Source organism: Caloenas nicobarica, chromosome 5 (assembly GCF_036013445.1).
Source record: "Caloenas nicobarica isolate bCalNic1 chromosome 5, bCalNic1.hap1, whole genome shotgun sequence".
NCBI classification, from domain to species: domain Eukaryota; kingdom Metazoa; phylum Chordata; class Aves; order Columbiformes; family Columbidae; genus Caloenas; species Caloenas nicobarica.
Genome location: NC_088249.1, coordinates 16,050,943 through 16,188,340, shown reverse-complemented (window position 1 = coordinate 16,188,340; position 137,398 = coordinate 16,050,943). Strand labels below are relative to the sequence as shown.

The 137,398-nt window shown below is 39.6% G+C and overlaps 1 protein-coding gene across 3 annotated transcripts; it reads left to right on the top strand.

The window, feature by feature from the left end:
- The first annotated feature begins 25,424 nt into the window (after positions 1 to 25,424).
- On the top strand, positions 25,425 to 134,399 carry UNC79 (unc-79 homolog, NALCN channel complex subunit). 3 transcript variants are annotated; one of them, XM_065635968.1, is made up of 52 exons: positions 25,425 to 25,463; positions 29,904 to 30,024; positions 35,805 to 36,109; positions 39,348 to 39,518; positions 42,500 to 42,592; positions 43,894 to 43,949; positions 44,577 to 44,706; positions 46,166 to 46,230; positions 47,742 to 47,830; positions 48,990 to 49,030; positions 50,163 to 50,191; positions 51,257 to 51,486; positions 51,821 to 51,992; positions 53,881 to 54,111; positions 56,067 to 56,257; positions 57,581 to 57,704; positions 58,928 to 59,068; positions 60,455 to 60,676; positions 61,295 to 61,522; positions 62,933 to 63,074; positions 63,387 to 63,466; positions 63,551 to 63,699; positions 64,757 to 64,914; positions 65,270 to 65,451; positions 66,741 to 66,942; positions 68,775 to 68,954; positions 69,977 to 70,042; positions 73,152 to 73,438; positions 77,016 to 77,198; positions 77,934 to 78,096; positions 80,950 to 81,099; positions 82,590 to 83,810; positions 86,163 to 86,270; positions 90,325 to 90,441; positions 92,511 to 92,594; positions 95,061 to 95,163; positions 96,960 to 97,100; positions 101,079 to 101,117; positions 102,080 to 102,192; positions 102,278 to 102,363; positions 103,301 to 103,474; positions 105,233 to 105,301; positions 105,907 to 106,017; positions 110,988 to 111,092; positions 116,182 to 116,259; positions 118,797 to 118,886; positions 122,641 to 122,816; positions 124,849 to 125,035; positions 126,437 to 126,634; positions 128,790 to 128,867; positions 133,636 to 133,677; positions 134,199 to 134,399. In XM_065635968.1, the coding sequence occupies exons 1-52, from the start codon at positions 25,442 to 25,444 to the stop codon at positions 134,397 to 134,399; spliced, it is 8,124 nt and encodes a 2,707-aa protein (XP_065492040.1). In that variant the 5' UTR covers positions 25,425 to 25,441. The 3 variants fall into 3 exon arrangements, with proteins under 3 accessions (XP_065492040.1, XP_065492042.1, XP_065492043.1); XM_065635970.1 differs by lacking the exon at positions 69,977 to 70,042; XM_065635971.1 differs by lacking the exons at positions 25,425 to 25,463; positions 29,904 to 30,024; positions 35,805 to 36,109; positions 69,977 to 70,042; positions 80,950 to 81,099 and having other exon boundaries at positions 39,431 to 39,518.
- The last annotated feature ends 2,999 nt before the right edge of the window (positions 134,400 to 137,398 follow it).

Below are 137,398 nucleotides of genomic sequence, written 5' to 3'. Positions count from 1 at the left end.
TTGACTTCCATGTCCACACAGTACCAGAGTGAGACGAGGGAATTTCTATAATTGCAGTTTAATAGATAAAGTTCACACTGTTATGCTTGTATCTGTTCAAGGGGGAACCATGTTCTGTAAATATTATGTCTTTGCAACCTGTTGTTGTTGTTGTCAGGAGAGCCAATAAAACTGACTGGCAGGCAGAGCTCAGTCTCTTTGAGCTGTTGCCTGCTAGAGCCTTCCCAGCTTCTATTTCTGTCTCTTTTCTTGCGCCTGCCCTAACCCGCTTTCCATTCCCTGCTATTAGGAACCATAATCACGTAATACCACATGCTCAGTTCTATTTTACTCTGGTTTTCTGTAGAAATGTGGTATATATGAACATATTGCCTGTCTGTGCATATGTGGTTTTAGGTCTGTGACTTCTGTGCTAAAAAATTTTTAACTCATTGATGCATTTTTCATTTGGGTCATTATAGATGCTGCAAAGAAATGGCTTAGTTTGTCTTGGCTATCAAAGTCAAGCAACAAACAGACACAAGCCTATAGGAAATTAAACTGCAGTAGTTCTGATATGCATGGAATTGTTGATTTAAATATATTTCTTAGGAGAAATGTTTGCAGCCAAGGTGTTTAAATGTCAACAGTGTGAGACAAACGCTGCCTCTATATGTCATTCTTGATTTATAATATCACTGTTACAATTTTAGCAGCACCTTACTGAGACCAGCATAGAAATAAGAACCAGTTGAAGTTAAATAAGTAAGATTCAGATCACAGAGCTTTTAGACTGAGGGGAAAGAGTATGCCATTTTGGTTTTCAGGTGACAGGAACTAGTTATGGATTTGTTGCCAAAGTTCTGTAGGTAGGTGAAAAAAAATCCATTCTTCATAATCTTACAGGCAGTGAAAATGAGAAGGGAAAGAAAAGAAGTCTTACGGGCCAAATGTTTGCTTTGTTAGTGTTTTTTGTATATTCTGATATTATAAACCCAAGTGTAGTCAAAATGGATGGTTAGATCGAAGTGCCAAGATCTTGCTCTGCAATGATTATCTTTTTAGTAGCTAAAATAAACCTTCTCTCTTATGACTCAGAGACAAACAGTGTGTTGAGTAACAACGTGGGGAGACATCTGGCAGGTTGGAAGCGAGGAAGGCCACCACATGCTTTCTTTCTCTTCAGGCTTTTTAAAGCATGGAGGTCACCCCTTGACTGCAGTGCAGTGTCATCACCTTTGAGGACTGCAGGGTCTCCTGGGCTAGACAGCTGGAGCGTGCACCAGAAGCAAGCTGACCACCTCCTGCCACAGGGGACCTTGGTGCAGGAGACAGGTTATAAAAAACTGAGTTACAAACCTTGCTGCGGAGGAGTGGGAAATGGAAGCTAATTGCATTTATATGCAGGTGAATATGTTTTCTGAAATGCGAGGACAGGAGATTCACACCATCTGGCAAACACCCCCAGAGCATGTGCACACACATCACTTCCCTGATCACCTAATTATAATCCTCGCACCACGCTCTCAGAAATAAAGTGGTCTTCTGTTTTTAGCAGGATTGAGATATGTTTGGTTTTGTCACTTTAAAATCATCTCTTGATGTCCTAATGAGCAAAATTTTATGTATGCCTTAAATATTGTAAAATGTCATCTCCTCTTTAGAACAAAGTGCAAAATGAGATACTGGCTGAGCCACACAATGGTACTCAGTACCGCTCCTTATACAGAGTGATGTCATGCTTTATTCATGTTTTTGCAGGGACTATTGTGAAATACTTACTGTTGATAATCACTGTACATACACATTGCATTTTATCTTCAAATTCAAGAGTGTTCATAGGAAAAATTGATTATGTGCCACCACTTATTAAAAATAAAACTAACCCAAATGTCTGTTGTAGCTCATTTACCCTTCATTTGTGCTAGGAAGCTTAAGCTTTGAAATGGATATTTGTCAGAGTTTATTGAAGAGAAAATACACTTGAGAGAAAAAACCACTTCACTTCTATTGATTAATTTTTTGTCTATGATTCATTTCTTAGACTTTTGGATGTCTCATTCACTTTTCATTCCAAATGTGTACTGTTTATTATTATTAATGATGTATTTGTATTGCTGTGTTTTGTGGAGGCTCTAATCAAAACTGAGGTCCTGCTGTGCTGGATGGAATGCCAAACTCAGATTACAGTACATGTCTAGGGAGTTTACAAATTAGCTGGAAGGCTGTGATCATGCAAGGTACAGAAAGCCTCCTGGAAACCTGTGAGACAACTGGATGTGCATAATTTCCAGTGAGAGCTGGGGTCAGACCACGTGTTGCAGAAGGTACCTCTGGGTGCCTGCTACAGAAATAATGTCAGCTGCCTTACTTGGAGAATGTGATTCTGTTTTGCTGTAAGCAACACCTTTTTATTCATGACTATCTGAAGCGTGACTTTCTAGCATTACGGATCAAATCCTTAAAGTCCAATTTATCCAATTTTTTTGGTGTGTGCATTTTAGTTCAATTTTACGGCACTCAAGGCAGTAAATCCTGGCTGAAGAAAAGCTTAGAATACTTTAAAGTATTATCCGTTTATTGGTAACTAATTCACAGTAACTGAATCCTCAAGAGCTGAAAAACAGATTGAAGACCAATGCTTATTATGCTGAACAGGCTTCATTTTTATCAGTGGTAATGACAAGATTCTGCAAACATCTAGATCTGGACTATTACTAGCTCCTCAATTTTATTATTTGTCTGTTGTCTTTCTTACTATCTGAGCTTTTCTCGCTATCTAAACCTACTTTAAATTTTCGTAGAAGAAAGGTATTTGCCATAGTCATATACACATTGCTATTATACACCATCCAACAGCCCCTCAAAGAATAGACTGAAGGTGATTTGCAGGGCACAATAATTGGATTTCCATAATCGGTGATGGCAGAGCAAGAGATGTGCTTCCTTGCATGAAACAGATGGCATGGAAGCACAGCAATGACAACAATGCTCTTTCTGCTGTGATTTTGCTTGTTCCCAGGGTCACCAGATCTTCACACAGAGACGAGGAAAGTCCTGTGTTCTGGCAAGAGAGCAGAGGAAGGGAGGTGAGGGTAGAGGATTTTGTTGGCTGCTAGCAGGAGAGAAGGAGGCTGCCCTGGGGCAGCAGTGGTGGGGACTGCTATGTAATTAGCTGTTATGGGATCTCTGCCTGTTCTGTGATAAAGCAAATTCCCCATCAGCAGGCGTGGGGGAAAGCTGAGGGGCACACGGACACCCTGCGCTTCTGGGAGGCCTGGCCAGTTTGATGAGGTGAAATAGGTGCATCCAGCAGGAACAAAGTGCAAACTGCTATTACCTTGAAGGAGGTGTTAAACCGGCCCTGCCCGGGGCGGGTTGCAGAAAATACACCTACACTAGGGGCCTTTGAAGAACCGTAAGGAAAAGAAGTGACATTAGAGTCCCATGTTAAGGTGTGGAGGCCTGGGGCAGGTGTCTGTGGACAACCTGGCACCTCAAGAAATGAAGACAAGGTTGGCGGTGATCTATGCCAGGAGGTTAAACCTTACAAAACTAACTGCCTGCGAAACCCATGGGCTGACAGTGTTGGGCAGCCTATGGCCATTACATTTAGGCAAACTTATACTGGAGTCGGAATTAAGATCTCAAATTTAAGCACAAAAAATTAATAGTTTTGCCTATGTGACCTGTATGTACCTTACTTGTGCCCATGCACAGGGGAAAAATCTCTCACTGTGATCACCAAGTCATATCCTAAAAGGAATATTACCTCCTTGTAAATCAAATCATTTGGATTAACCTTTAATAGGGTCTTTAGAAGGGTTTTGCTATGTGTACAGTTTGTTTGTCATTACTAATGGTACTGTGTCACTGATGCTTTTGGTGAGGGTATAATCACGCACCCTGTGGCTGCATTCCTTGGTAAATGCTGTTTGTAATTTGTCAGAGTAGAGACAGATGCCAAACCAAACCACTGGTGACGGTGGCCATTGCTTGCTTTGGCTGCCCACACCTGCACTGCTGGCCTTCTCCTCCTGCTTAGTACTTTACGAAATGATCCTTTTTTTTCCCACAGGACCCATTTCTGTGAGAAATGCGCGCAATGTAAGACGGTCGCTGAATGAGCAGTTACTCAATATATTGATCTCTCCTCACAGTTCATATGGCACTGCACCTACTTTGCTGCACACTTCAACCTCTATTCTAAATGCAGTGTCATTAACGTCCTAATGCCCTTTCTGTGGCATCTGAATGCTTCACAAACACTAATGAATTTTCAAAAAACAGTTATTATATCCACCCTGTAGATTACAACATGAGGCACAGAATTATTCTGGTGGAGAATCTGCTTGTTCTGGGGGCTTAGTCAAGGTACATGGGCTCTTATGAGTATTTACCAGTACGATAGCACTTGCTGTGTTTGGTGTATGTTTCCTGTTCAGTTCATTGCAGCTGTGAGTCTGCCCTTTTGCAAATTTGGCACCAAGATTTCCAGTCAAGCTGTCAGAACACGAAGAGCAAACAGCTAACCACAACTTAGGAAAAGTTTCAGTGATCAGCTGATTATTGCATTGTAATTCTTTGGCAGAATCAAGGTTGGATTCCCAGGAGAGGACTTAGCTATGAGACAGTTCTTTTTTGTTCTGGAATTTCTTGTCTCATGCCGTCTGCACATTCCAAGTTCTGCAACATGCTGAGCAAGGGCCAACATATAGACAACTTTTTTTTTTTTTTTTTGGTACATCCCTGATTTATGCCTAGAATATATCCATCCTTTAAGTTATCTGTCTGGTTAGACCCTGCTATGACCCATGGATCTGGATGTCATAAAGTGCAGTTACTGATATTAAAAATAGTTATAACTTGGAACCTAGATACAGTTTTTGAAGTGACATAGCATCATCTGAATTCGTAGCACTGACTGGATTTTGTCTATGTGCTTAATGTATGGATAAACTAATTGATTAGGAAGTCCATGCTAGAAAGATCATAGTAAATGATCAGTGGGAGAATACATGATACAAGAACTCATGGCATGCATATAAAGCCTGTTCTTTGTATTCAAGTTGCTGAACTGGTGTTCTTCCTGAGATGTTCCTTGATCAGTGGTGGATGAATCTTGCAAAGTTATTATTGCTACTTGCTGTACTGCCTTAATAAAGAAACCTGGATGATGAAGCAGTTGTCAAGCTGAATAGTGTCTGGACAAGACTGAGTGAGTCTAGTTTCTGAAAGACGTAGAGTTAGAAACAAATTGAAGCAATCAATCATTGTCAGTGAAAGAGCAATTCTAATGACACCTTCAGATATTGAAAGTTTTTGGAGTGCCAAGGGAGAGCAACAGGCAGAGTAGCCAGTGGTCAGAGGGACAGACAACCCGGAAAGAAGTAGCCAACATGATGGAGATCTCTGAACCTCCCTAAAGAGAGCTAAGCACTGTAAAGGATTGCTGTCAATCAGCAAAATTTTCCTAATGTCAAATCTCTCCCTTACTGCAATTTAAGTTCACTACTTTTTGTTCAACAGCAGACACAGGGAACAAGTTATTCTCTTAGTCTTTGCAACTACTTTTATAGGACAAGTCTGGAAGCCAGTCACCTTTGCCTCTACTTCTCTTTTTAGACTAAACAATTCTAATTTATTCAGTGTTTCCTTATGGATGTGTTTTGTAGTTCTTGATCATTCTCCTCACACTTCTTTGTTGTCTTTGTGATTAGTTCACATCTTTCTTGAAGTACAGGTCCCAAACTGGAAACCCAAACTGCAGCACAGGTTTTACCAGTACCATGTGCTGTAGGGGACTCCTTCACATACTTCACAGATAATGCTTTTGTGTGTATCTCCCAATACAAGCACCTTTTTCTCCAGCAGTGTAATGCTGACCCAGGTTTAATTTGTCATTTAGTGCATCTCTGACATTGTCTTCTGCAAATGATCGAGTAAGCTGATTTTTTTCTTGTGTTTTGTGCAATTGGTTGTCCTGGGTGCAGAACATTCTGTCCTTTTTTATATGTCTAAATTTCTCCTTGTTTATGCTGAATTGCCTGTGACTGAGATAAGTTGGCTTCTTGCCACATGCACCTCCTGTTCTTTCTTCACTTTGGGTTACCCTGCAACTGTGCCATTCATGTTTTTCTAAGGAAGTACCAATTTTCTGAGACTCCTTTTCCCCTTGGGCATATTTTCCTTAGGATCTGTGAGTTTATTGAATTTTATAGACAGCAGAACTCACGATCTTCATTTTACTATTCTTCTTCACTCCCTTCATGAAGACGAGGAACACTGTTATTCTATGGTCTCAGCTACCTTTCCTCTCTACATTCTCTATCAGTTCCTCCTTACTGCTTGCAATCAAATGGAATGTGAGCTCCCTTCTAGCTGTATTCAGAATAAACATATCAACAACACCTTCCAAGAGTTTGCTGGACAATCTGTGCTGTATCTGGATTTTTTTGCCTAATGTATGTGCAGATGGCAAAGTCACCATTATTTCCAAGTCTGGAGCTCTGGCTGATTCTGCTAGCTGCTCTCAGACAGCATTGTCTGCATGATGTGCTCTGTTTAGCATCCCTGTAACACCACCCTTGTGCATTTCCTCCTGTATCATTATCCTTATGTTAATATTACAATAACATGGATTATCCCACTCTCAGTTGTGCAAATTCAGTTGTAACCGGGTTATTGTGTTTAAGATTTCCAGTGTTTATTGTTCCTCTGTTTCTTGCATTAATATATAGATATCTGAGAAGTTCAGGGAATTGACCCACTGTCCTTCACCTCCTCCTTACGACTTTTACGGACACAAAGCAAATACATCATCCTCCTTCTTTACAAGGTGGACCAGACATCCGCCCAGTAATTTGAAGAACAGTGTTTCAGTGCTCAGAGAACCCAAGTCCTTCTGCTGCTACCATTTATGCAGACAAATGCTAATTTCCAAGATGTGTCTCCCACTTCCTTGCCCTTAGTTGTTAACTGGAAGAAGAAATAAGAGTACAAACGGAATCCCCTACTGCTTCACCCTTGCTGCTTTCACCTTGCAGTGTTTCTGTTCCCTTCAGGCTCTCTCCTGGCAGTATCCCTGGCACTCACATGGATGAAGAGCATGAGGAGATAATCAGCGAACTGGCAGGGCTTCCTCATCTCTTTCCAGGAATCTGAATGTACTTGTCTTGGAACAGCAGGACAGACATTGTGTGGGTCTGCCCAGTTCAGGAGGGGTTGATGGCCCTTTTGGTTTTCTCCGTGGAGGTTGTGTGTCTTAGGTCTTTTGGGGAATGTGATTTTCCTTCCTCCACCCTTAGTGCTAAATCCTTGCTTGCTGCCTCAACCCTGGCTCTTTGACTTCAAAAGCAGCGGACTTTTTGGAAAAGCAACTTATTCACCCCCAGCTGCTGATGCTTCTGTAGACTACTCCAGCTGGCCAGCTTTCCTTCTCTGCGTGCTGACCTTAATAAAGGATAATAATTAGAAGCTCCTGTCCTGAGGTACTCTCAGACTGAGCATGAAGACCCAAGTCCTGGAAAGGAGGAAGCTAAGAAGCACTTAATGAGGATTTTTTGCCATTGAAGGCCCCTGACAGAGAGATGCATGAGAGACCAGCTTTGGCTGTACCGCAGCTGGGACTGACCCATGTTTTGCTTCCTGATGGTAGTGGTGCTGATCATGCCAGGGAGTTCTGCAATTCTGCACTGAGCAACAAAGCATTTCAAGGATAAATGAAATGTTATTAACAGGTTTTGGTTAATAAGTAACAGACAATGAAAGCCTATGACTCCTACTGTGAGAGCCAAGATGACGTTAAGAGTGTTAGCAAAGTTGCCTCTTAGGAGAGAAAAGGGGGGAAAAATGGATGGAAAATAATACAAATATTGACTCTCAGACTCTGATGAGTCTTTTAAATATGAAGGTAAGATCCGAGGAGGTCATGTATGAACTTTTATAAACAGTAAGAGTGTCTATTATTTCCACAGAATAACTGCTGTGGTTGAGGGACTGTATCCCCAAGCCATCACAACTGAGGATTAGAGTTTGCTGCACTGGCCTACCATATATATAGAATATGTAGTATGCATATATCCCGTGCAAAGCATTCAAGCTAACAGAAGGAGTTACAACAATTACCTAAATGAGGTGGGTGCCTTGGAAGCCCCTTTAAAATAGAAGTAGGTTTAAGCTGCATCAGATATAGTTCTATGTTGACTGACAATTCAAGGGTCTTTGGATGCAGAGTATAGGGGCAGACCTTAACAGATAAAGTCAACCCTGAATGCAGTAAACTGAAATGGATAGAACATTACAGTGGTTTAAATTAATAATTTGTTGGAAGTCTGTTTTGCTTCTGTTTCAAGCTTTTGACTCTGCCTCCCTCTTCGCCTTTGAAGTTAATGTTCGTTGTACACTGACCTTTGTTTTCTCCCAAGCACTTTCATCTTCTGCCTCCCATGTGCATTGGAGGAGATCTGTGCAAAAGGCTTTTTTCAAATCCCTCCTTAAAATTAACTTCTGCTATGAATCTTATGAGCAATGCTATGCTGCTACCACTTGCTGTGCTGCATATGGCATTTGCCTGTTACTCGTTGCTTTTCCCACCACATGTCCATTCATTTTTGGCTCAAGATTTGCTCTTTAAAAATAAAGGAGCTTAATGTGCCAGCAAGCATTACCTTGGTAAGCCCAGCTTTGCTTCTGTAGGCCTTTGCAGCTGCCTGGGGATGTCAAAGCAGAAGCTGCTTGAGAAAGTGGTGTCTCAGGGTAAAATTAGGCCTCTGAGGCTTTGTTGGGACAGTGACTCCACCAGTTCATTTTATGATATGGGAGAACAAAAATGATTTGATGTCAGATCCTGATAACTTTCCCCTTTGGTGTCCAATTCTCTCTGTACTTCACTTTCTATGAGTTGTTATGTTTGGCCCAGTTAGACTATAGGATAGCTCATGCAGTAGTTTATATGTAGATATATGGATAGCATATAGTATTCTGGCATAACATCTATTGGCAAGTCCATACCCGTCTGAATTAAAGCTGTGCTCTGGAGAGACCAATCCAGTATTAGGCACTGTGAGCAAAAGTCTTTTCTCAGAGCAATGGAGCTGATGCAGCCGAGCTGTCACATCCACTTATCACTGCTTGAGGATATTAACCTGACTCCAAGAGTAGTACAGATATTTAGCAAGGTATTCGGCATTTCCAGAGCTAACATAATCTCTGCCTGGTCAGGAATGTCTGCATTTCTTTGCTGCACACCAGAGACATGCCCTTAGATTCCTACGGGAAGAATTCAATTTCAGTCTGTAATTCTCTGTGACCAAACTTTGGACATAAAAACAAGTGTTGCAGGTAGAAGACAAAGATGTCAAAGACCACCCACTGAAATGAATGACCTGGCTCTGTACTGGGCCCCAGGATTACATTATCCTCCAGAGCTAAACATGGCAATTACTTTGTGATGCCTCCCCAAAACAGAAGAAAAAGCCAAAGGTTATGTGTTCTTGGAATCTGATGAAAAAAGAAACAATAAGAGCAGTGATTTAAAAAGCAGGCAGAGTGCATTTGGATGAATTAGAGTACTAAGACTTGCTTGCTTTTGCAAGAATGCCTCCAGCTAACGACTACCAGCCACTGGGATCAGTTTTGTGTCTTGTCCAAAACACAATGTGTTGAACAATCATACCATGGGCTGTCTCCTCCCCCTGTCTGGGTTGGCCCAGTGCTGCTGCCTTCAGTTGTACAGTGCCAGCTCATACCAGCTGGGACTCTAGGCTATCATTTTCTTATTCATCAGATTCCCAGGGAAAAATATAAATAGTACTTAGTTTTCTTACTGCTCCCTACAGAAAAATTGAAGTGTCTCATCTTCATTTAAACAGAAGGGAAAAGTCAGATATTGTTAAAGGTAAAGTTTTGAGATTTTGGTGCTCATGTAAAGGGGCAAAAAACTCATCTTGTCCCACTAAAACTGACAGGAACATTATCACTGACTGGTGGATATAGGATGAATCTTCAAATTGTAATAAAAGCCCTTTATGAAAGCAGAATAGTTTTCAGGGGAATTCAGCATCTCATTGCTTCCACCTATGTTAGCAATATATGGATTATTTTTGTGATTGTAAATAAAGGCAGCAGCCAGTTTGGGTCCTTACTATATACAGAAATATCTACTGAAGGAACTTGCAAAATGCTCAGCCTTTCTCAAAAGCAGTTGCTTTGTACTGAAACAGCTGTGACTAGACACAGAAAGCAGCATCCTCTGCTGTTACCCCTGCACTGCCCTGGGAGCCACATCCACCCTCCGGTGGGTCAGGCTGCCTGCCAGGTCCCCGGCACATCCAAGAGCAGTCGGACAGCACTGAACTATTCAGAGGATCGGACTTTGAACTGGGACTTTGCTGACATTTAGCTGTGCCAGGGGAGCTGCACGAATCCTAGCCTAGGGTCATGGCAAGTAATCTGTGTGTTCCAGCTCTTCCACCAGCTGACTGTAGCGTTTGAGCTTGCAGAACAAAAATGTTGCATGCTGTATGCAACAGTCAGAGGCGTAGCAGAGAATATCTTTTGTCCCAGGTTGCAAGCAAGTTTTCAGTTGTTTTTCATGCTACTTGCTTAGGTGGATAAAAATCTTACCCTTCGGGAGAACAAAACCAGAGCCAAGTCACTGTATCCCGATGAAGAGGAAGGTCCGTGAGTCTGCTTTGCGTTGTGCAGTGATCTAGTGCCACCTGCAGCGTGAAGTGGGTCTTGAGACCAAAAGCTGTCAGAAGCTAAAACTACATGCAAAGCAAAGCAGCATGCACAAAAAATTACCTTATGATTTAAAAACAAACAAAGGCATGATAAGAAGCCAGAAGGAATTAAATTAAAAGCTTGGTGTGTATTAAAATAGCAAACAAAGGTTTCATATCGTTTCATAAGCTTTGTGCTTTTGAATATACTTCATTCCAACATAGATAGGTAGATGCATTCATATATTATGGGATTTTTTTTCCTCAACCTGCTTATTTTTGCTGTTGTTGATCAAAATGAGCTTGAAGTCAATGACAAAAGTCAGCTGGTGGCCTTCTTAATGAGGTTTAGGCAACAGTGTACTAACCTTTTCTGAGTCCTCTAGTGTCATCTGTAAGACTTACCTAGACTTTGGGAGGAGAGAATCAGGCCCCTGTAAAGAAAATCCCATTTTGTGAAGTTTTCCTTGTTAGCACAGTCATTCACAACCTAGAAGCATGTCACCCTTTTCAAAGCGCTGTGCTCTTGGCCAAAGCACATGAACATTTCATTACCCTTAACTTGTCCATGAGGGAGGTTGTCTCATGCCCGATTTCCTCTCCATTATCTCTTCTCTTATATGCTCTGTTCAGGCAGTAGATCAAAGATTTTTTTTTGGGGGGGGGGGGGTGGGTGGTGGGGTGGTGTTTTGTTTTGTTTTGTTTTCCCATTATGATAAACTGAATCATTCACATCTTTCTTCCCTTGTACAGTATCGCAACGAGAAGGCTGAGGCTTGTTGCTCTCCAGGCTTTGAATGTCATAAATACAGTTTGGGATGGAGAATGAGTTTCTTACAATTGGATGTGGACTCGGGCAAAACTCTGACACAAACTGGCAGTCAGGTTCTGAATCATTGCAAGGGCAGCTTCCCGAATTCTGCAGTACCTGAGTGCCCAAGTGGAACCTCTAACAGAGATCTCTTGGGACATGGATAGAGAATGATTTCTCCATTTGCCATTAATGACAGCTCTAAAAGAGAATGGGAACTGAAGCAGCAGGCTCTGATCTCAAGATCCCCCACGACCTTCCTCACTGCTCTCTTCTTGCTCCTTTCTTCCTCTCTGCTTCTGTTCCTATTCTGTTCCTAGTGTTTATAAGCCTTTGCAATTAGATCCATTGTTTTCTTATGTCATTGATATTATACATATTGTTCTTAGGGTAATACACTGACAATAATCAAGAACATATTTTTCCCTTGTGTATACACACTATGTGGAGCAGGCTTACCAAATGTTGAAGCAATACTCACAGTAATATAGTGCACCAGCCTTTCTTCCTGGTAAGTTAATAAATAATTAGAAATACCTGTGTTCATGTATTAGTAGGAACATTGCTAGGTCCACGCAGAGAACCCAGACCAATCATGAAAGCCTCATTGATTCTCTGAGCCTGATAGCTGTCAGGCATAGATTCATCCCATCAAATGACAGAACTTAACCCAGGTGTCTTAGTTAGGAACAGGGTCACTCTTGAAGTCAATAGAGGAAGAAAGGCACCTGCATGGTACATTTACATCGTAGGTGCATGTTGTTAGGAAGATCTACACAATGAAGAAATCAAAAACAATGATAAAAGGACTCTATGGAGTCCACGCTCCTAACTTAAATACCTCAAGTCTGGGGGATGAATTCTCTGGAAACCGGAGTTGAGAGGAAGGACACTATTTTTTCTTTTCAGAATAAAAACAGTTGTAGAATTATGAACAAGAAAATTATTATGTCAGTGTTCAAGCACACAAGAATTATTCAGCTGCTTTTCTTAAAAGAAAGTTTATGTTAAAGAAGTTCCTGCCTTCAGTTTTTCTTCTGCACAGAAATGCCCTGTAGAATATCAAATACTGGGTAAATGCTCAAAGAAAAGGGATGGCTATAGTTAACTGGTAAATGGTTTACTTATTCAAAATGCAATGATGACTTGAGTGTTATTAAGCCTACTTTGGCAATGCTTTTGAGCTGCATGTATTCTGGGATTGTAAACATGAAGCATCTAATTCCAGGATTTGGTTCCTTTCTCTCACACACTCCTGTAATTCGGGAGCAACCTAACTGAAGTTAATGATCTTTTCCAGTGTGAAATCGGAGTGAGGCTCAGCTCTGCAGTCCCCAGGTGGCAGCGCTTGCCCTGTGAAGACAGAAGAAGCCCAGGCTGGCTGGAGGACAGCCCGGCCCCCAGAGTGGGGCTGTGGGGCTCCTGGTCAGGGCTATGCTGGGAGTCAGCTTGGCCAAGTCCCATTGCTGCCTCCAGAAAAAAGAAATAAAAAATGTGCAGCTTAAACAAGCATTCCAATAAGGCTGAGAACAAAACGATCATGAATTTATGTTAAAACTTACCTAGATTGGGTCTATCATAGAAACAGACATTAGAATAGTTTCTATTTGCAGAATTGGAAAGTGTGTTGTTCTGTATATGAAGAGGTGGCTGAGAGAATGATCGCCCGGTCCTCTGTAGTCTACTATACTTATTATGGATCTGCAATTTCTGGAAAAATAGAATATTCCGCATATCAGTCACGTTTATAAATATGAAGTATATTTAATTTTATTGAAGGCAGATTTTTTGATGTGTCCAAACAGTAGAACTAGAGTTGTTTTCTTCCAAATATAAAATCTGTGGCAAGAAAGTTACAACATTAGAAATTTGCCCTGCTCTAATTTTTCTCATTAAAAATAGAAAAACCTTCCAAAAAACCAAGGTAATTGTGGTTCCTTCTTTTTCAAATTAGATACTTGAATTTCACCATAGTTCTGCTGGTTAAATACCACCCTCAGCACAACTGTCTTAAATTTACACTGCTGTAAGACTTCTGCTTTGAATTCCTCTGTATCTTGATGCACCTTTTATGACAGTGATAGTTCAGAAACTAGTTTGCTCCAGCTGAAATGTTTCCATCTGTGAAAAACCAATCAGAAATAGTCTTCGAAACATAATATCAAGGGTTTTATTTGTGGGACTATTACTAAAGATAGACCAGGGGAAAAAAAAAAAAAAGGTGACTCTCCAGTGATGTCATTGGAGTAATTTTATCAGGATTGAAAAAACTGCAGTTCTGTTCTGTGATAGTGAGTGATAATTTTTAGAGAAGTTTCGAGATGTGTCATAGTTCTGTATGTTCCATTCTCCTTAAAGCAAGGATTTCAATCTCAATGTCCAAGGAAAGTAAAGATTCCCTGTGCAGTAGGTTTGGTTTCCTCAGGTGGTATACTGGAACTGAGTACCATGAAAATATGGATGAGCACAAACTTGCTGAGCACCCACTTCAACTTTTAAATCAAATAAACAAGCGGTCTCATGCTGAAATAAAACTGCTGGAACAGCCTTACAGTGTTATCTACAATTTCCCCTCCGAAGCAGATGAGGGAGAAAATGAACTACAACATCAGCGGGTCCGTGCTGTCACTGCGCATGTTAATTGGAAGCACTTTGCTCTGGCACTGATGGAGATGTTATAACCTGTATCACTGTGGCAGTGGCTGGAGAGTCTGCCCTCTCAGCTAAGATGTGAGGAAATGGTACCAGCTAAGAAACAAATAAGAAGGGACCTCAGTAACTCAAAATTAAATTATTCCAGTGGTGGCAGTCTAAAGAGCAAATATTCTTAAAAGCAGGGCTCTGAAAGAGAGAAAGAGCAAAGAACCATCCTGTGGGATCAGGTATGTTGAGGAAAATACAGAATGTATTTTTAAGGTAGCAGAGAAGAAGAAAGCTGCTGGATAAGCTGTGCCAGGGGAGCTTTGAAGTCCTCCTGCCACCCTGAAGGGACCGATAACAAACCTAGGAACAGCAAAAGGCTTTTTAAACCTAAATGAAATGTGAGAAAACTCCTAGTGTTCACAAATGGTATGTAAGTAGTGTCTGGAGCACTAAATGAGACACAGACTGAGTGAGGAGCGAAAGGGCCAAGAACAGCTGAACCTTTTGGGGAGGAACTTTGACAAATACTGTTCACTGCTATGTATAAATACAGAGACTGGCTGTAAATGCCAGGGACCAGCACTACTGTGAGCAGAGGGCTATGGCAATGGCAAAGACTATTTGGACTTCACAGCTGAATAGTTGGAAGGTTTGCCAGAAAAATAAGATTTTTTCTTATTTTCTAGTGAATGGGCAGAAAGCTGGAAAATAATTGCCAAGCCTGGTAAGATTAATGAGACCCACTGTTGCTATTGTAGGACAGTGTTTGATTTCATTTTAATACAGGAAATAATGCTGGTGAGGTCTGTGCAGGATATAGCTGGAAGATGAATGGAGAATCTCAGTATAAGTTTATGAAGTTTCCAATCCTCACAGCTTTGCAGAAAAATAAAGTTCATGTAAAAAGCATGAAACCCAAAAGCTAAGTACCTGAAAGTAGTTCTACAACTAGTAGAGCCTGAAAACTGTTAATTTAAAATATTATATGTCATATATCTAAGACAATGTCTTGGTGTTAGTGAGTCTGTCTCAGGACGTTTGGTTGCTTAGGATTATCTACTGCATGTTTAGCTGCTGTTGCCACAGCTGATGAATGCAAATCAGGCTTTTGCTCTCTGATTACTTTAGGCACACCTCTCAGACTTATTTATTTCTGGACAAATTCTGTACTTGTTACAGCCCAGTAGAATATTTAGGTTTTGGGGAGGATTTACAGGAAAAAAAACCCAACACCAAACCAACAAAACTTCTTATCTCTTTCTCCATAAAATGGAACAAGTGTATTTACTGAGATAACAAAACCACAGAACTGGTAAAATACACGCCAGACTTGTCTGTTTAATCACTGATCTGCTATTTGTTTGTGTAGACTGCTAACTCTTTGCTCTTCACACCTTGCTAACATATTCTGCACATTGTCAAAAAACCTCAAGCTGAGGCTCTCACCACCACCACCGCGTTGCAGGCTGTCTTGGAAGAGAGCTCGGAGGATGTACTCTGATGCACCCTACGGAAGGGTGCAATACTTGTCTCCTTCAGGCTTTTGGTAATTAAAGGCAGGAGAAAGCACAGCAGAAATGAATAAAATGACTGCCAGATGTCTGATTGCTATTTGTGAAAGCCAAGTAGCTATAAACCAGTCCCAGTTAGCAAGTTGAGTTGCCAAGTTAGCATGGTGCTGGTCCTGGGCTAATAGTTCCTAAGCCTGTGCTTAGTGCCACGGCACCATAACTCTCCAGCATCCATCCAGCTCTGCGTGTAGAGGAGTGGACGCATCCCTCTCTGTGCCTGCCCAGCTACTGCTGTTCTTAAATAATCTCCTACCAGTAATGCTGGTAACATTTTTCTGCCTTTGTCTGATACCCTGTCACACATTCTACTTTGATGCTGGCCCCAGGCAGGTGGCTTCAAGCCCTACCTGGTGCTCTGTCCCTGCTGTGGGTGGCTGCTCTCCCAGCAGGCTGCTTCACAGCTTCTTTGTACACCAGGATTAGAGATGTTTTGGGTAGAATGTGGAGGAAGGAGGTATTCTCTGCAGTGGGGGGCAGGGAAATATTTTATTTGAGGTACTGGTCATTCACATGCCTGTGAATATAGGGGAGGGAAGACTGTTAAGGCTCTAGTAGATGGACAGAGCGTTTTCTCCATTTTGCCTCACAGCATGAGCAGCAGAGACAGACTCCTCCCATCTGCTGGGCTCGGCAGCATCTCTGAGGGACCGGTGGGAGGTGGCTGCATCACCCCAAGGAGCTCCTTTCCCAGCCAGCCGGCACATACACACACACTCCTGCTTGTGCTTGCCCAAGGACAGCAGCTACCCAGTGCATTCTGGTTTGTGTTGGTGCTTCTTGCACCCAATACAAAAGTGAAAGGACTTAACTGTCAAGAAGGACTCCTTGCCTTCACTGGAAAGGATTCAGCATCCTACAGGCTTTGAGCAGGACTGGGAAGGACTGGGAAGCTGGTCAGGGTATCCCAGCCGTGCTGGCCCCTCACTGGGGTAAAGCGATGGGCCCTGTAATGCACCGTGGATCCCAACTCCTCTGCTTTGGGTCTGCCCGTTGGAGCAGCCGCTGCATCCACAGCTCCCCACCCGAGGAGAAAGTGGGACTGGTGGTGAGTTGTGTCTTTGTGCCCTTGTTCTTCCTTTCCTCATCCACCGCTTGGGTGTAGGGCTCTGTCTTCTCAGGGAGCTTCCTCTCACTGTTCTTTCCCGTATGGACAATATAGGTTTTCTTCACCCCTGCTAGAAGTTAGGTCTCCTCAGGAACTCCCCTCCACTCCTTGCAGAAGTTCTTCCCCTCCTGCCTCCTAGATTGAAAGGAATGCTCTCACAGCATCCTACAGAGACATGTGTCACAAATTCCCATTTCTGTGGAGTTCCCTTTTAATAAGCTTTGATTATAGTCCCCAGTGCAACTACTCTCATATGTGATTATAGAAGACACATAACTAAGTTCTTAGCAGCATCTGTCTACTCTATTATAACAACCCCCAGTGCTAGTTAGATACCCAAAGTTCTTGTATATTATTAGTGGTGAGCTGCACTACTGTAACTGTTAAGCAAATAATGCTGTTTTTATAAAGATTTTATTAATAAAACGCTCAAGAAATAGGCACAAAATGTACTGACTGTAGGAAAATGGGAAATTTGCCATCTCTTTTAAAGTGTCTTCTATGCTTTTAAATGTGTCAGTGCATGGCATGGAGTAAGAGAATTTTTTTTCCAGCTACATGGATTACTAGTACTTCTAGACCAAACATGTAAAACAATCCTCTGTGGATTATTTTTCCTTTAGAATCTGTCAAGTTTCTGGGATTATAGCTGCAGAAGTTCAATAATATCATATAATTTTGTTGGCAATAGACTGCTTACCCTGGGAGCATTCCAGTTGGTTTAGGTTTATTAATCCTTATTTCCTTTAATTTAGGAGACAATCATTGGATTCTCAGCATTTTCACTGGCAGTTCTTGGGCCGGCTGGATGGTTCCTGTGCCACCTTTCAAGCTATAAAAAGAAACAGAAAACATCCCTTCAAGATTAAGATCTGGAGGCCGCAACAAGCTGTAATAGTCCTAAATTGAACTCTCTTGAAAGGGAGAACACAGGGGCTCGAGGGCCAGTTTAAAACAAAATGACTGAGCCGTGAGTTTAGGTTTTAGGTATGTCACATTGCTTCTGCAAGAAAAAAAAGTCTAGATAGAGAATACGGCTAACTAATGTCCCAGTTCACACAATATCATCAGTCCTGTGGCTCAGGTCCCAGGTCGGAAAGCTTTTGCAGGACCCAGATATAAAATGGTGTAGTAATGCAAAATAGTGGTAGGTCTATTCTTTAATCTTCTGCTGTAGCTGAACCAGTCTGCCTGGACCAGTCTGAATCTGTAATCAGGTACCATCAAAACTTTACACTAAATAAATGGGAGAAAATACATACAAACATTTTTTTATAGCACTTTCATTTATACTCATCTCAGACAAAAACTCTGAGAATCTAAGATGATTTTCTTAAAAGTTTATCTTTAACCTTTACATGTGTTCTTTTTGATGTGTTCCCCCACCTAATCTACATTTCCAGCAGAATAAATGTTTTTCTGCAGGTCATGGTTGTCAGATACTTCAATTTATTTTCAATTTTTAGATTAAAATTTGTGATATTTGAGTGATTTTCCCATGGTTGTTATTTGTAATGAATGCTATGATACTTTGAAGTCTAGACTATATTGGAAACAAGTACAATAAATAATACTTGTTATGCCATGTTATATGTGTTATAAAGGAATGTCTTCTAATACTTTCATGTCTGTCTTGCAAAAAATACAGAATATTAACCTTTTGTGATGCTTAAATATTATTACAGTTGTGATGATTAAGTATTAGTAGAATATGATTTATAATTCCATCAAGTCATTTGTAACGTGTAATAGATTCCGAAAGGAGGGCTGTAAATGTGTAACAGTGTCCATTCTTGCTGTACTTCTGAAGTATGATTTACAACTAAATTGTCTGAGTTCCCTTTGGTCTTTTAGCCACAACTGAAGTTTTCAGAGTGAAAATGGAGGCACGCTGATTGCTTAAAGAAAGTAGTATTTGTTTATTCTTTCCAAAAAACTGTAGCTTTGTCACTGAATTGAACAGCCTGCTCTGAAAGCTGAGTTACATATGTGGAAAGTTTCCCACAATTTTTGGTTTTGGATAGGTGCCTACATTCCTGGTATCCAGAGAAAAACTCGCTCCAGTATCTGAAATGTAGCTGGGCAAATATTCTGTGAAAGTGTGTTCCTGCACGCTGTGAGAGCATCCATTGAAATCAATAGGGCTGTTTTGCAGAATCTTTTGTAAAAAATGGTTTTGAATATTTCAGTGTGCCCGCTTGTCCTGCATCTGGTTTGGTCATCCATCTCTCACCCAGTAATATCTAAATAAATCATTAAGATACGACATTTCAGTTGTTGTACTTGTCCTCTTAAATTATGGCCATGAATAAAAACATTGCCTGGTTGTAATGTGTACTTGGGGTATGTGAGTGAAGCACTCAGAATTGCACTAGATGAAATGTGGTAGAAGTCATCTGGTGTTTAATATCTGGCAATATAGATGGATAGGGATGTTTATACGGAAGCAGAGATAATTTTTAGAAACTAGTTACCTAAAGGACTATTTGAAATGTAAGTATTTTTCATAAATACTTTTTTTCCATATTTCCAGTCCACTTGAAGCATTTCTTCCCCAAAGTAATATGAATTATATTTTACAGGTGTTTCAAAATACTGCTGCTTTCACGTAGCCCTCTTTATTGATGGATTGAAAACGGATCTTTAACCCTGAGACTGGATGCTCTGGGGAATGTGGCACACAGAAAACCAAGACGAAAAGGAGGGCGGCCAGGTCATTGCAGGCATCTTTAGTGCTGTTAGTATGATATTAGTGACGTAACAAGCTTTACTAAGTGCAAGAGCTTCTATTTTCTGGCCTAAATCAGCAAGGGTTCAGCCAGGACTGGGCTGATAAATGCCGCCAGTGGTGCCTGGGGCTCCAGCTCCACCAGCTGTTTTTTCCTCAGGCTTCCCGCAGCTCCCAGAGCCCTTTGGTTAAAATGGCTGGTGAGTTCTGTATTTCAGCAGCAACAACCCAACCTGCAGCCCGATGGGTACCACAGTGCTGGGGCTCACTGCCAGCTCAGGGCCCCCCGAGCAGTGCTGAGCTTTGTGTGTGGACATCGGCAGAGCCCTTTGCAAAGAGAGACAAGAGCCGCCCTCCTGCACCTCTCCAGATGGGGAGTACCAGACGTGAAGTGCCTGCCCAAGATCAGGCAGCAGGTTAGGAGCAGGAGGAAACAGACTGTTGGAGGAAGGTTCTCTGTCGTGTTTCTCATCGTATATCGACATCAATGGTTTTTATTTCTTGCAGATGTGCCAAAGGTGGCTTTAAGCTGGCTACAGGTAGTAGCATAGATAACACATATGTACCTAAGGGTAAGTGGCTGAAGCCTGTCCTTCCACAGGACCATACATAACAGCCATTCCAGCTAAGACAGAAGGTCTTATATTGAATTAAACTTTGGGATATTTACATGGTTTGTGATTATAGTTACATGCCTCAATACGTATTTATGCTAAAATACTCATTATAGGTCTGAGTAAGTAGAAGGAGAAGTGGTCATGGTGCCTTTCAGCTACTATATTGCCTCTTCTCAAGAACAGATGCTCTGGATGAGCTCACAATTTAAGAGACACAGTAGTAGCAGCTTATGGTCCATACACACATTAGGTCTGCAAAAAGCAGCTGGGGAATACTAACCAATTGGCAGCAGGCTTAAATTTGCTATAGATAGGGCAACACATCCACTCGACAATTTGTAAGGGTCTGCAGATGAGAAAAATATTGACATTCCTGTGTAAAGTGCAGCAGCTTTCCTACAGGCTGCTTCAAGAATGCCCCAGTTCTGTCAATTTAGTTCACTTTGTGTTTCACACCAAGGCTCTCGTCTCTAATAGTCCACCCTTCACTTCATCTTATGTAGTTCCTGGACTCCCATGTGGAGCAAACCAGTTTGGAGAAGAGACTTGCTGGCTGCAAGGAAGGCAGCCTTCAAGCACACAAGCAAGATCAGTCAACTTCAGTTGCTACTAAGCCAGGGCCTGCACCCTGGCATGGGTCACGAACATGGTACATGTGCAGTAAAACACTGAGGGCCTTAGTAGCATTGCATGTTGTGTGATTTCTCCTCACCTCCTTCATGGAAAATCTCATGCCTTCTTTTGCTCTCTCTTACTGTTTTTGCCCAGCAGTGGCCTTTCCCAAACATTATTACTTCAGTATAGAAATAATAAAGCAAAATAAAAAATATGCTCTGGGTTTCTTGTCTTCCATGTTCATGCCTTAGCCCTTGGGCCATGATGCTTTGCAGGTTTAAGAAGGCAGGCTTTTGACACTTGTCATTCTAATTCCTCAAGCATTACTAACACTATAATGTGCTTTTACTTTAGCTATGTAGGTAGTTGGTATAGTCAATTCTGCACAAGTCTGAGATTAAAGGTAACAAAAACGTTCAGTTTATTGGGGGGAGATCTAATTCAGCCAGGGTGATGCTGATTTTCCCAAACACGGCATGGTAGCTGTCACAAATACTGTGCTGCTTAGAGCTAGTAAAGCCAATCTCTGATTTTACAATAGTCCTAGTACATGCTTATCAGATTTGTGCTAGTTCTCTACGCAGGCCACCATTTATTTCTCAAAACTCCACTGCTATGGCAACAAATTAGGTATTCTGTTCATTTAGAGGCTAATGAGATTACTCTAGAAGAGAAATTGAGGGCATTTATGAGAGATTTTTTTTACAGTGACAGATACTGACAAATGTAATAATAAAGCTAACATCCACAGAGTTAACTGAAGTAATTGTCAGAATAAGAAGATTAAAAATTTGTAGATACAAGCAAATAACCAGTTTATTTCCTAATGATTTTTTTTCCTGAAGTCTTAATTATTCTAAATGGGGGAGGGAAAGAACAAATATTAACATCACAAGCTGGCTACTCTATTGGGATCACAGCACCAGCAACGAGACCCAGAGCTCTTTACTGCTCAGTCTCTCACTTTAAATCAACCCAAGCCACTGCTGACTGAAATGCATTTCTCATATACCAGATGGCACAACTGATACGGGTTGGTGGCTTCAGCCAAGCTTCTGATCACATCACAGTCACTTCTGCCATGACTGCCAACATCTATTATCCTCTCCTCTCCTCTCCTCTCCTTTATCCCACTGTACTCTACACCTTCCTCCTCAGAATGGCAGCATTCCTGTCGTCCCACGTCAGGAGGTCTGGCTGATTTTTTGTCTGTATATACTGCTGTGCAATAGTAACATTGAAGGTAAGATGGGAAGTTTTCCTTGCATATTTAAGTCTCAGCACAGACTGGATACTCTACTCCTGGGAAGAAATTATTTTCCCACAGATTATCAGCACAAGACTATACAAGCTGTCAGTAATATTGTGTTACTTTTGTGCATGGACATGATTTTCTGTGAGTAAGTAGAAGTGCCTTTCCTGTTCACTGTCTCTTGGCTGATGCCAGTTAACCCGGGTGTCTGAGCCCTGAGGAACATCTCCAGAAATCATTCTGTGTCAACCAAGACACATGCTGTAGCATATCTGAGTTGAACCTAATGGTTCAGTTTAATCCCAGACAGACATTTTCCTCAAGTGATTATCTATTTGACCATCATTCAAGAGGATTAATACTTACAGAGAGCAAAGATTTAGGGACAAATTAAATTTAATGGGGTCTAGTGCACATGTCTGAGCCTGAGGGACTCTATCTGCTGTTTGAATCTGACAGGGAGGAGATCAGGTCCTGTTCGGGGGCTCCAGTCTGGCATCAAGCACCTTGCATCTGGGTTAGGTCAGCCTGGGGGTAGAGGTAGATAGGCAGAGAGCACCGTGTGGGTTGAAAAGTGCTGAGTGCCAGAGAAGCTTGCTCTCTCCTGCTGCTGCTCCAGTTGACTTGTAATGTTTGGCTGTTCTTACTGGAATTACCACTGGCTCATCAGTCACACTCTGCTCTCTCCTTTATAGTATGGCAGAGACTTCAATTCAGAGAGGCCTGTAGGGATTAAAGCAAAGTTTGAGACATTCCAAGCATTTTCCCACCTTTACTACAAGGTTTAATATCCCTATCACAATGCAGTTAATGATAAGCTCCTGCCAGAAATTATGAACAAGTCTGAAAAAATCTAGACATTGGCTTAAAATACATTAAATTCAAAGTTGGCTGTTTTGTTATTTTTTGGTTTTTGTGGGTTTTTTTAATAAAACTTACAAAGCATTTAGGTCCTTGTCTCTCATTTAGGCATTGAAATCCTCATTTGTTTCAAATATTGTTTATATTGCATTTGAGTCTCTGAATATGTCAGGCAAGACATAATGTTTATTTAAAATTCAAATACAGATTCATATAATTACTTGATTCTGGAAGCTGAGCCTTTAAGGAAAACACCATGATAATGTATCAAGAGTTGGTAACAGTGAACATTTCTGTATACAAATGCATACATATATACTTGTAAAGAGCTACCTAGACATTTATTTTTTATATATGCATACATTCAGTTTAATTTATGAAGAATTTAAGAAAATTTCTGTACCTGATTCAAGGTAGAACAGCTTAGGATTTTGTATTTTTCAGAAAGGATTACCTTTCTAAAAGTAGATGGGGTAATGCTCAGAGATTAAAAACAAAGGAACAATACTACATTTTGTGTCTCTGTTCAGAGCTGAATACTTGAAAATGTAATTCAAAGTGACAACAGTCACATAAATAGTAAATTCAGCTCTGCACAACTTATTTTCTTCTTACGGTATATATCATTAATTTATTCTTGAATTGTTGTCATTGCAATTCACACTGTTATGGCAGAAAAAAAATAGTTAAAAACCAGCATGAAGCACCCAGTATGCTCCCCATCCCTTCCAAACCTTATCTACATTATCCTGCAACAACAACAGTGGAAGGAAATATGAGAATTAAATCTCTTCAGTCAGTGAAACAGAGAACGTGGTTTACAACTAATTCCTCTATAAGGGGAAGGTATATTTTGTAGCTCCCTTGAATATACTTTTTCACCTTAATATCTAGACATCCAGCAGACTGATTTTCAAATGTCACCTCCTTCAAGCACCAGAATGGTCCCTCCCAGCATAGAGGAAGTCCAGCACAGGTCACAGGAGGCTTGCATGGATGAACAAGGTGTTCCTGATAAAAGTCAAACATAAAAAAGAAGCATACAAGAGGCGAAAGCAGGAGCAGATGACCTGTGAGGAACAGAGAAACACTGGCCAAGTGTGCAGGGATGGGGTCCTGCAAGATCCAGCAGGAATTTAATCTGTTGAGGGAAGATGAAAAAGCAATGAGAAGACCTCAAGTAAATGCAATACAGGCTCTATTTTGGATACAATTAAGTGGTGTTGAAAAAACATTGCACATACAGTATTTTTAGAAGATCACTTTGAGAAAAGAAGCCAACCTGTTAAATGCCAGCGAGCAGCACCTGCTCCTTCACCGCAGCTCCTGGCACAGAATGTGCATCGTCCCCCAATCAGGGCAGCAGTAGTTTGGAGGCACTACTTTGCAAGATGAATAATAAAAGGTACCTGTTTTCCTCCACCTCCAGAGCACAGCTCTCTTTGGCTGCCACAGGCCCAGTCATCTTATTGAGGAGAGTATGTTGCAGCTGGCTTTTTATCTATGTACATCAAAGCTCCCATGCCCTGGCTGATGAAACAGCTCTGCTTCCACGTGCCTTTCTCAGAAGCCTGACGACCCGAACAACTGCTTTGGAAAGTTTCAGAGAAGAAAATAATAGCTAGCTGTTCATTTCTCAGACCTGGTAAGGCCACGTCAGGATGCTGAGGAATGTGACAGAACGCACATTGATGAAATAATTTCTCTGGGAGCAAACAAATTATATTGTTATTATTGCACTCCCACCAGGAATGGTTTTTCCATCCCATCTTCGTCTTGCACTGATGATGCCTGGGGCGCTAACCGTAGCTGCGAACGGGTGACAGAGAGGGGACACAGCTGGGCTGAGCTCAGCCCTGGCCTCTTTGCGGAAGGCGTGACAGTCCCGCGATGCCTTGGCACATCGTGGGGACACGCGGGGGATGTCGGCACCTCACGGTGTGCCCTGCTGAGGGACACGGCGGGGGCTCAGGGGCTGGAGGGGAGAATTGGTGAAAGCAACAACGTCCTTGCTTCAAGCAAAGAATAAGACAGAACACAGACGCAGCCCCATGAACAACGCCTGACAATAATGCCGCCACCCCTTGCCTACCCCAGCGCTCCCCCTCTTGCAAGCTGCCGCAGAACAGGGCGTCGGGCCGGGAGGTGCACACCACCAGCCCCCCTCCGCAGCCCCAAACACCCTCCTAGCCCCGAGGGGCACCGCCGAGGCCTGGGGGAGCCTGGGGGAGCTCATCAAGATCTCTCGGCCCAGCAGCTCCCGGCCCAGCGCAGCAGCAAGCCCGGCGCTTCGGCGCGGTAACCTCCCCCTGGGGCGGACAGACCCCCCCGCGCCCGCTCCCTGCGAAGCCGCCGCCACCCCCGGCTGCCAGACGCTCTGTCCCTTTAAGAGCGCGTTCCCGCCCCGCCCGCCGCTGCCCGGCCCGCAGCCCTGCGGCAGCTGCACGGCTGCTGAGGCGAAGCGGTCGCCGCCGCCTTCGCCGCGGCCGGGGGCAGGTGCTCCTCGGCGGCTGAGGGGCAGAGCGGGGCGGCAGCATGTCCACCAAGGCGGAGCAGTGTGAGTGGTGGGGCCGGGCGGCGGGGCCGGGGCCTGTCCGAGGGGAGCGGGGGGTGGGGGGCCGGGGGCGCCTTCCCGCCGCTGGCGCTGCCTCGCTGCCGGCTGTCAGTGCCCGGGGGTATCGCTGCCCGCTCTCCTCCCGCCTTGTGTGGCGTCCGCGTAGCAGCCAGTGCAGGGAGGTGAGGTGGCGGGGGGGGGCGCTGCCTTCATTCTGGCTCTTTCCATCTCAGCCGCCGCCGGGTGGTTGGTGTGGCGGCCCCCGAGCATCCCCGGCCGGCGCCGCTGGGGAGGCGGCGTGTTTGTGCCAAGGCAGCGGCGGGGACCTGGGGGGAAGAGATGAGGGGATCAGAATTAAGATCGAGACCGCCGGCTTGGCCCTCGGCCTCATGGCGGGAGGAGTCCAGCCTGCCTGGTCTGCTGGTGCTGTGCCCTGTCCCAAAGGAGATGCCCCCCCTGAGAGACTGGACATCCGACTGTGGACACCAGAGGTGACCCATGCGTTGCCATCGTGAAGGTGGTCTTGCCGTGAGGCAAAGTGACAAGGGAGGTGTGCTGTCATCGTTGCCCGTGCTGTTCACCTTTTGGGTGAATGTAGGCTGGGTGTTACTCTCTTGCCCACCTGCTGCACCCTCGGAGCCGCCTGGCAGGAGCCCGCGGTGCTGACATCCCCGGCCCGAGCCTGATGTGTCTGCACAGCCACCGCGTTTTAACCACCCTGTTGGCTGGAGCCGATCAGAGCAAGATCAGATAATGTGGTGCATGGGACATCGGTGGCTGGACCGTGCTGTTCCCCACCGTTTTTACTGCTGATAGCAACTGGTGCATCTGCAAGAGCCCTGGTGGTAGGCTTAAAGAAAAATAACCAGGGCCGTGAAGCTTGTCACCTGTATCAAAGCTACTTTCTCTCCTGATACAAGGGTCATGGTTGTGAGCCAGGCAGTCTGTGACCAGTAGGCTGGATTGATGTTTGTCATGATGACATGGTGTGATCTGACACTTCATGTGCTGAGACTTGCTGTCTCTGTCCTCTGGGTTCCTGGGAAGGATCCTTGTATTTGTGTATGCCCGTGCTGAACTGATCTAAGGAAAAGAATACTTGTATTTGTTTTCCTTTAGGGTTTACAGTGATGGATGATGTCGCTATTAAAATATTATGTGGATGCTAATTTATTGCTTTAGAGATATGTTTCTGGCTTCATAAATAGAGACATAATGTTCTGACTGTGCAACAGCCCTGAAGCGTGCAATGTTCGGATATGCACTGTTCTGTTCTTTCTGCCTTCCCCATCCCCCACCTGAGTTCTGTAATTGTTTCTTCTTTCTTGTGATATTTATGCATTAATTATGCTTATTTTACACTGGCATGTGGAAGAATTTCTGCCGCCTTTTGTCCCAACACTGCCTTTGGCATTTTCTTCCTTTTCTCTTCTGCCTTCTCTGTTCTTCCATTCCTAATGCTTTTGGTCTGCTCTGTTTGAGCTTCTCTTTCATATTTTCTCCTTGGCTGTTTTTTCATCCCCTTGTACTGTTCAAGACACTGTGTCTTGCCCTGCCATGTCCTGTTGCTCTCTATTTTAAGATTTACTTGGAGAACAGGTTTCAGATCTTCCTGCCTCCTAATGCTCTTTTTCATGATGCTCCAGGGAAGGTATTTGGTTAATGGACACATCCTGTGCGTTCTAACCTACTGAGTGTTTTTCGCTTACCAAGGCTGTTCTCCCAACTAGTATTACAGTATTACCAAATGTCTGTGTCTCAACGTAACTTCAAAATTCCTTCACCTGCAGTTTTTAACAAATGATGATAGACTCCGACAAGGACTAAGTTGATGTGCATTTATCACTATCAGGGAAACCTTCAAACCCCAACTGTTGCTGTTGTTGCTTCTGCCCTCATTGATTGAGGCAAGAACCGGAATGTTTTGGGAAGGAGTCAAGTCGTAATGAATCTCAGTTTACCAAGAACAGCAGCAAAACACTACAAATGAGGAAACAGGCTGATCAGAACGGAAGAGTTGCTGGTCTAAATATGAATCTGTGGCCACCCCACAGCTCTTTGGCAGGTTGTATGAACAACAGGTAAAATGGTGGCAATCTGGGAAATTGTCTCAAAGCCTCCCTTTTCTGTGACGACATGCATCTCATATCCCATACCAGTGGTATTGACAGTGACTTTCATCATCTGACTAATCATGGCATGCCTATGTTGTTCAATTATATTAAAAGAAAATGAGTTCCTTTTCACCTTAAATAGAAGTAACTGGTGTTTAGTTGTGGTAAGTAGTGTCTGGGAATACCTGGTGCCCACTCTGTTTTTCTCCAAGACAGTGCAGCAACCAACACCGTCTTTCAAGACTCCTAATGGTTTTACTCCTGAATCGGTCAGTGCTTACAAGGGGGTCAGGGAGTTGAGTTAGGTCTGTGTAGATCCTAGAGAGATACCCAGCAAAGTATCGTGAAATAACTTTTTTCTTGTTCTTTTTAAAAATAGTTTTATGTGATGACCCTGTGACAATGGCTAAGTACCTCCACAGAGTGACATCACTGTTTGAAGTATATCTCTGGGTGCTCAGAAACTCAGAAAACTGGGTCATTCACACACTTCTGTATCTTGAAAGCTGGCAAAATTTTGCTCTGGTACATTCCTTCAGAAGGTTCTTTGTGTTCTGGGAGGATGTGCTCAAATTGTCAGTGTCCTGGGAAACATAACCGAGAGCGAGGTTAGAACCTTTAGCCTAAAGCTAATGTTAATATTTAGGCTTTATAAATAAGTTTCCTGTTTTGGTATTTTGCCTGATACAATTGTGTGACAGTACTGATAAAGAAGGAAATCTACATATTTTTATTCATTAAAAACCAGTTATTCTAGATACCTCATACCCTTTTTTGAAACTAAGTAGCTGTAGAGAGGTAGGCAGTTCTTTTAAATACATCTAGACCTGAGTCCTGATATCATCTTTGGCATTTTGTTAATCCAATTCACTTACAGATCTCTGACAGCAAACCATGGCAGCCACAGTAAACTGTGTGTCTTGCTGTGAGTTGTTCTTTGCAAGGGTACTGTGAAATGTGGTCTGTTTTCTTTGCAAATATGCCTGGCTTCATACTCAGTCACTCCTTCTCATTCAGCTTGTCAGTGATAGAAGAAAAAAAAATGGAATGCTCATGAAATGTTCACATAGAACAGCAGCGAGAGGCATAGAGACAGTAAGTTAGTGCCCTTCTGTCCAGTGGAGGACTTAATGGTATTCATTCTTTAAACGCCATTTGGCAAAAAGAATAAAACCAAGGATTGACTAATTGCTCCTTTAGGAAGCACAATTTATCTTCCACGCTGCAGGAGCCCTGTAGGGGAACAAGGTGTAGCTTGGTGTAGTAAAAGACTGTCATAATCCATATGTTCAAGGGCTGAAGTCATTTGGAAGCATCTCCCCTTTGAACTGCCTATTACGCAGCCTTGGTGCACTTTTAACATGATTAGGAGTTCCCAGTGAGCTCTGGTTTCACTGAGGCTGTTACTGCACAGGGTGATGCCATGAACAATGGCAGAGCAGAGCTGAAAGCGCAGCTGAGCTGGCGCAGCCCTGGCACAGCCAGAGCACTCGGCTTCTCAGCAGAGCTTATTAATCTGAGCAGAGAAAAAAAGAATTGTGTTCTCAGGTGTCTCTGCATGAAGCTGTCTTGTGCCATGTAGGCAATGTGAAGCATTGCAGGTATGGTCAGTAAACACTTTTTTCCAATACTGAACAAGGATCTCTTTTAGAAAATAAACCCACTGTTATTCTATTTCTAAAATAACAAAAAAAATAGTTTCAGTAAAGGTGTAGAGCTCCTACTATTTTAAATCTCCTCACCTGCGTCATCAAACTTCCTAAAACACTTAAATAAACAGCACAGGTCTTTACATATCTTCAGCTCATTGCATGAAGTAAATGTATGGCCTGAAGTAAATCACATAAGCTCTCTCTGTTTTAGCTTATATCTCTGCTTTGGCATTAGAAATATTTATCTGTCTCACATGAATCCCCTGTGATTTAATGACTCATTCATTATAAATGAATCTTGAGATCTTGGAGAGAGAGTAGTAGTGCAGGTCTGTTGTTTGTTTGTTTGTTTTTGTTTATATATGTGTATATATATATGTATATATATATGTGTGTATATATATGTATATTTATATATGTATTTTTAATTTGCTAGCACTAAGTTGGTCTAATACAGATGTAGGTATTCACTTTTGTTCCTTCCCATTGGCACTCTTGCACTGGAGTGTTCAGTTTATTCAGCCAAATTAGAAGGAATGTAGAGAGTTTTCTGTTTTCTACTGTTTAGTTCTTAAATTAGAAAATAATCAGAAATGGTGGGAACAGACGTGATTCTGTCAAAGTCTGCGAAAAGCCTAAATGAAAGTTTTTGTGTTTGTTTTTTGTCTTTTGTGTAGTTGCTTCCAAAATCCGTTACCTTCAGGAATACCACAACCGGGTTCTCCACAACATTTACCCTGTGCCCTCTGGAACTGACATTGCAAATACCCTGAAATACTTTTCTCAGACGTTATTGAGGTAAGTTTTAACTAATGCTCTTGAAGAAAAAAAGAGCTAAAGAATTGTAGGGGATATTGATTGACTTTGCATTGGTTGCAAGATACAATGGGTCAATGCTCAGCCAAAAGGAGTCAGAGCATAATTTAAGAAAATAATGATATGAATTAATTTCTTCAGTGGCTGTTGCCCAATTTGCCCAGTTGAGCTGCTGACTGAGTGGCTGATTCTAAAATAAACTTGGTTGATTACACATTTGCTTGGCCCTCCTAAGACTTAGTGGAATGTACAAACATGCTGAACTTGTGAAGTAAGGAGTTTGTGGCTGATAGTTTCAGATGTGTACACCTATCACCTCCTTAAGGGTGCTGGTGGCTCAGGATCCTGGAGCGATGAGCCAGATGAGCAGAACTAGGTTCTTACGCTGCCATAGTTCAGCTGCGTGTCAGGCTTGGGTTCTGGTTCAGTCCCTTACAACAGTACAAGTAGACACAAAGTTTGTGTACAGATCTGGATTCGGATGGCAACAACAGGTCAGGATTGCTCTGACCCAGGGCTTTGATTTAGTCCAATATTTACTAATAATACATAGTAATAAATACCATATGACTGCAGAATACATTTTGAATAGGAAACACTACCTTTTGTCTTGCTAAAAAGATAGCAAAAATTGCGAGACTTAATTAGGAATGGTATACATTCCATGGTGCTACCTAGTGGATTAATATTTTCAAATTATTTTAAAAATGGTTTTTAACAGTGAAGAGGTTATTTTTGCCTGCCCAGGTTTTGACCGGCACTAGTTTTCACATCCAGAAAAATACAGTTAAAGCTGTGTTTCTGTGCGTAGCTTCCTGATTTATACCTGGAAAGATCAAGTCTCTGCTGTCATAAACCGGCTTGGAAATGCAGCTATTTGCCCTATTTGATGAGGAAACATTAACAAAATACAGTTAACCCATACATTTGTATGCATAACCTTATGATGTATACAAGCTGAGAAGCAAGAGTTTAAACTTGACAGCAGTTCATTTTAACATTCATTTGAAGTGCATGGGATGTATCAAAATTCTTGACCCATAAACAGGGTCAAGAGGGACAGATACATAGACAGAAATACTCAGTTGAACAACCGTTCACCGCAAACTTAAAAACCTCCTGTTTACTTTTGAAAACCTCAAGAGTAGAATTTAACCACTGAGAAATTTGTTTCCCTCATCGTTTAGAGTGTTGAGGAAACTTATGGCAAACAGTAGGGCCTATTTTTTTTTTTAAGATTAATAAACTAAATTTTGTCTCATTATGTTGCAGTAGTGGGGAAAAATGTTTGGAGAGTCTCTAAAGATACCTCTGAAATGTGGCTCTGTTCCCACATCGGGCTGTTTTGATGTATTATTTGCACAACATACACAGTTAAATCACATTTAAATAGAGTCCTGTATGACAAAACAGCCTCTGCTTAAATGCTGTTGGCCTTTAAGCTCTTAAAGTAAGAAAGTTGGACTTATTATGAATGTTTTTCTCTCTTAGCTGTAACTACCAAGCGCTATAATGAGATCTGTTTCTTTTTGGGCAGAAGTCCATTGGGACAGGGTGGATGTAGAGTCTGCTGCTTAAAGAAAGTGTCTTTATACCACCCGGTTTTCTTCATCTTTCTAAGCAGTACAGCTGACATGTCCTGTGTGACAAATTCTTCACACTCCATGAGCAGTAATGTTTCTGGACTTACTAAAAAAGCTTTATACTAGGTGACTATGAGACCGGAACAGAAATCAGGTCAGGAATTGCACAACTGACCAACTCCCATTTCTTTATTTTGTGTTCAGAATGGGACTGAACCAAAAATCCTGTAGTTGATAATGCTGAACCTGATGGGGCAGAAGTGATCCTTATATCTGATATGCAGCTCTACACAAATGGCTTTGTCCTCATGATCTAGGATCTGCTCCAGCCTCAGAGCTAAAAGGGCACCAGAAGCTGAAGCCAGGCTTTGGATCTAAATTAAAGTGGACTGAGTCCTGATGCTGAGCAAGGTCAACTCCACGTTCTGAATTCCTGTAACTGGGGAATTTGAACTGTGGCTCGAAGCTTGAGTGCTATGGTTGTACCAGGATAAATTTATACACTTGCTGATGCTAAGAAAGGAGCTGGATAAAAAAGCAAAACAAAACACACCCTGTATTTAGTGTGGCAGATGGAAAGAAGGAAACTCTCACCCACTGTGTGCAGATCTCTGCAAGATTTACCTTAAAACTAAACAGACTGCCTAAGAACCTTTCTGAAGAGTGTGTACAGAAATTTCTTTGAATATTCTGCATGCTGAGTCTTCTTTCTGCCTCCTACACTGAGGCTCCATTGTGCAAGGTTTAACATCAATGATACAAGTACATGGTGGAGAATGCTCTTTGGAGCCTGAGATAGAGCAAATGCAATGAATTTGGGCTGCTAAGAGAATACTGACCAACTGTAGCAAAAATGCCCATTGATTTCTAGAGATTTTTGGGTCTGAACTTCAGAATAGGTTGCTTGTGATCATCTACTATTTTAAAATAACTTTAAACAATATTTCCCAGTTTGATGTGTACTCTCTTTGCAGCTGATCTTTTTAGGCCAAACATCTATTTGTGAACATTTGTAGTCAAAGAATAATGGAGGAATAGTTAGTCAGAGAAATTCCATATGATGATTTTTACAAGTGTAGCTTTTACAGTTTATTATACTTTTTACCTTTCCATGTTATGGACACATTGACTGTGTTCCTTTCAGTGGGGCATGCCTGCTCTTTTGGATCACATTCATATCTGGTGTCATTCTGCTAGCTATAGGTGGATTGCACAAGGGATTAATTTGCTCCTTTGCTCTGTACATAGTCTCAATAAATCAGAAGCTCAAGGGTGGGGGGAACAGATGTGGAATGGCTAAAAAAATTAAGTCCGTATTTCTATGAACAAACATCACATAAAATCACCATACACAATGCATAGCACATTGATTCATTTAGTTCTTCCTTGATTTTTCTATTTGGGCAACAGCATTTCTTTACATTACAGCATGAATTTGTTTCATGCCCTGCTCATTTTCAGTATTTTCTCCCTCGTTTGAGGAATGATCTAAGACTTAATAAACATCTTGCATAATAGCTCATTCTCTCACATTTTCTTGGAGAAAATTCTCCATACGTATGTCTAAGTAAAACGTTTTACATTAAGAATAGCTATAAATGCCCAGTGGCTAATCAATGATCAAACTTGTTTTGCTGCCTTGGTGAGATGCAATTCTCTTGTAGGCATTTTAGAAAGCCTTTCCTGGAAGGCAGTAATTTTGGGATAAATTTGCAGCAAAGATTTACAAATCTTGAAACAAGCCCTGGTAACTTTGTCATTTGTCAGAGAGTGCGTTCAGTGTAGAGTTAAGATCTGCAGACACTCCAGGTTCTCAGGACGTGGTTTGAACAGAAACAGGAGCAAACTGCAATCATTGTATCTTGGTCTGAGGGCACTTCCTTGATTTTAAATTTTGACTCTTCTGTTTATTACTTTAAAAACATATGGGTCAGGCAAAAGCCTGGATCTGAAAGTGGTGTTTGTTTGTTTGGTTTTTTTTCCTTTTAAATTTGGTGCGGTTACAGCTGGAATTTAGATATGGTCTCATCGCTGTTCATGAAGTGGACAGGAGGATGCCCTGATCAAGATACAAGATGATGGACTTTGGCCTCTGATCTGTAGGTTGGCCATAGCTCCATGTTAAAAGGAAGGGCAGTCTATAGTGTGAGCTCTCCATCACTGCCTTACACTTTCCAAAGCAAGTATTAATTAATACAGTAACGTCCTTTCTGGAAAAAAATGTGCTTGAATTGATGTGTTCACAAGTAAAAGGATGGGTAATTGGTATTATCTGTTGGTAGACAGGGAAAGAATATAACTTGGTACCTTCATACTCCTAAACATGAGCTGCAAAGTATGGCAAATGAACATCAAGCAAATTAAAAAGAATCAGCACTCTGATTTGTTTATAAAGTCATGTTACATCTTAGATGATTTTCTGAATAAACACTGTCTTGACAGTCACCATGATTCTTGTACTGGACATTGGGTAACAGAAACAAAAATAATCTGCCAAATATGTAAGGCACAATAAAAAAGGAAAAAAAAAGTATGTAGTTTCTTAAAACAGACAATATGTCTGTCATCTCTGACTGCAAGAGTGATGTGATAGTAGCCACTTGCCATAGAACTGTACTTGTAAAAGTGTTTTATGTATATGGCAAATGAATGACACCTTCTCTTATAAGCACCTTAGCAAGAGTTTAGCTTACTCGTGTAAATTGTTGAATTGACTGGTAAGATACATCTGTGCTAAGGTGATTATACAATAGGGATTTCTGTACTGTTAAAGAGGACTGAGGTTTCCAGAAGTGCTCCCTTTTGACATAACTAAGCTCTTCATTAGTCAGTGGAAATTTTAATGCCACTGACTTGTCTTTTATAAGTTTTAACACTGACTTTTGGAGCAGAGTTAAACCAACAGCAACTGCTTTTGGAAATCCCAACCACTGAGAGGTGCAAAATGTGCTTTAAAAAAAAAAAGCATTGTGTGTGGTTTAATATATTTAAAAGGTGTATTATATTTTTATAGGCACATATGAAGACTATGAACTAAACCTATAATTGCCTGATAATTAAAATATAACACTGCTTAAGTGACAATTTATTTCTATTTAAAATAGTGGGGTTTATTTTTTTTAATAAATTAGATTAACATGTTTACAACATTCTTAAAATGACATAACAAGCTGGTTGACATATAGCCTCTATTTTGATTCCCACTAAATCCTTTTTATTTTTTGAAATTATCTCTCCTTTAGTTTATAGTGAGTTTTGTTGAATAATAACGTAAGTAACAGCAGGAATGTATGGTAACATACTGTCTGATCTGCAGTTACATAATTGGTTTTGCTTGCTTAGCCCTTAGATTTTTGAAGGTAACTATTTACCCAAGGAGTGTTTGTATTCATAAAGTAAAATGTTTCCTCCCTAAACATGGGCAAAATTAAAACCACACATAAACAACCATTATCATTAGCTCACAAACATATGCTAAAGACCATCTACTATATATTATTTTATAACTTTTCCAAATGTAGTTTAGTTAACATTTTAGAAATATTATATTATTTCTAAATCCATGTGCCTGTTTAAACTTCATTATCTCAAATGATACTGAGTGAGTGGTCATGAAACAGTATCATAAAATACATACAGACATTATTTTAATGCAATAAACATGTGATTTTTAAGACTATCTTAACAAACACACATGTTTATTCTTTGCTAAAACATGTTTCTGCAAGTGCCACACCTATATTTTGCATGTTTTCAGTCAGTTGGTTCAAAAGATTGTAGGGGGGAAAAAAAATGAAATCTCTTAAAATCTCAGAGCAAAGTACCAGCCTATTGTGACACAGCTATTTTACCATAGCCAACACTTAATTCTCAGAATTTTTCTTAACTGTGAAACATGGGTAGGGCACTGAAACATGCATTTTTATATTTTTGCTCCTTATGAACCAGATAACACATGAGATGCAATGAAATTTTCCTAGATGTCGATTTTTAATTCTCTTTTCTTGAATTATGAAAGTGAATGGTTGCTAGATTTGTAAACACACTGGTTTTGGTAGCGATTGCATCTTATGTGGGATGTATCTGGTGTTTTATTATTTGTTTTATAGTGTCATTTCAATGTAATGTGCTGTTCTTTGTGTCTTTGTTGTCTCTTTTTTTTCTTTGTCCCCCCAACAGCATTTTGTCCCGCACAGGGAAGAAGGAGAATCAAGATGCCTCCAATTTGACAGTGCCCATGACCATGTGTCTTTTTCCTGTGCCATTCCCACTCACCCCATCTCTAAGACCACAGGTCAGTTCCATCAACCCTACTGTTACTCGCTCCCTCCTTTACAGCGTCCTGCGAGATGCTCCATCTGAACGTGGCCAGCAAAGTCGTGATGCTCAGTTATCAGACTACCCATCTTTGGACTATCAAGGACTTTACGTGACACTGGTGACACTGCTGGATCTAGTTCCCTTGCTACAACATGGTCAACATGGTAAGCAGGCCCTTCAACCCTTCCAGTACGCTTAACTTCAGTGCTGTGAATCCATGAATGATGCATAAATGCAGTAGAAGAGATGGGCCTAAACTGACCTGGATCTGGAATTCAGTCTCCTGGGATGCGTTTATATCCAAGTGTTTGGTTTGACTTTCTTAAATAAAAGATGTTTTTTTGCTAACTGTGGATTTGGGTTTGAATTCTGAGATTGTCTGATTTTTAGTGATATGCTGGTGGTATGTAACTAAAATACAATGGTATGTAACAAAAATAATACAGATGGTTTAAAAAAAAATCTGGATTTTGAATTTGAATCTGCTGGGATATCTTCAGACCTGTCTTTTTGGGGTGGCTCTCTTAAAAAGGTACAAATTGCTTGCAAATGTATCTCTGGCCTATAATGAAAATGCAGATTGAGTGTTTTGGTGAAGGTCCATCTCTAAATAGAACATAGTATACATTTAATTGAAGAAAAACCATGGCAATGGTGATTTGAGATGGCTTTAACATATTCCTGGGTAAAAAGACAGCAGTATCTCTCTCTGACTTAACAGAAAAGCTGTATTTGCTTATGTTTTGAATTAGTGAATCATAAGATGTTTTTGTGACTGTGTTGTATTTAAATTGTTTTCCCTCAATTTCTGCATGTATCTGGCTTGTTAGTCTGTGGCTTTCCATACTGGGATTCAGGAGCCCAGTGTTCTCCCTATGTTACATAAGCCAAATATTAATTTTCATCATGATGTCAGGGTGTAATTTGCTCCCAGCACTTATGTCCACTTACCTTCACTTTCTAGAAATGGTGAAGCTAATTGTCAAAACAATCTTTTTTGAGATAGATAACACCCTGATAATCAACAACCAATGGAGATCTGTAAAGAACAAACAACATTGTGCAAACGCTACTTCTTTTTATGGCATCACAGTGGCTCCTGGCGGGGTTTTCCTGTCCTTAGTCAGCCTTGTGTTGCTGTTGATATCCTAATGGCAATCTGGGACATGTGGTCCCCACTTGAGTGAGGAAAACACTCCAGAAGTAATTACCAGTGGCTCTTGTCAGCTAGAAGGGTATACCAAGTGGGAATCTTACAGGGGTCTGTGCTGGGTCTAGTGTTATTAAATATTTTAATTTTTTTGCTTGGCTGATAAAAATGAGAGAGCACTTTGATTTGCAGGGGTTATCAAGATGGCAAATAGCATGTCCTCTGTGTGAAAGATATCTGATTCAAAAAAATCCTGGCAATTTGCATTCTGTTTTAAAACATTTTCAAAGAAGAAATCTAAAATACTATGTTTAAGCAGGAGAAATCAAAGGCAGAAATGAAATGGAGGAAATACCAGCTTGAAAGCCTTACTGCAGAGATCTGGATGTTACAGTAGATCAGAGGCAGACCATAAGTCACTAATATATTACTCTAGCAATATGTAAACAGGTGTTTTGTGTAGGAGACGCTCAAAGCGTTTTGTTTATTATTCTAACAGCCCCAGCAAGGCCTCTGCTGGAGTAAAATTTTCAGATGTGTCTGTCTGGCTTTAAGAAAGACATGGACCATTTGGGAGGAGTCCAGGAAAAAGAAACAAGAATGACTTGAGGTTTAGAAAATGTGGACAGTGAGGAAAAATGGAAAGAACTTGATTTGTCCAGCTTGGAGAAAAATAGAAGGGAGATATGATTATATATACAAATATGTAAAGGTTGCTGAGAGGAGAAATAAACTAAACAAAACTATTTGAGGCTACAGTGAATCAGGATAAGAAGTTGTAGGCTTAAACAGCAGCAATGGAAATTAAAAAAAAAAAAAAAGGCCTTTTTATGATAAAGATGGTTAAGCACTAGGATGAATTGCCAGGAGAAGGAGTGAACTGCCTTGCAGACTTTTAAAAACAGTTTAGACAATCATCTGCCAGGAATAATTTGGTTGACTCATGCTTGCAGCAAGGGGAGGTCACTTGCTATTTTCTATGGTTCTGTGTACAGAGAATTAAACTTTGCAATACAACTTGTTATTTATTTGTCCCTCAGCTTAGCATGTCACTAAGAGAAATAAATTTTTTTTTATCAGAACAAGCCGTATTGTTTGGGTAAGTACAACTGGTGCACTGGGCCGTCGTGAGTTTTGGTCCAATCAGATGATACAAAACTCTCAGTGCTTTGCTAGTGAATGCGTATTGCAAGAGAGGCGCGCTCTCTAGCACTGAGGGTCTGACTAGACCCTTGCATGGAAGACCTGCCAGAACCACTGAAACTGGGTGCTAATTTTCCTTCTTACTGTGACTCATGATGTTTACAGCTACAGATCTCAGCACTTTAGCGAGGCAGTTTTAAATCAACCTAGTTGTACAGATGAAGCTGAAGGCCTGTGTAACATACTTAAGGTTACAGAGTGAGTAACAAAAGGAATCCCTCTCATGCAGGGGAAAGGCCTTATGAGGTATTGGGATCATCATACAGGTTCAAACTCGGGGCTCACTGCGTGCTGTAAGGTTTCTTGGAGGGTTATTGGCCCCAGCTCAGTTCCTCATTTGGAAGAGGTTATAAAGACGCCACAGTGCCCAGATACACAATAACCTATCCCTTCTCTTTGGATCTTGAAATGTTCCAAAAGATTATAATAAAATTAATTAAAATAAGTATGAACATTCTGATAAATATTCCTTTCCTTTTAAGCCTTAGCTGTTTTTGGCCTTCATGGCTTGCCAGGAAAACAAGGTCCGTTGTTTAATCACGTGTTGTTTGAAAAATACAGTGGCGTTTCCTGTAGTCTCTACGTGGCAGGTACTTTGCAGCTCTCTTGAGGGTAATTAAGATGAAAATCTTATTTTTCTGTGGCTGATAAAGACTAGAACACTTTTTGCAAAAACAGGCCTTTCGATACCAAAGTGCATATCAAATTCTGATTCTAGTAACATCTCTGCTTAAATGGAGGCCATTGTGTGTCAATCGCTACACGATTAAAATCAACATTGATTTTAAACAATGATTTTACTGGCTGTAGTATTCCTATACCCTCCAAACTCTTCTGAGTACTGTTGAACAGCTGTTTCCCTCTCTTTGAGGAGGGGTTCAAAATGATGGATGAAGTCTCTTGTCTGTAGTGATTAACTTCCCAAATTACTTTGAGGGGAAAACTTGAATTTAAGTGGGCTTTTTAATAGTTTTGTAAACTAAAAAGTACGTAGTCGTAATTATTTTTTCATTGTAATGATTCTGTATTTATTTCATTTTATTCAACAGATCTTGGGCAATCAATTTTTTACACAACTACATGCTTACTTCCTTTTCTCAATGATGATATTTTGAGTACTTTACCCTATACAATGATTTCAACACTAGCTACCTTTCCTCCATTTCTGCACAAGGATATTATAGAGTATCTCAGCACATCTTTTCTGCCTATGGCTATATGTAAGTAGAACTCATTCGAGTATTGTTATGTCTCAGAAAACATGGTGCACTGCTGTAATAGTATTAGACTGTAGGAGTCAAAGTTTGATCTCTTAGCATTGTAATGGGATACCAATCTATGTATGTTTGTAAAATAATTCTGTGTGACTACTTTTCAAAGAGAATCATTCTATGGTTTTTATTTATTTGTTATGCTGTGTTACTGTGTGAATTTTTCCTTAATTTAAAGGTTAAAGTTTAGCTTATTTAAGAAATACATTGCTTTCAGACTCACAGAACTTTCAGTGCCAGCAGTGGGAGTTTTGAATACAGAATCAATGGGCAGACTGCTCCTGAAACAATAGATACAATAGCAACATGTGTAATTTTTTTAGCTGGCCAAAATCTGGATATACAAGAATGACTGTTCTCAATGTAATGATATGATGAATTTCTGATTTTTCTCCCTACCTCTCTTCTCGGCATTTTCTCTTTAAGTTCTGTACTAAATAGCTGTGTCTGTAATGTCTCCTCTCTGTAAGTGTTAAGACTGAACCTGACAGCGCCTGCCTTTTTTTCCTCTTTCTTTTTTCTCCCTCCCCAAGGGTGTCACATGATTACATAATTTTATAATCCCTGCAGAATGTGAATCCTGAGGTGTGTTCTGAATGCTTGTCTCTGTACCCGGTAAAAGGCTTGATGGGATTTCAGTAGCAGTGAGAAATCTGTGTACTGCAGATGGAAGCATTAGGATCAATATTAAAACCAAGTGTTAACGAAGCCTTTTGCTGTGTGGGTGATCAAATGCTGGAACAATTTGCCAGAGAGGCTGCAGATTCTCCATCCTAGCAGATACTCAAAATGCAACTGGACGAGGTCCTGAGTACCTGCTCTAGTTGGCCTTTCTTTGAGCAGAGGGGCTGGACAAGATGATCTCCAGAGGTCCCTTCTAACTTCAACCGTTTTGTGATTCTGTGAGAATGTTTCCTCCTTATCTATATTCCAGACCTTTGTGGAAAAACATGAACAACTTTTTTACAGAGATTAACACTGATGTCATTTAAGCATGTAGAAGATGCTGTTAGAACATGGAAAGAAGCATGGTCCAGTGTTTTGAGGTTAAGATTTAATGGAAATTTATCACCTGCATGTTCCAGCTCTACCCATCAGTGATCTTGGAGAAATCCCTTAGCTCTTCTGTGTCTCAGTTTCCTTATGTAAAATATTCCCTTGTAAGACATTGCAATGATGGTTTTTCTCTGTTGCTTTTGACAGGTCTAGTAATAGTGTGCAAATGAAAATTACTAAGACATTTTATAAATACGTGCAATATGTGCAACAGGTCCTCTCTGGGATAAGCCAGAATGTTGCATTAAACTCCTTTTTCATCCATTACTGTTATGTGTTAAAGAACATGCTGATGTAGGTGACTTATCCTGTCCTATCTTTGGATCTGTAAAACTGTTCTCCAAAACATCTGATTGAGCCAAATCCTTGGTTTGCTTAAACAGATACTATTCCCCAACTCCCTTTGGCAGAGATTGCATCCATGTAGAGCATGGGACCAGCCTTTGTCCTGCTCCCTTTTTCCTCAAACAGTTTTGGTTAGATCTCTGTATGAAACCAGTCTGCTGCTCTTTAAATTTGGCTTCTCATACTGTGTACTGCTTCTCTGCTGATCGCCACGTTTTAATTGGCAGGTTAGAGCTGCTGAGTATTTTGTAAGTTAAATCCATACAAATAGACCTTACTGTGATAATTTGGGGGCTCTTACACATATGGATGAGACTCAAAAGAGAATGAATGAAGTGCAGTGAAGAGAGCCATAGCAATGCTGGGTCATGCAGAAAAGTACCAGATAGAAGAGAGAAATTCTCTATTTTTCCTTTCCCTCCTTCTTTTCCAGTGGGTGCCCTTTTAGTTAGTGGCTGGTCTTTCCCCACCAGGAATGATCTGGCCCTTCACAAGGCGAGTGCAGAACCTTTCCTTCCCCTGGTGTTCAGCTCTGAATCAACCTGGAAGGGAGGATGCAAGAGATTGTGTGAGCAGCCGGAGAGCCAGATGGGAGGGATGAAAGCATCTCACTGAACTGGGAGCTGCAGTTCTGTGCTTCTGTCTCAAATGCTTGGTATTTGGCTTCTGGCAGCCAGGCTTGGGAAAGTGCTGTGAGCAAGAATGGGGAAGATAAATGCCACATCTCTGTGTGGGAGGTTGCCTTCAAAGCCATATTGCCATGTTGCATTTCAGAAAATAAACACCCACGCTCTGCAGGGTTTTTCCAACTATACCGTTTAATAGTAACTAATTAGTAGGAGACCAGAAGGAACTCTGGCCACTTTGTGTGTGAGGTCAAAGTTACAACAGCTTAGCTACACTTCGGTGCTACCGTTTATCAATTATCTTAGCACAGTTCACATAACAAGGGGGACTAATTTTTCTGGAATGTACCTATAACTTAAAATTATACCCTGTGATCCCTGAGGAGTCATGTGTGCCATACACCAACAGCCAGCAGCTACTGTCAGGCCAGCTTCATCGGTGTACCTCAGCAGTGGGTTTTCTATTTTTTTCTTGTTTCTTTACTCTCCACTTCCACCTTACCTTTCTACAATCCAAGTCCTAGGGTCACTTGGCTATACAAGTTGTAGCCATTGTTTTGACCAGTCTGTGGGGTCTGAAGGAGAGTACCTGAGAAGAATCCTCTCTGATTCATGCAGTTCTGACAATGAAATCTTGCTGATCTGGAAAACCAGGTGTGTGCTCTGTGAAGCAATACCATATTCTTAGTCATCTTTCTCTTCCAGTAGAAAAGGGGGTTTCACCCTCTCCAATTCAGAATGTTTCTAGTTTGTTTGTTGGGTTTTGTTTTTTTTTTTTACTGACATGATACCTTGGGAATTTTATTTGCATCAGTTGGAATTAGTTAATATGCTAGTCTCGCTTAATATTCCTTGTTATACAATAAAAAATGTTTTCTTCTTTTTTTTTTCCTTTCTTTTAAGTGGGATCCTCAAAAAGAGAAGGTGTTCCAGCACATGTCAATCTATCTGCATCATCAATGCTAATGATTGCAATGCAGTACACATCAAATCCAGGTATGTGTAAACATGCAACATGGTATCATTCTCTCTAAAACTATGAGTCATGAAGTACTATGTCAAATGTAATCAGAAAAGTTCAGATGTTGAGAGAAATCTGTCTCACCTTCCAACACAGGATGAAAAAGAAGTTATTTTAGTCAAAACTGGAATTTCTGAGCTTCATGCTTGAAGTAAGATTACGTAGATATGAGAACTTGTTGTGATGAAGATATAGGATTGGGCTCAGGATTGGAGGCTGTGGTCTATTCTTTCTTGACATCAGAAAATAATGTTGATTTATAACATCCATGTTGGAGAGAAATCACCACTAACTTTGACTATAGAAATTAATAGTAACAGTTTATTTTATACTGTGATTGATATCCCACCAAGTTCACAATTGATATTGTTTTTTAAGGAAGGCAGGTAATGCTGGCTGCAGGCTCAACAGAACTGTAATGAATTTAAATGTAATTGTAAGTATCTAAACACAAGGCTATTCTTTCTCATGATGGCACAGTCCCAGTTAAATCAGTGGGATCACATAACCAAATTGAAACAAAATGTAACCTGAGGGGGCTATTATATCGCATGACAGTCAGCTATTTCCCATTTTATGTAGATGGTGTGTGGGTAAAGGAACCCCACACTGCGGTATGTGTGTGAGAAGTATCATCACATCATGCTAACATAGTTCCCAGTGGTAATTAATAGCAACACACCAGTTTTAAAAGCTATTGGCGCAAGTTAGTATTTTTTCACTAATTGTTCTATTTTTGTTTGTGAATTCCATGTTCCAGCCATCTGAGGGAAATTTTGGCCTGTGATTTTTGGGAAGTCAAACATGTAAAGCAGTTCATTTGGCTCTCCTGTTTGTTTGATGCGGAGTGGCTCCTGTAGCCTTTGGTATACATGGGAGTAATGTATTGTTACATGTGCCTTCCATTGCTGCCTCAAGATGAATGACAATATACTCATTTACAGCTTTACATTGTGCCAGAGGGACAAAGTTTAAATGAATTAGCAGGTATTCTTAAACTAGATGTGTTTGAAAAAGATCTCCATTGCTGTGCAAAAAGCTGCACACATATACTACTTATCTTACTGCATTGACATGATCAAGTTACTAATATTTAATTTCTAGTCTCTTTTGATGACTCTCAGGGCAGCGATTCTTCAGCAAACCTTTTAAAATAAAAAATAATTAAATGAGGTTTAGAGTTTTGGATGGACAAAACAAGCCAATCAGCTAATTACATCACTTCTGTAATTTGAGTTTCCGTTTCAGTGTGTCTATACTGTCTTTTCTCTCTCAGTGTATCACTGCCAATTATTGGAATGCCTCATGAAATATAAGCAAGAAGTATGGAAAGTAAGTTTGTGATCATATATATTTTGTGGAAATGACTGTATTTAGGTAGTAATGAAAACCAGATGGCTTGAAAATTGAAGGGACTGTGTGCCAAGAAGCTTTAAATGATCTTTATATCCAGTTTTCCTTCTGGATTATGGAGAGGAAGTTCCCTCTGATTTTTTTTTTTGTAGAACAGATCTCAGTTTCCTAAATACGTTGTGGTTGTGGCTCCCATCAGCAGAAATTTTAATAACCACCAATCTTCTCAGTTCATGTGGGACTGAACTTTTACGAGGACTATTTGTGAGTTTTGTCTTAGCCTGAATCTGATCTGGATCCACCTATTTATCTATATCACACCTCTTTGCTCCATGGATACAGAGAGGCTTCATGTGCTATATGTTAGCATACTGTGTGGGGTGGGTTGTAGCTGTTGGATGCTCTGATCAAAATCAGAAGCCAATTGTGAACATATTGTTGAAATTAGTCATCTAATCTACTTACAAGAACATACAAAGTATGTTCGGTAGGCCGTGAAATGTGTATCTTTTGTGTGCTCAGGTGTCTTTGTCAACATAAGTAATATGTATTGAATTGTGTTTTGTTATCTTGCAAAATAAACATTTTGTACCTGTCTTTCTTTAGGATTTGCTATATGTGATAGCCTATGGACCATCTCAAGTTAAACCTCCAGCGGTACAAATGTTATTTCACTATTGGCCCAATTTAAAGCCCCCTGGGGCAATCAGTGAGTACAGAGGACTGCAGTACACAGGTCAGTGCCACTGTTTCTGTATAAGCCAAAATAAATATAAAGGAAATTATCAGAAACGTGTTAATGTCACATGTTTACAGTTCTACAGTGTGTTTTGAAACGTTTTATTCTATGAGTTGGTACTTTCACAAGTATATACAATATCAATTTCTCCGTATTTTCAAAAGATGTTGGGAAAAATAAAAATGCTGATTGTGGCTAGTAAATAGATTGTGTTACTCCCAATCCTAATGAAACCAGAACAGGAGAAAAAATACATACGGCATTACAAGTGGTCTGTGAAACTGCCTACTTGGCCTCACAAGGGTTCTGGTTTATGTTCCTTTCAATTATTCGGTTGCTTTTGTTGTGCCAGCTGCTACCACTGCTGCTGTTGCTAAGACTCCTTATCTGGCTGTTACTGTCAAAAAAAGTCAGGTGATGTCAGGAGCAGTCAATATAATGGATAAGTTCTCAAGGCTTACTATAGCTTGAAAGTGAGAGCCAAAGTCAGCAAGATATCTGGAGCTGAGCAGGCGGATGATACAAAGTCCTCTGTCCACGGAACTCCCCAGTGATACTGGTGGGATTGTGCTTCTATGGTGGGGGCTGTCCAGCAGCAGTCCTCGACTTGCTTTTCCTGTTTGCCTGTCTCAACCAATTTCAAATAATCCATGTTGTATGGGGTATGTTTTACTGACTTTTAAAATTCGTGGACCAGAATGCAACATTTTAAATAATCTCAAGTACATCCTGAGTGTTCCTGTTACATGTTTGTCTGATGTGTTCTAAAGCCTTTTTTCTTCAGTCATTCTTCTTGTACTGCTCTGCATCACTTTTTTCATGCAGGCAGGGCTGTAAACTAAGCATGACATTCCATCTGAGCTGTTACTAGCACTGGGTAGACTGGAATAATTTTCCTGTATATAATTTTTTTGTTAATGCGTCCTAGACAAGCATGAGCATTATCTGCAGTTGCATGTCATTTTGGCCTGAGGGCATTCTGTATAGCATCCAGGTGATGCCACTTTGACATACCTTTGTTGTTTACTTCGTGTCATTACAGAGCTAAGGCTCCTTCTGTGGCTGGACTTTTTTTCCTTTATCATAGCTGTGTTTTCATTTTGCCTGGGAATATTACTGAATTTACTCAGCTACTTCTACCATCCTGCTCCTGGAATGGAAGGACAATTAATTAATTCAGGGTGTTGGTGAGATCAGGAAGGGTCTACAACAGGGATGTCTGTGTCTTACTTTTTCCATTTCTTCATTGAGATCATGGTTCATTTAATAATTATGTCCCAAAAAAGTACATTCTAGGTTGTTTATTGTAATGAATAGGCTTCCTGAGGAATGGCTAGGTCTTATCTTTGTATAGTACTTAGTACAAGAGGATCTTGTTCTTAATTGATATCACTAGATACGAAGAATATAAATGTGTTTTTTCCATTTATTAATCAGCTGTGTTTTGGTTTTGCAGCCTGGAATCCTATTCATTGCCAGCACATTGAATGCCATAATGCGATTAACAAACCAGCTGTGAAGGTACTGCTGTTTCTTCAGGGGTCAAACCCAACTATCTGGGGGATGGAAGGTTGTACTTTGGCCCCACCATATGTTCTGGGTGTGTGCAGGTGACTAAGGGCAGGAGCTAAGGGAACAGCAAAGTCTGTCGAGACCAAGGGGGCCAGAACTTTGTGAGTGTGTTCTTTGACTGCCTAAAGCAAGATGGCCAACTACTGTGGGCCAAGTCTTGATATTAAAGATGATGATGGTTGCAGAGCACTTTATAAAAATCTAAGCTGGCTCCTGGCTAATCCATGTAAATATTTTCCTGAACACACATATGTGTGTGTTGATGTGTGCACAGATATTACTATATACAGGAAACATTATGTGAATTATGTAGGCATCTGTTCACCTTGGTATCTTGGCTGGGGTCATACAATTCACCTACTCTGTGATTCTTTGCTTGGAATGTGTCCTAAAGGAAACAGCAACAAAGCTTTACTTACCTCACTACAGCCCTCTTGGAGGGAGGTAAATGATATCATTTCCTGGTTACGCACAGTGTAAGAAAACTTTGCTTGGCCAGGATCATAGTGCAATTTGATGGCAGGGGTAAGGACAGCATTCCAAGGCCAGAGCAAAATATCAATGCAACTTACATTTCCAATATTTGCAGATTAGATACCTGAATGTTTTTGAATGATCTCTTAGCTTAACTTTGACAGAACTGGTCTTGATCAGTCATCACTCAGAAAAATGCAGTCTGTTGTCTCTTAGATAGATGAATGTAAATTTGGTTAATGAAGATGAGAAACATTCAAAGAGGCATTTGTCTTTATAAATAAGATTTTGCACTTGGATTAAGAAACATTTTGATTTAAGTGGTTAAAATATTGCATATGCATACTACTGTTCAGCTTTTCCTTAAATAATACAAAACACTTAAAAACGTGTATGTAATTGGCTGGTAACTGTGTTTTCTGTAACTGGCTGATGTGGAGGGATAAAGGTAATGCAAGACGAAGCTTGGACCTATGCTGCCAAGTGAACTGTGGGTCCATAGTCTTCATTCTGTCATTGGAATTGTGCTGTATAGTTAACAACTATGATGACTGAAAATTAGATTTTGCTGGAAGAGGTGTTGCTGAGAGAGAAAAATCTAGACTTTTATTTTACCTAGTCCTAAGCAATGGATCCTCTAAGTGACCATCTCATCAGAAAAAAATAAAAAGCAAGTCTGTCATGACTATGCAGTGTAAACGTGTAACATAAAATATACTTGTTTCTCAGAGACTGATAATACTGATATTGAAATATGTCCTGTTCTCTTCCCACAGGCTCTCACTTTCAGTTTCATCCCTCTCTTTGTTAGAAATCATTTGAGATCCTGTACTGCCAGGTGCTGAGTACCATCTTTAAGAATACTGAAAGCTCGCAACACATACCAAAGCTGTGTTATGTCATATGTCCTGGCATTAATGTGTTGAACGTCCTCAGTGAACTTCACTGAACAGATGCGTTAATTCTTTTCCTTCTCTGTGTTTCAGATGTGCATTGACCCATCTTTGTCTGTGGCTTTGGGTGATAAGCCACCTCCCCTCTATCTTTGTGAAGAATGCAGCCAGAGAATTGCAGGGTACGTAAACTAAGAACTGGAAAATGATCAGCTACAGTCAGACTCCAGAGTACAGAACTCTGGAGTTATGCTTTATTTTTTTTTTATTATTAGGATATAATTTGTATAGATAACCCTGTTGAAATACATGGAGCAAACTGCCACTCAATATGCATGAGAATTACAGAAATTTACTGCACATGATCAGCATTGGCATCTAGCTTGAACAGGAGTGAATTTTAAACTTAATGGATGCAGTGGGATGCATTGACTATGGTAGTGGGACCTTGTACAGGCTTTTGCTTATGAAACGTTTTTTCTCCTCATCCTTTAGTTGTCATTAAAAACAGAGCATTACAATGAAAGCTCTTTCACAAAGACTTCATTACTTTTCTGTAACATGTTTCAGATTATTCTCTAGGGTATGCTGTGAAGCAGCAGAGTAAAGAATTGAAATTGGTCCAGGCTTGTCCAGTACCTGGAAAGAATATACCCTGAGATTAATTAACCTCCCTTATTATTGCTATTGCTATTACTATTACTATTGCTATTATTGTTTTGTAATTGTTAATTTGATTTGCATTACTTTACAAGATCTACTAATATTTATGAGGAGTTCCGATCATTAGTTCAAATGGACGAGGTTACAGGTAGTTCAGAAGCTACATAAGTTTTTTTATACCCAGTTTAAGACACCTTTATATCACACCAGCTGTAGGAAAATCCATTATATCTCATCTTAGATTTTCAAGTCATCATTGATTTAAAGCTGCAGGAAGTAGTAATGGAATTTGGCAGAAGCATAGCTTCTAAGGAGACTCACGGAAAATGGTACTGCTACATTATATTATGTCTTCTTCTGAGATTCTTCACTATCATTTCTTAGCCCTCAGACTTTCAGAGCACACACTATTTTAATTTGATAAATTTATGCCTTAAAAGTAATATTTTGAAAGCTCTAAACATGGTGGACCAACATCATCAAAGTAGCAATTTACAATAAGCAAGGCACAAGAAAGTGAGGTAATGTAAAACAGCCTGCAATTTATAAAACCACATTTGTAAAAAACAACTTCAGGATAATGTATGTCCTACCACATTAATTTAGGTAAATTTCCTCTGTGCAAAAATAAATGCATAGATAAAAAATGGAAGCTAATCAGATATACAATTTTTATAGGGATCACAGCGAATGGTTGATAGATGTTCTTCTACCACAAGGTAAGAGGTATTTTAAGGGTAGGTACAAACTAATCATAATTGTGCAACCCTATGCTTACTGATATTTTTGCATACTGTATTACTCGAAATGCTGCATTCTATTCTAAAGAGATTTTAAAAATATTTTAAAGTAGCTTGTTAATGTCTTCAAAGTACTCTGAAAAACTGACCCATCTTCTACCTGTAATTGTATGCAACTCCTTATGTGTGAGGAAACAGAGACAATTGAAGCATTTACATTTGGGGTGGAAAAAAGGGGGCTAGTTCTTCTGGTAACATATATCCGATTTGAAAGCTCTTAAAGCTGCTGAAAATCTATTCTATGAACAGGAGGCTGTTAAGGGTGTCAGAAAATAACATAAAATATTTTTCTATGATCCAGTCATTGATCCATTCATTGCCCTTTGGCCAGTGAGAGAGCCTGATATTCTATTATCCACCAGAATGCAGACAAAGCTTGTTGACAGACTAGTCAGAATTTCCTGGGTTTACAAGAACAGTCACATGTCCTCTAAAATAACCCTTTCAAGGACAGAACAAGGACAAACTGAAAATTCTTAGGCAGTGAAGATTTTTTCCTGTCTCCTTTTAGTTGAAATCTAATCCAGATTAAGAATGTTTTGTTTACATAAGGGAAACACTTCTTTTTACCTAGCCACCTGTATTTACTGAATCAAATATTGCCAGGGCAGCAAACGGAATAGCTACTGCTCACAGGTTTTATCTGCAAACGATTTGCTATGGAGTTATGGGCCACAGACACAGTGGCTGCTTCTACATTTTTCATCCATATTCACTAATCTTTCATACTGTGAGCTTTCGCAGTGTGCCTGGGAGTGCACTAAGACTGCCCGTGAGGCAGAAACATAGGAGGAAGGTGGATGGGTTGCAGGGCACACCACACGATGCACCAAGCCTGTTCTTTCATTTCACTGTAGCAATAGCCAGCAAGCCTAAGTATATAGTGTTCTACCTCATACAGTCCAACAGGCTTAGAGATTTCAATAATATCTGCTAACACAAATTTAGCCTCAGACGCTTCCTTGCAGCAAGTCCATTTTCCCATGGCTGCCACAGTAGAACAGAAGGATTGTCATTCTGTGTTGATGTTTTGTATGCCTTCCCCTTACAGCTGAAATTTCTGCTATATGTCAGAAGAAGGTAAGATTCAGTCATTTGTGTGATGGGGCATGACTTGATGTTGTGTGTAATGTCATTCCATTACTATGTGGTGCGTTCTTTTTTGTACCATTCCAAATTTTCACAGTTTATCCATGAATGCATTTGTTGGTGGATGGGAATGATTCAGCAGCAAGATTTCTTTTTGTTAAAACTGCTGATGCTTGATTTGAGTTGTAGGTTTCTATTGAAGTGGCAATTAGTAGAGCAATTTAATTATGCAGTTGAGCTCGGTTTTTATTCTATAACTCTGCTTATGAAGAGGATAGAGCAAGATATTAATTGTAAATGTAATATTTTATATCTTCTCATGTTCTTGAAGTCTTGGATTAATCATAAATTGAATAAAAATCCTACTGTACACTGTATATTATAAAAAATATATGGACTGAAAGTCTTCAGTGCTTGGCTCTAAAAAGATTGCTGACAAAAAGAATCTGCTTGCAATACATACCAACTAGTGTGTTTTAATAACATTTTAATAATGAGGAATACAGCGAATAACATATTCTAGATCTTATGTGGCAAAGAAAGCTTTTATGTTGGGCTTGATTACCAGGTGGCAAAAATAAAGGTAGTGCATATTTCGGAGGCTTGGATGGTTACCTATGACAGGGCAGATCCTTACACAGCATAAACTGATGTGGCACCATTGATTACACTCCTAACGATCTGCCTGTTGCTACATGTAACTTAAAAAGACATTCTGAAGTATAAGCAGGGGTTAAGAGAACTACTGGAAACTTTAGAGATTGCTCCAAGCCAGAAGGTTGAGGCTTATGACTTAAATATTGGTTTGGCCTGCTCCAAAAGAAGAACAACTGTGATATTTAAGTCCAAGCCCAGCAATTAGGCCCGAGCTCATCTTTCTGGGAGTTTAGTGACACCTGGCATCAGGAGTTTGCGCACAGCTGTGCTTATGTGTAGTGGTTCTGGAAATGACCAACACTTGAGCCAGTTCCCCAGTGCTGGCTCTCATCCCTGTTTTCAGTTCCACTTCCTGATACTTGTGGCCTAATATTAATAAAGTATTTTTTTATTTTCCAGAACTGTAGTTCGCATGTCAGAAGAGCTGTTGTGACGTGCTTCTCAGCGGGCTGCTGTGGCCGCCACGGCAACAGGCCGGTGCGCTACTGCAAAAGGTGCCATTCAAATCATCACAGCAGTGAAGTTGGGGCAGCTGCAGAAACCCATCTGTATCAGACCTCGCCACCCCCTATCAACACCCGGGAGTGCGGGGCAGAGGAACTTGTGTGTACGGTGGAGGCTGTCATCAGGTAACATGGCAGCTTATAAGGCATCACGGTGAAAAGTTTGATCAGGCTTTCACGTAAATATTGCCTGCAGATCTTGTGCAAGTTGATTTTAGTTTCACCAGTGCAAGTTGAGAGCAGGGTGCTCTGAACTTTGCCACTTTAGCAAAGTACTGCTCAGCTGTGAGTGTTGTCCTCGTGGAAGAAGCCAGCCTTGAATCCTAGGGTTTGATGTTATTTTATTACTGCTCTGAGGAAAGCAGTGACACCAGATGCCTTAATCTCTAGTTATTATTGACCAGATACCTTTATCCGGTGCAGGAAAGCTGCATTCACTGACCACAAGCTTGTTTTATAGCTTGCTGAAGGAAGCAGAGTTTCATGCTGAGCAGAGGGAGTATGAACTCAACCGCAGGAGACAGATGGGCCTCTCTTCTTCCCATCACTCCCTGGACAACACAGACTTTGATAATAAAGATGATGACAAGCATGACCAACGCCTTCTGAGCCAGTTTGGAATCTGGTTCTTGGTAAGAAATTCTTGCTCTCTTCTCTCACTTCTCTCTCCTTTTCTTTCTGAACCCTCAGTTTTATATCCTTTTTTTCCCACTTCTTGGCTTTAGTTTGTTACTTTTCTGATTTGTAAGCAAAAAGAAGTTTTGTGGAGCTTTCAGACTTGGAGATTTCAGAACTAGTTTGGGTGGAGCTGCTCACTGCCTTCTGAGTCCTGCATAGAGTTTATAACAGAATTATTAATCCTCTCAATTTTTTTATTGACTTCCTGTGTGCCATCATCTTCTGCTCACAAGTGCATCCTGCTGAGTACCATTATTTTAAACTTAGAAGGCAATCCGCTAAAGATCTGTCTTTCATCTTCCATCTTTCAACATCACTCTCTGGAAGTTCAGCTTTCTTTCTTACCTCTAAATAGGCTGGAAGAGTCTTAGTGGGCTGCTTTTCCTTCTTGCCTTTAGATTGGTCTAGCTGGATCAGTCCCAGTCGTTTTACTCCAGTTAATTCACCCAATATGGGCTGACAGAGTGAATTGAAGTGAGAACAGAACAGGTTTTGTTACGCTGTACATGCCTCATCCTTGACATTGAGAGTTTATCTTTCTATGATAGGGAGTGGGAGCTCACTGACTTCATTCTAATCTTATAAAATCCCTTGATCTCTCTGTAGTGAGTGTTGGCAGAGATGTCAGCACAGATTGTGAGCCATAGTGGGTCGCTGTTTTCTTTCCTAAAATGAATACCTTTCATCTAGAAACTGGACAGAGTTCCTATTAAAAAGGCTGCCACTGATACTGCCTTTGAGTTAATGCTCAACTGAGACAAGCACCAGAAAGCAAACACCTTAACTTCAACCTGCAATGAAGTAGAACAATGAAGACTGTACTTTGAACTGTCAAGGGTGTTGTTATCTGCCTTATCCCAAGAAAAAACACAGAGGAAAAGTACTCGTAAGATGGATTCTGGTCTTCTATGGGAAGCAGTGCTGTCAGCTGTTTCCCCAGAAATTATGTGAATGTTCCTCCTTTGTTCACTTGCTGCAAGGCAGCAGCCACTGGTTTCAGGTTGCCAGGTGCTGAGTGTACAGCTTTCACTAGGAAGTGGCATCAAACAGCTGACAGGTGGTTAAAGGAGCTTCCTAAGTCTCCTGTCATCTGTTATTTTCCATTCCTTGGATTCAGCGCAGCAACCTGATTTGAAACTTTGTCTCCTGTCCCCAGAAGACACCAAGAGCTCAAACAGCCAGTAGTTAAGGGCTTAGCAGTGTGTCTGGTCTGTGAACTGGGGTACAGACTTGATCTCAGATTTGGGACAGTTTTACAGTGCAGATGTCATTTTAGAAAGAGAGAATTTGGAGAAGGAGAGAAAAATATTAGTTATGTGAGAATTTTTGACAACTTAAAAAACTCATATTCCTCTCCCAAATGGGGACAAAAAAAAAATCAAAATCTGAATCGTTTTGCAAAGCGAAGATCACTTACTATATTAAGTAGACATCTTTTTCAGACTCTTTGGTTTGTCTTTCTTTCTTGTACATTTTATATATATGTGTGTATGTGTATCTTATATTTTACCAGGCATTACGCTACCTTTTGAAATGAAGAGTCATTTTAAAGTTCGAAACAAAATGTTTCAGTTTGTCGAACTATTCTGTATTGATGTTTCCAGTGTTGAAACTAAGAAAAAAAAAATTGAGTGCTTGTTTTTTTTTTCCCCTCTTATTGTTATTTTCTGTTTTGGAAATTTTTGTCAATTGTCCTATGCCAAACTCTACTTAAAACTGATCAGCTCGTTTGTCTTCTATGTAATCTGCATTCATGTATTGCTGAGAACATGCAAAACATAGTAGACAATTTGCCACCTTTAATTCTAGAAATTAAACTTGATTTATGTTTCTGTCTTCCAGGTGAGCCTTTGCACTCCCAGTGAGAACACCCCCACAGAGAGTCTGGCAAGGCTGGTTAGCATGGTATTCCAGTGGTTTCACTCCACAGCTTACATGATGGATGATGAAGTTGGCAGCCTGGTTGAAAAGCTCAAACCCCAGTTTGTTACTAAGTGGTTGAAGACTGTTTGTGATGTCCGGTTTGATGTAATGGTTATGTGCCTCCTTCCTAAACCAATGGAGTTTGCCAGGGTAAGAATAACTTATCTGAAGGTTCCTTTATTTGCCACATGGATTAAAGTCTTAAGTATAAACACAATTTCTCCCCCAGCTCTATCAAGGCAACAGAAATCTCGGTGGTTGAGGGAACAGTGGAGTTCAGGAGTTTTTCCTTTTCATAGCATTTTTAGTTCTACTGTGTTAGAGAGCAGGGATTATTTACAGTAATATGAAGACAGGTTGGAAGAATATTGTAGGTATTGAAAGATACCATACATTTTTGTTAGTTGCACATTTCCATTATGCTGCTGAAGCACCAAAGCTTGTCTTTAGTAAAAGGTGTCACTTGTCTGGTCCCAGATATAAGCCTGTACTTTATTAGTCTGCTTTACTAATGTTTCTCTGTTCTTTGCATACTTCATCTCTGCAGCTGTGGATTAAGGTTCATGAAATCACACAGTCGTAACTGAAAGGAACTCTGGGCATACTGATGCCCTATAGCTTCAGATACCTAATTTAAGTGATTCAGTTAAGAGACTAGTCTGCCGTGATTCGCCATATTGCAAATGGAGAGAAAGACTTGTCTGAAAGGTCATTCAGGCTGCCTAAATGAGACCATTGCTGGAATCGCTTCTAGAAAGAGTCTTTCTTTCTGTCCATTAATTGTGAAGCAGAACTCACCTGGATAGTGAAGACAGGCAACAAAGTCAGGCATGTGAATATTCCTCTATAGAAAATGAAACATCAGCTTGAAAATAGTAACTTTATATTTGTGAGGCGTTTAAGACTTTCTCCTTATTTATCACTGCCAACTGTACCACATCTGCTTTTGTAAGAAGACTTTAATTTTGTGACCCTCTTATGTAAAATGTCCAGGGGACATGTTGGTTTTGTTTCCTAAAATTAGGTGGCTAGACTAGGAAGGGCCATAAAGACTTGATGTGATATATTACATCATCAGGGATGAAGTGTGCATCCATGGATATTTCGTGACTTAATACATGGGATTTGCTGTACGTGTGCAGACCAGCATGTGTATGTGTCTCACTCTGAACCATCGCTCTGAAGATACTCCTGGCTGTGGGAGGACTGGGGCACAGCTGAGAGGCAAATGGATGAATTGAGTGTTAGAACTGAAGAAAAGACATCAGGGCTTTGAGGCTAAAGGGGAAAGGAAGGACTGAACCTCATGTTGTAATCTGTAATAGATCTTTTTCTTGTCTTGGATCCATTAACCTGGATTTATTACCCCCACTGCAGTATGTAAGACTAGACCGACAACTTGCCAGATTTGCAAGGGTTCACTAGAACGTGAAGACAAACAGCCGTGAAATTAGCTGTGATGAATGGAGAAAAAATAGTTTGTTGGCTGAGATTACTAGTAGTTGCTGCCAAAACAGCAGGCATCTCAAGAGCCATTAGTTAGAAACAGCAGATGTGAGCTGAGGTCAGTTAGAATAATTAATCTCTGTAGGTCGGTTACTTATTTACTTAGAAGTATATTTTTTGGCTTCTATCCCTTAGAACCTTCCCTCAAAAAAAACCCACCAAAAACCAAACAAAACAAAAAACCCAAACAAAAAAAACCCTAACAAAACAAACAAACACAAAAGAACACCTGATACAGACCAAGTTTTTCAAAACTGTAACAAGTTGCTCAGAGCAAATAATTGAAGGTGTAAGTTTGACCAAACAAATCTGTCTCTTGTTGAGAACTGTAAACAATGAGAGGTTACTCTGCATCATGGCCTTGAAGTGAGCAAACTTCATCTAAATCTTGGACAGTGCATTTGTGTACCATGGGTCAAATGAGAGAGGGAAAAAACAGTGCAATCCCCATGGCTGAATTCTAAATTCAGCCTGGAGGGTGCTAATGATCACCCCCTACAATTTCTTGGCTGCAACGCACTGAGCAAGTTTATGGTTCTGGGCAAGTTACAGGGACTAGAAGTACCGCTCGTCAGTCTAATTCCTGGAAATACCCACAGGTTGGTGGATACTGGGACAAATCGTGTAGTGCTGTGACCCAATTAAAGGAAGGGCTGAATCGAATTCTTTGCTTGATTCCGTACAATGTGATAAACCAGCCAGTGTGGGAGTGTATCATGCCAGAGTGGTTGGAAGCTATAAGGACAGAAGTGCCTGATAATCAGCTGAAAGAGTTCCGGGAAGTGTTGAGGTATGTAGACATATGTGGAACCATTCAAACATTGCACATGCTGATTGTTGAGAGTTTTAGCACAGTAAGATGGTGACGACAAATAAAAATGGCTGTGTGCAATAGACAGTAGTGAGTGAATGCTTCTGAATTTTTTATGACTTACAGTTACTCTAAAGCGCTTAAGCTTTGGGGAAGTTTCCTTTTATTGCTCCTGATATCATTGAATCTGTATCAAGAGTCAACTGCATGGATGCTTTTTTGCTGTCAGCAAGGCACATTTTTAGTGTCTTCCTGCAGCACGGTGGAAAGAGCATCTTTCTGCTTCTGGCCAGCTGTTGGTGAGAAATGGTGGAGATTAGTGGAGCTGGCACAGAAAGAGCAATGATTTGTATTGATTTAGTTAATATCTTCCCCTGTTGAGCAAAGAAAACACTAGAATAAGAATGGTGGCTGTCTGAGTCATAATTTCATGTATGCCTTTGACAATGAATTGCCTTTAACTGATGAAGAGACTCTGAAACTGAATGTAAGTTTATCACAGAATCACAGAATGATTGGGTTGGAAGGAACCTCTGGAGATCATCTAGTCCAACCTACCTGCTAAAGCAGGTTCACCCAGAGCAGATTGCACAGGAATGTGTCCAGGCAGGTTTTGAATGTCTCCAGAGAAGGAGACTCCACAACCTCTCTGGGCAGCCTGTTCCAGTGCTCTGGCACCCTCAAAGTAAAAAAGTTTCTCCTCATATTCAGATGGAAGCTTTTGTGCTTCAGTCTGTGCCCATTGCCCTTCATCCTATCATTGGGCACCACTGAAAGGAGTCTGGTCCCATCCTCTTGATATCCACCCTTGAGATATTTGTAAGCATAAATAAGGTCCCTTCTCAGCCTTCTCTTCTCCAGGCTGAACAGACCTAGCTCTCTCTGTCTTTCATAAAAAAGATGCTTCAGACCCCTAATCATCTTCATAGCCCTCCTGTGTTTGTAGATATTGGTGTAAACTGTTTCATTGTAAACATGAAATAGTGGAGGAGTGATGAGATGAGAAATATTCCCACTTTACTTTTGGTGTTGAAAAAGATATTGCTATCAAATGAAACTGGGATGATATGAGATGTGATCTAAATCCTTAAGGTGCAACACCAACTTCAGAGATGACCTTGTGCAGTCAGGACAGGTGGTATCAGCAACCGCAACTCCTGTGGAGGGTGAGGATGCAAGTAAGATTACAAAAGCATCATCAATCCTGGTAGTGAGATTGCCTTTCTGCAAATTTTCTGTTGTATCTCACAAAGTGTATGCCATGGTAACTCAGTGATGCTATATTTTTATTCTGCTTTTCAGCAAAATGTTTGACATTGAACTTTGCCCTCTCCCTTTCTCCATGGAGGAGATGTTTGGCTTCATTAGCTGTCGATTCACAGGGTATCCATCCTCTGTGCAAGAGCAAGCATTGCTTTGGCTGCATGTAAGTGTCCCCTCTTGACAAGTCATGCTGAAGCACTTTATGATTTTGTAAAAGAAAAAAAAGAAAAAGTGGGGAGGGGGAAAGAAACCACTTTTCCTAGCATCATGGAGCCTTTCTGCCCTTTGCTTAGTCCCAGCATAAGGATGGTTGGTAGACAGACCCCAGGAAACTTTATGTTGCTAGCCCATCATGGGCAATAAAATGGAAGCCTGGAAATTCCTTTTACCTCTGAATGTCAGTTGTGTCTTTGGGGCCATTAAGCTGTCTGACTTCTTGCCAGCAGCAGTTTTTAGTCTCTGCAGAATTTGATCTGTAGATTCTAAAATTAATTCCAGACTCCAGAAGCAGCTGGATTTGTTCCCACATACGAAGCTCTGGATTAGACAAACTCTGTACCCATCAAGCTTTCCGCTGCTCTGGCCCTTTTATGCTATATTTCCACACAAACCTGGTGTTCACGTAGTGTTCACATTCAAAAGTTATGGGGACAATCATGTCAACTGGGGGCAGTTAATTCAAAAGGATGTAAAATTTTCCACAACACCCCAGAATAATGCCTGAATTCTTAATTATCACTTATTTTCTGCTGAGAGTTATTTTGGTTAAGCCTCAGCAAAGACCAGCTTACCTGATGACTGCAGCAATTTTCATGTGTGCAGAGTTTTCAAATAAAGTATGATTTTTTTTAGATTTTTCTTGCCCTAGTAACAGTTAATGACAAGTATGAAGAGCTCACATTTGTCTGAGTGTTGGTGACAAAACAGATGAAGAATATTCCCTCAGTGGTTTACAGATAACCATCTTGTCACTATTTTGACGCCTGTAGGCAACAATTCTGACTGGATTCTTAGAATAAATACAGGAATTCAGTTTTGAGTAATAATAAATATAGTAAATAGTTATTAATCTAATTGTTGGTAAGACTTCTGGTCTACAGAAATGCTTTTGTGGAACAACCTCACATCCCTGTGTGTTTGTGCATAAAAATTACCTCAGGGCGCACAAAGTGGATGCCAACAAATATTTTGAAAATACTCTTTTTCTTTGCCAGTTCTCTTTTGCCATAAAAGAAATCTGAGCTTGCAGCTCACCTTACTGAATCCCAAAATTAAATGCATGGAACTTGCTAAATTGAGGATCAAATTATAAAGGTGCTTATAAAGTGGCTGGCATTTTTGATCAAACTTGTAACTTGTGCGTTTTTATTTGTGGTCTTTCCTCAGGTGTTATCTGAACTAGACATTGTTGTTCCTCTTCAGTTACTAATCAGCATGTTTTCTGATGGAGTTAATTCTGTAAAAGAGTTGGCAAATCAAAGAAAATCAAGAGTCAGTGAACTGGCAGGAAATCTTGCAGCTCGGAGGGTAACTATTATTTATACTGCTTATTTTTTTTTTTCTTAGAGCAGTTTTCCTAATAGAATGCATGTGGAGATTTAAAAAGTGATCTTTCAATATGGCAGCATTTGAATAGAAACACTGTAAATTGTGAGAATGTGAGGAAATTGGGATGACTTCTTCACTACTCTATCACATCGTCAGTGTAAAGATAATACAGAGAGGAACTGCAGAAAAACTCTGCAGTTTTTCCTTAGTGAAATGGTTTATTTGGGGTATGTTTGGAGTGTTCTTGGCATCTCTTCCGACCGTTATAATTCTCTGCACCCTCTTTAATAACTGTCAACAACAAGTTATTATGGACAACTGGTCACCCAGAGTGAGCTTTTGTGTTCTAGTACAAATTTGGGGGCCTAGATATGTTTTGGGAGGGTGACAGAGCAGAATTTATTTCTGTTTCCTTGCATTTTTTTCCTTCATCCAGGCGATGCAAAAATTGATCTAAAGTTGTCTGTCAAAGACTTATGGTCTGGAAGAAAACATGTACAGATCTGTAGGTGCTACCTGTACTTGGATGGATGTGACTAACTTCCCAGTAGTCTTGGACAAAGTCCTTCAAGGACAGCAGGTGCTTGAAAGGCCAGATTTTTAGATTTAAGGAACTACAGGATCTAGGCAGTTGATGATTCCTTACATGTGGTGTGCCTGTCTTCTGGTGTAGATCAGCAGACAGCACTCATGCAGCTAGCCCATCACCACTTCTAAAATAGGCAGAAAAACCAGACAAACTTACTGTCTGGTCTTTCAGACCATAGCTGACCTAAAAATGGACCTTGTGTGTCATCTAACTGTGTATCGCCCTGCAACACTCGGAGGTTCTCAGGGTGTTTTAGGTGCTGCGGACATAAATCAATGCAGACGTGCACATCTTGTTACTGTTGTGTCTAGTTAATTTCCATCTACCTTTGGTGTAGCCTTAGTTACACTGTTCCCTTGAGATAGTCTCCTTTATTAGCCTTCTACTACTGAAGTTTGTGTCCCTGGATCATGGAGCAGGTCATTGTAACCTGTAACTTGTAACATTGTAACCTGTAACATTGTAACACTTTACTGCCTGCAACAATTTTCTGTTTGGTTTATGATGTTAAAATTCCTACTTAGTAGAAATAAGATATTGGATGTCAGCCATTTAGCTTCAGAGAATGTATACATCTGTGCAGAATATGATTCCTCTACTTCTATGACATTTTATCATTTAATGGCATTAAGGGCCATATGGAGATTTTGCAAAGGGGCTACAGAAGGAAATAGTAAGGCTGTCAAAGTTTTTTCCATTTTATGCAGTTTTGTATAGAATGAGCATGCTTAAATGCCTAACAGTGTTTGGCACATGTTGATTCTTTACGTCTTCAGGTAAGCGTTGCTTCTGACCCTGGGCGCAGAGTTCAGCACAACATGCTGAGTCCGTTCCCAAGCCCCTTCCAGAGCCCGTTTCGGAGTCCAGTGCGTAGTCCTTTTCACAGCCCTTTCAAGAACTTTGGGCACCCCAGTGGAAAGACAATTGATTTTGACTGCGAAGATGATGAAATGAATCTTAATTGCTTCATTCTGATGTTTGATCTCATATTGAAGCAGGTACTTGCGCAAGAAAAACACCCACATTGAGGGAACACTGAAGTTCTGTAGTCACTTCTGGCTCTCCTTTAATCCTGGATTGAGGCCCTTTCTGCTGGGGGACTGGCATGAAGTATAAGACACTTAAATCTCTCTACAGCTGCCATCTGCCTTTACCCATATAGGAGTTATAGGTTCATGGTCAATTAAGAGAATTTACATACCTCCATATTTATGTTAGACAGCCCATATGAATGAAAGGAACTTCTCCTTGGAGATATGTTTATTTCTACATACTAGAAGCACAGGCTTGTTTATAGTCTTAGATTAGATGCATAATTTTTGAATAGCTAAATGTTTATATTGTGAATTGGAGGCCAAGTGTTTTGGATAACTGTCTCCAGGTAAAATTCCTGGATCCTGTGTTTGGAATTGTCTATTTAATTTCAAAACCTTACTCTAGCTGTTTGAGCTTGGGCCTCAACACCAGTGGCAATTTAAAATTGTGAGTTCCAGTTTATCTCTAACTCTTCCCAGTACTATAATATAACTCTGGCAGCAATGTAGGAATAGGCAGAATAGTTAGTGCTCTGGCTTTTAAATAAATAATAAATTCTTACTCTTTTCATTATCTTTCAGATGGACCTCCAAGATGATGGTGTCACTTTGGGCTTAGAGAACAGCATTTCAAAAGATATAATATCCATCATAAACAATGTGTTCCAGGCACCCTGGGGTGGTTCTCACACCTGTCAGAAAGATGAAAAAGCAGTTGAATGTGGTTTGTGTCAGTCCAGCATTCTGTGTTACCAGCTGGGTTTTGAGCTGCTGGAACAGCTTGCTCCAAAAGAAGAAATCAGGCTTGTGGTAAGTAGACCAAGTATGGGCCTATATTACTGGTGTGCTGAAACTCCTTTTTTTCATTGTTCTCATTACACTGTGCACAAGGGAGCAAAGCCGTCCTGACCTTTGGCATGGAGGATTTAGGAGGTTAAAGCAAAATGCAATTAAATTGCAAAATTTTGTAAGTTTCAGTTGATTTGAAGAACCTGGGGAAGATGACAGTATTCATCCAGTATGAACTCTTCCTCAAGTCAACACTGAAGTGCTGTTTCACTTTGGAAGGACACTCTTATGATACTGTGTCTGAAATAAAATGTGAAATGTTAATACTTACTGCTTTTCATCTTCTTTTAAAAGCTAAGAGTGGATATTTTGAAATGGTTAATGATTTTGAGTGAATCACTTGTCAAGTGAATAAGCCTTAGTTGGTGCTTGATTGTTGAAAATGCTGAGCACTGTTGCAAAACAGAATATATTTCAGATTGAGTATCCAGGTTTAGCAGACACAGATAGGTACTCTCCAATTGCTAGTCATCATTAAAGTCCTTTGTAGCTTTGCAGAATTGAAGCATTACCTGTGGTGTGGTGAATTTATTTTAAGCTGTATATCTATTATACGTAACTGTTCCATCTGGTAGTTCAGAAGACAGCATTGTTCCCTTGAATCTGAGTGCTCATTTGCTGTGGCGTCGTAGTGGCAGGATGTTTATTAGTAATTTTTTTTTCAGTGGTGGGCATAGTGATGCCTTTTGATGTGTAAAAGTTTTGAAATCCCATTTGGATGTGTATGCTAGTAGTAGGTATTGTGCACATAGTATTCAGTAACTTGTGCTGGAAGAAGCATCCTTCAGTTCAGCTTCTCACCTCAACCAAAAAGTAGTAAGTGGTGAAGTCTTTTGAGTGCTGGGGCTTGGCACCATTTCTAGGATCCACCTTGTGATTTTATAACATAAAGGTCACAGTGGCAACCTGTAATCTCGAGCTCCTGGCCACAGACAGAGGTAACTCCAGCCTGGTCCTTTTTTCAGTGTAGAAGGGATTGCGGCAGCTCCTGCCTCTAAGCCTGTAACTCCACAGTAGTGTAGGAAATGGGCCCTGCTCCTGTCTGTCACTCCTCTGAGGCAAGGAAGACAAGTTTGGTGAAACCACGTCCCCATGATTGGATTCACCTCAGCTCCAGTATGGATCTACAGTTTCTGTTCAGTGATATCAGTTAAACTTCTGTTTGAAACGTAGTCTTCTTGTCAGTCTGCTTTTACTGATGCTGAATTTTACATGTGCAGGTGATTTGAATGCACAAGAGTACATGGAACTAGACAATGTCTGCCTCATTTAGCTCAGCTTATCATACCAAATGTAACTTAAACATCAGGGTATGGCCTCATATATTTAGATAACATCAAAAACCAAATTTAACTTATTATGTTCTTAAAGGAGCCCACAGATAACCTCGAGGATAGTCTTCTGTATACTAGACCTGAGTTTATTATAGGAACTGAAGGAGAAGAAGAAGACAAATTGGCACCAAAACATGGAGAAAACCCAGGAAATCACAGAGAGACCAAAGAAAATGCTGGTAGGTGAGGGGTGAGAAGGTTGAGTATTTCAGGAGGGCTTTAAATGAAATGCTTCTGCTCATATATTAATAGAACACAAAGTTCTGAAGCAGTCTTTCAAGTCCAACAATGTCCAGTCACTTTTTTCTCATGGATTTAATTCTTTCAATATATTAATTAAATAGGAAGGCTGTATTAATGTTGACAGCAAGTGTGACTGTCTCTCAAAAAAGTGTTAGAAGAAATCTTGGCTTTTTGAACATATAAAGTAGCAATAACGTTACAGATGAGAGAACTTTAACAACATTTTATGTAACTTACATTTTCAACAGCGATAAAGAATGACACAGAAAGAAAATTTTGTTATCAGCAGCTTCCAGTTACCTTGAAGCTCATATACACTATATTACAGGTAACATTGATTACTTGTTTGTTTAGTTTGAACTTTTGGTTAAGTGGTGTCATTGTGTTGAGAGTAGTTTGTCTGCTTACACAGGAAATGTCAAGGTTTGAAGAACCCGACATTCTTTTTAACATGCTGAACTGTCTGAAGATCCTGTGTCTTCATGGGGAATGCCTGTATATAGCAAGAAAGGACCATCCACAATTTCTTGCCTATATTCAAGATCACATGCTGATTGCAAGGTAGAATTTTATTGCACATTTTGTCTTCATGCTTTGTTGGTTCTCCAACTATACATTCATTGTTGGCATCAAAGAATTTGCAGGTTTAGTATGAAAAAATAACAAGGGGTGGCAGGGAAGTGTGCAAAGATTGAGAAACTGTATAAGGGCGCATTGCATAGGCGGAGTAAGAAGTTGCAAATGAAACCAAGGTGCCCTGCATTGTCAATCATGGCTACTCTGTCATGTACCACTTGTTTTGCAGTGAGTCAATTTCTCATTGGATAAGAGCATTGTCTGAGATGGAGGTATCTTTCCTGACTCTACAAAATAAAATAAATGATGATATAGAGGCAGGCACATAGTTTATAGGGCTTAAGCATTAAAGCTGGGAGGACAACAGTATTGCACCTGATTTTTAAGAGGTAAAGGAAGCTTTTTCATTTCATCAGAGTGAATGGGATTGAAATCTGTGCATTTTAAGACTCTCTTTGGAGAAACTGACTTTTGCAGAAAACTCACTGAATAAATGTCAGCATAATATGTTCCAAAATAGAGTGAGTTCATCAGCGCTTACAGCTGCTCTATATCAATTCCACTGAGCACCTCCTGAGACTGTAGGGTTTTAGCAGACTCAAGAATCTGTCCTGAATCTAAATACCAGCAAATTGTGAGCACCCAATATCTTAGTCATTTGTGGATGCACATGATTCATTATGTCAAGAGAGTTCATATGGTTTATGCACAGAAGCTGGTCATACTGAAACTGCTAATTCATAGCATAGATTATGTTCCATGGCACTTGTGCTTTGAATTAGGTGAACTGTTGTCAAATCTGAAGTGTTCTATTGCAAGGAATATTTGAACCTGGATTTTCAAGAAAAACTGTAGTTGAGGATTTGCAAGTAGCTCTATTCTCCTACCAACAACTCCATAGCATTCACATAAATGTGCCGGATGGCTTGTAGAGATTTTCGTGAAAAGTACATTCCCACCAACAATACACTGTAGACATTTAAAAGAAAGGATGTTAAGGGAGTGTTTTTATAAGCAGGCTTGCTCTTTTTGGTCTTTCCAGCTTATGGGGAGTTGTGAAATCTGAGTTCTCTCAGCTTTCTTCGCTGGCAGTCCCACTACTTCTTCATGCACTTTCTCTTCCCCATGGAGCTGACATTTTCTGGACAATCATAAACAGCAATTTCAACAGCAAAGATTGGAAGATGAGATTTGAAGCAGGTAGGCCTGAGAAATGTATGCTATTTGCTCTTTTTTGCTTCACTGAAGAGGTAGAGCTCTCGTGCTGTAACTGAGGGGACCTAGAATAGATACTTATCTTTTTGCTGCTTTGAGAAGTTTTAGAGACAGTCCGGTGCAAAACTATGGCACAACAATGCAGTAAAATAGAAGAAAACATGAGACACTTTGGATAATTGAAGTAAAATCAAAATTACAACAACTTGCCAGATTTTTTTTTTTTGTTACTTTCTGAGATGTGCATATTTCTAGGAGAGGCATATTAATCAGGACATAAAGAAGCCATTGCCTAAATTAATATGCATATTTTCTTTGTCTGGGCACATGGCTGCTCCAGTGGAAAAGGTGGCTGTGCTGTGCAGGTTTTTGGATATTCACTCTGTGACAAAAAACCACCTACTGAAGTACTCTTTGGCTCATGCATTCTGCTGTTTCCTGACTGCTGTGGAAGATGTCAACCCAGCAGTAGCTACAAGAGCTGGGCTGTTACTTGACACCATAAAGAGACCAGCTTTGCAGGTAAGTTTGTTATATGGGAAAAAATATGTTCAAACAGGAGTCTGGATTTTCACCCAAAGTTCAAAGCGCTTCAGGTGTACAGCATCATGGTCACTGCTAATACCTTTTTAGGCAAACCTTATGGGTCATGGTGATTGACATATGCACAGAATAGCCAAGGGAAATAAGACTGCCCTAGCCCCGACTTAGAGTCATAGAATCATTTAGATCAGAAAAAAACCTTTAAAATCATTGAGTCCCACTGTACAAATTTTGACTGCAAAGGATTACTATTGCATTTGAACCGCTCTTGTAGAAAGCTGTAAATGTTTTTTATAATTTTAAAATTTATTGACATTTTTCAATTTAAAAATAAATAAATTTATAAGTCTTATGATACCCTGCTGAGCTGACAGTGAGAAAATGTATTCAAGCAACATCAAACATGGTTTTGATGCCTTAGACTTACTTAGGTGTGTAATTTTAAGCACATGAGAGATCCTGCCAATCAGAATTCTCATGACTGAAACTAAGCAAATATGAAAGTGGATCAGACCCTATGTATGCAAGCAAGATACCAAAAAAAAAAATCTCATAGTGTACAATTCAGTTCGATTTCTCTGGAGAACAGAATGGATATGTATTTTAGAAAGTTCACTGTTACTGTCTATAAAAAGGTGTTAGTACTTGCTAGTTTTATTCCATATAGTGCTTTTTCAAAATAGTTTGCAGAGAAGTTGAATTCACTGAGTTCACCGAGACTGTTACCAGTACATTGCACTTTCATTTTAATGTGTGTGTTTTCTTCTCAAAGATGTCTTAACACTAAACCCAAAATTCTAGTGCAAATAAAATACAGAAGAGTTTGTGTACAGAAGGATTGAGTCAAAGTGCTTCTGATACACTTCACCCATAATCTTTCTTCCTCTATTTGGGCTTGCAGGTTCGTTCTTTTTATAATTAAGTCTTGATTCAGTTGCCTAAATATGAGGTTTTTTTTCTCAGGCAGGGGTTTGTGAAGAGAATACTTCAATAGCGTACCAAATGTGCAGTAGGACAGAACTTTGCCTGTACCTTTGTATTTGTCAAAATCTAGCAAATTCTACATTCTAAATATGATGTTCTTTTATTTCCTTACTTACCTTATGTTTCCATTGCTATCAGTTCTGACTTGGTAGGAAAAAGGAGCTAAACCTTTATCCTATACTAATTAACAGGACAAGTTGTGAGCTTTGACCTCCCTTTGCTTTAAAAATGTTTTCACATCTCGGTTCTGTGTTGTGTGTTTTTTTTTTTTTTCCCCTCTATAGGGTCTCTGTCTCTGCCTTGATTTCCAGTTTGACACAGTTGTCAAGGACAGGCCCACAATTCTTAGTAAGCTTTTGCTACTTCATTTTCTAAAAGCGGATATTCCAGCTTTGAGCTGGGAGTTCTTTGTGAATCGCTTTGAGACCTTGTCTCTGGAAGCACAGCTTCATCTGGACTGCAACAAAGAATTCCCTTTCCCAACAAGTAAGCAGAGTCCAAATCAATCTGATCACCTTTTATCAGCTTCTGGAATTTCAGCTGCCTGCAGGGGTCTGAGAGAGATGTGGGTCTTGCTTGTATAAATTCTCTGAAATTAGGTAATCTTTCAGGCCAAAAGACAATAAGTCTAAGTAAGCAATTTTTGATTGCCCAAATACAGATGAGGCTATATTCTGTCACACCTTTGGGCATCGTGTTTTATTCTCTCTAGGATGGGATTGCCAGCCTTGGTTGAAATGTGGTCTGGTTCTATGATCGGCTGCAACCTGTGTTAACTCACATGTTTTTCTGTAGATGTTCTTATCCTGTCAGCATTGCTGTTCTTAAAAGCCTAGGCCAGGGGTGTCAAACTCATTTTCACCGGGAGCCACGTCAGCCTCGCGGTTGCCTTCGAAGGGCCGAATGTTATTTTAGGACTGTATAAATGTTGGAGTAGTCACATTTATACAGTCCTAAAATTACATTCGGCCCTTCGAAGGCAACCGCGAGGCTGACGTGGCTCCCGGTGAAAATGAGTTCGACAACTCTGGCCTATGTCATGTCTCGCCCTATTCTATAGTGGTCTGTACAAAGACATCTCTAGGAGCTGTATGATCCTTGAAAAACAAACAAGTGTATGGGGCACAGCACAAGAGGTACACAGACTCTTAGAGCCAGTGCTCAGTTAATTATTCCTCCAGTGACAAATGTTTGTGAATATTTGTCCTGTTCATACTTGGTTCCTTGATGAGATACCATGTCGCCTTCCATTCACTAGGCAAGGGCTAAAAAATAGTTTGTGCATGATTGTTTAACATTCTGAGTAATTGAAAACTTCCTTACCCAAATGATGGTCCATGAAGCAGATCTATTTCCATCTGATTTGCTTGGAGGAGGTGGAGACAGCTGTTTGGACAGCTTGTGCTCCCTCAGCAGCCTAATGCCTCCTCCTACATTTGCATGGAGCCCAGTGCCTAAAAAAGCCCAGGCCCTTCTGCCTCATCCATACAGGAGATGGGTGGAACTGCAAACATTTTCTTCTTGGTATGTGAGTAACTTCACCCGAAGCTGGAAACTGCTGCTGTGGCCTGAGGAGGGAATCTCAGCACTGGTTTCTAGTACCTCTGGCTGCAAATGTAAGATCGAATCTTTAGGAGTGATTTAAAATTTAAAATATGCAAAAGATATTTTTCAGATTTTTTTTTAACCTCTTTGCCTTTTCAAAGACATAAATGGTGCAAAGGATGGGCTCACCAGCTTTAGTTGCTCAGATAGTAAAACTCAAAAGGGTTTGAATACACTGTAGACATGAATGTAGAAAAGTATTGGTGACTCCATTAAGACCTGCAGTGATACTGCTGGTAATACCACTCTAAATGCATAATCACACTCTCAGAGTTCTGGAGGCACTGTTCAAATCCAGGATGGTAGGTGTAGGCAGGACAGGAGGTCAGTGAGGCAGAACTAGAGGCCACATTTGCGTATGAGTGCATTAAACGTGACCCATACTTGTGAGATTTCTGCCATTTTAAAGAGAGGGTGTCTCATATTCCCTTAGCCTGAAATTCAGGTTTTTGTTTCAAGAACCTGTTCTTGTCCAGTCTCTAAAGAAGGAAGTAACAGCATGATTTTTTAAACACAGTTATGCCACTTGGGGTTTTATCGATTTCAGAATGAGAGCATGCAAATGAGTACCTTGCAGGTGGACCCCTTGAGCCCAAATGAAGCTTTCTTGACTTGAGTGGGACCTGGGGCCCAGTTGCATTTGGCACTTGGCAGCGTTAGAGCCTCACCATGCTGTGGAATGAATCCTAACTTGATCACTTGCATTTGCAAAGCTATCACTGCTGTCCGGACAAATGTCGCCAACCTCAGTGATGCAGCAATGTGGAAGATCAAGAGGGCTCGTTTCGCACGTAATCGTCAGAAGAGTGTGCGTTCCCTGAGGGACAGTGTGAAGGGACCAGTGGAGTCAAAGAGAGCGCTCTCCCTTCCAGAAACCTTAACCACCAAAATTCGTTGAGTATCTATTTATGTTTTTGTGACACGCCTGTATCTTCTCCCTTTGGATCATATCCTATTGCTGGGTACACATCAGAATTGTCAGTATTTATCCAACTGGGATAGCGGATTTAGGTTTCTGACTGATTTGGGCTTTATTCAGATAATGACGAGTTAGTGAGTTTGACAAAGAACAGAGACAAACAGTATGTCTATGCTGTGTTTGTTTAAAATGCCAAAACAAAATGCTCCAAGACTAGTTTGTGGATAGATCTTAATTTTTATTTGTGGCTAAGACACAGTAGTTTTGTCTAAAATAGATACAGTGTTTACAGAAAAGTTCCTCTGTTACCAGTTTATTTATTAATTGTAATTATTAATCAGTGTATGCAGCATATGCTAGACATCCTAAAAACAACTGTTAATGTCTCAAATGAGCTTTCGGGTATCTTCAACATTCCTTTGTTAAGACAACAATGTCCATGCAACACATCCTTCGTGCCAGCTTGTATAGGAGGACCCAGGTGCTATGTGGAGCACTGTACGGATATCTTTCCAAGCAGAAGTAAAGCTTACCCATTCTCATTTAGAGAAATTTACAAACAAAGGTTAGTCTTTATATTCAAATTGGGCCTCTTGCATTGCTCCTACCAGTATAATAGGAACTGATAAAATGTTCAAACCTGAGTGCTGGTGAACTGTTAAGTTAAAAGGTAATTTATTTTCTCCAAAATAAACACCACCATATTTTGAGACTCTTAGGTAATCCTTGAGCAATTTCAGATCCCGTATACTGTCTCTCGTGTGATGACTCCTGTATCAGCAGAGCCGAACAATGGAGAAAACCAGAGTTATAGAACATAGTGCATAAAATCTGTAGAGCACAGAAGTCACGTGTTTTGAATGGTTACAACGCCTGCCAACAGCGCATGAGTAAATTAATATAAATATGCTAGCACTGAATATATACTGATGTATAAAATGTCAGTGCTGCCTTTTTAAACAGAGTTGCTTTTGTTTGTTTATCCTTTTTTTAAAGCTCTGAGCTTGACCAGACATGAGCAATCTGCGCCAGCACTTGGAGGAACACCAGAGCAAACACCAGGTGGGTTTGACAAGGTGGGGTGTTTTGATGGAACAGAAAAGGGAGGCACTGGTGCTGACTTTCTTGCTGTCTCATGAGTTAAACTTATGCAAGATGCAAGTTGTCTAAAAGGCACAGAGAATCACATCTCAGCATGGTTCCAAAAGGTGTAAATTGAAGTTTTAGTCTCAATCTGTACTGAAAACTGTTCCCAGCTGTAAATAGTACTTCAGGGCTAGGAGGTTATTCAGAGGCAGTCAGCCATGCCAGGAGTGCCTCACCTTCTTGTGTTTCGTTGCCCACAGGAAGAAGTAAATCTTTAGTAAGCTGGCCCCATGGGTCACCTGTGGTCAGCCTGATCTTTGACCTTCCAGTTTTAGAGACAGCAGACAGAATGCTTTTGATTGTCAGTACTGTAAATTACCCTTGTCTCCTTTGTATGCTTATAGGCGTCTTAAGTCCCTTATTTTATATTTACTGACATTTTGTGGAGACGCCACCTCTGTCAGGCATCAGTAGAATAGCTAGCTCAGCAGAGTCCAAGTAACCTCTAAATAATTGTGACTACTGACAGCTGGAAATCAAGCAGTTCCTTACAGAACATATGTGCAGGTTGTTGCAGGCTCATGGAAGGAACTAGTGAAATAATGATGCGATGAACAGATGCGTCAGTAAATGATTGTTCTTCATTTAATGACACCGTTCACTGGATGTATACTGGGCTTAGAGAAACCTGTCACCTAAGAAGTGTCAGTCTTACAGTAGGCATTGTTAGCCTTTGTGATTTTATTAGATGTATTTTGGTATTTCAGAGCTTCAGTTTTCTAGGCTCAGGTTATTAATCACCTAAGCTGCAAATTCAGGTTCCACCAAAATTGTGTATGTATAAGAAGTTGCATGTAGCTAGTAACCAGTGATACAAAGAAAAGTCTGATAATAAGATTCAAAATTACCACAGATTCTTCGGAAATGAGGAGACATCTGATTTGTCTAAGGAACTAACTGAATCCTAACGTAGGCTGTACATCTGCTCTAGAAAAACATTTTTTTTTCTATTTATTTCAGAATTTATTGTTTTATTTTTTGCATCTGCAAATCTTGGTCCAGCAAGAGTTTGGATAGAGAATTTTCACTTTGAAAAATAAAAAACGCCAGTGAAAACTGTTTGGAATAAAAAATATTATCTAATATGAAGTTCATTATTTCCTTTGACCAAAATGAGGCCAGCAAAGGAAAGTTATTCTTGATAGAAGTGATTCTGAAGATTTCCCCTCCTAGTTTTCATTTTCAGCTATCATAGAAATAGCAACCATGACTATGCTCAGCAAAACAGCCAATCAAACAAAACCCTTTGCTCATATACCAAGAAAACACAAAATATTTTAAATTATTTAAAAAATTATAGACACTGCGGTTTTGCTGGTGAAGAATCTAGGACAGATGCAATTGTACCAGCAAAGGAATCCCTTGTCTGAATAGCATATTACATTGAGAATATGGGTAAATTAGAAAATTAATTTTTTTTTTAGTATTTACTATAAATACATAGCTGTGAATTTACATAAAGCCTAGGACATGTAAGTAACTCTAACAGACTAAGTACATATAGGTCACTGGCTAGTAACCCTAACACAGGCATGCAGGAGCAATTTTAATCTTAAACTTTGAGCTAATCTTCCTTGTAGGGTCTGTCCTGCAAACTTAAACTGTTCTTGCAAAAGTAAGGACTATATCCAATAGTTCAAAGGATTTAGCCTTGAAATGAAAACATTTAGATTTTTTTATAATTGTGCTTTATACCAGCTTGCTTTATCTCAATTATTTGCTGTTAGATGGATTTTTAACCACAGATCAAAAAATACATCAGAATACTTTTTAGGAACACGTAATTTTAATTGTTAACAGTTAGAGTGTTTAAAGAACAAACTAAAATTAATGGTGTAATAAAACCTTAATTTTCAAATATTGCCCCCTTTTCATGCTGTCAATATTTTCTTTCCCTTTGATTATCCTAATTGAAATAATTTTTACTTATTTTGCAGATAATGCATATATAAGGCATTTTATTTATACAAAAGCATTTCATTTAAATTACTGTTTTAAAATAGAAGATGTTGAAGTAATATACTGTACTGTGCTTTAGCCATGAATTTATTCAGAATTATTTAATAAAAAGAATCTGATATACTGATGTGTAAAATAGCTGCTGCCTTTCGTGAATTCAATTCCCAGTGTTAGTATAACGTAGATCTTTAGGAACTGCTAAGCACTAAAAAAAAGCCTTACAAATAGGATGAAATAGGGTAACTCCAAAGGCAATTACTAGAGGATTATAGTAATGATAAATGGTCTTAAAAGTAACTGGAAATACTATATTTAAAAAAAATATTGAACTATGAAAATGAAAATACTTGCCCAGTTGGCAATGTTATTTACGATGTGTCTGTTTTGCCTGCATAGTGGCAGCCAGCACCCAAACTTCCTTGTGCTTTGGAAGGAGCCTCTCATCTTTCACATGATCATATTCCCACACAAGTTATTATTTCCATTCAGTGTTTATAAAACCAAATCTTAGGTTTCTTCTCTGGGAAAAATTCACCAAAGTTTTTACATAATACATAGTGTCCCAAAACCTAATTATAGTGCCTACATTTTGGCCCAAGTTATTTGGGGGAATATGGACTGAGTGCTAAAAGAGGAAGTCTTCATTCTTTCTTTAATCCTTATTTAGTGGAATTTGCTGCATCTCCTACCTTTGCTGTTTTGTACATTGTCCACTGACAAAGACTAATATCCACTAACTTTTGCTGAGGAAAGACTGAAAACTATGCCAGATGAGAATTTGCTGTCAGTGGGATTTGATTCTCCTTTAATGCATAGATGTGACAGAATAAAAACACTTGGTGTGGCAGAAGTGCACTGGGATGCAAGGATAAGCAGCTCAGTTAAACATCGGAAAGCTGAGAAATGGAGCTCAGTGTACACAGTAAGTGTTGATGTCTCCTGGGACTTTGCCAGGTGTCTTTGGGCAGAAATGGAACAATGAACTCTGGAAAAAAACTCTGGTGTATTCTGTACCCTGTTTACAGTCTCATCCAGTGCCTGATACTAGTGTCTCTTGGGCCCACAGGACAACCCTCCCCAGAGAATGATAACACAATCAAAGACCTGCTGCCAGAAGATGCTGGGATTGATCACCAGACAGTCCACCAGCTGATTACTGTGCTCATGAAGTTCATGGCAAAGGATGAGAGCAGTGCTGAGTCGGACATCAGCAGCGCTAAAGCTTTCAACACAGTCAAGCGCCATCTGTATGTCCTGCTTGGTTACGATCAGCAGGAAGGATGCTTCATGATTGCACCACAAAAAATGCGTCTTTCGACCTGCTTTAATGCTTTTATTGCTGGAATAGCACAAGTAGGTGAAGGCACTTACTACTTTTTGCAGCTATTTCTCATTGCCTGTTGTTGCAGTGGTGGTAGCACAGCTGCCTTTGTACCTCTTCAGCTAGTGAAGGCATTTGAGAACAAGGATGGCTGCTTGTTCTTTATTCTCAGAAGGCTCCGTGTAACCTAATCAAGTGCTTTCTGTACATTTTTGCTTTGGAGTTAAAAAGTAAATAATGAAATAGCGGTATGCTAATTTGTAACTTCCTACTAGTACTCTGAACTTGCTGCATCGTTGCCATAGAGGTAACGGTTTTGTGTGTGTGCAGGCACACAAATATACTACCACTGTGTGAAAACTTAGAGACTGCTTCAAGCCTCTTTTCTCTCTCTCCGTAGCCTTTGAATGCTTTACTTTCCTCATGTGTCATTTCCTCCTTTCCCATTCAGGAAGACCTCAGACCTATGTTTTCCTGCATAAATGGTCTGTAAACTCTTTGACATTCTTCACTTTGCAGGAGACTCATTCCTCTTCCTCCTTAGAGTGCACCAGGATTTTCTGTTCTCCCCTTTCCCAGGGAGTAGTGCCACCATGGTGAGCTCCTGCCTATATTGCCATGATAAATGACTGAGCGCATCTTTGCCTTTTGCCTTTTTTCTTCGTCTTGTAAGGAGGACTGCAATTTTCTACCTCACAAGGCTTTTCTAAGGCTCAGTTAATTCTTACTGATAGAGCAGTTGGTGATGCTACACTGAAAAACAGTTCACACTTGCAGAGTATTCTTGCTATTTGCAATGAAGCATCATCATAACTTCCACACTTTTTAGTTATTGCAGTCTCTCATAAAGGATTACCACAGGGGAGAGAGAGGGCTGTGATTTCAGATCTCCCCCTGCCCCAGCTCTTAAAATTCTCACTGTAACCTTCACACATTGCTCAAAGCTATCCTGTATTCTGTATCTGCAGTTCTTATCAGGATTTTCTGGTTTGTACATTGGAATCAGTGATTTTTTTGAAGTCAATTGTAATGTAGATACTTGGATAAACTTTCACAGTCATGGAGAAGTCAGATATGCCTGTTTCAGCAGGTAAAATAGAAGGTGTTAATGCAAACTGGATAGCTGCCAATGCATCCTGATCATTGTCTTGGAGCACCATTGCTGTGTGCTGTTGGCATCTTTCACTTGTATGGTTTTAAGCTGAAGTGTGTAAAAGGATATTCAGGCCTGTTACCATTCTATTGAGAGTCTGGAAGTGACAGTTCAGATCACAGGGCAGTATCTTCCACATTTTTCTACATGTTTACCAAATTTCCCAAACTTCAGTGGTCATAATTGACCTGATTTTCAGTAATACTACTTAAATGCAACTCTAAATATCAGCCACTGCCTTTCCTCCTCTGCCTTTAAAATGTCTCAGGACAAGCAAATTCATCATTACTGTTTGAAAAGCTTCATAGTTGAATCCTGCCTCCCTTGATGTCAAATGGAGTTGGAGAACTTCAATAGGCCAGGATTTTTCTCCATGTAGCAGACATCAAAACTTTAATTTCTTAGCTGTAGGCTGCTTTGTTTTGGGAATCTCCTTTGCTGCAAGAGAAATGCTACTTGCAATCTGAAGATGTGTTTACAGAGTGAAAACTCAGTATAAAGCTCTTAAGAGATCTATTTCAGTTACACTCCTTCCCCTAGTCATAAACATTTGCATTCCCTTGTCAGCTCCACAAAGGTTGGGATTGGGCTGACTTGCTGGTTCATTGGTTTTGATTCCAAGCTTGATTGGAACGGTCAGTTCAAGAAAAAAAAAAAAAGTCTCTTAGTATTTTGCATCATAAAATCTGAGTATTTGAAAAGCCTCTTGCTCACCAGGAGCAGGAGTGGGCCGGTTGTGGTGTTGCAGTGAGTGCGGTGTTGCCCGCACGGTGGCAATGTTGTACAGAACGGTCGGAGAGGGGAAGCCAGCAGTGCCGGGCTCTGCTCAGCATTCCAGGCTGAGCTCTGCTCAGCATTTGCAGCGTCATTTATTCCAGATCTTCCTGTGACAACTTAAAAAATGGGTCTGCTCAGCTTAAGACATGTCTGCATTACAGTATGTGCTGTGTTAAGGCAGGGCTCTGTCTTCCTTGTATGGATGACTTTTTCCTAACCATGCTGTATAACTAACTGTATCTCACCCTGAGGGGACAAGGCATTGCAGGGTAGGACCATATTTGGTGACAATATATCATCTGTTTGACAGGCTAACCCTGCATGGATAGACATGGGATTCATCTGTTTAGCTCTATGCGTGCAGCACAAAAATTTGAGACAGCTGCAAATTGAACTAAGAGAATTTTACAGGAAAAAAACCCTCTAGTCAGCTTGTTCAGGAGGGAACTTGAGAGATGAGTTCTGTGTTTGTAAATTAGGCTCATCCCCTTGTTCTAATAAAAACAAAACCAAAAAAAGAAATACAGACCTGAAGGAAATGAATGATGTGGGTTAAACAGATGTTTGTGTCTGTTTAGATGTACAGCACTCCTGAAAAAGCATTAAGTCCACTGACACTGCAGGGATGTGTTAGATCTTGGGGAACATGCTGGAGCTTTCTTGGCCTGCTGTTACACCTTTCTGGGTGTCAGCTGGTATAGGTCAGTGTCAGAGACAAGGGCTTTGTGGATCCTTGTTATGATCTAGTTTAGCTGCTGATTTCAGGACATTAGTTCTTTTTATTTAAAGCCATATTTTGCAAGACTGATGAGAAGATAATGAAAAATAGCAATGCAGTTTCAATGGAAAACACAGTTGTATCAGGGCGGTGAGCATATGTGCCCACACTGACCTAACCATCAGGATTCAGACCTCTAGGACAGGCTCCAAATAGCATGATGCTCTTCAAAGGTCATGATGGAGGCAAAGTTTATGGCTAGCAGTAATAACAGCAACCTGCCTACAGCAACACCTCCACTTAAAATTGACGAGCATTTTATTCAGAGCAGGATATTTTTCGTTAGCTTTGTTCTTGGATCATTTAGGATTTGCATGTTTAGACTTTCTGCATACCCCATCGCAGACAGCCTTACCTTTGCTATAGGGAAGAGTGGAATTCTTGTCTCATTACCTGTTTCCAGAACATGGGTCTTAAAAATACCCAACAGTTAATATTGCAAGCTTGATGAGAAAATAATGAAAACTGGCAATGCAGTGTTAATCCAACCCCCCCCAAATAACCAAAATACACAAGCCCCGCCTCCCAGACCACACAATTGCATCATATCTGTTAAATGTAGGATATGTCTAATACAGTTTTGTCTGTTGGAGTATGATCAACTTGTACTATAAAAGAAGGTTATCCCAGCATTCTATATTTTATGAACTTGCCAATGTGTGTTAAAATTTAGACCATGCAGGGTGAAAGGCTTTCAGAACACATCTTCTTTTGTTTCATTTTACTTGTTTAACTAAAATGAGAACTTGGCAAGCTGGTAGAAAGTTTCTAACTGATAGTCAGACATCCTTAAAAATATATTTTCACTTAACTAATACCTCAACTGTATTAGTTATTTTGCTTTTCAACATCAGTGGATTTGATTTCGGGGAGCTGACTCTTGTGCTGATATTCTTTTCAGGTGATGGACTATAACATCAACCTGGGAAAACACCTTCTTCCCTTGGTGGTGCAGGTGTTGAAATATTGCACTTGTCCTCAGCTAAGGCATTACTTCCAGCAGCCTCCTCGCTGCTCTCTCTGGTCCCTCAAACCTCACATTCGGCAGATGTGGTTAAAGGCTTTGCTTGTCATTCTCTATAAGGTGAGTGGTCTTAGAAAGACGCTGTCTGCCTTAAAATTTGCACTTCAATTTGAAATTTGTTACAGGGAACACCTAACTGCACCGCAAGTGAAAGGAATTGTAAAGAATGTTTTTCTTTGATTTGCTTATTTACTCTATTTAATTTCAATGTCTGAAGTAGTTAGGCTTTCATCTGTGCGACACACCTATAACTTCTGCTGTCTATATTGTCTTTCACAGTTACCTGAGGAAGGAAAATATGGATTTGAAAATAGAAAAATGCTATATGAAGTTCAAATGAATAGTATTTGAGTAACTTAGAATTAGTTTTAAAAAAATTGAGTAACTTTAAATGGGGAGTGGGTCAGCTTAACAGCATGTGTTCTTCAGTTAAGTAATGCTTTTTAGGAAGTGTGGGGGCACTAGAAATGAATGGTAAAATGCTGATTTGAAATTATTTGGAGAACAGGTCTGATGGGAGACCTTTTGCATTATTATTAATGATTATTTTTGTCATATAGAAGTCAAGAAAACAAGATAATAAATCTTACTAATAGGATTTTTTAAAAGTAATTCTGTGTACAAAGCTGAGAACAGTCCTGTTTCTCATGATGTGTTTAGAAATTTATGATCAAAGGAAGACAGAGGGCATTCAGCTGACAATATTCTTGTCATTTTTCTGTTTTTACTGCCTAAATGTTTATCCAAGGATAAAAGTTAGTTTTTAAGCTGAAGTTTTTCTCTTTCACTGACCAGTACCCCTACAGAGACTGTGAAATCAGCAAGATTGTACTTCACCTAATCCACATCACAGTCAATACCCTCAATGCTCAGTATCACAGCTGCAAGCCCCATGCAACTGCTGGTCCTTTGTATAGTGACAACAGTAACATAAGCCGATACAGTGAAAAGGAAAAAGGTACTTTTAACACTCTCATTTGTACGATAGTCGTTGATTTAATTCAGTAAGTCTTGCAGATGTTGTAGAAATGGGTAAATATGGTCTTAATTTTAGAATGTAATACTCAAGGTGTGAATTCTCTGATCAGCTATAGCCATCTACAGTAAAAGAAATTGACAATTTCTCTGTAGGCTAAGCATAGCACAGCAGTTTAACTTCTCTTGGAGGAAGGGTACCTTTGACTTAGTAGTTCAGTCATCATCTCTGGATAGTCCTTGGCCGTTCTGTGACAATATTAACTGATCCTGCTGACACACAAGGTGTGTAACCAACCTGACACTGCATCCTAATTATACTTTATAATAGCATGACCTAGTAGCAAATATTTGGTGTTGAAAAGAGAAAATGACAAATTCAGTCTATAGTTTGCTTTTCTCTGTGAAAGGAGCTGAAGTTGACTAGCTTGCAGGAGGATGTATATGATGTAGATGTCTAAAGGCAGAAGAGAATGGTTCAACTCTTAGAGTGAGCGTCGTGTTTTTAAATCTGTATGTGCTTGGTAGCTGTAACAGGTGCTGTGGTGGTGTGAGCTGGTGTAAGGTTGGGGCTTGAAATAATATGGTGTCACTGAGTGTAGTTCCTTACAATTGTGAAGTTTAGTACATGATAATTATTTATGATGAAAGTATAACAAGTTATTTTGATGTTAATCTCTAGCTGCTTTTCAGTTATTTTGCGTTTTAGCTGTTTATTTGCTCTTTACATCCTCCTTCTCAGACTTCCTAGAGTGCAGCAAACTCTTATTATGAAGAATCGAAGATGCACTCTTTTTATGCATTTCAGTACCTTTTCCTCTTTTGCTGCTTGTTGCTCGTAAAAAGATATCCAGCAGAACAAGGACACAAATTATTGTTTACCTGAACACTCTACAACTCACCTCTAGCAAATGAAAGCAACCTTAAAATGGACATAAATGATGCATCACATATTCTCACTCACTTGGACATTTTGTATTGCTAGAGGAGGGCTATGAGGGTTCAGGTAACTGTGGAATTACTATAAATTTGTCTTTGTTTTGAGCTGAATTGTTGACTTAATTCATAATGACTTAATGCTGAGGGTAGTAGTAATACATTTATAAAATGCATTCAGTTTCTGCATTGATTCTGAGATGTTTCTAAGACCAAGTGAGATACTTAAGTATCTAGATTGCTGTTCATAGCAAGTCTCAAGTTAGGTTTAGAAAACTTGGTGTTCCAGTCCTGTGTCCAACATTGATTCCCTGGGTGGCCTTGTGTCTCACTTCTGCATTGTTTCCCTGTGTTTAAAGTAAGGAGAATAACATCATTTGCTTGCTTTCCAGAGCTGTTGTGAAGGGCTTTGGGCTGCTCAGAGGTAAAGGATCATAAATGGGCAAATTTTACTCTGTAAATGCTGACTTAATCGTAGGGCTGATTCTCCTCCTTTGCTGAAGTGTTGCAGAAAAAAAGGAAGTATAAAAGTTTTCTTCCATCTGCAAGAAGCAGCCAATATACATCCATAAGGACTTGGAAAGTTGAAGGCTTTCCCACCATTTCTAAGGATACTTGTTTAGTTCCTGGTCAGGTAGTGTGTGTGCTGCTGTCATCATCAGAAGTGGTGTTCAGATGATCAACAGCTGAGGATTTCATTGTCAGGCAGCAAGAATCTCTGTGATAAAGACGGATCTTCCTACAATTGAACCTATTTTCTACCTATTTTCTAATTTTACTTCCACGCTTAGCTGCAGGTGTCTCGTGAGAAGAAGCCTTTGTTGCTAAGGGGAAGAAGTTAGACATATAAGACATGATGTTAAAAGTGATCTCCTAACGTACTAAATTCGGTCCCTGTAGAAATTCTTACTATCCATATCAATTAGGTATCTTATCCCTGATGCTTTTAGGTGGCAGTTCCATAGCTTCACACATAGTAGAAACTTTCCACTGATTTCAAAGCTTAAGATATTAATGTCCAGTTTAAGTCTTCAGGTTTTGGCCATTCTAAATCTTTGGCTTACTTGCCTTTTCATTCCTAGACACCAAATGCATTTACTCTCCATGTTTGCTCACTAGAACAAACAAGGCAAACTTTTTTGTTTCTTCCCCTGAGTACTCTGTTTTCTGTATTGTCCCAGTAGCGTTACTTATTTCCTTGGAGGTGAATCATGATAGATACGTATTTTTCTTTTCTTTTTTTTTTTTTTTAATAGTCATTTCACACAGGTGATGTGGTTATTTTTTGATGGGTGAACAGACTTGGATCTTTCTTACTTTCAGCTGTTTTCAGCCAGCAGGTCTCAAATTAGAGCATAATGTTTTACTATTACTACTTACATCAGTAATTTCATAATTCATACTTTTAGGTCATTTTCTATTACTATTACCAGCTTCCCAAAATTATCCACTTCTTTTTTTGCTTTCCTGTTTTGCTGGTTTATTATTGACCTTGCAGTTCTTGTACTAATTTCAATCTTCTTCAGTTTACCATTTCTCACTGAGCACTATAGAAGTTATTTACCCAAGTCAGCATCCAGATATATTCTGTTTCTTCCATCTAAAGAATCTGTATTTTTATTAGTAAGAAAGATCAGCTTAGAATGGTAAAAGCTTTGATATACTTTTGTTGCATTGTAATCCACTTTTAATTTCTCTGTCCTCTCTTGCCTGAATTCAAGATTTAACAAGAATGGGAGACTTATACCTGGGACACAAATTTTCTTGTAAACTTCAGATGATTCTTCGTTCTCCAATTTAAGTTTAATTGAAACTAACTGAGATTTTGTTACATAGACAGCTTTTCATTCAAGTAATTGCACTCTCGTAAGAGTAATCAAGTTTTTTCTTTCTCCAGCAGAGGAAGACAGTGTTTTTGATGAATCTGATATTCATGATACACCAACTGGACCTTGCAATAAAGAATCACAAACTTTCTTTGCAAGACTGAAAAGAATTGGTGGCAGCAAAATGGTGAAATATCAACCAGTTGAGATGAATGCTCAGAGAAGTATGAATTGTTTTGTTGGTATAAACTCATGCAGAAATAAAGTTTCCTACTCTTAGTTTCAAGCTACCACCTTTCTTTGTAGAGTTTGTTACACTGCTAATTTGAATGTGAGGACTCTGTCTCACTTATGAGAGCAGGTACTCCTCATTTCACTGGGTGAGTTCTCGTATAGGAGTCTCAAAGTAGGGACTCCAGAATAAAAATATCTGAAACCAGCAATTGCTTTCTGAAACTTTAAGCTCTTTTCAGTGTAAAAATGTTTAAGAGGATTTGTTGCAATTTTGTTCCACTGTTGGGCTGAAGTTTCTTACTCTATTTTTTTCCCAGAAGTATTTTTTTTGTTTGTTTGTTTGTGTTGGTTTTTTGGTGAGGTGGGACACTAGGGTAAGCAAATTTGTTGTTGCTGCTGCAAATATTATGATTTTCCATTGGTAAAAAGTGTCATTTGGTGGTTTCAAAAAATAGGGAGGATTTTGTTTACAGATTTAGGTTTCTGAAATGAAAAAAAAAAAAAGAAGAGATTTCTACCACCACCCACTTGCCTTTTTTTTTTTTCTCTTTCACGTGCTTGCATGGCAGGGGGAATGATTCTGACTAAAGCAAGCATCTGCTTTAGCTTTTCTCACTGCTTTTTTTGCATGGTGATTCATATATGGAACATTTTGAAATATGAGGATAATAATGATCAAGAATATTCTGTTTTATGTGAAAATATGTCTTTCATAGTAACAACAGTGATAAGCTTTTAAAATGTTCTCAACGAATGTGTTCACGTAGTAAAGTTCCAATGCAGTGGTGGTACCAGTGAGTGTAACTGCTCACTTCACTCCTGCCTAGGACAGGGAGCTGTGGCTATGTGTGTGATGGTTGCCAGACTCTGCTGGTCTCTAGAATCACTGGGTGAAAAAATTCTCTCAACACCTGTCTGATCTCAGGCTTGTGCTGCCACATCCTCACTGCTATTTCTACCCTTGCTTCTTCAATCAGAAGCATCCATTTTAAGCCCACTTAGCTGCGGTAAATAACATGTAGATGTGCTCTAATGTACACTCATGTCCAAATGATATCCACAATACTGTAGTCCAAATTGATTTTGAAATCTCTTCAGAGTGGTCCATGTAGCTCATTTCTTCTTTCATCTGTCATGCCTAACGCAGCCATCCCAAGTGTCCGTAGAAATTACTTGCCTGTGGTATCTTCTGTTCAATGCATAAGGTTAAACAGTCTATCTTCAGAGTACACCTGTCCAGGATGAGTAGAATTTGGATAGAATTTAGATAAACCCGACTGTCCAAATAGCAGGTTTACTTGTCATTGTTCCTTGTAAAAATGTGTAATATGGCTCTGAGGTAAAAACAAAATTTAGACAATTTTGACTAAGATTTTATTTGTATTTGAAATGCCAATTGTGTTGAATTGTGAGATAAAGATGAAGATAACTGCCAGAAGTCTCCAACTGAGGTAGTATTAGCTCTTTCTGTTTTAATCAGGTGAAATAGAGCTGGCTGAATATAGAGAGACGGGTGCCTTACAAGACAGTATTCTGCGCTGTGTGAGAGAAGAAAGCATTCAGAAAAAAAAACTGCGCTCTCTAAAACAAAAATCTCTTGATATAGGGAATGCAGACTCCCTGTTGTTTTCATTAGATGAACATCGCAGGAAGTCCTGCATAGACCGGTGTGACTTAGAAAAACCACCTGTCCCTGCTGCTTATGCCATACACAGGCAGAGTGATTATGGACGATCTCGGCAGAATTCTTCTACTAAAGCTGAAAATATAGAAACGCAAGAAAATCTTCCGTGTACAGAGAGTTTCCAGGAATCAAGAAGACCTGTCATACCAGAAGTTAGGTTAAACTGCATGGAAACCTATGAAGTGAAAGTGGACTCTCCGGTTAAACCTGCTGGGCCAAAGGAAGATTTAGATCTGATAGATTTGTCCTCTGACTCGACATCAGGTCCTGAAAAGCATTCAGTACTCTCCACTTCAGACAGTGACTCTCTAGTTTTTGAACCACTTCCTCCTCTTAGAATAGTGGAGAGTGATGAAGAAGAAACAACAAACCAGCTGAATGATGAGGCCCCTGGCAAAACTGCCGTGTCATCTCCCTCAACTCCCATCAATGTCTCTGCACTCAGTCTCAGCACAACTCCTCTGGTCCAGTTCAGCATTGAAGACTGCTCCAAAGACTTCAGTTCTCAGGATACAAGCAATGATGCTTCAGCAGGACTAGAGGACATCCTTTCCACTTCTCCAAAAGATCTAAAGGACTCTTCAGAGTTAGTTAAGCCAGAAGAACTTCAAGACGTGTCCTGTGGGAACACACTAACACTGAAACAGAAAAGGGACTTGCTGCAGAAGTCGTTTGCCCTTCCAGAAATGTCCCTTGATGATAACTCTGAGCTCAGTGTGGAGGAAATGAGACCTAGTGGAGCAAGTCCAAGCCCAAATGTAAAGACAGTCCTTATTAAAGTCCCTGAAGATTCTGAAAACCAAACAGAAGGTGATAAACTTGATACCAACACAGAGTCTGACACTGAACAAAACATAGAGCAGAAACAAGAAGAGGAGACTGAGGAGTCAGAATTTAAGATTCAGATTGTTCCTCGCCAGAGGAAGCAGAGGAAGATTGCAGTGAGTGCTATTCAGAGAGAATACCTGGACATTTCTTTTAACATCCTTGACAAGCTGGGAGAGCAGAAGGAGGCAGGTGAGCTCAATCACTGACCCAATCAAAAGGTTTATCACTGTGTGAAGGTTTTAGTAACAGACCAATGTAGGGAGAGATGTGTATTCATGTAGGGAGTGACGTGGGCATACACCATCTGAGCTAGCTGAAGAATGCTTTTGGGTGTTTGTTTCTCATAAGAAATGTACTAACTATACAAGTATTGTGCATGTATGAGGGCTCATTTGAAAAGGAAGTGGAACTCAGTGACAAAAGTATTCGTTCTGATATCCAAGTTAGGGAGTGTAACTCCATGGCGTCTTAATGTGAGGAGTCAGAAAAATTGTCATAATTCAGTTCCTTTTATCCTACTAATCTAGGCCATACTACAGTGATTCTCTTTTGTGTGTAGTGGTTTTTGGCCTTTATTTCTTCTGCAAGCATAAGGCAGTGGAAAGCAGACTGGATCACAAATTGTAAAGCTGAGCAAGCTGTAGACTTCAGAACTAAGAGGACTTGGAATTAACCACATTTTGCGTTTAGGATCAGACATATATATTTTGTTTCTATACACTAAAAATTTTTAGTAGCCTTCTATGTATTGAGTATTGACAAAGTTTACATGGCTTGTGTTCATTAAAGATTTGAAGTTGAAGCATGCGGAAAGCCATACAGTGTTTCTGTGTATCCCAAGATTTTTCAGGTCATTTCAATACAGGGTTTTGTTACCACGTTTTTCAGGTGGACAGAAAGTGTGTTCTAGCTGTTTCCTCAGTTACCAACTGGATGGGTCAAGTGGTTTTTAAAAATGTATGCTGCTGCCTCTTTACTTCTGCAGCTGTATTTTTGGATTTTTTTTCCATGATTTTTCAGTTATTAGAATTTTACCAAGACTTTTTTTTTTTTCACCATATTAATTAAAAAAAGAAAGAATCTTCCAGGCTTCACTTCTTTGTTGCCAGTGAAGTGAGGAGGAACATTTATGGATTCCTGACCTCACTTCTTCTTTCTTCCTCAGAGGGAACGATAGTATAATTTCTTATTATGATATTATGCTTTTACAAGAATAAATCATTCAATGTGATCATAGTTATGCTGTTCCCTTTATGTTTCAGGCCTGTCATCCCACTTATGGTTCCAGTAAGCTGAAGAACCGCTGGAGCTTTGTAAAAACGAAAGAGGGCCAAGTGCTTTTGAACCTTTCAAATAAGTTGTTAGAGAAGAATGGTCATGAAAGAATTGTGCAATTAGACTCAAATGCTTTTTTGACCATTAGTAAGGGCCAGTTTTCATGCAGTAATTAGCAGTATCATCCTTGAAACTGCTTGGAAGGACTGTCCCTGTTCTGAAACACCATGTGGAACCTAGAATTATAGCACATACGATGGTCATTTGGCTGCATACATCTAAATATGCCATCCAAGGGAGCATAAAACATTCACAATAACTCACTAAGTGCTCACTTACATTACAGGTTGATACAGACAATTCAGATAACTGGGTAATTTAGTGACTTGGGTAGGTTAATCTATCTCTTCTGTTTTGCTTTGTTGGCCTTATTGATTAGTTTATTTGAGAACATATGTATTGTAATTCATTTAAGTAGTCTTGATATTGCCATCATAAAGGGCTGATTATAATTTCAAAGTCTTATTCAAGCTTCGTCAGCCTGTTATACTTCCATATGTTTTAGAATGGCTTGTGATATAACTGATCTCTGAATTAAATATGCAAATGGCTGTTTCTTCAAGTGTACGATGCTGGGCTACGTTTTCCTGCCTGAGACTTTTTGCAGCACGGATACAGCTTTATAGGATATGCTGAAACCAGCCCTCAACACTTGAAAATGTCTTTGCTTTATTCTTCCTATATTGATAGCATCAGTTATCATAAAATAAATACATTAGCTTTAATGGCTTATTTTTTTTTTAATGATAGAATCTTAAACTCTCTCACTCTTTAGGATCAACTGCTAGATCAGCAGCCTTTTGAAAGAAAACTGATAACATATTGGAGATAAGACTTTTAGAAGATGCTAAGCTGTTACTTAAACTAGCTTTGCATCAGTGGTGCCTCTCTTATTTCCATGTTGGTGGTTCTTATAAGCACTCTGAGTGGGACTGAAATCAAACTCTATGTGCATTTATTAGTTCTGAGCTCTAAAGAGCACAGGTAGAAATTTACTTTAAAAAGTGATTTTAAGCAGTAGATCCTTATGTGTCTATAAAAATTTTCTTACTACACAAACACACTGAATCCTTTAAAAACTGCTGGAAATGCCAGATGGTGAATGCATGACAGGAAAGAAGTGAAAAAAGTATCCAGGGAGAAAGCAGATGGAAAATATTTATTGATTCTAAATACTGAGAGTTTAAGCACAATTTTCATATGCAGATCCTGCTGCCAAAGGACTTTCAACACTGGAAATGCCAAGAGAGTCATCATCTGCACCGACACTTGAAGCAGGTGTCCCGGAGACAAGTAGTCACTCTTCCATAGCAAGTAAGTTTGCTTCTCGTTTGAGGATTGAATGTGCCGTGTTTGTGCGTCAGATACATATCATGCCTGGTAAATGCCCTCCTCTGAGTTTCACTGATTCTTGGAAGTACAGTTGTGTTGGACATCATTAGATCTGTTAAATCTCTGGTGGTCAGCAGGATTTTAGCAGTTAGTGGCTGCAAGATTTTCTGTTGCACCATGGCAATTTTGACAAATGTGGTTTTCCTGAATTAGAGTAGGTAGCAGCTAGAAGCAATATTTCACTGAAGTTGAATGTTTATTTTCCAGTGAGAGAAAGCATTGTCAACTGTCAGTGCACAGAAGAAGAGGATGAGAGCTCCACAGGGCTCTTACTATGGTCTTCCGTGCATTTCTTGCTGTACCTTAGGAAAAAAAACCTTGCAATTTTTGTAAAATGCCTGAAAAGCCACTTCTTCAGCTCTTCACTGAAATGCAGTAACTATTTATCTGAGATTCCCATACCCATTTCATTGGAAAGTGAACTGGGCTGATTTAAGTAGACGTAGACACATGGCTTAACAGAGCAGATAGAGCTAACATTGGAAAGTGAAAGCATCTTAGAACGCTAACAAAATCCAGAATGATGTGTCCACCTAGGCAATGTTAGGCAACACTTAGGAAGGTTGGTGGGGCAGGATTCTTGATTAGTAGAAAAGGGAGGGGAAATGACCTGTTTTGATACCAGTGAGCTTCTAGGTCGGCTCAACCGTCTTGCTGAACTGCAATTTCAGATTACGGTAGAGAAGTTAAATTTTAATTTTGGAAATTCAGCATCTGCTGATTTGATTGGAAGATGTTATTTTAGACATGCTAGATGAGTACTCCAAATTAGAGATTTCCTCTCCAGTTTTATCACAAGCATCTCATGTCATGTGTATCTCATAGTCAGAGTTCTTTTGTTGACCACCTAATGATACAGATGTCACTTCCTAAAGCTGCCAAAGAGGTGGCAGTTAAGACCTATCTCTGTCTGGCTTCACTGAGTGCTAGGTGTTCCTGTAAATGCCAATATATAAAAATGGGAATAGTATCAAAATTATGTTGAGCCTACATTCATTTGTAAATATTCCTCTTTCTGTGTACCCCAGTTTCCACCTGCAAAAAGGGACATGAATGCTTCTATTGTGTCTCTTGTCCCTTGAGACCGAAATATTTTTGACCTTGTACTATGTGTTTTTACAGTGCTCTGCATAATAAGCCCTCATCAAGACTATGAGCACAAGGCACTTCAGTGACACAAGTAGATAAGATCACCTGTACAGCCAGTGCCTGGCCACAGAAAACATAGATCACTAACTGTGATAGGAAGATTTTGTCTTTAGATCTGAAAAGTCGTGTGCTGCTCCACAGCAACCAGCCTGGCTCCAGCACTGTTCAAAGGCTGGCAGATCTCTGGGCTGTGGTGGTTTTCTGTTTTTTATACTCATCAATATTTGAAATCATGGCTGTCCTTGAAAAATCAGGTAAATAACCCTGGAAATCCAAACCTGCTTGACAATAGCCTGATTATGTGAAATATGCATGAAAAATTTTTAATTACTATCGCAAAAGCTGTTAAGAAAATTCAAAGAGATAATTTTCTGTATTTTGACAGTCATCTGCACTCCAAGCAGTCTTGCCAGTTCTAACATTAATTGCTGTTCTTTCATCAGGAAATTCTATGCTTGATAAAGTGATAAAGCATCTATTTAAAGTCCTTGCCCTGGAAATGATGGAAATTCTATTTTTCTCCTAATTTGCTGTAAAAGGCAGCTGCAATATAACTTTTAAAAGTGAAACATGGAATGATCTCTTGGTCTGTTCAGTTATACAAGGACTGCTTTACAGCAATGCTGGAGAAGTTTGTACTTCGACCAAAAATAGAGTTTAAATGCACTCTGATACATTGAGAGGATATAATGAAGGAAAACTTAAAATACTTCACCTAATCAAGTAACTTCAGCGTGCAGATTCCCACAGAAGTTATAATTGTGTTTATTGTTACTCAGGGCTTGTATTTGTTTTGTTAGGGAGTACTCTTACTTTCTCTGAATTTGAAACTCTCAGATAGAAACTGAGCAAGTTTAGGAGAAGGTGCTCAACCCCTCGGTGCTTTCTGAAAGTTGTAGTTTGCCCCTTGTCTGTACTTCTTCATCACAGCTAATAGTGTGAAATGCTGGGTTTATTTTCAGATCTTAGCTGGATGTTGTTTGGAATATTAGAATGGAACTACCTGATATTATGTTAGTACTTCTTTTTACAATGTTGAATGTGGTTGCAGGTGAAAATAATCGTTAGGAGAAGGTTTTGCTTTGTTGCTCTTTCTTTAAGGTCCTATTGAGGAAAGCACTTAAACATTAACTTAAGGCAACGTTTTAAAAGCTTTCCTGCACGGAGATGCATGTCAGCAGTCTTACGTGCCTTGTTCAAGCAGGGCCTTAAAACTCTTTCTTCAAACTATGGACAATGATTTTCATTTCAGTGGTAGAAATACTTTGCTCAGACTCAACTGTCAAAGCGAATGTATTATGCTTGTTCAATTTGCATTTTCTTATGAATGGAGAAAAATGTAATAGAGCTGGGAGTTATATATGATCTGTTTCTTTCTCCATTTGAATTTTAAATCCACTTTTTTTGTGTGCATGTGGGAGCATTATCCAGTGAGAGACATTTCTTAAAGCAAGCAGCAATATCAATTTAAAGAAGTATTGTAAATAGTCGGATGAGGAAAAATCGAGTCCTCGTTGCTTCATAGTGTTAAGGAAGTTTCCTTTCCTTAGGTTTCCCAAAGCTGAGACTTGGGCATGGATTCCAGAAATTCTTCTTAAGTAATTTATTTGTAAAGCACAGCGTAGAGAGCAGGTTGAGCTGGGAGGGGGACCCTGAGCAAAGAAAACCCTGGGCAATTATACCATTACAACCTAAGCTTCCCATCCCTTGCACATCAGTTTTGTTCAGTTGTAAAACTAGAGTCTGGGGTGTCCCCATTCTTCATTGGGTCTCTTCATTTTCATCGGGTGGGCTGTTTCTTATCTCTGTGGGTAGTTGTTTGTCTTTTACTGACCAGACTGGACATCAGCTCTAGCTCCTCTTTATCAGTTGTTATTTTGCACCTGCAGCTGGGGAGAAAAGTAAGTCTTTGGCAGTAACCAAAACATTCATCTGTTTCTTATCTTCTTTTATATCCACCATCTTGTTCCTTTACCCATCTCTAGGGATGCAGCTCCTGTTGACGATCAAAACCTCCCTTATCTTCTTGCTTGATCAGACTCTGGGACCTTTCTAGGCAGAAAGTTCGAAAGTTCACAGCTTGTGGCCTAAGCAAACTTAGTTATTTATGCTAAGCAAGTTATGCTAAGCAAGTTCTATAGGCAGTTTCTAAACAAGTTCTGTAAGAAGCAGTATATCAAATCATTCAATAAACTAAGGCAATCTATTCCCTAACAATAGCTCCATGTAATAAGAATGGCGGTGAAGTTACAAAAGAGACCCGTCTTCAAAGGCGTGGTGGCTTCACACTTCAGAATGATGTACAGGTGGTATGCCTGAGGGGTGGGTATTTAGGAGGCCTGTTCAGGTTGCGCCACCCATGAAAGGTGCTGGTGGTTCAGGGTCAGTGAATTAGTTCTCCTATGGTGAGCATGGACATAGCAATCCTCTGTACTTTGCTGGGAGGAGAGCAGGTTTCCTTCCTCAGTAGACCGTGAGTGAGATTCGAGTATTTCCTATCAGCATGGGAATTTTGGGGTAGTATCTGACACCACAGATACCAAGTCGTTTGAAGAACTTTCATGATATTTGGAGACAAAAAGGCACTGACAGTTGACACGGTGGATGAGATCCTGAATCCAAGTCACTTATGACTGATGTCATTGGGGCCAGAATTGTACCCTGTGCAGTTGTGTGAAAAGTGCACATTGACTTGAGCAAGATCCTCAGAGCAAGCAGTCATTGTCCTGTCAGTATTTATCTCATGCTGGCTTGTAAGTTCAGGAAATAAGAGTAGTTTTACATGTTGTCTGAGCCCCTGAAATCCTTTTGCATTTCTGACTTGCAGCTCAGTTCAGACAAATGAAAAGAGGCTCTTTGGGAGCTCTGACAATGAACCAGCTAATGAAGAGGCAGCTGGAACACCAGTCTAGTGCTCCCCACAATATCAGCACTTGGGATACTGGTGAGCTGCATTTATTGTTCTTTATTTCTGTTTCCTAAACCAATTTCATTTTGTATCAATCCATTTAAAAAAGTAAGTATTCCTATTCTACAACTGCAGATACATAATCAATCTCAAGTCTAAAGTAAAACTTCGTAGTAAGTACCAGATTCTCACCTGGTATGAATTGGAATAGTTACATATTTGGGAGGTAGTCCTTCTGGTACAGTGGTGTCCCCACAGTTTTGCATATTATTTGGATTATTTCCTGGCCTCATTGAATGAAATGGAAGTATCACTGTTGATTTCATTAGGTATAGGATTTCATCCCTGGTGCATGGAAGCATTTATTTGCATGTGTGTTTACAATGGTGTTGGTACACCAAGGAGTTGTGCCTTATACCAGCCAGTTTTATTTTTCTTTAAAGTTTCTCCCAGCTCATGCTGAACACCTGAAGTTTTTGTTCATTGCAGACCTGTTTTTTCTTCTTAAATATGAATGCAAAGCAATTAAAACTGAATTAAGCACATAATTTCCTCATTACTCGAGTGTGGTGTTTTGTTTGTTTGTTTTGCTATAAAAGCTTTTCTATCACAACCAAATTCATAGCAGATGGCACTAAACATCATTCTACAATAGCTTATCATAAATAGTTGATATTTTGTTGCTCATCTTGATGTTAGTGACATTGTGGAGTCATACTTCTTAAGAACTTATCAGCAGATCCAGATGCATCCAGAGAAAGGAATGCTTAAAATGTTACATGTAACTTCGCATGCTGAATGCTTGTCTTGCCATGAGTTCTGGACAGCCGAGTTAAAGTTTTTAGTTAATTCAGTCTTCAGCATCAGGTTCTATCAAACTAAATCTTGTAGCTGAAGAATGGCTGAGGGTGTGGTACATAGTTCAGGACTATCCTTTTCTACTCCAGTCTGCTGAGGAGCGTGCTCAGCATGAGATAAATGATAAAGGTCAAAATTTGTCAATGATAACAATGTTTTGTTTTGTTTTTGTCCTATCAGCAGGTGAGTTTATTTACTGAAGAGACTTAGCTGGTATCACCCAGTTTCTCAGGCAGGGGTTTAGAGATGAGAAAGTTATTGCTTTAATTCTACAAGAACTAGTTAGCCTGTATTCAAGAGGCACAAGTCAGTACTCAAAACCACTTTGGACGTCTGTCTTGTTAGTCTTGTTCCAAGTCCACTAGCTTTCTTCATAACATCTGTGACATTTTCCTTCAACATTCATTCCAGCTAAAGGCCTCCAAACATGGAGATACAAAGTAAAATGGTCTTTTCTGGAAAGCTTTGCATCTCTTATGTCTTTTTCAAGGAGTACCTTCAAAGTAAAATTATTATTTGGACAGAAGACAGTAGTTTGTTTGTTTGTTTTATCAGGACAAATGCTCAGTGTGACTATTTGTCATTTTAATGTCACACCAGAGTTTTAAGACTCACTATACTCGGGTATAACAACTAGGAAGTAGTCTTAGCCCACATAAGTATATGACGCGTGCTTGGTTCATGCATGCTTTTTCTTTTGTTTTGTTTTGGGTTTTTTTGGTGTGTGGTGTGTTGTTTTGTTTGTTTGTTTGTTTGTTTTAAACATTGCTAGGTAGCATGTGTCTCTTTCATTTCTTATTTCAAACCACTCTTTTCCCAAGCTAGCTATCTGTAAAATAAAATAATTTTGTGTCTAACTTCTGACAGCACAAACTATACTTGATTTCTTGTCTCTTGATATTGCTTAGCACTGTCTTTCTCTTTTTGTGACTCGTGTATTCTGTATCTTGTTGAACCTTTGTGGCTAGCACTTCCTTTCTTGTTTAATGACACTGTTCTAAAATGCTTTATGTAGTATTAGGTTATCTGTGTCCTTTTTCCTTTGTGGACCTCTTTCATCTTTCTCTCTTCCTCCCTCCTCCCCGCCCCCCCACCCTTTTCAATGCTTAAGAAATTAACTCTTTTGGTTTTTTTTCAATATCTGTTGTATTTGTCTTTCTCTTGTTTTAACTGTTTAAGACTTGTGATGCTGGCGACAGATGTTGGATTCATATTTCTGGAGACTGAAGTTCTGTATTTATTCACAGAGCAGATACAGCATGGGAAGCGGCTGTGCAATGTCCCTGTTTGCCTAAACCCTGACTTGGAGGGACCACCACTAAGAATCAGAGGTTAGTTCAGTGTCTATTTGACCTGATCTCTCTGCTAAGACTGCCAGGAAGGATTTTTGGTTAGTAACAAATGGTGCTGAATTTTATGTTCCGTTCAGCTGTATTAAAGCCCTCAACTATCCTGCAGAATGTAGGTTATTGAAAAATTATTAGGCAAGACATTTCATTCAAGACAGGGACAACTGATGAGAAGTACTGGCTTTCTGCTGGTACTTGTTTCAGCTGTCAACCTGGAAATAATAGACTCTGTATGGAGAGTGTGGTTGAATCTTATTTCTTTATGAACTCTCCTCTCTCACAGCTGAAATGCATCCAGAGTTTCGTATGGTCTTGCAATGGGTCAGTGATTTACCTTCTTTGCCTAGATCATGTGTTTTTCTTCCTACTGTTCAGTGCATGAGAGAGGTCATTTTTATTTTGAGGAATTAAGTCTCATTCCAACATTGTAACCTGCATTATGACAGCTTTTAGCATGTGTGCTGCAATGGGACTTACATCTAGAGAACACGACAGTGGAGTCATGGTAGAGGGATCTTTATTCATTTGTGAGAGGATAAAAAAACCCCCTGTCTGGAAGTATGTGAAAATCTGCTCCTGTTCCTTGCATTCTGGATGGTGTCCTACATTACTGAAGAGTGTTCTGGACTTCCTGGAGTGTCTGCTCATATCCAACAAAATCTGAGGGGACAATTATGAAGTACTGAACTCTGTATGTAAAAGAAATATTTCCTTCCATACTTAATAAAACGGTTGTTTAAAACTTGTCTTATTCTTGTGAAACAACCCTTCATCACTCCACATATTTTGAGTTCAGAAATTGTGGGAGCTTCTTAGATTATTTTGCCTGAGACCTGATATTAAATTTGCTTTTCCTGCAGTAACTGGAATTGTCTCATCAGAAATTCCCTCAAAATTCAGCTTAGGTGGAGAAGCTTCCTCTTGTTTCCACAGTTAAATGTCAGAACAGGCTAATGTTAACATTAGATCAGAATCTGCAGATTGAGGCAACCAGCAAGAAAGTCACTAATGGATTATTTAATCTGTGGTTGAATTGGCATCAAAAGAGCTTTGGTACTTTTCTAAAAATTGGTTCACAAAATGAGCTTTTCATAGATTGGTCTTTAGAAGGATATATCCTTGAGGACATCATATATACATAATGATGGTGTCTACCAACTGAGCTCCCTGGATACATTATTGGAGCTGAACTGTATGGGAACAGGATTAATGCTGTCTCTATCATGTCAGCTACATGTGGCAACCAAAAGAGATATTTTTCTTTAAGAACTGAACATCTTTCTGCCTTAGTGACCTGGAGAATGAAACTGCTAACATTATTGAAATCATCATCACAAGGCATCTCAGATGAATGACATAGCTTGTGCATCACAGTAGCTTTGATCCAAGTTTCTGATGACTCCTGAATGAGTTTGATTATTCTTGAGGTTTTCTTTGCAACCAGACTAGCTGGAGAGTTGCTTCTTCTGTATGTTTGGGGTTGTGTGGTTGTTATTTTTTTGTTTGTTTGTTTTTGTGGGGTTTTTTGTGTGTGTGTGTTTGTTTGGTTTTTTTTTTCTGCAATTGGTGTTGTCTGCTCAATGCAAACAAAGGGGCCAAAGCAGGAAAACCACCATTCTGGAGAGGTGTTAGTTTGTCAGACTACACTATAGTGCTGTAGTTCTGGAAAGCAGAACTCAGAGAAGCCAAGAGTTTGGATCTTCCATTATACATAACTTTTCCTATTAAAACAAGCATTAAGCTGAAATCACGTGCACAAATAGTGCCAAAGGCAAAGGGAACCCCGTATGTTGGCATGATCACAGTGGCTGTGCACCCAACTGAACAACTCAGCTTCAGAGAATAAAGACGCTTCTGAAGACTTTCAGTGGAAAGCATTTCTAACCATCAGCCCTCCGATATTCTCAGTGTTTCTCAACTCCTTATGAATTATTTCTTGTAGCTGTCCTTTCCTATTTTCTCTCCTGTGCCTCTCTTACGGGTGGTATGAATAGATTGATGACCTGGTGTTGAGACATATGAACTTATTTCCTTCTTCATGTCACCAAGAACTATGGGAAGGCAATTCCCCAGAGTACACGGGAAGACTGCAAACCTTCTTATGTCCAGTTCCATAGCAACTGTAGAATCATCCTCTCTCCCTAAAAAATGAGTAGATACAATTAGGTCTGCCTTCCTGGAATTTTTGTTCTTTGTTATCTTTTTTTCCCAAGGATATTTTAAGGTTTGTTTTGTTTTGTTTTTAATTTATAGTTCTAGGTAATTGGAACAATCTGGCAGAAGCGAGGAATGTGATACACATCCTTTTGTAAACACACTTTATTTCTTCTTTCCATTGCGCAGTAAACCCATTATGGCTCTTCTTTAGAAGTCTGCTCTTCAAGCAGTTTGCATTTATGTTTAGTGATTTTTCTTTCCTTTTTTTCCCCCCCGCCTAATTGCCTAAAGGTGCCACAAAATCTAGCTTGTTGTCAGCACCCAGTATAGTCAGTATGTTTGTACCTGCACCAGAAGAATTTGCTGATGACCAGCCCACTGTGATGACTGACAAGTAAGTCCTTTTTCTGTTTCTTTCAAAGAACTAGATGAACTTCAAATAGGTCAAGTAAAATATAGATATACTTTATAGAAATATAAAGTCCATTCTATTATTTATCTCTATGCCAGTTTTTTAATTAATTTTTTTACCCCTAGGTAAACATTTCCTAAACACTGCTAGCAAGATGAACTTCTAATTCAGTAGGACTTGCGTGAGATTGCACAGGGCGAAATGGTGACTCAGGCTGTTGTGTGTACATGGAGGACAGGAGGAGCACTTTCCATCCTATTTTAAATAAAGGGTTCCTTGTGGTCCATCAGAAACCATTTTTGCCTTAGGATTAAAAAAACCGCTCTTTTTTGAAATTTCTTTGGGATTCTGTTGAAATAGATTACGCGTGATTACACATCAACAGTTACTGACATAGCATTTTTAATACTGGTACTCACTGATTCCGAAAACCTTAATTGGTTGATTAAAATGCTTCTAAAGGAAGTGTTAAACGTAAGTGTGCTCATTTAATGAAGAAGTAAAGCAGTCAGCAGGGAACCATGCATTGATTTGGTCAAAAAATATGAAGGAAAACCTAAAGTTCTTGCTTGTAGTTCTGTGCTCAGTCCAGTAGACAGACATGCCAGGATGATCACTGGAGAAAGACAGGGCCATTGTGTGGGCTGGGACTGGAAGTGGACCTATTGCGTGACAAAGTGAAGCATCCCAGAAATTGATGCTACCTCATGCCTGGAGGTGTTCAGAGCCAGGCTGGATGGAGCTTTGAGCAACCTGCTATAGAGGAAGGTGTCCCATGGTGAGGGAGTTGGAACTAGGTGATCTTCAAGGTCCCGTTCAACCCAAACCATTCTGTGATTCTATGACTTTCATGGCTGCTTTGGCATATTTTCCTTCTGTTCAGTAACAAAGGCAAGAATATTGCCTGTACAATTCTATTAAATTAAAATATCACAATCTATTGGAGTCATTATCAAACTAAGCAGGCCTTCCTACTGGGCTGAGATAAGCCCATTTCCCACATTGATTTGCCTTTTCCATCGATTGTGAAAGCCTATCTCATCTCTCCTAAATCTGACATCCCCTTTATAATTAGACATGTAGCCCTTTCAGAACTTTGCCAGTTGTCTTTCAGCACCTCAGGAAGGATAAGTGACTCAGCAGCAAATCTGCCCTGGGAAAGGATGCTTCTCTGGAATCTAACATTCTGTGCCCCTCAGAGGTCCTTTCATTTCTTTTTTTAATAGCTATAACTGCTGTGGGAACCAATCGGATAATTTCTTATTCGTAGTTCATGACTGACAGGAAGGACATCATGAAATTGTTCCATCTCTTTGAGATCATCTATGAGCGTCATTGTTTGTGTCTATGCTACTAAACAGAAGAGTGCCAGGGACCTGAGCTCTTGCCTGAGCCCAAGTCGCACAAACTGCCTGATGTTCACATTGCTGAGGGCTCTTCGCTGCAGCAGATTTCTCTTGGATAGTGCAAGCTGAAACAGTCCAATATAGAGTGAGGGAGCAAAGAAGGACCAAAACCAAGGCTTGCCCTGGGGCCCCCTTGCATTTGTCAGTGAAGAAACAGCCAGTGCAGCTAGTGAGAAGCTTTATTAATGTTTGAAAGCCGTGGACCGTCTTTGATTATAGAAAGATCACAATTACATTATCTTTCTAAATAGGTTTTGAATAGAATGTACTAAATAATAGTACTTTAAGAAGACATAATTATACACAAGTGTATATATAGTAATACTTAATTTTAAATTTGTTAATGTCTGTTTTAAAAACTGTTCTTTGCAGGTGCCATGACTGCGGGGCTATTCTTGAAGAATACGATGAAGAAACACTGGGCCTGGCCATAGTTGTGCTCTCAACCTTCATTCACCTTAGTCCAGACTTGGCTGCTCCTCTGCTGTTGGACATCATGCAGTCTGTAGGAAGGTAAATTCAGGACTTTCCTTTGTCCCATATGATAGAAAGAATTTTGTGCCTGGAGTTGCATTTACATAAATTTCGCTATATGAAGTTATACATTTTAGAACTCTTAAGTGAATAATGTCTGGTTCTGTCTGTTTCTTTGTTACTCATCATTTTATCAATTTCTTACGTAACTTCTTCCACTATCACTTCAGTTTTGGGCAGATCCTTTGATGCCCTCCCCTTTTGCCTCCAAAGGGAGGTTCTAGGTCAGGAATCTCCCCAGCTTGTCCCACTGTAAGCAGTGATGTAAATAATTAGTAAAGTTTTTTTCTGCAGCATCCTTATCTTCCTTGAGTGCCCTGCTTATTACCTGCAATGCAATTGATGCAGCGTACTCTCTGGCGTGCTTCGTGATCCCTTTTTATTTGAAGAAAAATTTACTGTTAGTTTTTATTCCTTCTGCTAGCTGCTCCTTGAACCATTTTTTTGGCCTGTCTTCTTGTGGTTTTTACATTGGATTTGTCAGAACTTATGCTCTTTTCTCCCTTCATTTGAGACATGACTTAAGGTTTTGAAAGAAGCCTTCTTTTTTTCTTATAACCTCCCTCACTTTTCCTTTCTTCTGCTCTCTTGGAATCTTTCTTAACAAGTGTGGTACCTTGGCCCTGTGCTTCCCATGTACTGAAACAGCTTCTATGCTTCTTATAAAGACTGAATTCTCTTGGCTACCCCTTTTTGCTTCTTTGACAGCATTTTTCACTCTTATGTAGTTCCTGCTTTAGAAGTTATGCACAAATGTTGCCAGCTTTTCTGAATTTTCTTGCTCCTGGAGGACTGTTGAGTCCTGAGTATGGACCCTGAAGCTCTTCAGGCTTTTCAACCATATTTGGTGTGGTAGTTAAGACTAAGTAAAGATTTGCATCTCCTTATGAAGGCTTCCTGACCAGCTGCTGCATGAGGTTGTCTTTGATAAGGTCTTAAACATTTGGTGTCTATTGATTTCTGTTGTGACTTTTACTCAGTGTGCATGGGATAGTTGTGGTGCACCATTCCTGTTGTATTACATGTTGTTGCTGTCTTGGCCATTTCCACCACTTCCTTCCCAAGAGGTGGGAAGGGTGTCTTGAGGGTGTTTCAGAATAAACGTCCAAGCAGCATTTGAAGTGCAGAAATGATGTGCAGCTCTCCTCCGTGTTCTTTTCAGTGACTGAATTTAAAATTTCTTGACTTTGACTTCTACAGGGGCATGGCTTTTCACAGCCCTGCCTTTCCACTGCCTCCCGGTCCCATTTAAACACAACAGCCACTCAACTCCTCCATTTCCATTAACTGCAAGGCTGCAGTTCCCTGCTGTCACTGCTAATGAACTCTGATGGAGGCAAAGTTTCTAATCTAGACAGATGCTATCCATTCTGTGTGATTCTTGTAAATATAGCAGTACCACAGCCACAGAGAGTAAATCATTTGGAAGGTAAATTATCAAGGGATGAGGGCTGAGTGGGCTGCCTTCTTCTGTACTTTGAGGAAGAAATGCTGCATCTTTGGATGAGATGGCTGATTGTTTTAGAGCAGCAGATGGCATGCAAAATAGGGTAGGCCTGGTGAATGTCCTGTGTTGTTCCTACTGACTGTCATTTCTGACAAATTCTGAGTCCAGTAAGAGGCTTCCCACAAAGGAATTATTTTGGATAAATGCAAAATAAGTAGCATAAACAAGCATTCAGGTGCCTCATGTATATAACCTACGTGGCTGTCTTTCATCAAGCGGTGCCATATCATTACCTCCAAATACCCATCCAACAGTAGAAGTGAGAATGATTTAGACTTCTTAGAAAAAAAACCTACTACTTTCATGCTTAGAAGAGGAAAGCAGGAGTTAGGAAATGCAGGGTCTTTCAGAATACCTAAACAGTATACAGAGAGATTTTTCAAAAGTTATTTGGGTACCATAGGTACAGATAGGTATCTATTGGGATGTTCAGAAGAGAAAAAGGTCTTGGTTCAAGTTACTGACAATTATAGATTGACAGATTTATAAGATTTTGGCATGCACTTAACTTGATGCTTTAGTTCCTGAATCAAGATTTTGGATTTGTGGATTCTTATTTCATTGATTTCCAGTGAGATGTAGCTTTCCAAGCATCACAGCCTGTTTGAAAATGGCATTTAAGCTCTAGAGGTAGTGAGGAGCTTTGAAAAGCTTAACTTCTGCTCTTAACATGTACAAATGTGAACACATCTGTTTACTGTCAGCTGTCCATTTACTGTTCCTGCTTTGTGGTCTGCAAAGTGGAGGTAATGATGGGGGTTCATGGCCTCTGTGCAACCAAATATTTAGAGTAGTAATGATAAATACGTATAGGCTGTAAACTTTGAAAAGTTTCAGATGTTCCCAAATATTTAGTGTAGTTCCCCTCTCATGAAGTTTTTCCAAAGTTAGAAACCAAATGTTTTGTTTATCATAAAAACCACACTTGCATTATTACATTCAAAAGGAGAGAAAAACTTTGCATAGGACTTTGGTTTCTTTTTGAATAAATATTTTATGCAGTTGTATTTGTATGCTTTAGTAGATTATTGAAAATAAGTGTAATGTCCATTGGGCACGTGTTTAGTCTCGTTGCACTCTGCAGAAAACCTCATGTTCTTTAATGTAGGCAAATGCTACAGTTATTCCAGATTCAAGGTCTGTATTGCTTGAAGGGAGCTTCAGACCTGTTTTCACCCAGAATTAGCTTTGCACAGTAGAATTAGTATGTTGTATTTTAATGTGTACTCCTCTTAACAACAGTAGAGTCAGGGACTCCAGTGACTTCTGATTTTTGCTGGGACAACTGAAGACAATATAATCTTCAGTCCCTTGCAGCATCCAGTCTGAGACTATTGCCCTGTTGAAGGTATGCCACGTTCCCAGCTTGTCACGCAACATTAATGAAAATCACCATCCATTTTGGTTTACACTGGTGCATTCGACTGAGCTGCCTTAGGGTCCTTTTTGGAGTTTTGCGGTAGTGAGTAGAGAGGAAAATGTCTTCAGAAAAGAGACTGGCAGAGGATTGAGCAACAGCCAAATCCAGCCTGAAAGAACCGTGCATCAAAGATAAACATTGAAGGCCCAATCATCAGCAGATGTAAATTAGCGTAGCTCAATTAACTTTCTGTTTAGACATATCAGCCTATACCAGCTGAAATACTGATGCGCATCAGATTAAAGTAAAAATTGCGCAGTATTTTGTATGTAAGAGATTCTTCCAGTGTACATGTTTATATTTGCTTTTTGGTGGCTTTTAGCATTAAGGGTGTGTTGCTTTGATGTTATAAGCCTTGCTTCTGTTTATTTACATGTCCTGGATATTGAAGTGCATGATTTTGCTTTAAGATTGTGTGGAGTATTTTCATCACTGAATGCCCATAGTTGGCTTCAAAGTCTATATTTAGGTACTAAAATAAGTGACCTGATTTTTGAGAACCCAGTATTTCTCATCTGACTTTGTAAGAGCTTGTAGGTACTTAGTGTTTCTGAAATTAGGACAGTTATTTAGGTGCCAAAAGCTGGAACTAGAAGCCTCACTGCAGACTGCCAAGGAGAGAATTTTGGCTTAGTGTATGTTGCTGTATTAATCAGAAATAATTCAGTCAGTAGGCAGCTTCCGGCAAACTTTTTTTCTCCAATCCCTCTAGGTTAGTAAATATCCATGATGTGCATGTAAGGCAATAGCTTTACTTTGTTATCTTCATGCTAGCACAGGGAGGCAAACAGAATTGTCTTTAGAGCTATTAAGTATTTGTGAGACTGCAAGACTGAACAGAGTTTAGATGACATGCAAACATGATTTGACTCAATTTATGTGCTCCTCAGAATACCTTTCTGGTGACATTTTAAATGTTCTCTGAAATTCTTGTATATTATTTCATAAAATGTTACTTTATTGGCTTACTTAAAAATGAAACACAAAGAAGTATATGAGCTTCACTTATTTTTTTTAATTTTTATTCCAGGTTGGCATCAAGTACCAGTTTTTCTAATCAAGCAGAAAGGTATGGTAGCAAAGGATAACTTGCAAAAATGAAACAATTAATCTAAAGCGTAGTCTTCCCTGGCTCTGAAATCAACTAAATTTAACTTTTAAAAAATTTATTTAAGGTTTTTGAGTAAGAGGAAAAGCCCCTTCTTTCCCACTTGTTTCAAACGTGTCATGTGTTCTGAAGATGATCAGGAACCTGTATTCATATGTATTGAACTTGAAAAAACTCAGATTCAGATGTAATTTAAAGATGCCTTCTGGTTTACACGATTTCAGTGCAGCTTTTTCTAGCTGGTTCCGTGTTCAGTATTTGTCTTGATAAACTATCTCCATACATTAAATCAAATGAATCATCCTTGTCCATGGAGAGCCCCTGGTAGTGATGTCTCATTATGTAAATCAGATGCTGAATAGGATAAATTCATTTTGAGAAGCTATAAAAAATGATAGCCTGTGCAGTTTATGAGTAAATAGATAATAGTTTAGCTTTTTAAATGAAACCATTCATTTTATGAGTGATTAGGAAGTACTTCATCTCTTGAAGGCAACTGCAAGAAGCAAATTAATATAGTGTGTGTGTTTACCTGTTATTCATATGTTTTATGGTAAAGCCAAGAACCTCATCCTGTATCACTGAAATACACAAGGTGAGAGAAGGATTATATTCCAAACTCAGATGATTCACAAATAAAACTGTGGAGAATCAGGAAAAATGCCACTATTTATTGAGACTTGAATACTTTAGGTATATGTACACAACCTTTTCAGCTCTGCATACTCAAGCTGAAGTCATAAAATCAATATAATGAACTGTTTTGTGGGATCAGGACAGTTCTGATTTGACTGTCTCACTCATAGCTGAACCCTTCCATAATTAAAAAGAATAGGATCATCTTTATTTTCTCCATGTTGACAGCTTGAGAAGTGTTTCCTCTGCAATGCAATTTCTTTCTTCTTTCTTTCCCTTCATTTCAGCATGATGATCCCTGGAAATGCTGCAGGTGTGGCCAAACAGTTCCTCCGTTGTGTGTTCCATCAGCTGGCTCCCAACGGCATCTTCCCCCAGCTCTTCCAGAGCAATATTAAAGGTACTGTGTGGTATCTGTGCGCTTTGCTGACCTTTCAGTTACCTCTGTATGGACAGCCAGTGCAAAAATGTCACTCGAATTTCAGATGGAAGTTTTTTACGGACCTTGGCCACATCTCTTATGGACTTCAGTGAGCTGAGTTCCATTGCTGCTCTGAGCCAGCTGTTAGAGGTATGTTGGCAATCAGCTCTGTTAGTGGTGCTAGTTTTATTAGCATTGTCAGGCATATTGGATCATTCGTCCTCATTCATTAAAAGCTCAAACTTGCATCACCAAAAGCAAAGAGAATTTTTGTTGTGTCCTCCCTAGATGCAGAATTAGGCTGTCCTCACCATTTGCCTTCTGGGTTTTATTCTCACGGATTGTTTTTGTTTGTTTGTTTTCCTCAGATTAGCTCCTGGAGGTGCCCTACACATTGCTAGTGTGGGCCATCCCTTTGCCCAGCACTTTGTCTGGTTTCCAGGAACATTTCTGCTCATATATCTCACTTCTCCCTCTCCTCTGTGTCTGATGGCCATTTCTCTAAGTAGTCCAAACATTTACTGCCTGCCTTTCACTGTCTGCCCTCTGTGCACTTGTCTTGTTTCTGCTGTAACTTTTACCCTCCCACTAGCACTAGTCACTTCCATGTATCCTGCTCTTGCAAGAATGTGACAGTTGCTTCATATGAAGATTTTGGCATCACTTTAAAACTGCTTATGTCTTTCCAGGCCTGACCTAAGTTTACAAGCCAAAAAAGCATACGTGGTCTACTGAACATTAATGAACGTGTCTTGTTTAAAACTCTCCAAATGAAAACATGGGCAATCCACTGGTGAATCGTTTGAGTTCTGCTTTTTTTAATGCCATACCAATCTAAGCAGGTTATGAGTTAGGACTCTACTTATAACATTTTGGCTCAAAATCTTTTGGTCAATACTTTAGGAGCTGAACTAGACTTAACTGTCATGTATACACAGTTCAAATTCCCTGCACAACGTTGTATCATTAGCATTATAGCAGACATAAGTAGTATTTGGTCTGAACTAACCACAGCATTTCCAAATACTGTTTAAGGGACTGTTTCTGCACCTGTACATTTGTTTACAGTTCTCGTTTCATTTCCCAGGGTTTAAACAACAAAAAGAATCTACCAGCAGGGGGTGCAATGCTACGCTGTTTGGAAAATATTGCTACTTTTATGGAAGCCTTGCCAATGGATTCGCCCAGCAACCTCTGGACCACAATTAGTAATCAGTTTCAGACGTTCCTTACGAAACTCCCTTGTGTGTTGCCACTGAAGGTATGATATATGGACATCCGAAATGAGCTCTATTGCCATTGGTCAGAATGTACTGAAACAGGGGGAAAGCTGTGGATGAGAAATCAGAGCAGATTGTTGTGAATATTTTCTAACGATTCAACTAATGTTTCCGGAGGACTGGATTTCTTGTATGTCTGATCCATCGCTTTATTTATATTTTCCCGTGGATAACACTAACAACTCTGACCAGGCTACCGTTCACCTCTTTGTTGGCTTTTTTCCTCTACGCTTTCCGTGACCTGTATTTGTCAGATTAAAATACTGCGATTGAGAGAATCAGCATTTTGGCAAAAAAAAAAAATTCCTCTGATTTTAACTGTTAAAATAAAACTCTCAGGAAGAGCAGCAATACCTAATTAATTTGCTAAGTCAGACAGGCAGAGAGAACTGAGACTGCTGGGAACTGAGCCTAGTCTGTTCAGCTGACCAGGTTGTAGTTCTGGCTGTAATCAGAATATAGCTGCAGAAACTGAATCTAGAAGCTTTGGGCTCTGATTTCTGAGTCCTCGCAGAGGGATCTTATCTACTGGTTTATGTGTCCAGATGTCTTTTCAGTAAACATAGTAAAAACTTTTCTGAGTCTCTCCAGTAAACACGGGATTCTGATGCCCTTACTCTGACTTTATTTCCTATGGCATGAATGAGCCCAGTGGTAATTATGTGCAAAACAGTGTTGCTCAGTATCAGCCGAGGGATCTAAAATCTAACTTTGTGACTTATAAATTATCTTTTAAACTGTGTGTCACAACGAAATTTCATGAATGATACTAAATTCCTTGGCACCATGATGCGATAGTCAGGTCTTGAAACCTTTTTAGGTTTTGGTAAACTGAGGCACTATCCTGCAGCGCTTACTAAGCCGAACAGGTGATAACTATTCCATTTGTGTACTGGCCACGCCAATCCATTGCATCTTGTCTAACTGAAATAAATAGAAAGAAGATAATTTGATCTTAACAGTTCCAACTGCCTGCCATTCACAGAACATTTAGATGGAGTATTTACTCTGGTTTCACTTTTAGTCATGGGAGGTATCTTTGGTGATATATGTAAAACAATTGCTTGTTCCTGAACTGTCCATTTCCTGTTCCCTCCTCTAGGGTCGTAAATGACTCTTTGCAGTTGTACATGTTTGCAGCAGGGATAAGGCAAGACAATGGATAGACCCTGAGAAGTCCCATTCACTGGTACAACCTCTGTGATTTATGCAGAAGAAAAATCAGTTACACCATAAGGAACAACTTTTTTATTGCCAGGGCACATTCTGATGTTATGGGATGTGAGTTGCAGCCCTGTCTTGGGGTGTGGGGAAAAATGTCATATCCCAGGGCAATCACTGACATAAAGCACAAGGTAGATGGTGCGTACCTCCTACCTCCTGCTAACCCAGGCTTTTCTCTTTTTTTTGTCCAATCCATTTTTATTACAGTGGAAATATATTTCTAGGGAATTTTTGTCATAAAAGGAGTAAAGTTAACTTTTCCAAACTAGCCTTCTAGTGAAATTTTCTCATCTCAAGGCCCATGCTCTGGTATGTTACCACTGAGGGGGTATGATTGTGTGTTCAGGAATAAGCCAGTTTAGGCAAAGTAAATAAGGTCAGTCATCAGGGATCATTTTTCAGACTTCACCTGTGACTTATTCATAGCTGCTACTGCTAAAAGCAAGACATGTGCACAGAAAAGTACTGACCATATTTTTTTTCTTTTTCTTTCCTATCTTCAAATATCTTCTCAGTGTTCTTTAGATTCTAGTTTAAGAATCATGATTTGCTTGTTGAAGATACCTACCACTAGTGCCACCAGGGTAAGTTCCAAGAAGACAAAATTCTGTTGCCTCGGATTTAGCCAGCCTGTGCTATTCCAGAAATGTGTTCTTATCCCCTAGCTAGGAAAATATTATATATAAGCATAACATTGTGCAGTCCGATACTCTTTGGAGAATGAAAAGAGCTTTAGAATCTAGGTTACAGTAAAGAGTGGGTGAGATTACATTCCTATGTGGGTGTGAATGTATATCTTCTTAAAGATTTGATGTTCTCTTCCACCCCCCGCCTCTTTTTTTTCTTTTTTTTTTAAAAAAAAAGATGGTAATGAACTTCCTTAGAAGTTCTGCAGTACAATTCCACTGAGGTCAGTGAGGTCTTTCCATATGAACACTACAGAATCTTTTATATCTCGTAAACACTGTGTCAGAGGTGAAACTATTTTATAACTTTTTGCTTCTATTTCTCATACAAGCATGAAGGCAAATGCTAGATAGAATAGCCATTCGACCGAAACATTGTAAATCCCATCGAGATAGCCTCTGAGCTAAAAATAATGCTGTTCCATTCAGGCATTTCGGAGTTGGAATGCTTTTTGTTTTGCTGAGTAACCAGTTATTGATTTCTCTAAATCATGTCATTGCAGAGTCTTCTGGAGCCTTTTTCAAAATTACTAAGCTTTGTAATTCAGAATGCTGTCTTCACTCTGGCCTACCTGGTGGAACTGTGTGGTTTGTGCTACCGAGCCTTCACTAAGGTAACAATGAGACTATGTCTGTGTTATTTTCAGTTGTCCCTAGAGGAGGATAAAGTCCTGCTTCCCTCAAGTAGTATGTTTGTAAGTAAAGATGAAATCAGTGTCAAGTGTCAGACATGTCAATGGTTTTAATGTAGTTTGGCTAATCAGGTAGTGATCATGATTCAGTGACTTAATAATACTGAATTTCACATTCCCAGTGTATACACAGATAAAGGGAACCTCCCAAAAGCATTGCTCAGAAAAATATTTCGGGGTGATTTCATGACTTGGAAATTTTTTTCTCTTGTAGAGGTAATATCTGATGCATGGCTTAAAATGTCTGGACATCACTTCTTTCCTAGTGCACAAGTTTAGTCACGTACCCTGTGCAGTAAAGACTTAAATATTCCTGGTAGGGCCTTTCGAGAGCACAGCTGTGAGGGGCAGCAACAGATAGCTAAGTTAAGTGGAAGAGTCCAAGTTAGGAGCTTCCCAGTTTAGATCCTGTTTCATTCTGTATTTGGTATCTCACTTAGGCGTGCATGGCTGAAAGCTGTGTAGAAAAGAGAACAGAATGTGTGCACCTTTAAAAAGTTTTTAAGATTCCTGGATGAAAGCTATGGTGTACAAATAACAACCAGTTATGACACTTGGTTATTACTCAAGTTCATTTCTGTAGCTATTGGTGAGAAGTTGAACAGCAACAAAATCCACAAAAACCAATTGAACCTTTTACTGAGGCCCTATATGATCCACTGTGTAGATTAAGGTACTGAGCAAAAATGTTGCTTCATGCACTAGGTGCACAGTTTTCCATCCTCGATAGGTTCGTCAAAACAGTAATTAATCGTTAGGAAACATTCTCTCCTAGCGATTTTCTATTTTGATAATCTACAACTGAAACACACATTGCTTCAGTCTTGGCTTCAGTCTTGATAAGGCTTAAAAACATCACTGGACAAGCAGTGAAGAAGGAATGATAAATACAATGAAAGTCTCACACTACAAGAAAATAATAAAAACTTTTACCGGATGTAATGGTTTGAACCATTAAATAGAAACTAACAGTATGTTTAACTACAGCAAGCAAATGCTACCTTTTTGTCTCATTTGAAAGAGAAGAGCTTATGAAAGAAAAAAATCCTGAATACAGAAGAGACTGTCCAGCTTTTGGAAGTAATTTGAGTTAGTTCTATAGTTAAGGCTTTGGGCAATGCAAAGTGAAAAAAAATGTTAACTTGAAGTCCAACAGTGGAGTTTTTTTATTGAAACAAAAAAGAGCCCCATTTAAAACTGAAGCAGACATTCCTCTTGCATTTGTGTTCTGATAAGAATATTTCATGCGTGCCTGCTAAAGCAAATCATGAAATACAGGAAATATTTCGCTCCTCTCATGCTCCACAGTTTTGCTTATTTCAAGAAAATTTTATTAAAATCATGGTATTAAAAAAGTCCATGCTTTTCCTGCATGCTTCCTGGTTCAATGTTCTATTAATACATTGAGTACTTAATTGCACACAGGAACCTTGGATTATAGTGCTCGGTAAAATTTCCTTCTTGATTTAGCTTAATGCAACCTGGTAACCCAGAAATGGAATAATTAGTGAATGATCTCCTGCAATTTATAGCCACAAAATACTTAATTTAGTGGAACTCCACACTACATTATCTTTGTTATTTCTGAAAGCTTACCATGGTTTTGCATTAGAAATATCAAATTAGTGACTGCTGTGAGAAAGAGGAAAAAAACGAATCAAAATAAAACAACCCCCCCCGCCCCCGCCAAACCCAAACAAAACACAAAACCAACCAACCAGCCAAACAGAAAGAACTGTGATATATGTGTTTCTCTACAGTGGAATCACTGTAGCCAAGTAAGGATGTAGTTTGTGATAAAATACCACATAGAAGTGAATTCCAGAAGGAATATAAATTGTGAACACCAAAACTATTTAGATTTAATAACTTGTTTTTCAACTTTGAATGTGCTGGCTGGAATAAAACACCAACTTTCAGCTAAGCTACAGAGGTTTCCTGTCTTTTCAAAGACCAAGCCATTCCGACATGCACTTTGTAGGGGTCAGTGCTGTACAGCTACTCTAAATCTTTTTTTATCACCAACATTTTCCTGATACCCTGTGGCAAGAATATCTCAGTTTCTCTCGTCTTGGAGCCTGAAGACTCATGTCAATCTGATATTTCCTTGTCTGAGTTTCTGTTCCGGGTCAGCATTTTGATTTTTTCAGTGCCTTTGGAACTCTGAGAGTAGTATCTCTTCTGTGTATTGTAATCTTCTCATCTTTAGTTTTCCCTTCAATTATCTTAAGGTCCTGAATGGACACTTCTTGGCTTTCTTATCTCTTACAGCTGCAGAAGCTCGAACTCAAAATTAGCATTTAGCCAGCATTCTGTTGACCCCTATTAAGTAAATGCAGAATGCCACTGAATTGGATGTGACATGATTTTGCTATTGAATTTTTTTAAAGAATAACGAAGTGACCAATCTTCAGTATTTGTAAATACTGCAGTAGCAGCAGAGATAAAGAAATTTTCTTTATACAGGCTTACTTGGAGGATAGCATGCCACTCCATTAAAGAACCAGATTTACTATTCTTATTACTAAGTTTGGGCCCCGAGATACTGCTAGAAACAAACTTCAGTAGTTTCACATTCTACACACAGACCTCTGGCAAGTCACAGTTTGAAGGCTGCAAGGGATTTTTTTAATAGGGATGCATAGACATTTGAGAGGGTTAATTTCGCTGAACACAAGCTAAAAGGATTGTGTTCTTGACTCTTTGATAACAGGTTTATACATGTGACTCCCCTGGGCATTATTCTCATGGAACTAATACCCTTTTACAACTCTGTGGCATTATATAAGGTTCTTCAAATATAAACATGGTTTATACATATTTATCACCAGTGGAATGATAGGAGTAAGTAGACTTTGATAGGAAGGGTACTCTGGGTTATTGACTTCAGTGTCATCACTCCTGATTTACAGTGCAGGAAGCAAGAGGTCAGATGTCAAAAAAATCATTTTGCTTGGTTTTGCTCCATCTCTCTGTGCTGCATGTGCTTACCAAGCATCGAGTTTAGACTGTGTGATACGAAACTTCCTTGAGAAAGAGGTAGCTCACTGTTTTATTGTTCTTAGAGCCAAAGAAAGCTGCGATTCATGGAGCCTGTGCTTTTCACAAAGTGATTCATTGTGGCCCAATTATATCCTGTGTAGCGGAGGTGTTAGTCTGTAAAACAGCTGAATGCTTTTGAAAGAATTTCACCTCTCTTCCAGAATGTTCAGGCTGGGTTACTGATGGGAACATCTGTCTGGTGTTTTGGGGGATGTCTGAGCATGTCAGAGCCAGCTGTCTGAGCATGGCTCTGAAGACATGCGACAGTGGGATGGGTCACTCTTGCTGGTGAATTCTAGCAAGTTATCAGGGTTTATTTGCACTTGGAGTATTGTGCATGATTCTGGTTCCACATTTTCAATCAGAATATAGTAGAATCAGAGGAAGTGCAGATAATGCTAACAAGAACGATCGAACAGTGGGATCAGTTCCACATACAGAGTAATGGCTCTTCAACCTGAAAAAGCAACAACCGATAGGAATGTGAGAGGTCTGTAAGGTCACAAGTGATCCAGGCAAGGATGGATAATTTCATGACTTTCCAGTACAAGAACGTATTAAGTTTGTAGGAACCAGTGTCAAAGCAAGTAAAGAGAAGTGGTTCTTCAGCAGCATGTGACTCCCTGCCAAGTACTGTGGGTGCTAGAAGCTGACATGTGTCCAAGAGGTCAATGGACACATACATGGAAGAGAAATCCACTGAGAGTTATGAATTATACAGAATCCACACTGAGTTCAGAAATTCCCTCAGCTGAAAGTAGCTGGTGGCTTAGGAGAGTAGTAGTGCAAATTATACGTGCTTGCCTTGTTTTTATTCTTCCTTTTGCATCTGTGTATCGCCGTGTTAGATATGTCACAGAGGAACCAAGGCCCTGACTGGGTAAAAAGTTCTGCACATTTAACTTAAGTGAGCAGGCAGGTGCATGAGATTTACAAGGTGGAAGATACTAGGCTTTAAATCTCGAGTACGCTTTGTATATGCTCTCATTATCAGACAACATTATTTCATCTCTGATGGTCATTTCAAAGAGAGCAGTGTAAGTCTTCCTGCTGATCAAAATTCTTGAGTTGCTGTGGTCAGTAGCAGGTTAGAGAATTGTTCCACATTTTTATCTTATCGTCTAAAGTCAGAGAATGTCCAAGTAAGATGTATAACAGCCTAATCTTATCTCTTGTACCTCCTTGCTGTCTCAGCTCTACAACTCTATTCTTAGGCTTCCATGTTCTAATCTCCCACGGCTGATTTTCCCCTATGTTTTGAAACGTTTGTTGTAGCAGCTGTAGCCAAAATGGTTTTTATTGTCTAAGTGGAAAAGTACCGCTAGTCAAATGAATGAAAATAGATGTCCAAGCTGCCTTAGTGCAGGCGTCCTTATTTTAAGGGGAGTGACAACAGGGGAAAAAAAAAAGGTATGGTAAAATACAGACCACTTCTGGCAGGTTTAATGAAAGAATAATACTAAACGCTGTTGCTAATTTTGTTCCCCTCTGCCAATCCTTACTGCTTTCCCCTTTTCCCTTTATATGGAACTACTTCGTGAAAGCTACACTGCATGCCTGGGCTTTGTAACTGTTTTATGAAATCTATCTATATTTCACATGTGAAATATTAAAATCTTGGATATAGTGCTTGATACAACATCAAAGAAGAATCACTCTCATTGGTGTCTACTCAATCAAGTGTTTAGAATTACCTAAATTATGAATGATGTCTGCTTTTTTGTAAGACAGGAGAAACCAGTATGCTTTTGTAGCTTTTTTATTCTCAAACTTAGATAAAAAGTATTTTTGTCATTTACTAGTGGGTGTCAGTGAATTTGAAGATATTCTTTTGTGTTTTTCTGTTGTAGGAAAGGGACAAATTCTACTTGACGCGCAGTGTGATATTGGAGTTACTTCAGGCACTCAAGTTAAAGTCACCCTTACCAGACATGAATCTGCTGCTGTTGGTGCAGGTACAGGAGATTATCATGTAATTCTCATACTGATCCTGTCTCGGCCAAAATTTCAGGGGGGGTGGGGGAGGAAGCAAGTTCAACATGATTACAGAAAGTACCAGTAATGTCAGGGGAAGCAAGAAACCATAGGTGCATACATTTAGACTCCCACACTAAAATTTAAGAAACTTAATTGGGAATCCACATTTCCCAGGATGATACTGACCTGTGCCTCATTGCTGATATGTTGAGGATTGCAGGATGTATCTCAGTTTGGAAGGGACATTGGGCTTCATACCGTGTCCCAATGGGGCCGCTGCCCAGCTGCTACCTTGTCTTCATATTGTAGCCCCACAGCCTGTGAGCAGTTTGTGTGGGAAGGGCTGCAAGTTGATCACAGGCCAGAACTCAGGTTCTGTCTGTTCTGGCAGGCAGTAAGCTGGCTCCAGTCCCTGAAGGCTGTTCTCTATAATTTTCCAGCAAAGAATATGTGGGCAATATTTCTGTTCCTTTCATTCTGTGGATTGCTGAGGGAGGAGTTAAGATAGCTTTTTCTTAGGAAAATCTGAGGAAGTAAGATACAAACTTGTCAAAAATCTTTCTGCCTCCAAAATGCCAGCCGTAGCACCATTTGGCACCACAAGCCTATCCAGCAAAAACATTTTACTGAAGCCCGTCAATTTTAACCATAGGTAGTGAGCTCTCATTTTTTATGCTAACCATTATATGTGTTCAGTACCTTTAGATGACAGTGCACCAGCATAAAGCACTCCATAAGGTTCAAGCAAGATGTTAGTTATGTAGGTCATTCATAATGCTCTCAGCATCACAGCTCCATTCACTCTTTCTCCTCCCATTATGGGGTCAAAGCTTCATACAGCTTACTATGGGCTTGTTTCTTTTGAGCACTGGTACATTACTCAGAGTAAGTAATTGGTTGCTAGTTGACAGAGAAATAATACTGACAAGTGAAATTATATAGCAGGTAGGATAACTCTGAAAACAATTATTATGCCATCAGTGTTAGGGGAAGAAGTTGGGATGGGGAAGAGCGACACTTGGGTTTTTCTCTTTTGATAGTAAAAGTGTTTTGTTTTGTTTTTTTTTTATGCCCGGAGTTCTATTTTTGGTCCCAGCCAAGACTATCAAATAACTTGACAAGCACCAACCTCTTTCTGTCTTACGAGTGCAGTGATGCAGCCTGATACCATGTGCATTGGTGGTGTTTGACTTGAACTGACTTTTCCCGTATTACAGAATAAAGTGATTTTTCTGTGTTGCTCCATTGTATAGCACAGTCCTATGGCCACCCCACAGGGTGGCAGTCCCACAGTCTAGTCAATCCTGAATTCGTTATTTGAGCATGCAAACATGCTACATCAGTTTCAGCTGTGGGATTTCGCTGCTAGACACTTGGCCTTCACATTGAGTCAATCACCTGATAGACACAGTAAGCAAAACTCTCTCTTACATTATTTTTATCTCATAAAGATAAAATGATAATTGCCTGGATTTTCCTCCTAGCGCTGTTCCCATATGCTGTATTCACCTTGGGATGTATTCATACCTTACACAACAGCACCTAATGTGGATATAAATGTCTTTTATGATGTCTCTCTTTCAGAGGCTGATGAAGTGATTCATATTTCCTGCTATCCAAAGCAGCCAGCTTCTGTTTTTATGCAGTCAGTGGTAAAGAATAGGGGTTTATTCAGACCATCTGCCATAGATGCCTACTGGAGGCATGATGACTGCTTCTCCATTCACTGCGTAAATTGGCAACCCTCGGTAGTATGTGGTCTGAATCATTCAACAGCCTCTTGAATTTAAATACCATAGTAACCACTAAGCTGATCTTAAGCACCATTGTAATTTAAGAAATCTACTAGTAAATACACACGTATGCATCTGATTTTTTTAATGTACTTTTGTGTCATTAATATAATTAAGGGGACTGGTTCACCTCTTTACCACACAAAACCCCTACAACATTAATTCAAATTGCGTAGTTTTGAATCCATAAAACTGTAGCAGGGTTAACACAGCACCAAACGGAAATGGTTTTAATTTCCAAGATAGTCATGTCCCCATGGTCATGTTAGCCTGTATGCAAGATTCTATACAGACAATGCAGACAGATTATGGAGATTCAGTCAAAATTTTTGAGATAACAAAGGAGCTAGGAGCACTTTAATTTAATGATAGATCGGTCGTGGGCTGACTAACAAAGGAATTCCTAGGAACATACATTTGACACCCACATACATCCAGATTACATGGTGCCATCAGTGTCGCTGGTGACATCCGTGCGAAGATGAGAGTTAACTTTATCGTACTTTACAAAGAATGAGAATTTTAACCAAATCACCACAATCGTTGTATAGATGTCCTGGATAATCAAGGGTACAGAAAGTCTGTCGCCTTGATTTGCCCTAACAAATGAAAACCATCATGTACATGCTGCTGTTCCATGGGTTTCCATAGGAACTGTGTCTCCACCTGGCATTTTTTTTCACGGTACTTTTCTCCTGCTCACATTTCACCGCCACAAATGTTTAGGATTTCCATTGACTTCAGATTATATTAGTGTCTCATTGGGATTTGCTTGTTCAGTCAGGCTCTAAGGTTCAGTGTATCATCTAATCTGTTTTGTTCAGGTGATTCCTATTTTGGGCTGGACCTTCAGCTAATGTAAATCAGTCTATATCTAGTGATTCCAGTTTGTTTCTGTGAAGATCTGGTCTACTAATTACTGAATGTAAGGATTTGAAGTTACATATAATACATTTATAAGAGTATATATTTTAAAAACCCTGATTATGAATGGACGCATAATACAGATAGACTATAGTATATAGGTAATTCACTACAGTCAGCAGACATTCCCATTTAGACATTATTCTGTAGCTGTATCTCAGCAGACAATGCTAGTAAGAGGCATGGCAATTGTTTGCCCATTTCTCATCTTTTTGCAGTGTGGAAGTATTTTTCTTTCCTTTTTTCTTTACATATAGTTGGCATTAAATCTCTTGCCAGTGCCATCTTAATGTCTTATAGTATTTATAGAGGGACACAACATCAATGACAGTTAATTGGACTGGAAATGCAAAAAATTTTTCATTTTGAGTTTGGTTTCCCCATCTTCTTTTGACTGCAGTGCAACTTTAGGAAGGGTTCTTGGGACTGGCAATCTGATGATGAGAAAGATAAGCTAAACAAGACCTAATTATTCATTAGAAATGGAATGAGGTTTACCAGCTATTTTTCACATATAAATTAATATGTTGTTTAACCCAAACTCTGCTGTGCAAAAGCTGTAGAAAGCTTACAGGAGGCTAGTAGAGGATGCTTTGGCTGCTGCTTATTATTGTTCTTAAAAGAAAATGTTGCCTGAAATAAATTACATTTGTTTTTGGCAAAGGTTTTTGTTAACTTATAAGGTGAGTGCTGTGCAATGTCTGTAGCAGTGCACTGAGCTCACTGTTGGATGCTAAATATAGCCAGATTCTCCAGGGAATTATGGTCGTTTTTTGCAGCTGATGTAGTACAAGGGAACCCTAATCTGCACACAAATGGTTGACTGAGAAATCCTTTGCACAGGAAAACAACATAGCTGTTGTCCAGCAGACCCAGCATCAGCATCGCTCTTTTTCAGATAGGATGCATTAGGAGAAAATCTGTCGTCTATTTGTATAAGTCCATTAATGGTCCTTCTTTTTAAGGAGAAGGGGAGAGTCATGGTTGCTGTTTGAACTAAGACTCAACTGTCTTCACTGGATTGATACAGCCCATAACCTTAAGGCTCTTTTTTTTGCTTCCCATGTAATGATTTGAACTGTGGTACAGAAAAGCGCTAGGCTGTCTCTCAACTGAAATATGAGTTAGATTGTTGTTTTATTTCTGTTTGGTTTATTCTGCTGTAAAATAAATTCTAACCAGAAGAAGAGTCCACTGGAGCCAGACCTGTGTCTGAGGATACCTACTTAGATTACTAATCTAAAGTCAGGTATGTCTTTCTGGTATTTATCTCAAAGAACAGACTCTTCATGAAGACATAGGTGGAGTAGTTTCCAGGTCTTGGTGGGAAGTCTGAGTTAAGATTAAATCTATCATCACTGAAAGTTAAAGCTCGTGGAAGAGTAAGAGTAAATTCTAGGTTTGTAAAGGATATTTGGGAATATTTTCAAGAAGAGCAGTCAGTCATTGAGAATACTGCTGACACACAGGCATCGGACATCTGTAAAATATATTGTGTAGTCAATATCTGTCTCAGTTTGTGAAGGTACCATGGTATTCATTTTCAAGAAAGAAAATTAAGGCTTAGACCTTGATTTGACAGTTCTTTTCTCTCTGCTCTTTTGTAGAAACTTCTGTTGAATCACTGTGAACATAAATTGCTCAAGTGCAAATACAGTATTAGAGCAAGTTTTAGGAACAAGCAGGGTTCCAATGGGTTGTCGAAGCTTATAATGATTTAATAACACTATTATCAGGTCCAATGTATGAATGATGTGTACAGCAGAGATTTTGGGTCAAGGAATCTGGAAATAAAGAAAAAAAAGCAAGGAAATTATAAGCATAAGAAAAGCAATTAGAGATATTCTACTGTAACAGAATGATACTGACTTTCTCTCAGAAACAGCTCGTATTTTTGAAGTATTGTGGCCTGTATCATGCAGAAGTTATACTGCACCATACCAGTATGTTCTCACCTTCAACATTTTTCATATATTTTATCATTGTAGAACTTCAGTGAGATTGCTGTAATATTACTGTGAAGAACATGGCATGCTGCTTTATCCTCTATCATGATTTACTCTATAATGAAAGGGGAACATTTGATATATGCAAGGAATAACAAAGATACATATTTTTGTTCATAAAGTCTGATTTATTATATAATATTCTTCAAATTGGTTCTGCACAGCATATATGTGTTAATTAAGTTGATTAGGTTGTTTATAAAGAAAGAGGTCTAAATGCAAATTACTGTGAATAAAAGCAAGAAGGCATCTGAACTGGTTTTAATAAAGTTATTAATAACTTATTAGCGTTTTCATGTTCCTCAAAAATAATTTAAAAATACCTTGTCTTTATTTCTTCTTAGTTTGTTTGTGCAGATGCTGGAACAAAACTAGCTGAGTCAACAATCTTGCATAAACAGATGATTGCCTCTATGCCTGGAGTAAGTACTGAATCAAACTCCATCCCTTACTTTTGTTTTTTAAAAAATGTATCTTATTCAGCTCATTTTGCTTTATTTTAATGTTGTTTCCTTTTCATTTCTCTTCTGGTTGACAAGGTGTATTGCCGGCAGAGGCTGAGATGCTTCTTCCTTTTTAATATTGTTGAAAAAGTTCTGAACTTGAAGTTGCTTCACTTACTTTCACTGATAATCTTTAGTCATGTAACTGACTTTAGCTGGAGCTTGTGCTCAAGAGGGAATGTGGGGAACAGACCAACTGAATGCCTTAAAAAATGGTAGCAGGGAGGAAAGCTACGAGCCATTTCCTCCATTCTCACAGAAGGTTATCTGGTTAAAGAAAGGGAGTTAACGGTATTTTTCTGGTAATATATGAGGCGTTCATCTATATCCTGCTGCTGAGTGTAGCTAAATTATCAGTACTCATAATTGCCTAAGCTCTGAATATGCGGCTGGTGAATACACAAGGAAGCAGCACAATTGGAGGTCTTGTTCCATGACACATGTGACTGAGTGAGTACCCAAAGACATGGATGAGGGTTAGCCCAGCTCTGCTTCACAGGCTGAGGAAAATTCTTTTCCCTAAATGTGTATCGCTGTCAGTTAGTGGGATCTTTCCTGTATATCTTCTGAAGTGTGTGATTTTTTTTAATGCAAATCTTTAATAACACCTTTTCTCCCAACAGAATATTTTAATTTATACTTGCTTTAAATAGATAGACTAACATTGGTATTACAAGGTATGATAGGAAAGCTATCATTTCAGAAGAAATCATAAAGAATCAGGCTGCCTGCTGCTTGAATGAAACAGAATAGATGGTTGGCGAGAAGTCTTTTGCAACTGAGAATTATTTTCAGAGGTCTGAGTATAGCATCTTTTATAATTCTATTATTCAGTATTTTAGAAACCATGAGGAAACGTTAGTCCACATAAACTGGATGGGGGATATGCTGACAGGCTGCCAGTGACCTTATTTTACTGTTTGTTATTCTGTCAAGGGAACTGACAGGCATAGCATTTGGAAAGCCAGAAGGTGATACAGTTCAACACTATGTAGATTGATATTAACATGCAAAATTGAGAGGTGCCCAGGTCAGTTGCTTAAAAATAGAATGCTAGCAGTTTTTCAGATTTCAGCCACTAAAACTCAGTTATGGCTTAATAATTTTGTGATCAAAATTAAATCTGGTTCATTTTTAAACCCAGGTAGGGTAATCAGCTTCTGTGCTTCAAAGCGTAGGTAATTAAACAGAGGTCAAAGAAAAGTAGTTTTCCCCTGTAAACTTCACTGGAATGTTTTCCCCTGAGCCTATGACTTTGGATACAGTAGTTTTTGGCAACTTCAAAAAGATACCTGATTTGATAATTTCATCATTTAGCCTCAAAAGTTAAGCGTTGCTTTTACTTGGCCCCTAAGAATGATGAATGCATAGTTCCCCTTGAATTCAGCTAGCATTATCTTCACCTCAGACTATTAACATGTAAACAGGAGTTTATATGATACCTAGTGGGTCAGCTGTATCACCTTCTTAAAGCTTCTCTCCAGGGTTTGGGAGTCTGCTTGAAGCATTTATCTAATCTGACAGCTTTGTTCTGTTGACTGCTTTGTGCACCTTGAGCACATCTTGTACTAGCCGAAGGCCAGATTTGCATTTCTCACTGTGTTCTAGGAAAGGATTATGAAAATTTGTACTGTGGGAATACAACAAGCGCCACATTTAGTCCTTTTGTTTTCCCTTTCAGGTTGTTCTTGCTCTGGCACAGGTCGCTTCTCAATGCTTACACCTTTATGGTCAAACTGGAGCAGTTCATGAGGGATTTCATTGATCCCTTACAGTCCTTGCCTCCTCTTGAAAATTGCGATGAGCTTAAGTGCCATTGGAATGCTGTATTTTGAATGATTTTGCTTCAGGAATGTCCCTGAAACATTTGTTAGTTCAAAAAAAATTTTAAAAAAACAATGTGCAAATTTCAGTGACGTTACTTTTAGTGGCATTTACACATAAAATACCTGGAGCCAGTCATTTAAACTCTTTTTCCATCATGATTAATGTGAGCATAAGGGCATCTGTGCCTGTGATTGCATTTTGTTTTCTGGGATTGTAGCTGATTGGTTCCACTTGCAGAAATGCTCAGCTGCTTGAAGAACTGAGTTGTTAAACTCTCATCGACTTTTTAAGGCTTTGATTCTGGACCAGTGTAAATTTCGGGATGACATGACAAGGGTATTCTTCAAAGTTTTATTGGTTAATCTTTTATTGCTGTCACAGATAAGAGTATTTTATGATGCATGGAAAAGCTGCAGTGTCTGGACTATCTCTTTATACTATCATCAGATAAAAGGACATATTACAGTGAGAAGAAAAGTATCAAAGAATACCTATTCCTAATTAAATTAATCTAACTAAAAAGTAAAAGAATTTAAGACAGAAGTTGTATTCTGGTGAACAAGAAACAAAGACAAAAACATGGACATATTCAAAACCTGGTACTTAAACTTACTTCTTTTCTGTTTTAGTGTGGAACAGCAGCAATGGAATGCATGAGGCAATATGTTGGGGAAGTGCTGGATTTCATTGCAGATATGCATACCTTAACCAAATTAAAGGTCGGTTCTGGACATACATTGATCTAAAGTGTATGAGCTTTTTGAACAAAAATACGTTTTCTGTAATGAATCTGCCTTGGAGAAATGGTTGGAAGTCTTTGAGGATGACTGACAGTTTTTTTTTTTCTTTCTTTCTTAAAAAACACGGGTACTGTTATAGATAACACACTTCTGGGAGATCAATAAAAAGCAGCTTATGCAGTGCTGAAATGGAGGCTGATTCAAATACACTGACCACACACTATAAATGCAGGCTCGATTTTTCTGAAATGTTGGTGGTAAGCTGATGTCACACCAAAATCACTGTGAGAAGTGATGGACCCATGGAAATGTAAAATTCCTTGCCTGTACAACTAATTACACTCTTCTGGAGGAATCCTGTGTGTATTGTAAGCATAAACAGACATTTACATTAATTGGAAGTTCAGAGGTTATTGAAATGCAGTAATTGATCTAAAAAAAAAAACCAAAACCAAATGGGCATAGGGGAGTCCTTTTTCTGATGGATGCCGTTGTTCTCATTGTCAGGTTGTATTCTGTTGAGGGAGGGAAAACCAAGTAGTTCTTACCAGTGTAGTCCAAACTGCTTTTTGATTTCTGTACATTAGTTTGATGCCAGATTGTAAGCGGAGTGGTAGGGAAATACTTCTGTCAACATAAAATATTTTATTTAGGAATGAATTTCTTTAAAACATCCTAGTAATAATTAGCTGGTTAAAACCTGGAATTTCTGTTTCATGGGGGAAGCCAGTATCTATGAAATTTCCTGCAAAATGGAAATTCTTTAAGATGTTTTAGAAAAGAACTAGGCTGAGTAACATTGCTACTATATATCAGGAAATAATAGAAGTGTAGCTGTTAGAATTGCTAGCAAAGTAGCATCTTTTGTTAACAGCTTAAATAAAGAATTAATTTAATATTTCGGCTAATATATCGTTAATAGTCATGGTGCTGTGGAGGGGGCAAAATTATTCTATTTAGCATAAGACTATCCCATTAGGTAGTTTTATTGTACCATCTGAAGCTGAGTACTAAGTAAGCACTGAGCTGGAGGTGAAACTTTGGTGATTTTCGTAGAGTGAAGACATCGGTCTTATAGTGGAACCATCCGTCACTTCTCAATGCCAGGCAAAATTGGAGTGTCATCTTTTGAGCCGTGTACCGGTACCCTGCACAAGGGTGGATTTCCTTCAGTGCATAAAACGGAGGCAGAGGTGTGACTAGGCCTTGGTGCTGCAAAGCTGGCAAAACAAATGGATGGTCTGGGAGTGCAGCAGAGGGACCATTACAGAAACAGAGGAGAGTCTCTGGTGTCAAAGATGCAGTCAACTCTGAAATCTGGCAGCAGAGATTTTAGTGCTTGTATACCACCAACTCAGTGATCCAAGGGGAAGCTTGTCAACTGAAAGGGGTCATTTCATCACTGGGCACAAAAAAGTAGCTGCCAAGTTGCTTTTATGTGATCTAAAGCTCAGTTGACGGATACAGAAAAACACTGCTGTCCTGTTCTGGCTGGTATGAATTGTATTGCCATTACCTACGTGCCTGGGCTTTGGCACGTGGTCTTCTAGGGAGGTTCTTCAAACCAAGTTCTTGCATTTCTTTCTAACCTCAAGAGCCACCGTGCTTCTATAGCACAGAGTGCATCTGCTGATAAAGGCTGGTGATGGCCTGTTTTCCTGATAAATCAGTACAGCGTTTACCTGAAAGGGCCCCTCTACTGTTGCCCCAGTCCTCTGCTGAAAGTTACTGGAAATGAATGGGAAAGTTTCATGCCCCAAGTTCATGCAAGTATTCTGTGGCAGGCAAGACAGAATAAATGATAAACTGTAGTGGCTTTGGATACTGCAGTTTATTCTCCCCTACTAGTTTCTAGCATACACAGTTGCTCACTCTCCCCCTGCCTCCTCCGCCCTACCTTATGCCCCAGAGGGGCCACCTTATTGCAAATTAGTCATACTTACCACAAAGGAATCCAAACTGAACTGAAACTCATCTCTTAGAACTCGCAGGAACCTTGTTTTACTGGACAAAATTTCCCTTTTGTTAAGTTCTTACCCTGTTGGCCATATGCCTTGAATCCCATTGAGTTTAAAAAAATACTCTAATAAGGGAAGCAGCCTTTTGTGCTGGAATAGAAATTTACTTCAAAGCACAAACTAATTAATCATTTTCAGCTGAGCTGGATTGCCTTCCCATTCTGTCCTTTAAAGGTATTCACCCATTTCTCTTGCAGTTCAGAACTGCTTGCAGAATAGGTAGGCAAATGAGTCATAAATGAGGGAGAGATACATCTGGTTTGCCAGTTCCATGGAAAAGCATGAACTTATCTGAAACCAGGAATGGGGAAAATTTATTTAGAAATACTTGCAGAGATGTTCTCTCCTGTGTAAAATGTTTCTGTAGGAAGCTCTCTGCCATTTGCATTTTTTCCTTCTGCCCCTTCTCCCTTGCACTGTAGTCTGATTTTCAGAAACGCTCTTACAATGCTTAAGTCTGATAAGATGATAATTTCTTATGTTCAGTAGGACTATGTATTACATTTTTATACATGGATACAGGTAGGACATGAACTAAAACTTAACCCAGTTCTTTTATAATTTGAAACCAGACAAGAAGCTTCCCAAATGTGTATTCTGGCAATTTAAAACTAAATTAGAATGAAATGGTCTAAAATTGCATGTTGTTTTGATTTAACCATGTAATACAGGAATCTGAGAACAAGATTAACATAAAAGGAGAGTCAAATATGACCATAATTTTAGGTATCGTAAAGAATAAGCTTTGGCTGTCTTTGGAAAATGAAAAGGCAGTTCTTATCTAAGCAGGCCACATAAACTTATTCTGTGGTTGCAACATAGTTGGGAAATACTTGTAAGCATTTCTGAGTTTACAAATAGCCAGAACTTTAAAGAAATTCACAACATGTATGTTGCAGGGGTCAGGCACTTATCTGTTATAAAATATTATTAGTCCACTGATTTTTATCCTGTTATAATTATTTAATAACTGATGACCTGGATTTTCTTGTGCAAAGCATATGGCTCTCCTTTAAGTAAGCAAATGGTCTCAGCATGTGTTTTGTTAGTCTAGTAACAGAAGGTAATGCAAAGTTAGCTTGATTAGAAATACAGAAATATCTCAAGAAGCACCAGTGAAAGATTCCTTTGAGCTGACAAAGCAGGATAATAAATTATCTTTCCAGGCATAAATATTTGCAGGTTTCTTGGTAAAAAGTTTAGCCCTTTTATTTCCAGGGCTTAAAGGCATTTGTAGCAGCTGAATGGTGTGACATAGTCATATTGCAAGTGAATGAGTGACAGCTGATTTCTGTACATGTGAATAGAATATTGCACAGGGAAGGCATTTCCTGCCCAGATGCTGTCTTGTTAAATGGTTAGATTCTTTCATCTTAAACTGTATAGATGTGCAATCATTAGTTTTTTTATTCTTCAGCTGTTAACTTTGCTGATACAAAAGGTGTCTATGTGTTTTGCACAATTCATAATATGTGTGGGCTCTTGAAAATGTGGCCCTCCGTGGAAAGATCTACATCATAAAGCTGTCACTAATTTAGGGACTGGAGAGGTTTTTGAAATCTATTTCTGAGTTTTGTTCTGTAATTTTGTAGACACAGTTAGAGACCCTGAGAAAGGAATTGAAGTGAAATGAAATAGAATATGCTGTTGCTTGGAAGAATGTAGTTCAAGTGAAATACTCTTTTCAGGTAGGAAATCAGTTCTTTGCCTTGCAGAGTCACATGAAGACTTGTTCTCAACCACTGCACGAAGACACATTTGGTGGACATCTGAAAGTTGGTTTAGCTCAGATTGCTGCTATGGAAATCACACGGGGAAACCACAGAGACAACAAAGCTGTGATCCGATACTTGCCTTGGCTTTACCATCCTCCTTCTGCAATGCAACAAGGGTGAGAATGCTTTTTCCACAAAAAGGAATACTAAAATGAGTTAGAAATCTTCACAATATTCTGTGTTTATTGCCAAATTTCACAGATAAGACCCATAGTAGGGCATGGCAAACATGGGACATTGGAACAGCTGGTGAGCAGCTCCGTGGTCCTTAACTGAGGAATTCATCAACGCAATATTTAATAATCAATGCCAAAGGGACAGCTGATGTAACTCCATTGGCTTGACTGGAGTTACCTGGGAAGTTACTTGATTCTCAGTCTAGATACAGACAGTGAAAAGCACAGCAGTACTTGATCAGTCCTAGAATTATAGAAAACATTTTGGAAACTATAGAGAATACAATGGGAAATGTCCTTTGAAATTCTTCACCATTAGAGTGATGAGGCACAGGAGCAGGTTGCCCAGAGAAGCTGTGGATGCCCCATCCCTGGAAGTGTTCAGGGCCAGGTTGGATGGGGCTTTGAGCAACCTGGTCTAGTGGATGGTGTGGTGTCCCTGCCCATGGCAGGAGGGCTGGAACTAGATGGTCTTTAAGGTCCCTTCCAACCCAAACCATTCTATGATTATGGAGTACAAATGAATGAGAACTGTAAGTGTAAGGCTATTTATATAATCATAAAAATACTAACTTCATCTGGTTAAAGTTAGATGAGAGAAATCCTGCTCTTCAAGACTGTTGTTTTTTTTTTTAATCCCTTTTCATTGTGAGAAATCCTAATCTGCAGTGTTTTATTTTCAGAAAGAAGGGATATACTGTCCCTTACTTTACAATGACAGCAAACAAGATGCTTTGAGTGTAGACCATCAGACTGTGTTTCAGCAAACCTATATTCTTCTCCCAGCTTTCTCTCAAACTACCTACCCGATGATTCTGGGGACTAAGCTGCTTGGGCTCCAGACCTGTAGATATGACTGCATGTACTTTCTTGAAGAACATGTCTAGTTTTGGAAATATGCAGTTGTCATCTCCTTGTGCTTTAGTTTCTTACATGTAAAAAAAGGGGACTATGTTCTGAGTTGAAGGTAGTGAATTCGAAGAGCGTCCTGTTAGAGTCTATTAAAAAAACAATACAAAACACTAATGGAATGCCTTTTTGGTGATAGGAGTCCTTAACAATGACATCAAATTAGAAATTAAAACCAGTAGTGAGAGTGGCCTAAGAAGTAGTGATTTATTGATTGAAAAACAATTTTTTTTTTCCTGTGCCTCTGAATTCAAATGAGTATGTAATCTGAACTTTGTAGCAGCAAGGGGACAGACAAAAGGATACCAGAAAAGTGTTGTCTCTTCTTAGATTACATAAGCAGATTGCTTTACAATTAGACATTGCAGTAGATGGTGGATGATCACTTAAGTGTCACAAAAAAGCATAGTCCCTGCCCTCAAAATCATGCAGTCCAAATGTCCAAGGAGAGGCTAAGGAAAAGAGAAATTAACTCCACTTTACCAATGGAGAAGTGCAACACAGTGGCAGTCAGGCATGGCTCCTGCCTTGGAGCTCACTGTGGAACGAAGAATTTCCTGCCATTGCCCCATCAGCCGTGTGCTGTCCAAGGGAGCTGAAAGGAACATTTTCACTTGGACAACCCTTCCCATCTGATGATTTCTGTGTAAAAAAACCAAACCAAACCAAAACCCACACAAAACACCACCACCAAAAAACAAAACAAAACAAAAAAACACCAAACAAAAAAACCCCCCAAATATCTATATATATCTGTATCTATATCTATATATATGTCTATATATATAGATATATATCCCTGAGTATGGAACAAGTGAATCCGTGAATGTTTTAGCCCTTTATAGAGACTGTTTCTTAGACCCGCCAAATATGTTCTGTTGGAGTTGTTAATGGTATGTCAAGTCCAAGTTCTGTGTGGTTCTAGTCTTCCCATAAGCTGTACCAATGGTCTGTGCCTCCAGCACGCTGATGCTGCATCTGCCTAGCGTGCATAAGGAGACTCCATATTTTGGGGGAAACCAGAAAACTTAGCATCATTGTAAAATCCACTCTTTCTTGACAGGCCCAAAGAGTTCATAGAATGTGTCTCACACATTCGTTTGCTGTCCTGGCTACTCCTGGGGTCTCTGACACACAATGTTGTCTGTCCAAATTCTCCATCATCTTGCATGCCTATTCCACTGGATGCGGGTTCACAAATTGCTGACCACCTTATTGTTATTCTGATTGGGTTTCCAGAGCAATCAAAGGTAAGGGATTCTGTGTTTTAAGTGGAGATGTGTTATGTATTGGCCTTATTATTGCAAACATTTATTTGTAAGAAAAAAGGAGAGGTAGATAAAACCTTATTAAAACCTGGGACGTATGGAAAGAAATCTCTGTAGTTTTTCTTGCATAACTGCCTCTTCGTGTGTAGAAAACTGCTGATGAAATCACCTCAATTAAGTTTGAGAGTCAACTTTTTCAAAATATCTCAGCACAGGAATGAGGAAGGAAGAACTGAATTCGAAGTGGAAGCTTTGGCAATGACCATCTCTGTAGCAAATATCTAGAAAGTTATTTATTCTGTACAGTAGAATTGGATAGCCTATAAATAATGTTATGATCAAAAATTAATTACAAACAGCAATGATTCAAGCACAACTTTTTTTTCTTAAGGTTCTCTGGACAAAAAGAGTTATTGCAAATCCTAAGTAATTTGTGACAGTAGGTTAACACAGATATAGCAGCACTTTTTGACACCAACCAGGTTTTTATTAGCAATAGAAGCAGAATACGTTTTTCTTGCATGTAAAATCCCCCTTTCTTTCCCCTCACCTGGCCAAGACCCTGGTGCTTCCCATTCATTTCTTTGGCCTTTATCTGCTCTTTCAAATACCTTTTTCCAGTTACCCAGCAACCATTGCAATATTTGGTGCAGTAATGCTGCCACAGAGCATGAATCACTGTTGCACTTGCAAGCTGAGAAAACATCTCTGACCAGAAGCATCCCTCTTGTAGTGAGGTAGTTAATGTCCAGCAGTCCTGCGAGCTCAGACACTGTGATATGTAACACATAATAGTAAAGACCCATGCCCGAGTATGCTGAACAAATTCTCTGTTAGCTTTTCAAAACTCTCCTTCCTTAACTGTGAGCAGTTCTGTCCCAGCAAGGTGGAAGTGGATGACAGGTTAACAGAACAGATGTAAAATGATGTCTTTTGTACGATAGCCTTCCTTTCAGAATCTGAATGACTTACCCCAGCAGCATTTTTCAAATGGAGTAATACGTGCTGGAGCCTCCAGACCTTCCACAGGTTGCAGTGGAGTTTTCCATCAAGAAAGTCTTGGAACAGTCCTGATTAGCTGTTTTGCAGAACTAATCGTCTCTTTAAGGGGACTGACCTTAATACCATACACCAAGATTGCATGGGAGTGTGTGTTTGCAAATGCAGTTTTTAGTCTGTAAATATAAAACCAGTTTTTAAACACGGGGGAGATGCTATCAAGCATACTTGACTTACTAGTTCCTAATGGGAGGGAAATGTGGGAAAGTGAGGGGCAAGACTGCACAGTGGGATGTGTGACAGAGGGGTACTTTGAAAGCCTCTGCACTGTATCCCAATACACTTATTTAAATAAATATTTTCCTCTATTTTCTATTTCTACAGACATCTGTTCTGCACATGTGTTCCCTATTCCATGCATTTATATTTGCTCAGCTCTGGACAGTGTATTGTGAACAAACAGCCGTAGCTCCGACAGTCCAGAACCAGAATGAATTTAGCTTTACAGCAATCCTGACAGCCCTGGAGTTCTGGAGCCGGGTGACACCGAGCATCCTACAGCTAATGGCACATAACAAAGTGGTGAGTCAGGTGCTCTGTACAGATTAAACTCGGAGGGTTTGGCTTTGTTTCAATGGAATACATCAGTCTATGGATAACATCATAAAGCAACTTTGATACTTTAGAGAAATTAAAGCGAAAGTAGTGGTTTAACCTCACAGTGGGCTTGAAACAGGATCTAGCCAGGATCTCCCTGGAACAGAATCAAGAGGCAGAGTCACTGCTTGTTGGATTAAGGGCTCCTTGCATCAGGTCTCATTTTGTATATCTCCCTGTTGTTTCATCTGACTCTGCCTTACAGGAGCAACTAAGTGTTTTAGGATAATTCTGTAGATATCCATTTGAATATTTTTTTACCACATGGTGGTAAAGAAATACACAAATGCTGACACTTGGCTACTGATAACCCATTGGTTAGTCATCAGAAATAAGCTACATAAATATCTCTGGAAACATTTTTGAGTAATGAATGACTTGAAGGATGTATCTCTAGAGATACAGTTTGAAAGGGAAATGTTTGCTCTGTCCAGAAATCATCCAGACCATTTTTTGGAAAAACTTTTAAGCGTTTATTTATCTCAACTACTCACTGCTGTTAGAACAGCTTTGTACAGTAAGAACCCAGAGGGGTTCCAGCAGCCTTCTCATAGGTGCTACCTTTGCTTCCCTTTGACTAATGATTCTCTGTGCCTGCAGGGTAGGAGCTTGTTTCTGATGGGCAAGATGTATGGTGTTGCCCACTTCCCAGAAAGTCATGACAAGTCTGTCATCACTTGTCAAAACCTTTTAACTGAGACGGTAACTAGTCGTTCTGGCTCTGGAGAACCTGGTATTAGCTTTGAGTGAGAAAGATTCTTTATACATGACCCACTCTGCTAAGTCAGGTGCTCTTAAGGTTTGGGATTTTCATCCTTTGTTAGAGTGCTTTTTCTTTTTCAAATGGAGACCTCCTATCTGTATGGAAATTATTTTATGTAATTCCCCTTTCCCCATGTGAAACATCTTCCACTCCAGGCAGGTATGGGCCTTTGCCCTTTCAATTGTAATTGCGTGGGCTGCACTTGAATGTCTTTGAACCAGTTACTGTTCCCTTGTGTCTTGTTCACATCCGGCAAGGACCACCTACAGCTGTCTTTAAATGATATTTTAGCCTCTGACATCTAGTGAGGTCTCTGTGGTCAACAAACCAGTGTTGCAAACAGTAGTTCATGAAGCTCCGTTTGAAAGAAGGGGAAATGTGTATAACACTTCTAACTATCCGGCGGTTTAGTCAGACACAAAGGCTTCTTGTCAGGCCTTAGGACAAGAATATGACCTGGAAGTCCCAAGTTCCAATCCTTATTCTGAAAATATCTCACCATGTGGCTCTAGTGCAAGTTATTAAACTCTCTGCCTCAGCTATTGCTTTGTGAAATGGAGATAATGATACTTGCCCGTCTCACAGGGGTGTTCTGAGGTTAATTAGTTAGTGTTTGTAAAGTGTTTTGAAGATTAAAAAGCACTACAATAAAGCTAAGTTTATTATTATTGACGGGAATTTACACATAGTTCAGACAGGCACTGTAAATACTTACTGCTGGCTCAGGGTATTTGTCTTGTACCTGTGAATTTACACAGTATAAAACATAAAAGGCTGTCTACCACTAAATAACTGATATTTGCATTTGTCATAATTCATGGTACAAAATGGAAGAATTATGGACTAGCTGCCAGTTCAGAACAATAAGTTGTCTTTTGAGAGGCGAGGAAAAAAAAAGATTTTTTTTGTCAGTATGTTAATTTTCAAAGATTCAGTAAATAATAATATCAATTCCTGACACACTGATTGATGAGAATTACACAGCAAAGGCATGTAAAAGGTTTTATGAGGTCTGAAAAGAACAAAGCTGAAGGCAACTTGTTTTGATGTGTGATATGAATTAAAATACATCGAGCGCTTTGAAATATTTAACAGATAGGTGTTGCCTCATCAGGGGAAAACTAAATAAATGAAAACGTCTCTTATGTGCCTATGTAATATTTAATCTTATATGTCAGTGGTTAATACATACACATCTACTGATTCAGCATAACTGCCAAGCAAATACAGGAAGATTCTTTCTAGAGACTATTGGGTTGGTTTACAACACTGCTATGCTGGACTCTAATTTGGTTTTATGCTTCTTTTTTTTTCCAGATGGTCGAAATGGTGTGCCTGCATGTGATTAGTTTAATGGAGGCTTTACAGGAATGCAACTCTACTATATTTGTAAAGGTAGGCAAACCACACCACGAATGGTTAGTTAATGATGTTGCCTGTCTATTGTGATTTTTAGACATACCGTCCTCTGCTTTCCCTCCCACTCAAAAAAAGAAAGTGGAAGAAGCTGAGGTTGAATGCTAATGCAGAAATAAAACTAGTAGAGCATAACAAAAAATAAAATCTCTGGTAAGAAGTAAGGCCAAACCATAATCTCAAATCCAAGTTCTCCTGATATATTTTTTTTTTTTTTTAAATTTAAATGAACTTCTGATCTGTTTCTTCCTTCTATTGTTGCAATGGTCTTACTCCTCTAACAAACTCAACTGGTGTCACTGACTTTGAGAACCTCTAGGTACTGTCTGAATTTTCAGCCATTCTGTAACTTTTAATCATCATATGCCATTTGCAGATCACCTCACTGTTCTGATCCTCACATTCTTTTAGATTCATAATAAAAACTTCATCCCACAGTGGTTTTCTTGTTATTATATGCCTATGTATATGACTTAGTCAAATATTACCTGATAGTGAACCTTCTTCCTCAAGGATGTGTAACAGAGTATTCATTGGTTAGAGAATCAAATCCTGCATGCTTCATTCATGTAAAATTATTTTTTCTGGAACTCAGTGGTCATTCTCCTGTGGGTCACCACAGTGTTTTCAGAACAGATTCCGGAAGTACTGGGGTAGCCTCACAAGCATAAATTGATTTTACTGGCCTTTTTTACATGTTTTCCGGTTGCATTATTCTGAAGGGAGTTTTCACGTAAAATATCAATAAATCAAGTAGTTAAGTGCACTCTGAATCTAACTGAAATATGTTGGTTTATGTAGTTCTTCTGTTGCCTTAAAGGAAAATTCTGACTGTTGTTTTACTCCAGACTTTTATGGTCAAGCAGGAATTGAAAATAAAGTAGCTGAAACTGAAGGTCTTGATGTCAACTGGCATTAAAGTATTTCCACTTGTCATGAAAATACAGATTTATAGTCAGTAATGACTTGATTTGCTAGAGAAACTCTGCCACTATGGGATGTTAAAAGCGATCGTGGCTGTCCCTGGAAGAAATATGAGTTCCTCTTTCAGCCAGTCCAAGATGTCCAGAATTTGACAAGGATGAAGAATGGCTTTAAAGCTGTGAAAAGAGAGGCCTTTAGGGCCAAATTCCTGTCACAATTCAAATGAATACTTTCAGGGAGTTATATTTGAAACTATGTATCAGTAATATGCTAAATCAGATTAGAAGGGCATTGTTGGTACTACAAAATTAAGCTCATAAACCTGTGATATTCAGAGTTAAGGTGCTAAGCTTTCTTTCATGTTCAGTGGATGTGAGATGGAAGAGAAGAATCTGGGTGACCAAAACCCCTTTACTTAGCCTGAAAGTGAACTCCTGCAGGAACAAAATACATACATAATAGTATTATAGGATTCCTAGTCCTGGGTTACCAATTTTTTTTCAAAATTAACTAATTGTAAAAATATTTATTGTAGATCTGAAAGTAAGTGTCATGGTTTGGGGAAAGACTTACTGTATGTTTGAAGTCCTTCAAAGAAGCAGAAGTGTAAAGCTTATTCACACAGGGACCAGGAAGTGAGTGGCATCTCTATAATTTAAAAAAAATATCAGCTTTGAGACTGTCTCTTCTTCAGTGGCTGTGAAGAAGATCTGAACTTTGTTACTCCAACTTCAGAATTTGGCAAAGATGACAATTCTTTGAATATTAGTTGACTGGGCAGGTTTTTGGTAGCTTGTTTTATTCTAGCAATCTTTTATTGTCCTGCCTTTGATAATGAAACAATTTTATCTTGTGCTTTAAAGCTTTTTTTTTTTTTGTCTTTTATTTCAGATATAAGCCTTTCAAACAAGGTTTAGTTTTCACTAAAGGACATAGTGTAGTGAGAGAAACTGGGTTTTTAAACAGAACATTCTGAAAGCTCTTCTGGAGATTCATTCAGCAAAATTAATCTCAATGACTTTCTCTTGGAACTGAGCATAGTAGCACTGATAAATCCTGACCATTTATCATTCGTATTATTTACTGCAGTGCCTTTTATTCCATCTAAGGAATCAGGTGCTGCAAAAACTTAATTTGTTAATGAGGTCATCGCATGATTCAACACACTTATTTTTAATGCACCACAATGAGAAAGTGGTGCATGTCATGTGATACAGGTGATTTATGTGATAGCTGTCTTAGGTGGCCATTGTCAGTATGACAGGAGAAAATATGCCCTAAAACAAAAAGAGAAGATATAAAGGGTTGAGCACTGAAAGAAGAGCTTTATTTATGCCTGAGATAAGCATTCCTTCATCTCTTCCTTGTGCTGGTGCTGTGAGGTTTCCTTTTCCTGGTATTGTGTTGTCCTTTGCTATTAAATTAAACTCACACTGACAGCATTGGGTCATGTCTTGATTGCTTCCTGTGGTCTTTGAGCCATTCCCTGTATTCTCAGAGGATATTTTTTGGATCTGATGTTAGCTTATCTTTACCATTCTGGTGAGGAAAACAAAGTCTCTCTCCTGTGAAAACATTCCAACTCTTGTGTATTTATTTTTCTTTTCATATGAAGATACACACATACATATATATTTAATTCATTAGATTTTGCTCTGAGGGGGAGCATTCTGCTTTAGGAGGGCTGAAATGAAAGTGTTCAGGTTTCCTCCTGTTTTTCTGTGTCAAAGGAACTGGGAAACTAGCCTTCCCAGGACAGCCACTGATGACGGACACCAGCTCCCTGCTGATCACAGCTCTCTGTCTGACCATCAGATGTATGTCTAAGGAGTTTGGGAGCCTGCGGTAGTGAAGGCAGCAGCTCAGCAAACCACAATGTCTTTTTCAGAGAGCCAGAGGTTTTCGGCAGTTCCAGCAGCTGCTGGGTAGACTTCTAGAGAGCAGGGCAGACAGCAGAGTTAGGGAGCCAGAAAAGCAGAGTGACCAACCTGTTCTCCAGCCTGGTTTCCATCAAAACTTGCACTGGAATCTACATCATTCTGTTGAAAATGTAAAGTCCATAAGAATTGACAGTGCCTGACAGCAGTCTGTTCTTCCAGCTGTTCTTTCTAACTAGCTTTATGTATTCTTCCTTTGTGAAGAAAAGGCTGGCTGGGGATTAGGTAATAAAACTGGAGTACTTCAATTAAAATGTCTCATTTATCTAACTGGCAGCTGTAGGAGTGGAGGGTTTGCTTGCTTGTGCCTGCAGCAGAATGTTTCATTTCCCTAAATGTGTGCAGACCTTGGAAGTCAGAAGTGGCGCTGGAGGACAATGATCGATATCTAACCTTAGACCGCTACAGCACAGATATCAATATGAGCCAGTTTCTCTGACTGCCCTTTATAGTTAGTGGAGATAAACAGGTGGTTTTTGACGTGATTCATCTTGATCTGCTTTAGATACCTGCTTTAGGATGAGATGAACTGGATATGAGAAGTGCTTGATTCTCTGAGCTGACTGTGAAAGATGTCCAGTGAATTGGTTCAGATGCAGAGGGTACCCTGAGTTTTCTGCCTGGCTTCCCTCCTTGCTTGACATACTTCTGACAGTAGCCCTGTCACCACGGGCTAGCTCCAGAGGAACTTCATTAGTGCTGATGAAATTTTCAGTGACATTTTGTTGTTGGCAGTGGGACATGGAGCATGTCTTCTCAGTGTGCTTACCTGTTCCCTCCTCTCCAAAAAACACATCAGGACTTGCGGTCACTGGATCTTATTAAGACCTTAATTAGTGTGAAAGCCCATGGAAGGATATAAAGAACTCATGCGTCTGTTGCATCTGGCTGCATTCCAGCTGTTTTGGTGTTCATCTATTGGTAAATGCTGAGGTTTGAAAATGGTTCTTCATGTGGTAGACTAAGTAATCAGTCCTGACAGATCTGCCTATGATTCTCCAGCAAAACAGCACTGAAATTGGAACAATTATCATTCCTTGCACAAGGGAAACAGCACTTTATCTAATGTTGTCAATAGTGATTAGGTTTAACTTGCAGCTCTCGGTAGCATAATTGGCAAATTGCAAGTTTTAATGCCATTTGGAGGAACATTTTAAAATAATATCCTCAGTGGTTAAATTAATATTGGAGAACATGAATACTTTTGCTAGAAACGCCTTTCTGTCTTCCATAAGCTTGTCATGTTGTACTTACTCAGAAATAAAAGTTCTCTGAAGAGCAGGAGACTGAAATACATATTGATCCAGTCATGGGTGACAGATTCACAGACCTGGCCTTGTCCTTCTGGATAGTTAGAATTTTTACCTGTGCTCCCTGGCCTACAGGTCACATTCTGCAGCGAAGCACTGATGTGACTAGTGGCTTATAAAATGCTGGTTAACATTTAAATATCTGGCCTGTTATTAGGAACTTCTGCTGCATGTTTTTTCAGTTCTTGACATATAGCTCACCATGCAGAATGCTGTATTTATTCCAGTAGTACCCATCTGCACATACAGAAACAACCTCACAAGGAAAATAAGAAGTGATTTTCCTTTAAAATGTTTTTATTCTGTACTCTTGTTGTCACCATGAACAGGATATCAGTAATTGTGACTGGTGATTCATCATGCTACAAACAAGAGAAGCTGACTTCTTTACCTCTGAGAGTTATCTGCCCCAAAACATATGCACCATTTAAAAATAACAACATTTTCAGAATTGTGGTTCAGGTTATGTCCATTTGGACAGCTAAATGTCTTAGATATACCCTTCTCTGTCTCACCGTAACTGGTCCATGTTTACTGTCACTTGTATAATAACAAAATATTCCTCTCTTCTTACAGCTCATACCAATGTGGTTGCCAATGATACAGTCAAATCTAAAGGTAAGTTGTTTCTAGTACCTTATCCCTTTATTCTTAGTATTATACATTACTGTAAATTCTGGAAATAAGATCAGTAGACTCACTGAAAGTAGATCCTCTAACCAGGTTCTGCAGCAGCACCTTTCCTCCCCGTTTACTGAGGTTGGTTATTCCCTGAGCTATGGTTCTCTTGATGTCTTAGGCTTGAGAGTCCCCTGACAAATCAGGATTGGGATTCCTGGCTGAGGAGATGGATTTTGGTTCCATGGCAGATATTGTGGGCCTGCTTGCTCGGGTAAAGCTGGGCCAGCCGGCCCTGTTTGTAAGAGAGAGCAAAGTGGATCACTGTGGTTTACCAGTCAAAAGAATTTTGGTGATGAGAATGGAAGTGTTGGAGTTGGTCTCAGTGTGGAGTTGTTTCTGCAACCACATTGGCCCTTCAGGGCAATGCTATATAATATGTATATATAAATATATATATATATATAAATAAATGTATGTATTAAAGGGAGGAAACTGAATATTTTGCATTATTTCAACAGCATTTATCTGCTGGACTGCAGCTACGTCTCCAAGCCATCCAGAGCAATGTCAACCATCACAGCCTAAGGATGTTACAGGGGTCAGGACAGATGAACAACAGCTCATCTGTGCTCCGCAAATGGCTACAGTGTACCCAATTTAAAATGGCTCAAGTGGAAATTCAGTCATCAGAAGCTGCATCTCAATTTTATCCTTTATGATTCATGTAATTTGTTCCAAATGTTCACTTTTAGCCTAGCAATAACAGGGTTAGAGCTGTAAAAGACCTTTTGTATAAATCAGTATAAAGAGTATATACTTTATCTATACTTTTTAGCCTAGAACAGATTGTGGAAAAGCTAATAATGGGTGAAGCTAAGAGCCTGATCCTGCCAGTCTTTAATTACACTTACTCAGGATCAACAGGCTCTCAAGTCTGCATTCATGAACATGTATTTGCAGGATTGAACTCAAATCTATCACATTGTACATATCCCTCTGATCACTGAAATATCTTGTTCTTAAATGTTTATTTACATTATTTTTGAAGCTAAGACAAAACTCACTTTTCTTTAACTTCTATTTTTTTTAAATAGAATTGTGGGTATTCACAAACATATGGAAGTGCTATGTTGCTATTTTTTGACGATAACAAAAGAAAACAGTGTTTTTAGGAACCTTTATAGGAGTTTGAGGGGGGGTGTCTTTTTTTTTTTTTTAGATTCACAGCTGGCAATGCAATAAAACCTGTCACTATAAACCAGTGATGTTCTAATGAGGCTTTTCGTCATCATCTTCTGGGAAAACAGCAGCTTGTAAGGAGAGCTATCATAAAGTGCACTTAGAAATTAGGTTGTTAAAATGTGCCAATTCATTTGTCTTTTTCTTCAATACTGTTTTCCAAAACTACCAAGTCTAATTTATTATTTTTTGAAATACTGCTTTTACTTCATTGATTCTGTGGTACTCTTCTTTGTAGGTTTCATAGAAGCCTCTTTAATTTTGTGACTACTGTGTTGTATTCTTCTGTCAATACTTGTATACAGTGCAATTAAAAATGGATATCCCAAAGCTATTCTTATTGATGTCTACAGGAACTATGTTGCAGACTTAAAGAGAAGCATGATTGGACCTGAATATTTGCATACTATTGTATTAAACATAACGTTTAATAACAGATGGATTTTAATATCATTAAATGACTCAGCCAAAGCCCAGTGGAATCTAAGGAAGCTCAATTAATTCAGTGGATTTTACATGAAGTCTTGAGAGCACCGTGATTTACCACCTCTGGTAATTAATACCTAAATCTGTGCAATCACAGTTGTATTCCTGAAACGTGCTGATTAGATGAACAACAAACACACATTTAAGTTGTGTTTTAGAATGCTGTTAGTCTTGATTACTACTCTCAGAATCATTTTTTGTCCCTAGTAGCATGGAAGTGGAAAGTCATACCTGTAAAGAACTGGCTGAATACATTTCAGTTTTGTGGAGGGTCAGTCTTACCTCAGTGCATTTACCAAAGTGGAAATGTTTGCAGGTATGCCGTTAAAATACACTTTTTAAAAAAGTTTAAAAAAAAATAAAATCCAACCCCCCCCAAACCTAACCAACCAACAGGCAGTAAAGCATGGGTTAGCTTGCTTAAAAGATGCCCCTCTCTGTTTTTTCAGTGGAGAGATACTGATTTGGCTTTCTTTCCTTAAGAGCTCATATCCCTCCGTTGCAACACTCCAGTCACGGGAACCATCCCACCACATCTCTGATCCCGAGGCTGTAGCCCTGCAGCTGCACACACATCTCTCACTTACTCCCCATACTGTGTGCATTGTGTACAGGTACTTGAGAGAGGCCTCCCAGCACACTGATTTCCCAGAAAGCATTTGAGGATTTCTCCATAATGGTGCCCTGTAGGCACTTCCTTGCTCACATGCAAAATGCTGGTGGTGATCCCAGCTGAGCCCAATTTGGGATCCCTTCCTGTCACATCACCTCAGGCCCTTTTTTTCATCAAACCTGTTTGCCACACCCTCACAGGGCTGCAGTTCAAAACTAAAGGAGCTGTGGACTGTGTTTTCAATGAGACTGACTGCTGCTGTTCCTGGGCTGTGTGACCACATAAATAAGGCCCAGGTTCACTCATGGTGGGGTCTGGGGTCACCCCAGAGAAATCAAGTGCTGTTGGGCCCCTGAAAGTGGGACATGTAGGAGTGAGAGGTTCCTGTGTTTTGATCTGCTGTGGTCTGATGAATCTGAAAAACAACAGAAAGGCAACAAGAGGGAGGGAGTATGAGGCTCTTGGGTGTGAGGTGGGTGAACTCAGGTGGTTATAAAGGGAAATGTGGAAACTTAAAGGATGAAGACAGATGGTCTGGGGTGAAGAGCAGAGCCTGAGAAAGTTTATCTTTAAAAGTCACTTCTAGAAAGTAGAAACCATAATCAGGCATCTCACTCAGTGGATAATGAATGTAGGCAACATGGCACAAGCGCTTTCCCTGCCCAGCAAAATATCTGCCTCAAAGTATTCAGACTGCCAGAACATAAAAAGAATGCAAATGTTATGGTGGGAAGTTATTAAAATTAAACACAAGCCAAACCCAGAACTTCTGAATCCAAGTCCATAACTAACACTTCAAGATACTGTGGGGATTTAGGTCTGGTTTCAGCTCAGGAATTAGAGATAGGAGTTGGCCACAGAACCTACTTCCATGTCTGAACATAGGGTTTAGTATGGATGTCACTGGTTCTTATAGAGCTCTTACACATAGACAAATGAAGACTATACCTACAAGTTGAGAAGCTGCTTTTGCATGGAGAATACAGCCTGGAAGATGGTGTGGCTGATGATTTGGGATGGGTCAACTAATAATACCAAATAACATGGGGCTTGGCCAGATGCACAGGGTTTAACACCTCGTGAAAATATCTAAGTGCACTCTAGGCATCTTCAGAAGTACAGAAATCTGCATTAATTGTTTTTAAAAAGTGCTGTGAAATCTATCTTTACAGTGCCTGAGGTCAATACACAACTCAAATGAGTCACTCGCATTATCTCTCTGAAATAGCCCAGAGCAGCAATTCTTTATATTCTGTAGGAAGATTAGGAAGTAAACAACATTTGGTGTTCCCTGAAAATGCTACCAAATAGCAAAGGCCAATCTTCCTGCTCCGCCACCCTCCCAGCATGGCTGTTTCTCTGGGAGTGTGTCACCAGGAG

Excerpts from the sequence above, each read along its gene's own strand:
- UNC79 (XM_065635968.1), top strand. The coding sequence starts at position 25,442 with ATGTCCACCAAGGCGGAGCAGT. Across the intron at positions 49,031-50,162 it reads AGATGTTCTTCTACCACAAG|CTGAAATTTCTGCTATATGT; the intron begins GTAAGAGGTATT and ends TTCCCCTTACAG. Across the intron at positions 101,118-102,079 it reads TTTTCTAATCAAGCAGAAAG|CATGATGATCCCTGGAAATG; the intron begins GTATGGTAGCAA and ends CCTTCATTTCAG.